Genomic DNA, 143,715 nt, shown 5'->3' on the forward strand with positions numbered 1-143,715 from the left:
TGCAGCTCATAAGTCAGAGGGGCAGAGAGACGTGGGCTGTTAGCACTCTCTCTCTCCTCCCACACGCCTGTCACTGTATCCTGTTTCTCACTGCTGAGCACATAGTAGACGCACAATCATCTCCACCCCCCCCCAGCACACTGTCACTGAGCTCAGTCTTTAAATAGCTGTAAATTAAGAGAGTCTGAAAATTGTGTGCAAAAAACAATACATCTGATGCGAATGATGGGGTAAAGCTTCGATTGGAAAAATGCAAATGAATAATTCCAATAATGAAGGAACATACTGTAGATCTGCAGCAGGGATAAACTCTGCCTGACTACAGGAGGTGGATCTAATCAGCTGTAGCCTCACACACACACACACGCCATCTCTCCAGAGTCTCTTCTCCAGCTCCCACATGGTTTTTGATATCTCCCTCATCCACCAGAGCCATAGATCCAGGTTGCCAGGCAACCCCTAAAATCCCCAAAGACAGACGCGCTCAAGCCTGCGCTTGGATAGATCAGTGCTCATGCAACATGACACATATATACTGAGACATACAGAAAAAGAGAGCGGTTGCCATGGCAATTTCTGTAGGCTGGCTGCAAAAGCTTCCCTAAATGTTTGTTTCAATAGAGGATGACAAAAAGGACAAACAAGGTTGAGAGCTTCGAGTTCATGTTCTTTTATTGAAAAAAAGAAAAGAAAAAAAAAATCAAAAGACAAGCATATACAACTTGGAATGAACATAAACAGAACTGAAGGTGGGCAGTCGAAACAAACCCCTGGCAGCCAAAGCCCTCTTTTGCACTCTCCAGAGTAATCGACACGCTCACAGTCAGAGCCCAGAGAAAAACTAAAGATAAAACATTTATGGTACAGTCACCATTGCCCTTACCCCAAAAACGCTTCCACGTAAGGTGAAAGGTCACGCCCTGAAACTCCAAAGCCACTCCCTCCCGCTAAACGCCCCTACTATTCGGGCACAATGCACAAAGAAACAAAACTCCAAATATCTTGACATGCCAAACATAGTTTAAAATCTCTTAACTGCTCATTTTTCTTAAAAATATCTCTTTATTTAGTTATTGAAGCAAACTGCAAAGGTCCCATTCATTCGTCCTCTATGCAGATTCTGAAAACCCGCCCGCCACCCAATCCCACCTCCCCCAAACAATATTAAACCCTCTTTTAAATTCACCCCCTGAACACTCCGACAGACATCGCTGAGGTTTCCGCCCCAATAGCGGCTCCAGACTCAAGCTGCATGCATGTAGAACAGAAACAGGAAGTAGAAGACGATTGGCCAGCCCAAACATCGCCACTAGCAAATGGAACCAGTTAAGCAGTTCACCAGATGCTTTTACTTTAGTTTCTGAAGGTTTGATATCAGGATTAATTGATTGATCTTTTTGTAGATGTCTAAGCAGTTCTTTGGGAACAGGACCACTAACCAGTACATGCAGGTAATTTATGTTTGTTTATGTCATTTTTTTTTGGTGTATTTTTTATTTTTTTTCATATATTTTTTTCTATATATGGACATTTTTGTTTTTTAACATTCAGTTTTTTCTATACAGAAACAGTATGAATAAATGAATATTTTTGCGTAAGAGGTAAGTAAAACATTTGACTGATTTTTTTTGTCTTCTAAAGAGGTCAGGAGAGAACAGAAGAGCTTCACTTTGCCGTCATCATTTGTACAAATTCTGTGGACAGAAAGAGAAGTGGACATCAGACATGACACTCATAAGACCACAACCACAACAACAACTCAAAGCACAAAACCAACTAGGTTCCGGACTGCTCCTTTAAATTAATCTCCATTGTTTTTAATATACACGCAAATAATCTTGCGTCATCCAAATCCAAACTACATTATTGTAATTGAATTGGCAATTCATAAAAGTAATATTTAATCTGCATAAAACGGTGACCCTTTCCACATAATCAGGAAAGCACACAGCTGCGCTGTACCTTCGTAATTGACCTGACCGTCACCATCGATGTCAGCTTCTCTGATCATTTCGTCCACCTCCTCATCCGTTAGCTTCTCGCCCAGGTTTGTCATGACGTGGCGAAGCTCTGCTGCGCTGATGTAGCCGTTCCCGTCCTGACAGAGATAGACAAGATCAATAAGTAAGCCGTGTCATGCTTTTAAAAATATTAAAGCACTAAACCCAAAGTGGGCGATTTTGATATCAGTAATGACGTATCGTGAAGGCGTAATGCAGAGGGAAAACGGGCAACAAGGGTAACATTCAACAAATGGAAGCAAAAGAGGTCAATGATGATTTTTCTTAAACTTTTGACAATCAAACATCCCTGCAAAGCTGTAAGGAAATATGTATGACTGTGGAAATGATTGCACCATGAATCGCTTGAAACCAGCTTTATGTGGAACAAGGGCTTGTTATTTAGTTTTCCAAGTTTTGTTTTTTCCTGCCTCCTCACTCTTTCCATGGAAGCAAAAACATAATCTTTCCCTGTTTTCAGCAAGCACTGACCTTGTCAAACACTCGGAACGCTTCACGGATCTCCTCCTCGCTGTCCGTGTCTTTCATTTTCCGGGCCATCATTGTCAAAAACTCAGGAAAGTCAATGGTTCCATTACCTGAAAGAAACACAGAAAATCATCAGATCTGGTTCGAGATGTTTGAAAACTCAGGAAAAGAAAGCGGGGCAGTAAACAGGGCATAATGAGGAGTAATGAGGTCTAATAGCACATATTTAGTGAGTTTGGGTCTAGTTGAACTGCAGCCAACACTCTCTTGGATGCACAAAACCCCGTACGGGCACGGTATCAGGAAACTATATTCTTATATTGTGAGATAAAACATTAAATTATTGATGCACAACATATCAATATTAGAGTTTTTAATTGTTAATGCTCATTCTTCTATCTTTTTCTTTTACTTCTATTACCTTTGCTTACGCTCATTTAATTTGACTGTACTAAGGCATAAAAATACCATAATATGTCTGCAGAGATTTAGGATTAAGTTCAAAAACTTCTTTACCCAAAAAACAATGCAACAACCAGTTATTCTACTTTGAAATGTGTGTTCCGTGTCAGAACGTCTGTTTTTGTTTTGGTCTGCGTAATCCCGTCCACCGTCAATTTACCCAATAGTATTTCGGCACCCCAGGTTGCCAGATGGCGGAAAACACAGCGTATTGCAGCCACGGAAGCCAGCAAGCGAACTCGCCGATTCTACCTGACCTAAAAAAGCATCGTCAATAAAACATTGCAAACGTATACATTAGCTGATCAACTTACAGTGTAAAGCTCAGCGCTTTCTATTGTCAACTGCGCTCGCTCCTGTTGCGCGTCCTCAATCTGGCAACCAGCCTGAGTGTTGAGTCTGATGAGGAGAGGCGGAAGAAACAACTCTCTCCAATATTTTGAATTTGGACTGCAGTACCCATTTCAGCCACTAGCTGTCAATATTACATACTGCACATTTAAAGTTAATGTTTAAAACACTAGTTTAATAAATGTAATTACACAGTTAAATGTAATCTTTAGCGATCTCAAAATGAGCATTCATTTTTCGTTCTGTACATTATAATGTGATGCTTAAATTCACTTGTAGCATTTAGTAAACAGACTTTTATGTTTAATTTATTTAGACAAAATAATGCAGAATTTTTACCATCAGCCATTTATAAACTCTTTCTGGCCTGGATTTTAATATTGGTGCATTGCAAATTTGAAAATAAACAAGGCAGGAAAAATAACAGTTCAGGGGTTTTCAGGCTGAAATGGGTGTTTTGCTACCCTCAAGGTTTAACCAAGCTGAGGTGAGACATTTCCATTACACAGAACAAATATGACATCCTCCTGTGTGCATGCGTGTGTGAAAATGATCACTACAGCCATTCCCAGAGGGCTCACACTGCGTGTGTAATCTGACAATGTGGGTGTACACACGTGGTTGCGTATGTGTGTGTGTGTTTTTCTTCACATTGCATGTTCTCCTTACTGGAGCTCTTCACAAACACTCTCTCGATTCCATCGCCGCCACTGCCAAAGTGGATTATGTAAAGGATTCCATGAGGTCTTTATTACCTGCTGTTATTCAACGGGCTTTACTGCTGTCTGACCTACAAAAACGACTCCATACCGCACAATACCATCTGCAAATAATCAGTATATCAGAAACCCAACGTGCTCTGCGTGATCAAACAAAACGCTATACTAGCGCTAAAAGACACGCTAAAGACACCATAGCCTACTGGAACACTAATTACATCAGCTCTGTAACAAGAGAGGCATCCCAGACATATTATATTTGGTGCAATTTGAAAGCTTGCTTGCACAGAGCGATACAGGTCAAAGGTCAACATTACGAGGCAGGAATGATAGGGGTGAGATTGTACAGAGGTCTTAGGATAAGTGAGTTTAATGAGAGAGTCAATAATAAAATGAAAAGAAGATAAGAATGTTAGATTTTTTAAATAAAATAAAAAGGGAATGTATTCTTAAGTAATGTCTTAAGTGAAATATAAACAATTCTGATGCATGTCAATATCAGATCTATACACTAGAACTGCTGTATTTAAAATAAAGCCAAATAAATCTTTTATGTTTTTACAGTATCTGGATGTTTACTTGAATACTTGATATTGCTGTTAGACACTTAATATATACATTTACATACATTTTATTTGGCAATAACGTACGTTTTGTTTTTACATCGATAACATTACTGTTTGTTGCAAACGGATCCATCAATGATTTCTGAAGTCTGAACTGAATCCAACTCACCGTCAGCGTCCACTTCGTTGATCATGTCCTGGAGTTCGGCCTCCGTGGGGTTCTGACCGAGCGAACGCATCACTGTGCCCAGCTCTTTGGTTGTGATGGTACCGTCACCATCCTTATCAAACAAGGAGAAAGCCTCCTTAAACTCTGTAAGGAAATGGATGAAAACAACATTTAAACCTCATATATATGCCCATTTGAAACTATTTTCACAAGAAAGATACATTTTCCCTAAGTGTCTGGCTGAATGATGTGACTTTCATCCTCGGCACTGATGTAATTTCAGGGCATGTATGCAACACAAGCATACGGATTGGCTTACCAGCAATTTGCTCCTCTGTGAGTTGGTCAGCCTGGAAATAGAGAAGAAAAAAAAGAAAAAAGTGATTAGATAACTGTCTGTACCATCATTTTATTTTTATTGTACATTTTACTGTGGAACTGAGCAAACACTAAAGGCACAAATGTCCTGCCATCAAGAAACCCACAACCACACCCACACACTAAAATATAAAAAAACAGGAATAGAAGAGCTTGACCATAACATGAATAAGAAATAAATACTGCAGCACCATAAATGCTATTCATAAAGCTTTCTTAAAAAATAAACATCTACTTCATCTGCCGTCACTTCCTGATATTAACACCCAAAGCTTCCACTTAGAAACTCAAGGTCCCAGATTAACCAATCAATTCCAGCATACAAGACAAAATACCACTTTGACCACCAATTCAAAAACTAATGGTGAATATAAATCTCCTTAAATGCCACAACAAAAACAATTAAATGTATTCAGAGACAAAAAAAAAGACAAAAAAAAGAAGTGTCTTAATGCTAATGCAACCTTTATGCCATCAAACTGAATATCGGTCAGGTCAGCCACCAGCCTCTTTGCTTTGGGTTCGTTTTTCCAGCCATCAGTTGTCTTTACATCTTGCCTGTCCATTTTTACTGGTGCTTTCCTGGGTTTGACCTCAACGTTAGGGCTTTTCAATGAGGTCAGGCCTTCCACCACTCCTCGAACCATCACCAGTCCTTCTGCCAGACACTCGGCCCGCTTGGCGTTTTGTGTGCCCTGGCGTCTGACATCCCCTAACTCAGTCCTGCACTGCTGCAGACAGTTCTTCAAATCCTGTACATCTCGCACCACGCTGTCAATGCGGCTGTTGGTGGAGTCCACCAGCATCTGCATGAATGACTTGTAGTTTCTCTCCTGTAGCTCGATCAGCTCTTTATAAAAGAACTGCTGCTGGTCAAGGAGATCGTAGACCATGGATAACGACACGGAGTTCTTCTCAGAGTAGAGGATGGGTCTCTTTGGAGGCATTCTGGTCTCTTTGAGCAGACGTTACCCGAAGCATTTAGCGGTGACTCTGGCTGATCAGGCTGAAGAACAACGGACCCCGAGAGAGATCACCTGACCCTTGCGGCCGATGTTACTGTACCAACCTCCTGGGCCGCATTGGGTATCGTACAGCAAGATATTGGGCCGTTTTTTGAGAAGCTTAATGTCAGCAGCTCACTACGGTTACAAAGCCGAGGGTCAGGGATCATTTACATTATTTGAGATTAGTCAAATGGGCGTCCCATCGGGTTACTCAAGCAAAGTATTCTGAGATAGAACGGCAGGTACACAGAGTGACAGCCAAATCAAAGAAGGGTATTAAGGCCTGTCTGTCAAAATCAAACGGCTCGTCACTTTACCTGCTCCTGTGGTCATCTCAGTTTACAGCCAGCTGTAGGTTTACATTTATATCTCTTTGACCATCTGAGTGGCATCACATCTCTGCTAATTGTGCCAACACCTCTTCGTCTGTGAACACAATGGCAGGTTTTCCCTTTCCCTGCGTGGATGCATTATCTCACCTGTCTCAATGTGCTTGTGATCAAATACATTTCTCTCCCTAAGGGTCCTGTTAGCCTGAGGGTTAAGGATCCTTCAAATTCAGGTAGGGACAAACTATGACCTGGAGAGTTACAAAGGTCTCTTCCTGCCCTATTATGACTATGCTGTTGTGCAAGGGATCTCGGCACATGTTGTTCCAATTAGTGTGCTGTCCTTAACTCCCTTGAAATGTAACCTAAATATGAACATACATCCTTTACCCTTAAAACCTTGGCTAGTAAAGTCGCAATGTAACGGATGTAACAACACATCTTTTCTTCTATATTGTGACTTACATTAGGGTTGAAAATGATCGAAAAAAGAAAAATGTTGCTCAGGGTTCATTGTTTGTTGATCTGAATGTGAGCTTGGGGTCAGTTGTAAGAAAGGGCTGGGGTTTATGAGGATGAACTGACTGAAGAAGTCCCGCATGTCACCAGAGAAGTCTATCATTTTCACAGGAAGATCAGGTTTCTGAATAAAAAAAAAATACCATCGACTCCTCTCTATCCTTGGTTGCACCAACAGTATTCCCGCAAAGCTTGGCAAAAAAAAAAGCTCTGCTAGCTTTAATTAATCTTATGAGGCAATTCTTTTAAAAGTCAACATGAAGCAAAAAATTGTAATCGTCTTTTATTCCCTATCGTAACGTATTTATCAGAGTAATATGGCTTGTTAAGTGAGAAAATAATGTAGGGTTGAACTTGATTTTGTCTATCGGAAATTGACTGGACTTTTCTTGTTTGGTAATTGCTGCGATTGTTTCCACGGTCAAATGCAAAAACAGTGCATTCGAATTTTAGGTGCGTCAGAAAGCCTTCTCAATGGCACATGAGATGCGATGATGCAAGCTGTTTTTGTGTTTTAATGTTTTTGTCAGCCTACACAATTGTACCCACTAAATGTGGCACTGCTGCGTTGTTCATTCAAAACATTGCAGAAATAGAGAAGCTAAATGCAGCGAAGATCTTGGTTACGTCAAAACCATAACAAGTCGTTCACCCAGAACTCTTTTTCTGCGCTGCTTTTCCATGGTTTTCTATGTAAACATGCGCTAGACTGACATCTTTGACCGTTGCACTTGCATCTCGCACAAGAGGCCAATATGTTTATAAAGCCATGTAAAGTTAAAAGAAGTTCAACTTTTTAAAATATGTCTCAAGACTTTTTCCCCCCATTCCACTGCATCTCATGTTTTTAAACGCAAAAAGTACACCGTGATCAATGCTTTGCATTAAACTGCATAAATTCATGCTGTTTTGTTTGTTTTTCCAATTTACAAAATTATATTTGATTCATAAATGCTAGTTTAAACATTATCCACTTTTTTGGTTTTTACAGACATTCATTATTTCATTGCTTTGAATAAACAATTTAATGCGGTGCATTAATATTTTTTCTCAAGAGATGAAAGAAATGTCACACACAAAAAAAGAAAAGTAGTAACTGTCAACTTTAATTACATTTTGTCTTTAATGAGTAGTTCAAAAATAGTTACTGGCTTGAATCACTCTGAAACATAGCTCTGTATAATTGATAGCATCATTAGAGAGGGAATGGACATTATATATAAATATAAGATTAAATATACCCAAATTAATCAGAACCAAATCAAATTTAATCAAAACTATTGCTATGTAACAATATCCACATTTGTGTTCATCTAATAAACATTTCAACAACTTGAAGCTTTCAGCCACCAATAAAAGTGTAGGACTCTTATGCAGATTTCCCCCCAGAATATGCATATCCACAGATTCCCCATTGGCCCTGCCCATAAAGGATAATTTCTTCTCTCAAGCTGATGGGAGGGGAGAACAAGATCCTGCATCTCAATTGGAAACCTTCCAGGCTATTTGCCATCCAGCAAGGCTTCAAACATTGCACACCACTGCCAGGAATTTGGCCTGGATCTGAAACGCTGCGCTACGTTGCCTGGAATCTAGCCTTGATTTATGAGCCGCCAAGCAGCAGGAGCAGCTGAGAAAAGGCTGGCCAGGCGCTCAGGATGGCCAGTGTACGATAATGAGTGTGGTATTGCCACTTTCACACCATGTAAATGGGTGTCCCTGAGGCCCTGAACCATCACGCCGCCAACACTGATGCTCTACCGAGTTCCAGTAACTGTCTTAATGCACAAAACAAATACCAATATTTCCACAACCTCGCACCCAAGACAGGAAGATGGCTTAATATAAACTCACGACCACAACTGTGAAGGCGGCTTCCTTATGAGCCACACCAACTGTGTGCCGTAAAGACAGCGAGCCCTGAATTAGCTATACTTTTAAGGCTAATCTGTCCATTTTAGTTACAAGGTTTCTCAATAAATTCTTTAGGATAAGCAAGTTAGAGTTTTAATCCAGTACTGAACACTGGACAGCTGGTGAGCTCTTATATACACAGTAAAAGACTGCAGTTATTGTTCTAGCATTCAAGCAGTTCAGCATGACTGTCATTTCAGAGGTACACTGACTGTTGCTAGAATGTTTTACATGATGGGTAAAAAAACAAACAAACACATGATTATTTTCCCCACAAGTACCCAATGAATCTAATGGCACAGTTGCATGTACAGGCACCACAATGAAATTAGAGCTGCAACAGGGTCAGAAAGATCCTGAAGACGCAACCAGGGAGGAAACAGACACCTCAGACACCTCTCACCAACTAACCAATCATAGTTCATCAAAGAACTGAGATAATTCTCACCAAACAGCACAGGCTTAAATACCACCCAGAATTTTTTTTTTTTTTTTTAAACACTGAGCCTTCTGGCAGCATGCTGTGGAGAAGCTGAAACAGAAACGTTTGTATGGACTCATTGAGTCAGTATTGACTTTTGTTGAACTCACTCGGGACATTCTTTCCATGCTTCACGAACAATGTTTGCTTTCTTGAGCTAAAATGCACCATTTGAACAAAGGTTTGTTTATTTCTAATTTGGTATACAGCCGTATGATTTATGCACTCCATTTCGAGCGTTTATAAAAAAATAAAAAAAAGTGTACAAAAAGTCCAGAGCACAGATAACAAAAAGACCTGTTGCATTAACAAGTTAATACAGCACAAAATGAATCAAATATGTTTGTGCCAACCTAAACCAATGAATAAAGCCAATGTGCAATTCTAACCCTGCTTATTTTGACAGATCTGAAAGTTATGCAAACTTTAATAATAAAAAGCTCAATAAAAAAAAGGAGCTGAGATAAATAACAAGGTCACATATGCGTCATAATGCCTTATCTTAAAAAAAATTAAACTATGACCATCTACAGCCAACACAACTCGCATGACAACTGCTAAATAGATCTCATTCATTTCATTACACTGAACATTTAAAGAAATATTTCAACCAAATATTGAACTTTTGCAATCATTTATGACGACTTCTGTCCTTCTGTGGAACACAATAGGAGATGTTGACAGCCCCAGTCACCGTTCACTTTCATTGCATCTTTTTCAACACAATGAAAGTGAACGGCCACGGAGGCAGTCATTCTAACATCTCCTTTTGTGCTACAGGTAAGAAATAAAGTCATACGGGTTTGCATTGTAACGACATGAGGGCGAGTAAATTATGATTTAATGTACATTTTTTAGGAGAATTAATCCTCGGAGTCTTTCCATGCTCTCTATTAAGACTGGCCTGATTTGTCCACGCGCTGTCAATTATGTCTATAGCAAAAATCATTTGCAAAAGCAAAGCAAATTTTGTCTCATACACGCCAGATATGAAGGCAAACACAATGTGTTTTTATTTAATAGGAGATGAGCACTGATCATAAGTCTGCTGCTGTCTAGCACATCACACCATAATAAAACGCATATGTCACATTTCCTGCCGCACTATGACATCAATAACACTGCAACACGTTCAAAAATGATAAACGGACGTAACCATCTCTTGCGAAGTCCATTGAAATACAGAACAGGTTGTAATGCATATGAAATTAAATTTGCTGTTGCACGAGCGCAAAACGCAGCAGTGGCAAGCAAGCAGGTGGTTAGTCGTATCTGCATATTAATCGCAAAGCGTTAAATATATGAAAGATTAACACCGTTTCATAAACGAGTAGTGTATGACAAAAGCCTATACGTACCATATCTGAGGTTGGAGAGTAGGCTAGGTTTGTAAATCTACACTAGACTGCAGCGATGCTCCGCTCTCAGTTGAAAGCTCCACCGTGCGACTGTCGCTCGCTGAGTATTGAAGGTGATCCGGTTCTATATACATCGGTGTATTCCTCCGCCGTACAGACCCCTATCACTCACTTCCGCATAGTGCAGTCACAAGCCCCGCCCATCTAATTATCATAACCACCTCAGTCCCGAGAAGGGAAAGTGTTTAGTTATAAGAAAAAAAGTCTTCTTGTTAAATGCAATAATTATATTTGGAGAAATTTATTATACCGGTATTTAAGTAGGCTACATGACATCTGACATTTTCTGGTAGGTCTTTATGAAAATGTCATGGGAGTTTCAGCACTGTTAGAAGAAAACAAACAGCATATTTACATTCTTCTGCATGTATTAGGCCTAACACTGTTATTGTATGTAGTAGCCTATAATAATATGAACACTGCAGGAAAGAAATATTCATCTCACTCACAAAGGTTCACATGCACTTCATTGCTGTAGTAACAATGCACAAAGATATTTTGATAAAAAAATATGGAATTATTTACAAACATACTTCTCACAGCGTGCGTTCTCACATGCTGATAATTCTGGTTTAATTTCTAAGCAGACCCAAATCTTCCCACAAAATGGCCAATCAATGTTTTATATAAGTAGTGTAGAAACACAGAAATTGACCTAACTAAAATCTAAAGTAATTAGTCTCTAAATTAAGTAATTGGTCTCTTAATTTATTTATTAATTTAAATAATTCCCAGTGAACAGTTAGCCTACATTTGAAAACGAAATGTTCATTGATAAGTAGTACATAGAACATGAAAATAATTATAGGTTATATTAATATAATATTATAAATAATATTGTTTTAACTTTATTTCTGTTCTTTATCACACCAAGTTAAATTAGTGTGTTTTTGAATACATTTAGGAATATAGAAAAGTCACTTCTTAATTAAAAATCACAGATTCTATATATAAAAAATAAGGACATGTCGACAACCTGTAAAAGTAATTTATTATGGCCACATTACTATAAATAATCTAAGAACTCTTTACATCTTGAGGGACTACTTCTCAAAAAGGCACTAGTTTCTTTCGTCGGAATATTACTTATTGCATCAAGTTCAGTGCCTTTGTTGACGCTAGAGAGATTTCGACTCAGCATGTCACAGCTTTTATGATTGGCCAGCTGAGACCCGCAATCCGCTCGTGACTGTAACAGAGTCTCTGATTGGTTACGTTAGACCTGCAATGCGTCAAGCCATTGCGCTCTGTGTGTCCCGGATCACGCAGCACTGGAACCGGCGGGCCAACAAACCCTTCGGTTAGACAAGACAGGGCTGATTCAATTTCTCTCCCGGGCTCAGATCTCATGTTATATACTCACCGTGAGCCTTCTTTACTTCAAGAAAGTTAAGGTTTAATTGAGTTTTCCAAGAAAGCTGTGTTAAACATGCTGTCCTCTTTGGACAAAAACCGATTTGGACAATAAACACTTCAAACTGGATGAAATTAAGATTGCGACATCGGAAATAAATACATAAGTTACATGTATCTATCCGTTATGATAAGAATGAAAGAATAACACTTATTAGGAGGACCAAACATTTGCTAACTAAATGCAAAAAACTGTTACTATAAGTATAATAAACAAACTTATGTTCTTATATTTAACGGTAAAACAAAAGTGCAGACAATTTCCTAATCGCCATGGAAAACATTTCCCCAAAAAATTCATTATCAGAAATCTTAAAGGGACCCGATTTTTCTTTTTTTCTCACTGATTAATTGAACCCAGAACCGTTTCTTTCGAACCCGATTCGTAATTTGGACAAATGTGATGAATGATATTAAGATTATTGGATTTGGGTGATTTTAACTGACAAGAAGTAGTTTATTATAATAGCAGAAATATTACAAATTAATCAAACTGTAAATATGTTTACGACTTAATATGACTTGAAATGTGAAATATGACATATATTGTGTGACATTTTTACCAACACGTGCAAGAAATAGAGTTGACATTTATGTATAGCATTTTATTAAAACATGCAAAAAATATTAATTTTAGTATTGTTTGCAAATTGAATCATTGATATATATATATATATATATATATATATATATATATATATATATTTTTTTTTTTTTTATATATATCATTTTTATTTATTTATTTTTGCTCTAAATGAGCTGAATCAAGGCTGCAAGTATGTTGTAATAATGTCATGACATAAAATAATTGCTGAATAATTTGAATTGTTCGAAAGAACCGATTCGCATAAATGAGTCGGACTTCTCATCACTGCATGCGTTCCTGCTAGGTCGCATACGGATGACGCAATCGGCGCGCGTCTGTTTTGAACTGAGAGAAGCAACATGGCTCTGTTTCCGTCCTGCGCTGGACTGTCAGGCATTAACAGCTCTGCTGAGGATAGAGGTAAGCTCTCTGACCTGCTTCAAGTCTTCATACAAGATTAGGTCAGGTACACTTGATGGTGCATTAATTTACCGTAAGGTGCACCTTGATTTACTATAACAGTGCAACTGCATTGCAATTGGATCAACAGTAATAATATTTAGTAGCCTTTATATTAGATTTTAATTATAGAATCATCTGTAGTAGTATTATTACCTCTAGATCAGTGATTTGTGGTGAATCTTTTGGAATATACTGCATTGAACTGAATCCTTTATGAAGCATCTTTACTCCTCAATACTGTGTCACTTAAATTATTATAAAATGTAAATCATTTCAAGCATAAAACATGCATCATTTTAAGAATAAAACTGTCTACTGTTTAATTTTAGCAGTTAATAAGTAAACTAAGTTTTTATTTTTTCTGAAAACAATTTTGCCTGTGCAAAAGAGCCTTCATGTCTCAGTGATATCCGTGTGCCCGGATTTGGCCAGGCAGCCAGAGTACATTATACCAACGTAAGTGTATGGGATATTTCACGTTTTATCGATTTCCAGGCAAAAACACACCTGTTATCAAGAAGTCGCATGATTAATGTGTCATTCATATCCATACACAAACATTCTGGACAAGTTACACGGCAAAGTTTAATGCGTAGGGTTTGTTCAAAGTGAGCAATAGATTGAGTGATGTTTACAAGCAAGCACCGCTAGATATAGCACATATTCTGCACAAACAAATGATCTTGTATGCTAAAAACTTTGGCTATAGTTCAACACAATGTAATCAGTCAGCCATTCCGTATGAGTGGTTCCTTTGAGCAGTTAGCTAGATGAAGATGCACATCCCAACTAATCAATATCAAATTATTGGGAAAGGACCATTTTCACATTGAGTACAGTAGAAAAGAACAAACTGCTCTTGCATGCAGATCACCTTTGCTGCCGTGGGGGATTTGTGCAGAATATCGTCCAGGTCAGCAATGCATCTGGCTCTTTCCCAGGTTGTCCACAGAGTAACAGATAGCACCTTGCTTCTGTCCTTCTCACTGCTTAAGGGAATCAACTCTCTTTAACTGACAGTTTTTGTGTGTGTGTGAATCACATCAGATGCACTCCTCTGAGGTTTCGCTTCATTTGGACAGGCTGTCTGTCACGATTGACTGATTTATTCAGTTCTTAAGAGGCCGGCAGAACTAATTTGGTTTGACTTGTTTCTTTTCTCAGCTCCAGCAGATCTGGAATGGCTGAGTAATCAGAGCTTCAACAGAGAAGATGCTTTGAAGACTCACCAGCGTGCCACAGACAGAGTGCAAGCAGAGGAACTAGCAGGCACAAGGTCATCTGATCCTTGCGCAGTGCAGTTATTGACTCAATAAATTCACTTTATCACCTGTGTGGGACTTAATGTGTGATTTAAAGAACCCTCATAATAGATTACAAAAGGGGATATGTCAGTTTATTTGATTTCAAAGTAAATCTTGTTAAAATAAAATATGCATTCAACAAAAATACAATTTTAATTTAACTTCTAAAGCTGAAGCTTAGCTAAATATTTCATTGTCCTTCCCACATTAAAATGTCATGCACAAGAATAGTAATCTGTACATATATAATGTTTCTTTTAATGGCTATTTAAGCTTCATAACCATGTATGTACAGTAATATAGTACTATATGCCTGTTATAGACCAGGCTTGAAATGTACACATACACACATTTAAACACACTATTGTATTAACTTTCTTGTTAAAAATGTCTGTTTATCAGAGAGGATAACTTTCTTTTTTTATGTCTATTCAGTGAGCAGAAGCGGAAAGAGAGAGAAGATAGCCATGGCAGATCGAAGAAGAGAAAGAAAAAGAAGAAGAAAAAACACAAGAAGAGGAGCAGAGATAATTCTGAGAGCAGTGGTTCTGAATCCGACACCATTTACCCCAGCGACCTGCTAAAAAAGGACAATGCTGACAGGTGTGTTCATAGAAAAATCCTGAGCAAAATTCTGTCATGTACTCACCTTACTTTCTTACATTAAACATTAAAGTAGACGTTTAGCAGAATGAATATGCAGCTCTTTTCTAGACAACAGAAGTGTCTTTTTGTGCAAAATATTAGCGAATTCCCTCAAAGGTTGTTCTGTTTGCATTGTTTTAGAACTTTGCAATATACAAAACTTCAACCACATTTCTAGACAGTCTATTCAAGACACTTTTAACCCTGAATTTGTAATTATTTATGTGTGTGTGTTTTTATTTTATTTTTTATGTCCTTGTCTTTCATCCTCTTGGCTGCAGAGAGGAAGCTCAGGTTCGGGTGAGCGAGACCTTTATGTGGCTGGATGACCTCCAGACCCCCACTGACTCCCCCTTCTGTATCGACAGGAGAGCTGACCGTGCCAACTGGGAATACAAATCCCTTTATAGAGGAGACATAGCCAGGTAACCTTACTCACCATCTCTGTGTGTCTGTCTGTCTCACACATAGATGCTCTCCTCTTTCATTCTTTCTGGTTGGCAGCAGCAGCAGGTGCCAAACTCTCCATAATCCAGGGAAGCGCTATAAAAAGAATGCACTATAAAGTTGCCTTTGGCTTGCTCAGTTGGGGATATTTTGGGGATATTTAATTTTATTTTATCAATCAATAAATTCCACTAGAAACAAATCTTGTTGTATTATTTTAATTTAATACTGTGAAGCTGCTTTGATACAATCTGTATTGTGAAAAGCGCTATACAAATATACTTGACTTGACTTGACTATAATTATGCATTCTTTTTTTTTCTCTGCAATTTTCTGCAATGAATTCACCAATTAACAAACTTTAAACAAAAATTAAACTTTGTTCTGTAGATCATTTCTGTCTACATTTTTTAAATGTGATATTTGCAGAAAACAATGTCTACATGTGGACAAGAAACTTTTCTTGTTTATACGCGCAAGTTTCTTGTGTGCATGGCATGCAAAAGGGTTTTTCCTGCGAATATCTGCTAAATTGAATTGTGTATTTTTTTTTTGTAAAGTTATTTTGTAAGTTTGAGTACATGCAGTGTGTTTACATTTACATCTTACACCAATTATGCTTAATAACTTGCTATGTGTTTGGTAATGTAAACATCTTTAACAGGTTTTTTTTTAATGGCTTGAGTAAAACCTAGATTTTTCACATTTTACATTTATTAATTTAGTTGACTCTTTTATCAAAAGCGATTTACAATTAAGGAATTCAACAATGATTCATCTTAAAGAGGCAACAAACATATGCCCCTGGTTTCACAGACAAGGCTTAAAGGAGAACTCCGGTCAATTTTAACATTTAGCTCATTTTTTGTACATTTGGAGTGCTGTCAATACAGAGAACAACGACAAAAATCGGTGTTGCCTACACCGAGTTATTCTATTTTTAAAATTTGCACCCTATTGACTTCAATGGGGCAAGTAGTAAGCCTGCTTTTTAGCCTCTTAACATCCTTTAAGTGTCATTACAAGTGCACAGAAAATGTGAGTGATTCCTTCCGAGTGAACACGGGTGGATCTGACTGCAGTAGATGTTAGAGATATTAATAAAAATGAAGTTAATTCAGCCAGCGCTCATACCTTTGTTTACATCCTGTTTTCGGTGGAAGGCCATAGTAATCGATTGTCGAGTTCACGCGCGTGATCATAGGTACTAAACCTATGCGCGTGAACTCGACAATCGATTGTCAAGTCAATAGGGTGCAAATTTTAAAAATAGAATAACTCGGTGTAGGCAACACCGATTTTTGTCGTTGTTCTCTGTATTGACAGCACTCCAAATGTACAAAAAAATTAGCTCAATGTTAAAATTGACCGGAGTTCTCCTTTAAGCTAGTCCCAGACTAAAATGTTTGAGTTGTTTTAACTGAAAGCAACTTGCACTGGCATATCTTAAAGGGAACCTATTAGGCAAAATTCACTTTTATAAAGTGTTTGAACACCGATGTGTGTCTGCAGTGTGTGAGAACAACCAGCCTATAATGGTAAAAAAAAAATCCACTCACTAATTTTTTTTATAATTCCCATAATGTCTGGGGCAAAGAGGCATTACAAGAGTATGTTTTGGGATGTACCAATGCTTACATAAGAGTCTCCATAGACCCGCCATCTGAATCACTGAGGACATTGTGGTTCAATTTCATTTTCGAATATAATGTCCCGTAGAAAATCGGTAAAGTCTTATACATTTGCGCCAATCATTTTGCGCCAGACTGCTTCACAAACGAGGGTCTTTTCAACGCTGTTTAAAAAAAATATATATATATTATGAAAGATGGGTTAATGCCAACGCTTCATGTGCAAGCTCTGGTTCGAACATATAAGGCTGAACACTGCTACTGACAGTTTCTGACATTTTCAGTGCATGAGATTGTCCTGTTTTATTGTTGCCGGTATGCCGGAGCATGAGCTCTTGAAGCCCCGCCCTCTTCTTGAAAGGGTGCTGGGAGCACTAGCTCATTTGCATTTAACACCCTAAAAGTGGCAGAGACTTATTTTTTTATTTTGTTTAAAAGGGGCAAAATGTCACTGCCATTGTTTTGTCTCAAGATGCACATCAGTAATGTTTTTTTCTAAGGCACGTTTATAAAAGCTATAACCTAATTGAACTAAGGCATAATACTGGCTTAATCTAAGCAAGTTAGATTAAGAAGTTAAATGCCATTTTCTTGCATTTTGAGCAATTTTTTTTTATAGGTTTTGATAGTTATCAATGTGAATGCACTCACTGCAGCTGTAGTTAAAGTTTGGCGCCCCTGCTCTTCGTAAGTGTCATTCTGGATATTATTTACTCCAGTGTTCTGGCACTGCTGGCTTTAGTGCAGGGTTTATTAGCTGCTCAGAGGCAACAAATCTCACGCCTGGCAGTTCTCCAGCTTCTATCAGCTTTAATCTGGTGTCAAAGCTGCCATCTGTAACTTAAGAGACTACAATCAATACTCACATTCTCTCTTACCACCCCTCTCTCCCGACACCCCCCTCTCATACAGATGCCCCCATACACACTGCTCTAAAGCTGATCGGTATCATGCACAAAGAGATGTTTTACCGAGGTGCACCCCAGCACTCTTTTCTTGAGAAGGTCAAGTGCTGCTTCGAAGAGGATATCCCTCGTCTTCGATCCCTTTACTTCACATTCTCAAGTTATCTTATACTCCCTCAGTCACCTGCCAACTCCTGTTTTTACTTTGTCCTTCATCTGTCAGCAGGCCCAGATGGAATCTAAATCTTTCTTCATGTTTTCAGCACTGATTTTGGGGGGAGAGCGTAGAGGTTCTCCACCAATTTAATTCAAACTTGTCACTTTTTCTTGTTGCTTTTCTTATGTTAACTTCTGCTTTTCAGGTATAAGAGGAAGGGAGACTCATGCCTAGGTTTGGACTTTAGGATGCAGGATGTAAACTGGGCCGACAGAGGCCCAGAAAAGAAGCGGGTGGTCAAGAAACCTGAGCGCTATTTCTGTCCTTCCACCCTTCAGCGGCTCCGGTCAGATAGTCTGCCAGCTTTGCCCAGACTCTCTGAGGGCAGTGCCGCCACCTCTGATTCCTACATCAAGCTCCCAGCCTGCACTGAAGAGCAGGGCTCTTCCACCCAGGCACCTGTATCATGGGTCAATCCGCTCGGCATCTATGACCCTGGAACCTCTCTGTGGTTGGAGGGCAAGGGTCAACCGGAGGGCAAGGGTCAACCGGAGGTCAAGGGAGATCAGCAGGGCGTTAAGGTTCAAGAAAGCAGCAGCACTCTTCTGAGCGCACGGGTGGAGGAGTTTAACAGGAAGCTACGGGAGAATCCTACAGACATCCAGATGTGGCTGGACTTCGTACACTTCCAGGTAGGCCTCCAGAGATGAAATGGACCACTTTAATAGTTTCCTTTATACCTATCTTACAAGTCTCTCTTTTTGTCTCTGATCAGGATGAGCTGGCCTTCGGTTCTGGGTCTTTCTTGGCTGACAGTGACGGCGACTGTGACATGAGAAAGATGTCTCTTCGTGCTGTGCTGGAGAAGAAGCTGTCCATAGTGGACAGGGCGGTAGAAAGTAACCCTGCCAACGTGGACCTGAAACTGGAGAAACTCTGCTTGTGCAAGGAACTATGGGAGCCTGCCGTCCTGCAGAAAGAGTGGAAGAAACTAGTGTTTGTCCATCCAAACAGTGCCCCTTTATGGAGGAAGTACCTCCTCTTCACACAGAGTCATTTCAGCACTTTCTCAGTGTCAAAGGTCAACGGCGTATTCGGAAAATGTCTGAGCACGCTCAGTGCAGTCCAGGATGGCAGTATGGTGTCTCACCCTCCACTTCCAGGCACACAGGAAGGCCTCTTGGGTACAGTGATATTTTTTTACTTGTCAATTGTAGATACTTGCCAAATGTATTATTTTTGGACTGTCCAGATTTTCCACCACGGTCTTCCTAATGTCTCCTTAGTGTCCTCAGATCATTTTTGCATTGTCATAGTTTGGGTGTTGTTGTTTTTTCTCCCTCCCCTCATGTTGCTGTGACAGCAGTTGGGTGGAAACTGTAAACTTGTTTTGATTACATGCATAAATATTTGTAGAGTTAAGCAGCTCAAGTACAATTTGTGTGTGTGTGTGTGTGTGTGTGTGTGTGCATAAATATTTGTAAAGTTAAGCAGCTCATGTACAATTTGTGCAAGTGTACATTTTGGTGTGTGTGTGTGGCAGGGATTGACTGGCGGGCAACAGTAAAAGGTGATGATGTTGTGTTTTTGATGTGGATTGACATGTTGTTTGTCAGCTAGTTTAGAGGGTGTATTGTGTGGGTCTGTTTAGAGAGAGACAGACAGTGAGTCATAACACAAACATCACTGTCCTGGGTTTCCCCGCACTGGGATTCGCCGAAATGAACAGCCATTAAAATCAATGTGACTCTGTGTGTGTGTGTGTGTGTGTGTGTGTGTGTGTGTGTGTGTGTGTGTGTGTGTGTGTGTGTGTGTGTGTGGATGGATGGATGATCAGATTTTGAGCCAGACCCCTTGCTGTTCTGTGCTCTCTATCACTGGATTCTCAATTAGCCTAATTAAACAATTACCTCGATAGGTCGGGTCAATGTGCAGCCTTTATCTGGATCAGCACTCCCAGGGCCCACGTTTGCTGAGCTGAAATTTACACTCATACTATGCAATTAATTTTACACAGATTGGACCTGACTGATTATGAGGTCTAATGTCTATAGTGCAATACAGATAAAGGTTTGACATTGTTATTGTAATGTAATGTGAGGGGCCAATGTTGAATACTAAGAGCACATCTGAGGTTCTGAAATTAGAAATCCTTTCTAAGTTTCTTGGTTACATTTTTTTTTATAATCATACAAGTTTGGAACAGCATTAGGGTGAGTGAAAGATTATGTTTGGGTAAATTATTCCTCTAAGCTAAGGTAACAGCTCTGTGACTCTGTGCTTCCCTCTTGTGTTCAGAAGTGTCAGTGCAGTATTAAGTATTTCAGTGTTGTTATTTCAGGTATATGTTTAATATCCATGATCAGAATTCAAGTGAAACAAAGTATTCTCTCTTTTCTGGCAGATATCTTCCTACAGCAGTGCCATTTCCTGCGGCAAGCAGGTCACACAGAGAAAGCTGTGTGTCTCTTCCAAGCCCTGCTGGACTTCACTTTCTTCAAGCCAGACAGTGTGAAAGATCTGCCCACTAGACAGCAGGTATACAAACAAATACAAAAGCATTAAAACCCTGTTGTAAAAGTTGCATCCTTTAATTAATTTCCTTTGAAGCACTGTCGCTACAGCCATACAATTTAAGATGAACGTCTTTGGCATTCCGTTTCATTCGATTGCGCTCTGTCTCATTGTTTATGAACGCATCTTATGTCAGCACCCCCTAAGAAACGTGTCCTGTTGGGTTCAGGTTGAGCCCGAAACCAATGGAATTATACTGGTCTTCCTTAAAACAGAATAGTCGTCATTTTTCAGGCAACCCACCAACTCAAAATATGTAACTGCTTTTACTGTGCAGTGAAACTGTAACTCTGTAGTCCATTTAAGATAAACAAAATAAAAATATTTAATAATTTAAAAATATATACAACAGAGGCATAACTATATATACTGTATTGTACAGGAAGAGGTGTTAATGTGAAACTGTGGTTGTTCTGGCCTCTTCGTTTCAGTCACAGGATTTGCTGAAGAGGCATATTCACATGCACTGTTGCTTTTTAAAACAAACTTTTTCTTTAACAGCAGAAATATCTTTCCTGTCTACAGCCACACACACATTCTGCTGAGCAAGACCTAAAGAGTCCTAGAAAGTCAGATCGCGCCCTGTCCAAGACACTTTCAACATGAACTCGATAAACTCAGAAGCTGATTGTTGGTGATTTATTAAAAACGTGATCTGCATTTCAACCTCACATTCTTACTCTTGGTAAATAACTGTGAACCTTTTGTTTCTTTGAATTTCTTATCCTTAAACTTTAGGAGATGTCAATTAGTGACATGCACATCACTGTTGCATTAATCATCCTGTCATCCTGCGATTGGCTTACCACTCCTGGTGTCTTTCTCTGATTGGCTGAGCAAGTTCTTGGTGCTGGTTGAGTTTGGTACTGCAGTATGAGGTAGTTTTGGCACTTAGGCCTGGTTTCACAGACGGCTCAGATTAAGTCAGTATTAGGCCTTAGTTTAATTAGGACATTTAAGTAGCTTTTATAAACATGCCTTTAAAATACGTTACTGGTGTGCATCTTGAGACAAAACAATGGCACTGACATATCTTAAGATATTTCAGTGTAAGTTGCTTTCAGTTAAAACAGCGCAAAAATTCATTTTAGTCTGGGACTAGCTTAAAGGGTTAGTTCACCCTAAAATGAGAATTCTGTCATTAATTGCACATCCTCATGTCATTCCAAACCCGTAAGAACTTCGTTCATCTTTGGAACACAAATTAAGATATTTTTGATGAAATTTCTGAACCACCCATAGGCAGCAATATCTTAATATCCGAAGATGAACGAAGGTCTTAGGGGTTTGGAACGATATGGGGGTGAATAATTAATGACACATTTCATTTTTGGGTGAACTAACCCTTTAAGCCTTGTCTGTGAAACCGGGGGATAGAGTGATAACTGCAAATTAAATGAGACTTCACCATTCAGCTGAGTACACACTCTATGACACTTTTATGTGAATGAGAGTCAGTACTGTTAGTGATTCTACAAATGGATTGCTCAGTGAAAACCAGGAAATATCAGTATTTTAAAACCCAAGACTGTAAAAGGCATGAACCCTATTATGGCAAATTTAGATTTTCTATATATGCTTAGCTCTAAATATTTCATAAAGAGAGTATAAATTCTATAAAAACAGTTTTAAAAAAATCATGAAAATCCATTGGTCTAAATGTGTGGGAAATTTGATGGATTGTTAGCTTTTATTTTTTGTTCTACTTGTGTTTTTTAGGACATTTATAATCTTTTCTATTTCTTTGTGTGTCCAGGTGGAATTTTTTGAGCCATTTTGGGACAGTGGAGAGCCCAGGATAGGGGAGCGGGGAGCTCGGGGATGGAATGCTTGGATGCTTCAGCAGGAGAGAGGAGGATGGGTGATTCCACCTGAGCCAGGTGTTCTAACACAGTACACACACACACACACACACACACACACACACACACACACACAGATGGAGGTAATTGCCAGTGTACTATATAATGTAGCTGCTGGTTCAGCATTTGGTTCAAAGGCTACACGGACAGCAATAGCGAATGCTTGTCATATCATGGGATAAAGATAAAAACATAAGTAGTTGTCAACACAAGTTTTTTTCAGAACTGATGCACAATTACAAGACAAAGTGTTTTTATAGATTCTGAGAGCTAACATTACAGTGAACTCTGTGGCTTGCAGATGATGAAGATGAAGAAGAGCAGGAGGACTCAGAGATCAAAGACAAGACCAGGCCTAAATGGAAGATCTGGTTAGATGTAGAGACGTCCCGTGAGGCAAACAACTGGTTGCCATGGAGACCAGATAAAACCAAGGGCCAATCAGAAGAGGACTGCGAGGACCCCGACAGGCAGGTGCGACTTTTGTTGACAACCTGATGAGTTATCCCATATTAAATCTGCTGATGTTTTTGCACTTTTGTTGAGGGAAATTTCTGCAAAATGGATTTGATATGCTCAACAACACTATTTTTATTGTGTAATGCAGTTAATATTAGCCAAAATATTTGCAAGATGTTATGAATGTTCTAATTGTGCATAAACTCTCTCTGTCCATGCAGGTATTGTTTGATGATATCGGCCCATCTTTGATTCGTGTGGACAGACCAGATCTCCAGCTGCAGGTGATCCTGTCATTCCTGCAGTTCCTAGGTCTGCCTGGACCTTCCGGAAGGTTTTCTACAACCTCTTCCTCAAACATTCTACTGGACGATCTCGCCTTCCTTGAAGAGGGCCCAGACCAGGAGCGACCTCTGACCTCTTATGACCTCCCAATGGCTGGGATCTGTGCAGTGGGTCACATGACATTTCTGAGTGACAGCAGGAGGCAGGCAGGGCTGTGTAAGGCAGGGGAGGAGTTTCTCCAGAACGTTCTACAGCAAACTCTCCCGCTCGTTTCTGCACAGGATCAAGCTGCTATTACTCTCTGCTGGCTGCAGTACGAGAAACTCAAGGTCTGTGTGTGTGAGAAAGAAAAAAATGATAAACCATAATTCATAGATATTTCTCATTATACAATCTCAGAAAGAATTGACAGTCATATTACATGCAAAATCAATAAAAAAAACAATACATTTTAACATTATTTTCATAATAATTATTATCATTATTATTTTTTTATCATAATTATAAAAAATCTTGACAATTAAAAAAACCTATATGTTATCATAATCATGTGATTCATTTGAATTATAAATGAGTTCTGTCAATCGATTAAAAAAAATGCCTAATCACACCTAACATTAAAGTTTTTAATATATTGTAATAGTTTCACATTGAATCTCCCAAATAATGTAGAAACAACATAAAGACAGTATATTTTAAATATTTGTTTAATGGCATCTTTTTACTGAGCACTGTAAATGAAGGCCAGTATCTCTGATGTCTCTGTTAATTAAAGCCATTAATTATTGCCATTCAACATTACAGTATAATTGAAAGCAAACAATTTTAACATTTAATAGGCTTTAAAAATATAATTATATATACTTTTAATTTAAGTGAACTTTATTGTGCCAATAAATGTCATATTTAGCTGTGCCTTTAATATATCAGGGATCAATGCTAAGGTTTTTTTTTTTTTTACTGGCCGGGCCCACTCAGTCCTGTTCATATTTTACCTGACCTGCTAAAATGCACAAAAAACGTACAGGTTTATTAGGCTGCTTTCACTTTAAGACCTGACGCAGATAGGGTTGGTTATCGAGAACCGGTTCCAAAATTCCCAAAATCGGAGATTCGATAAGACGTGCGCATTTTGATTCCTCTTATGGATTCCTTTGTGTACATTTTAATATTATTTTAAAACCATTCAAGCACAAGAAGACCTGCACGCTGTTTTCTGTGATGCACACAGATCCAAAGCGCATGCTTAGAAAGTGATTTTAATGTGATTTTAAACCATTCAAGCACAAGGAGACGTTTTCTGTGCTTCACACCCATCCAAAACGAGCGCACAGAAAGCCGCCTCTCATACTGTATAATGTGTGATACTGAACCGTGCTTTCTTCCATGTATTTTTGCAGTTGAACGGACAAATACACACAAAAATGTAAAAATATCCTCAAACACTGATGGTTATTTCCTAAGTGAACGTAAACAGTTGACAAAGAAAATGCATGTGTAACAGTATATTGGATTGCCAACCCTAGGCACAGATGATGTGGATCTGACACGCATCCCATTTTCTCACAACTCTCTACATTCATTTAACACTTTTTAACTAATTTAAGACTGTGCTTAATGAGGATCGTCAACAAAACTACAATTTTGACATAATTTTGTGTTTTTGTCCGTTCAAGCACAAAAGAGAACTCGATGCGGCACTGGCGCTCTTGTCTGAAGCTGCATTTTGTACGTGCATTTCGTGTGTTTGTTCACAGAGAACCACTTCACAGACAGCAAGCCAGTACAGATTTTTGCGTTTTATCATGTTTGAATGGTTTAATAGCAATTGGATGAATGATAGTGTGGTCATAAAAACGGATGCTGCGTTAAATATTTTTAACACATTAAACTGAAAAAAATTTATCGCATGCGTTAACACTAACTTTGACAGCCCTAATATAAATATATTAATAGTCATTTTAAAGCTCTGACATTTTTTTTTAACAATTATTGTGAAATTCAACGTAATTTGTACTTCTTTAATTCCATGTTTGCATCATTCTGTAACCTTCTTCATTGCTTTTCTGTTGTAGGTGCTGAGATGTTTACGCAGTGGAAATAAAAGGCAACTGAAGTCTCAGGGAAAGCGTAGTAAACGACTAGCGAAACGGCTGCTAAAACAGCCTGATAACAGGGGAAGTCTGGCACTTTGGAGAGAGTATGCCTATTTAGAGTGGCTTCTGGGTAACCTAGAAGAGGCGCGCAACGTATTTGACACTGCCTTGGGCATGGGTGTGTCTAGAGGTCTTAATGACCCTGTTCTCTGCAACCTCTGCTTTCTCTATGCCCAGTTAGAGGTAGAGCAGGCCTTAAGTGGTGGGACAGTCTCCACTTCCTCCAAAGCTGTCTACATTCTCACTAAATTAGCCGAGGGTGCTGCTTACTCTCCTTTCTCTGGCCAGATCAACCCAGTGGCCATATTGAAGGCCAGGAAGGCCTATGAGCAGGTCCTGTTGAGCTTTTTACCTGAGCAGAGCACAGACAGCGACGCTGGAGCTCCAAAGAAACTCCGCAGGACATCCAGCCTGGTTGGATGCTTTGGGCTTTTTCAGTACCTGACAATGGGGATAGATGCAGCTGATGCCGTATACAGTCATGCCATCCAAAAACTGATTCCCACCAACTTGAATTCAGAAGTGACAGATGATTCTCTGAGGAGATGCAAGGTCTTTGCAGACTGGGAGTCTGTTGCTGTTCAGCATGCAGCACTGCTACGCCACCACACCAACACCAATGTGTTTCCTCTCTCCCGGCTAAGACTGGCACTTACAGATGCCATCTCCTTACTGCCCTCCAGCGCCTTGTTATGGCATCTCTACCTGCAAACAGAGAACCGCTTTCACAGCGCAGGCCGTGCCCGAAGGTTTTTCCACAGTGTGGCAAAGAAAACTGACAGTATTGTGCCTTATCTATTCGCCATCACTGCAGAACAACGACTCAAACAGCTTCTGGACTCTGTGCAGAGGTGAGGAAAAAATGAGTTCTCATGAGCTTTTCATTTTTGTTTTCTTGTCGTTTTGTTTTCTTGTTTCACATTTTGGTCGGGTTTGGATTGGTTTTGATTTTGGTTGTGTTGCATTGTTAGTGCGTGAACACAAACACTTCTGGCACTGCCCGATTTAACACATCGTAGCTAATGTGTCGAAATGGATTTCAAAATGTGACACAAGTGTGTTGCATTCTGAGTGTTGCAGCAAGGGTGTTATAGCAGCCTTTTTTACATTTTTTCCTACAGTCAGTGATCTCATTCAGGTCACCCTACCGCCATGGTGGAGGAGCAGTTGGTAGAGATTCTCGCAGAGCCAATTAGTTCAAGTTAGTTAGCCAGCTACCTGATTAATAACAATCTGTGGCCGGTTGCATAAACTGCTTAGACTAGTTTTAAACTTGTGGTTTTTTTTTTTCTTCAAGTTTGGTCCTAACTTTTTTTAATCAGTTACTTAAAAAAGGTAGTTTGGTCTACTTCAACTTGAAAAAGTAAGACTGATTACCGCTTGACTAACTGCTTGTTGGTCAAAATAGCTCTTAAGAAACAGTCTTAACATAGTGGCTCAGATTATACCACTGGCCCCTGGTTTATTAGCACAAGCTGTTTTCTTTTTTTATCCAAAGGTCTCGTCATCCTGGAGAAGCTCTCCCCGGCCAGCCAGTGATTGGTCTTAGCAACCGTATCCGCTGTCTGTTTGAAACTGCTACAGCAACAGAACATGGGGCCCATTGTCCGCTGCTGTGGAGAATGTATCTGAACTTCATGGTAAAGTTGTAAACACGCTACAATTTAGAAATGTTTAGAAATCCCCAGCAATAACCAGCTGATGCCCTGTGTGTTTTCTACAGGTATGTGATGGGACTGCAGAGAGTGGCAGTGGAATCTTCTACAAGGCTCTACAGGAAGTGCCCTGGGTAAAGGTAAGGTTCACTAGACTCACACACAGGTGTTACTGTGACAATGTCTCCACACTTAACACGTTTATTTTCAGCCTCTCAATGTGTATGTTACAGTTTAAGTGCATGTGTGTGTGTGTATGTTTGCAGGGCTTGTACATGGACGCCGTGCAGCTGTTTCCTGAACGTGTGCAAGAGTTTTTAGATCTTATGACGGAGAAGGAGTTGCGTCTGAGAGTGCCCATGGAGGAGGTGGACATCTTGCTGGAGGAGTAGCCAACCAAACCCTTACCACAATACACTAGAAATCAGTAACCCCTGACCACTAACCAACAGAGACTTAATCTCTGAAAAAAATACAGATTTTATTTATTTTTATGCATTGTTAAATGTATTTTTCCATGATTTGGGGAATAAATGATTACATTTTAAATTAAGTTTTCTGTCTTCTTTTAAATGGAATGTTTGTGTGGGAGTTTATCATGGTTTGTTTGCAGTGTGTTTCAGTTAGCTGAGTGACCTGGTTGGGTCTAGAATTAAAGTTTCAAGCCAGCTATAATCAGCAGACTGTTTTGGCCAGCAGAGGGCATCAATACCTTCTGTCTGTCCTATGTCCTGGATCTGACCCACAAATTTACAACCTCAGATTAGGATTATCTTGAAATACCTAGAGGTTGTTGCAGTGCTTTAAATTGATCTTTAGACTGCAACTTTCTTTTCATCTCCCCATGCTAGCTGCTGGAGGTGCTGGATTTGAACCTGAAATTTAAGATGTGCATTTAACTGATATAAATAGTTGGTGATAGGAAGAAACTTGGGTTTTATAATGATTATTGCATTACATGTTTCATCCAAAATGTCCAAACATTCAGCTTTTTTTTTTAAAGCTTTTGTCACTGTAATGTTTGGGTTTGCTGTGAGTCTCGAGTATGAGATTGGAACTGATGTCATAACATTTTAAGTGTTACCCAGCAGCACCTTTGGGGGTGGAAAAGTACTCGAGTTTCTTCACAGCTAATTATTTTCATTTCACTGTGAAATGTCATGAGGAGCAGACTAAATGGCTCTGGAACTACATGGTACATAATCACACTTACATATATGAAAGATCCAAAGAACTTTTTTTTTGTCCCTTACCATGTGTACAATAAATGACAGAATCTGAGTAACTAATTTAATGTGAACTTTCATGATTAAAACACTGAACAACTTTGAATTATTGGGGTATATCCAGTATATACCTTTTAATTATAGCTCATTAATATACTGCTTATTTAAATATTTGATTGTAATGTATTGGTGGTTTCAGTTTTTTTTAAATAAAATAATCTTTCATATCATCTGCCACCTTATTTATTTGAAAAGCAGTGCATTAACAGTCGTATGTTCATTCAATTCAACACTTCAATTCAATTCTCATTTTAGACTATAGTTGCAGAGAAGACCTGACCACATTTCATGCACATATGTCATTTGAACTGAAGCTGTTCTTAGACAATAATATTCTGAATTGCTTTTCTTTGACGAATGTAAGGAAGAAACCTTAGTCTAACCACTTTGTTCTTTGTCCAATGTTGAGTCGGAAACGAGATTTAAATAATTAATTTAAATAATTGTTACTTTCATCGGTCTTCCATTATTAGCACAACTTATTGATAAACAGTAGGCCTAGGCTAAGCCTTGTTAATGTGCCCTCGGTGTGATGCTCAACCAAATTTAGTCCAGTGCTTTCTATAACGTTCTGTTAGCGTGTTCATATTTCTAATTTGTCAAAGGCTCAAAACCAGTTTATGAAATCTATGCGATGTCACGTTTTATGGGGTTTTTTTTTTTTCGTTTTTTTTGTGTAACAGTCTGTGGGGGAAAGGCCACGTCAGACTGCCTTTGTGTTGCCAAATCGTGCTTTAAAAACCAGCAACCTGACAAAATAAGCTCCAAATAAGCATAAAACCTATTTACAAGAACTACAAGAAAATATTATATAATCTATTAATTTGATGTATTGTACAATGAATTTGCATAACACGTACGCTACATAAGACAAAATTGAAAGGGAAAACAAACTACAGGGACTAATAATAATAAACATGGACCTTACTCGTGTTTTTTTTATATATATACAAAGGAAAACAACATACAGTCTTCTTTTATCTTTTAATTTTTTTGCTTTGCAGTTCGTTTAGTTTGCATTGCCTAACATTGAAAATACAACTTTTCTCAAAACAAGCAAACAGTCAAAGAAAAAGATATTTGACAGCTGCTCTTAATGGTCAGTCATACTTTGCCAAGTCCAAATATTATAGAAATAGCAAACAAACAAATAAATAAATGCATCCGGCGACTGTCCCTATCGGCAAGCAATAAAACAAGAATGTAAAAAAAAAAAAAAAAAAGTGGACATGGCAACACTGTCTCTAATTAACCACGTTATACTGTCCTGCAGTAACGCTGTTTGACCGCGAGGGGCGACAGAGAGGAGACACACACTCGTCCAATGACTCGTGGCCGTTCGTAGTATTTCCTTTTATTTAGGTGGGTTGCCGATCAGCCAAATCGTGAAGTGGGTTGAAAACATTTGCAAAGTTTTTATTTCCTTCTTTTGGCTTACTATAATCAGTTAGTGTGATCGAAGAACATGGCTTCTTTAAGGGATCGAGCATTTTGACATTTAAAAACACGAAAAAGTCCGATGCAGCTTTCCTCCGTGTTTCAAGCTGCTTGCTGTCAACTTGTGCTCTAGCTGCAACAGCTTTCACCGAGTGTTTCTCTTCATTTGCGCTGGAAAACAAATATTGCGGGATAGTGACAAAATAACAACGCGTGGGCGTTTGCGCTTTTGAACCATGACCACTGAAGTTGCGAGTGACTTGGACGTGACAGTCAGTTGTTTGGGCGAAGGGAACCAAAACAAGTCGGACGCGGATCGACCCAAGAAACCTGATCGAGCGAGCCACGAGGAGGGGCAGCTGGATCCTCCTCAGGTCGACTCTAAACATCAAAAACAGGGGGACATGGAAAGCAAAGCGGATGGGTTAAGCACGGACAGCACGAACGACAAGGAGAACGAGCAGAATGCATCAAGCCACAAAGCAGAAACTGCCAAGAAGAAAGTGATCGAGGCTCCTCCGCCGACAGTGAACCCATGGACGAAGAGGAACGCATGCCCTCCAAATAATCCCACCAACAGCTCGCTACAAACAGGTAACGTTAGAGAGTTTATGGCCGCTATACAAATTTATGCCTCCAACAGCATTTATTCTCATGCACACATGTGCTCTGTTAGCTTGCATGTGCTACTGCAAACAGGAGCGGCCATTAAACTCATTTCAGTTCACTTTTATAACCTTTTTTGCATTCTCGTGCACCAGTGATTTGAAACACATGATAACGTCGGCTATTCTTTCATTTAATTTCAATTCATAAACTTTGTGCCCATATCCGTAAAGTGTGTTTTTCATACATGGTCAGAGAAACGAGCCAATCAGAGACGGGGGTGTGGCCTGTTAGCATTAGCACCAGTGATGGGACGTCCGACTCTTTTCAGCGAGTCGGTTCTTTCGAACAATTAAGACTGATTCAGCCAAACTTGTAACTTATGACGTCATTCCAGGCAACCTGGCGTGACATTATCCCCTAAAATCTTTTTAATAAAGACTTACACTTAAGTGTGCACTTATTGCTGTCTAATACACTTTTATTAATAACGTAGTTTATTGTTTATTTATTATTATTTAACCCATTTGGAACTCAAAATTAGCATTTTCATTAATCAGTTTAATAAATGCAGCTTTTGCTCATTATAATCGAACAAAACACTGTTTATTGAGACCAACTATTCTTCGTATGCTTGTTCATAAAACTGTTATGACTTGAGGTAAAGTTGTAAACATATTTCCAGTACGGTTTATTTGTAACATTCCGAGTTGTAAACAAATCTTTTAGAGATCGCGTTGTTCTCTTCAACCGATGCATTGAAAAGATCCACTCTAAAGACCGATTCATTCACGAATCTGACTGACATCACTATTTAGCATTGCGCTAAACCCACAGCTCGTGTAATCACCTAAAGCGGTGTGAAGCAATGGAGATCAAAATGCTCTGCTTTATCCACACATTTAAAATGGTCTTCACGTGGATGTGACTATCACTAGGGTGTTTTATGCTTTTAGGGTTGGAGCGTTTGTGGTATGGCTAACATGCTGTGCTGTCCTGGCTCGCCTGATTAAAAACACTGCTGTTGTTTAAGTTAGAGAATACATAAAACACACACCCTGACCATATTACTTTACTCATGTTTATTTATAAAGGTTATCTTAATAGATTTCGCTTCAGTTCAAATTGTTTCAGTTTGTTAAACGCACTGCCTGTTGCTGTCAGGAAGCCCGGAGAGTTCGTTTTTGTCATTAGTGATGTGACCAAATATGGTGGTAGTGGGAATAAACGCCCATCAAAACGTCCGTTCCCACATCATTCTGCCGACAGACTCCTGTGTGCCTCGATCATTTGGGTGTATTTGGACAGACTTGCTGATGTGGGCAGATTCAACCCCCCTCGCCACCCCACCCCATCTCATCTGATCGAGTTGCACGGGAGCACGTGTAGTGCTGAGCACTGCAACTCCAGCAGGAGCTCATGGGAGGCCTTTACACCCTCACTGCTGTACACTGGTTTCAACCCCACTGCTAAACGCATTGTGTTTTGGTTCTTGGATCTTCATAGTGTTTGTGGTAGTGTGTAGCTCACCTGTTGAGTAGACATGACTATGACAGTATAGTGTAGGTTTAAAGTAATATTCGACCACTCACAAACTGTATTCATTTTAAAGTAGATTTGCTTAAACAGTGGTGTAGATTTTGGCGACTGCCTGTTTGAAAAGAGAAATTTGAGTGCAGAAAAAGAATGCACTTTGCTTTTAAATGACTAAAAGTCACTTAAAGTAATAAGAAAATCGCAAACCAGAAGAGCAGTTCACAAGCTTGTTGTTGAGGATCTCATTTCAGGGTCTGATCAAAACAACTTTCAGATTGTGCATCTCAGAAACAATATTCTTTAGGTCATCAGTTTACATTCAATGTTTACTTACCAAAAATAGCATAAATATACTGAGTTTTGAAGTCACTTATGGCAGTGAGTAGTGTAGCGACGTCTAAAGCACAGATCATGCTGAAGTCACTTTCAAACTAACTATCTCTCTGTTGGTCAGCCCTTCAAATTCACGTGACCAACTTGATCTGTGTAGGGAACTTTTTTGCCTTCACACGAAACCCCCGAAGCATTGGTTTCCTATTGAAGTGACTAGATTTTGCCTACAAAATGTAGCCGAGTAACATTAGATGTGACCGCATTGTTCGCTACCAGCTGGACTAGTATTAGTTTGGTTAGATGGGTTCCCATCTGATACCTAAAGTAGCATGAAGTAGTAATGCTTTTTTAATTTTTTATTCAAAGGAACCGAAATTAACATTTTTATTTAGCCAAAAACATAAAGTTTCTGTAATTTAATTAGGGTAATTGGATAACTGAACTTAGGCTACTATGCTATTTGGGGTGCTGTGTTCTGAAGAGATAAATTAAACCAGTCTAAGATGAGCCGCCTCTCAATATTTCATACGCTTACAAATTCTACGCATTGCTTCTTTGGCATCATTTTTGGTCACAGTGAAGTGCATCTACACTGCTGACATGTTTACCTTTTTTAGCCTTTTACGTCAGTGGAAAAACGCTAATTAAACGCCACTGATCAATGATTTTAGCCATCCAAAACTATTGGTTGAAACTGTATTGGGTGATTGGGCATCTTGTCAAATAGAGATTGTTTTCAAGCCACTCCAGGGAAATCAATGTTGTGAATGGTGATTAAATTCCTCTGTTTCAGTCTTTGAATGATGAAACCCCTCAGTTGAATACTGGGCATCTGAACTATATGAGCAATTTCCTGGTTTTCCTTATGAAAAAAAACTGTTGTGTTCAGTTTGAATGGAGATGTCATAAATGAGCATTTCTCCTTTGTGGTTTGACCGAACCATTACAGTCTGTTGTTGTGCGAGTTATGTCAATAAATATGCATTGCACATGTCATTGTTCTGATGAATGAACAGAGCTGTTAGATCTCACTGACCTTGTTAAGCCAAAGGTCTTTGTGCTTTTTGCATTGTGGGATACATGTCATAATTCCAAGTATTTACGAATGGGACCATGATATAAAAGAAGCTCTCGAGTTGATTCTTAGGGATCCGTGTTGAAAATCTGGAATGTGTGCATCCCTTGAATGATCAGAATTCTGTCAGATGATGTATCGACTGATAGCAGTGTTTTAACAACCATGCCATTGCTCCTAGAGTCTGTACACATGACTTCTTGGCTGACATTTGAGAATAGACTGCTCTCCTGTCAAACAACCATAGTGTTTGTGTTGTCACAGCATCTTTGTTGTAAGCAGCATTGTCTACTTTGACAGCAGTGATACCTGCATGTGGTCATTTGTAAGTTTAGAAACCTCTTTGGCTTAATGTGAATGTCACATTTTCAAACTCTTTCCACTTTTAGGATATGCAATATTTAGGCTATATTATGTACACTACCTTTTTAAAAGTTAGGGGACATTAAGATGAAAGATGCCTCTTAACACTTTCCCCGCCGTTGATAGAAAATTCCGTCATGTATGAGACAATTCTTCCCCGCCATTGACGGAAAATTCCGGCTTTTTGTGTTTTCACTGTTATACGCTATGATACATCTTCTGAAAGAGTACAGAATCTCCTGATCAAAAGACATGTGAAGAAGCAAAAAAACAAGCGATAGCATATGTCAGCAGATGCATAGGCTATCTAAAATAACGCGACCATTACACATTAAACAGCATATAAATCAAAACGGTCTAATATTACTGAATGAAATGTCGACCCAGGATGAGCTATAGGATTGTGAAAGCTTTGGGGGTGTCCTACTACATCTATGTTTTGATCATTGTTCTGAATCCGATCTGTATGTGATCTTTGACAAAAGCGTGTTTTTGACAAAAGACTTAGACAATAATTCGTAGCTTAATTTTTGTTTTTTTAAAAGCAGAGACTCTGTTCTTTCTTTTGATATATTGCATGTTCCGATATTCATACAACAAAGTATTATGAGGTCCATGAACATTTTGTGAAAACTATCAAAAATGCTTTATTTAAAAAAAAAAAAAAAACGCTGGTGGGGAAAGAATTAAGATCACTAAGCTGCATTTATTTGATAAAAAATACAGTTAAAACACTAATATTGTGTGTGTGTATATGTGTATATATATATACATACATACATACATATACATACATACATACATATACATACATACATACATATATATATATATATATATATATATATACATACACACACACACACACACACACAATATTAGTGTTATATATATATATATATATGTAAACAATATTAGTATATATATAAAAAAATATTCCAAATGTTGGATAAGCCTTTGAGCTGTTAGGAAAACCTACATTAGCTAACAACACTATTTATTTTGTGGACTATTTATTTTTGTTTATCTAAAAATCAGTAGCAGTCCGACTGGCTTTTCTTAATGTTTCTGGCTTAACATTTTAGTGATTTAAATGATCGTTTGCATCAAAGTAAGTTATTCGGCCTCGGGCGGCACTAACTGAGAGAAAGGTGTCGACGGGACGGTATCAGTAAGTCAGTGTGTATGGTCACACCCCACACTGTCGGCAAGCGCCCAGTGCCTTATCATACAGGCCATCCTTTCAGTAATGATAAAGGACCCCGGACACTCCCAGAAATGGGCGTCCCTTTCTATTGCCTGTTTAATCCCAACAGCTCAAAAAAAAAAAAGAAGGTAAAGAAATGTAAACCGGTTTTGTTGGCAATTATAACATAATGTAGCGTTTGTTTCTCCCCCAGGAAAAAGCTTTGAATCTTGCTGTATTTCTAAAGGTTTTGGTTTGATGATCATTTAAGGCCAGAATGCTCCACTTGGATAGTTTATGGTTGTTCCTCCACAACTACAAAGAATTTGAAACTCCTCCTGTGCAAATGTAAATTCCCTGATGTTGCAATGAATGGATAGATGTTCATTAAAATGCAAACAGACGGTTGTCACATACATTGTGCTAACCTACACCAAGATTAATGCTTTTAGCACTCATATTCCTTTTTGTTATTTTAAAAAGCAGCAGTTTATCTGCTTGTGTGACTCTGTAGATCTGTTATTTTGGTGGGGTTGGCGGGGGCAGTTTGTCAGGAAAAGGCCAACCGCTTTGTTGGTTGTGTGAACAGTGGCACAAATACCCTTATGGGGCCATGCCATTGTGTTGGGGGGATTTGAATACCACGGATGACTCCACTTTCACTGGCCCTCATAGAAATGTTGTTTGCTGCTCCGTCTCACAGAGGAAGTTAATGTTTTACGTGTGTGGATGTGTGACCTTGGTGTGCAGGTGCTGGCGTGTGGCTTTACAATCTAAGTGAAGCTGTTCCCAGATAATTGACCACAGCACTTAGTCCGCATTGACCCGCCACACTGGACGCACTGAGAGAGACATTGGTAGATTTGTAGTGCAGATCTGTGATATCCAGAGGACCAAAATTCAGTGTTCATTCATGAGTCACTTTAATAAAGTAATGCGGTATTTATGGTCATACTTTGAGCTATTAATTAAAAGTTATAACGTTTTTGTATCCTGGAGGTGTTTTATAGATAGTCTAGACTGTGCTCTTGTATTCAGCAGCTGTTTTGAAATAATGCAGTTTGTAAAATGCCTGGAAAGAAAAGTAATTTTACAAAGTAAGGCATTGTTGTGTCAGTGCGCAAGTCATTTTAACAGGTGGTTACTGTACAGATACCTGCATAATATGTGTAGGAGTTGGGTTAATCTGTAAATTTTCATTATCACTTAAGTTAAATTTAGAAGGTTCAGCTCATACCGCACGTTTCCTCTGGCATAGACAAAACTAGCTGTAGAGATGTGTACAGTAAGGGTGACTGTCTTCAGTTATTGAATGAATGATCGATAAAGTCATTGTATCGGAGTACAATTGGAAAAGTGCTAACTATTTATAAATGGCTAAGGTGTTACTGCTCATACAATGTCAGTTAAATTCTATGAAAGCATCCTAACTGCCTTTGAAAGCTGAATTAAATATAGTAATTTGTAACAGTGTGGTTAGAGCATTTAAGCATTTATGACAGACGCCATAGCCTCACAGTTGTTGACTGATGTGTTCTGCATTTATGTAGTTTTCTAACATGGCAATTGTGGTAGTAGTAGTAATAACAAAAATATTAATAACAGCAACAGTCTGAAATAAAAGTTTATTTGAATAGAAGTCCTCTAATGAACTACATCAAACAATCAAATCACAATCTCCTGTTTTTGTTCTTTGTCCACAGAACCCCAGAGTCCTGCCAAAGTTGTCCGTGCCAGCAAACCTAGATCCAGGAAGACCAGTAAGGTAAGGCGCTCTCTTATGTAAGTGAATCGCCAACTGAGGCCATGTGACATGCGTTTATCTGTTTAATGAAGACAAATGAATAAACTTGAATACCAGCTATCACATATAGATAGTACATTAATCTATTTGGATAGATCATGTCTTTTTTAGTCTGTCTATTTGTGTAAATCTGGAGTTTTTTTCCTCCAGTCTATTTGTGTAAGAGAGTCTTGCGTCTCTATGTTCTGGATCAGGGGTCAGCAGCAGCCAGTCATAGAGCAGCTCGGCTTGTGTTTGTATTTAAGTGGATGTTTGTTCGCTCTGTTCTGTGTTTTTTGTGGGCGATAGTCAACAGTTTTGAGCACATGAGTTTTTGACTTTTACCTCAGTGGGACGTTCCAGGGAGAGCACATAGAGGGCTCAAATTCAGTCCTAACAGGGGCAGTAGAGTTGTCCCCATGGCTGACTCCAAGGCATGTTACTTTGTCTCCACTTACAAACACATACAACACTTGACAGGTTCCCTTGTACGTTCATGACCCCTAGCATGTTATTTGGTGTTCCATCATGCATTACAGTTTTTTGAGTGGGATGTGACACGTTTTGTTTATGCCTTGTAAGTTCACGTTGGTTACACCATTTAACTACAAGGCACTCCCTCGCAATTTTAGTTTGTACCGTCTAGCTTTAGCATCTGGGACACCCAGGACCCATTTCAGGACGATAGTGGAATCCGATACGCCGCTTGGAATTCTGGGTTGCTTCGTGGCTTGAGGAATGATTGACGTTCCTCCGGTAATAGAAAGTGAAATGATCTCTGAAAAGAAACACCCACACTTCCCCCACAGCGTCTGAATAATATTTTGTATGTTAAATAGTGAGAAAGTTGATGTGTAAGTTGGAATCTCAACTTAAAGAGTATTTGAGACATAGATGTCAGTGGAGTGGGGCAGCTGCTGTTCATAAATCATTCAAACTGGACGTTGACATAGCATACATCTGCACGTCGTCCTTCTAATGAGAATCATTAGGGAATAGTGTTGTTTGGTTGGTTTTATGCTTGTTCAAATCAAATCGTTATTTTTTGTTATGTGCATTTTGCGCTTATGTCCTTGCGCAGGAAGTGGATGGGAACTTGATGAATAATTTCAACTCAGATGTAACTTTCTTTTCTTTTTTTCTCTCTTTCTTTCGTTCCTATTTCTAGTCAAGTGACTTCAGTGACATTACAAACTGGCCTACCCCAGGAGAACTCGCCAATAAGGAGGTGAGGAAGAATCACAACCTTTTGTATAGTTTTAGCTCGATACTTGATAGATATTGAATTTTGTTTAATTTTAGGACTGTATTATTTAATTTACATTTGAAAAAAGTGACTCATTCTTTTGTATCTTTTGATATTTGATGTGTTTTTTTGATGTGAATTGGTTTTGGTTTTGTTTTGCCCAAAAGGGGACATCATGATGTATGTTTGTTTTCTTTTGTTGTTTTTTTGTCACAAATTGTCTCTTATTAATGAAATGATGTCTGGAAGGTGTGTTGCATGTTAAAGTCGTGGTTCTCAATCAGAGGGCCGGGACCCACTAGGGGTCCTCATCACACTTCCAAGGGGATGTCAGAATAGCTTAAAATTATTTAAAATAAGACAAATAAGAAAAAATGGAAACATCTAAAAATCAAGACGGAAAAAAAATTAAAAACCTTATCCCGTAATCACAAAAGACTGGAAATATCATGCAAATATGTTGGTCACAAGTATGAACCCTGAAATATATTGTTTTTAAAATGTCTGGAATTGTGGAAATGTAATGATATTAATTATTTTATTAGATCTTTAAAAAAAAAAATCTAATTATTTTATTAGATTTAAAAGTTTTAAAACAAGCAGCTTTGTCATTACAGCAGAAATATCCTAAATCGAGTGCCATCATATTTGGTCTTGGACAGTGGAAGCCTTGGAGTCAAACAGGTTGAGAACAACTGTGTGTGTAAAAGGAATAGTTTATAAAACAAATATAAAATAGATTTATATGCTTTATAAAATGAAATAAATCCTGGCAACTTTCAAACTAATGTTATCTCAGATCCTCTGTGTGTATTTGTGTGTTTTTTCTCTCTCTTCTGTGGAATGCAAAAGGAGATATTTAGCAGAACATCTTAGCTGCTGTTTTCCATACAGTAAAAGTGGATGTCAAGCTCAAAGCTGTCAAGTTGACTTTTACAGTCAAGCTCCAAAAAGAGAGTAAAAAAGCCATACCATAAAAGTGGCCCATATGACTGACTCGAATACTGTATTTCCATTTACTTAGACATCATATGATAGTGTTTAAGGCATTATTCAAGTCTTTCCTTCTGGCTATTCAAATCATGTATTTGCTTGTATATTATATTGTATTTCTTCAGAATACTTGAAATTTAGCACACAAATAATATGGACCACTTTTTATAATAATATTTTTGACCATAACATTTTCTGATCATGACAGTGTAGAGATCCTCATTAGCTTATATTTGTATGGAAAACAGCAGCCTGTTCATTCAGCTAAACATCATCTTTGTTGTTCCACGGAAGAAGAAATAAAGCATACATCTTTGAAACATCATGAGGATGCCTTTAAGGACTGCCTTATTCCTGCGTTTTTGCTTCTCTATACAGTACAGGCCAAAAGTTTGGAAACATTACTATTTTTAATGTTTTTGAAAGAAGTTTCTTCTGCTCATCAAGCCTGCATTTATTTGATCAAAAATACAGAAAAAAAATTTGAATATTGTGATATATTATTACAATTTATTGTACTTTAAATTATCATTTATTTCTGTGATGCAAAGCTGAATTTTCAGGATCATTACTCCAGTCTTCAGTGTCACATGTGACATCCAGTCTATCACATGATCCTTTAGAAATCATTCTAATATTCTGATTTATTTTGAGTGTTGGAAACAGTTTTGCTGCCTAATATATTTGATGAAGGTTAAAAAAGAACTGCATTTATTCAAAATAAAAAAATATTTTCTAATAATATAAATCTTCTTTACTTTATCAATTAACATTCTTGCTGAATAAAAGTATTGATTTATTTCAAAAAAAGAAAGAAAAAAAAATTACTGACCCAAAATTACTGACCAGTAGTGTATATTGTTACAAAAGATTTCTATTTTTAAAACATTTGCTTCTTTTTTTTTCTTTTTTTTTTCTTTTTCTTTTTTTTCTTTTTATTCATCAAAGTATCACAGGTTATGAAAAAATATTAAGCAGCAGAACTGTTTCCAACTTTGATAATGAATCATCGTGTTAGAATGATTTCTAAAGGATCATGTGATAGACTGGAGTAATGATCCTGAAAATTCAGCTTTGCATCACAGAAATAAATGATAATTTAATGTATAATAAATTGAAAACCAATTATTTTAAATTGTAATAATATATCACAATATTACTTTTTTTTTTTTTTTTTTTTTGAACAAATAAATGCAGGCTTGATGAGCAGAAGAAACTTCTTTCAAAAACATTAAAAATAGTAATGTTTCCAAACTTTTGGCCTGTACTGTATGTCTGTCTGTCAGTGTTCAGATTTAGAGTTATAATCCCATGAAATGAAGAAACTTTTATACACTGTCATGATGAACTGTGTTCACTCCATATCATGTATCTGTCTTGGGTTTCTCTGACTGGACTGCTGGCTTTATTCTGCTGAGTTCAGATTTATTTAACTGAGATATTGATTTTGTTGCACTCCTCAGCAGCAACAGAATGTGATAAACACACATGGGAGGAAAGGGACGTCCGGACGGAGGGAGAGGAAGAAGGATCTTGGGGGAGAGAAGGGAGAGAAGGAGAGTGGAAGTGATGGGAGTGACAGTAAGGAGAACAGGGAAGCACAGTCGGATCCGATAACTGGACTTTCGAATGAGAAGGAGACCGAGGATGGAGAGGAAACACACAGCAGTGCCCCCCGCAGGAGAGGAGGTGAGACAGACCGACAGCACTAACTCACACTCAACTACATATCAATATTTCATTTCCATGGCTGTGTTCGTAATCGAATGTAAGCTTACTACTTACTGCAAGCTGTGCAGTGTATGTTGCTTACTGTTTTTATTTTATGTTGTTTTTTTATAAAAAACTTAAATAACAGATGACAGTTTCACACAAACATTTCAGAGAGTAGTGATACATCTTGGACATATGACATCTTCATTTGTCATATGACCTCATCACATTGCATGGTTAAAACGTTCCAGTTATCTTGTTGGAAATCAACTCAGTTGTTATCCAATTTTGTGTATAAATGCCTAAAAGTTTTGGCAGTCTGATCAAATAATACACACTGTTTTCAGTACTATATGCTGTACACACTACTGTTTATAGGTTTAGTATTGGTAAGCTTTTTTTTAAATGTTTTTGAAAGATGCCTAAGGTGCCAGTTATTTGATCAAATATACAGTAAAGCTGTAATATTGCAAAATATTATTACAATTTGAATAGCCATTTTCTATTTTAACATATTTTATTTGTATTTATACAAATTTACATTTTGTCAAGCTGAATTTTCAGCATCATTACTCCAGTCTTCAGCGTCACACAGTCCTTCAGAAATCATTCTAATATGCTGATTTGGTTAACATATTTTTTATTATTATCAATGCTGAAATCAGTTGTGCTGCTTAATATTTTAGTAAAAACTGATGCATTTTTTTTAAGCCGCTTTTATTGAAATATTTAACGATCTATTTTATTTTAAATGTCTTCACTGTCACTTTTGATCAATTTAATGCATCATTGCTAAAGAAAAGTATTACTTAAAAAATGACCCCTAACATTTGAACAATAGTGTACAGAAGTACATACTTCAGCAAAAGTATGAGTAGTATGTTTTTATGCAATTCTGAATGTTCCATTCATAGTTCTTGAAGGTTCACAAACTATTTGATACCTATTGGCATGAATGCAGCATCATGCAAAAGGTAGTGGTTACCGGAGCCATTGTGAAAATCATTAAAGAAGATCATAATCATTCCCAAATTCGTTTGCAAAATTATGTATTTTGTTTTAAAAAAAAGCTAAACACAATGACGTGAAGCAGACAGTCATATAGAATTATGGGTTAAGGTCAAAGGTAATGACCCATGGTCACTGGTTTGACTGTAACATAAAACCCTGAGTGGTTAAAAATTGCTTTTAAACATCTGTCTGCTGCATTGAATGTCATGTTTCAAAGGGTTATGCAAACCTGTCAAAATTACTTCTCGTTTCATTAGATGGGAAGTGGAAAAAAATTACTTGGCACACCTTACAAACGCTCGAACAAACTTCGAGAAATGTGTTCACTTGAACATAATCACATGTACAACCTCCAGCTAAAAAAGAGTGAGAAAAGACTGACACTGAAAGGATTGAGAGCTTAGAAATTCTCGTGATGCCTGGGCGGATTTCAGACACGTAAATGCTTTAAATCTCACACGCATGTCTTAACACATGCACACAGCCAAACACACGTTCAGACACTCAACATCCTTGAAGTATTACACACGACAGATTACTTAATTAAATGGGTCCTTAATTACTTCATAAATCTCATATTATGTCTTAATTTTAGTGCGGGATCATTTGTTATGAATTATTGTCTAAATGTTGTGGCAGGACATGTGCAGGAGTATATAGACATTCCAAAACCAGAATGAGGGCTTTTAGTAAAGTTTCTTTCTGTTTCTGTTTCTTACATATGTGTGTCAAACCATATGCACTACCGGGTTTTCAGAACTGCCTTAATCTTAATTCTGGCATAAATTCAACAAGGTGCTGGAAACATTTTCCTCAGAGATTTTGGTCAGTGTTGACATGAAAGCATCACACAGTTGCAGCAGATTTGTCGGCTGCACATCCATGATGTGAATCTCCCATTCCGCCACATCCCAAAGTTACTCGATTGGATTGATATCTGATGACTGTGGAGGGGATTTGAGTATAGTGAACTCATTGCCATGTTCAATAAACCAGTTTGAGAGGATTTGAGCATTTAAACGATGCTCAATTGATCTCCAAAAGTGTGCCAAGAAAAATCCTCCACACCATTACACCTCCAGCACCAGCATGAATCATTGATACAAGGCAGGATGGGTCCATGCTTTCGAGTTGTTTATGCCGTTTTGTTATTAGAGTTACTGTTACCTTTCTATCAGCTCGAACCATTCTGCCACTCACTGGATATTTTCCTTTTTTTCCTGACCATTCACTGTAAACCCTAGAGATGGTTGTGAATGAAAATCAGAGTAGATCAGCAGTTTGTGAAATACTCAGATCAGCCTGCCTGGCACCAACAACCAGTCACCTTTCTTCCCCATTCTGATGCTCAGTTTGAACTTCAGCAGATCATCTTGACCATGTCTACATGCCTAAATGCATTGAGTTGCTGCCATGTGATATTTGCGTTAAAGGGCAGTTGAACAGGTGTACCTAACCAGTGCACTCACCGACAACTTTAAATGCATTTAATTATTTATACAAAATAATATATATATGAAAAGATTTTAAATGTACTTTTTTTTTTCTTCTTCTTTCTAGGTCACTAATCAAAAAAGTAAATGTCAATCATTTGTACAGACGGTCAGATGTTGTTTTCTTTGAAACTCAAGTTTGTCAAATCATGCTGGAAAACATGATCATCAGGTTTTACACCAACTTGCTGAGTTCATGCAGTTCAAGGGCTTCTGCCATTAAAGCAATAGAGGGACCAAACCAAATACTGAGGCCTTGTCCTCGTTCGAAAACGCATGTTTTTCATTCTGTTTTGGCCTTCCGTCCACACCGAGACAGCGTTTTTGAAAACGCTCTCCAAAGTGGAAAAATTTGAAAACACCATTTTCGCGTTGTAGTGTGGACTATGAAAACAGAGGTATTCAAAAGTTAAAAATTTAGTCATGTGACGCATACAGCACCCATTGATTTCTCTGGCCATACCGGCCTTGTTGTGCCTGCTGTTTACTTTCATAGTGTTGCTAAAGATAAATGTTCCTTTGGTGATTCTCCATATTACAATCTTGAAAACGATATTGTGGATGAGGAGCGTTTTGAAACGAAAACTCAGTTTTTAAAAATGTATCCGGATTGTAATATGGTAATAATATTGTAAATGTATGTTTAATGCCTGAAACATAAGTATTAATTTTTTAATTCAAGACCACTGGAAATATTTGACCTTGAATTGCACTGTTAATTTGAGCTCTTATCTTGTCCTTTTCTTTCATGTGTCCCTCAGGCTGGAGAAGAGAGAGAGATTTCTTTGACACAGCAAGCGTTCGCAGTGAGGGCAGCGATGTCCGTGGAGGCCTGAGGGGCAGGGGCAAAGGTCGCGGTCGGGGCAGAGGTCGTGGACGAGGTAACAAATAAACATCCCTAAACAACCTAAACATTGTTTCTCACAGTCAGACTGTCTATTAATTCAGTTTTATAGTTACAAATTATTGATGTCATGTAAAATTAAAGTGAAGTTGGAGCTGGATGTACATTTTAAGCAAACTGAGCAGGAATGCACACTCAAATCTAGTCGCCTTAAAATTAAAAATCAGTCTTCTTTTCTGCCGTCTGTGCACAAAAACCTACACCTGACACACTGTTTCCCACAATCATGATGCTTTTTGTCACATTTGCAGCATATATATATATCATATAAAATATTACATGATATACAATATTACATCTTATCTCTTTCTTTGCAGGTCGCTATGATTACTCCCACAGTTACCGGGACTCTTACCAGGATAAGTCCACGGTTCCAGCCGAGTTCGGCACTAACATGATCTATTACTACGACGATGGTAATCGCGTGCAGATGTATACGATTGAGGAGAATTTGCTTAAAGAATATATCAAACGCCAAATGTAAGTTCCATATCTCTCCTCTCTTTGCATTTAAACTAAATACAGCACACTGTTTGCTTGTTCAGCTCTCCGGCTTTCAGTGTGCCAGATAGTGTCTTTTTTTTATTGGTCATATTTGGACACATTAGAGAATTTGTACATTCAAGGTTTATCTTCAGTTTAGTAACATAAGCCAAACAGTGTGAGCATGGTTGTATTAAAATATGGTCACTGTCTTTTAAAAAAGTGTTTAATGCATTACCACCAGCAGGGGGAGCAGCTGCAGCATCAGGCGGCCTGGCACTGCCTTGTCTGCACGTGTCCTTAATTTAGCTCTTCTGCCTTATGGATGATGGGGAAGGGGTCAGATGATCTGGGTCAGAAAGATTAGGGCAGAGGACACTGGGTGCATTGTGTGTGTGGGTGCGTTTCTTAGTCAGAATTGACAAAAAAAAAAATTGGAAAGGAAATGAAAATGTATATTGTATGCATACAGTCAAAGTCTGTGTTCATGTTTTTCCTCTACTATCCAGTATGTGTTTATTGTTTTGTGTGTGTGTTCATGCCCATGTGATCTTATTCTCAGAATTCAGCCTAGCTTACTTCACTCAACACTGTGAATGTAATGAACTGAAAGTCCACAGGGAGCAAACACACACACAAAAACATATGTGTTTGATGACTGACTGTTTAACACTGATCTGAAACCTGTCTTTCAAAAACAGTGAAGAGAAGGGGGTGAAAAGAGAGAGAAAAAGAAATAGATATTAGATATATATATTAGCTATATTAGAGGTTGACCGATTGATCGGTTTTGCTTGTGATCTATAACCAATTGCTGGAACAATCAGTTATCGGCAAAAATCCATACCAATAGTTTTTCCAGGTAGCGACCATTGCTGGAGCGTCTGAAAAGGGTCCACTGTCATTACACAGTAAGATAGTGTCCTCTAGAGGTGAAAGAAAGACTAACAATGATGCATCGTAGTGTTTGTTTTGACACGTGAGACTGCGAAGCACTGCTACTTCTGCGGAGTGATTTACTCCAACTCTGAGCGAGCTCTCTGCTCCTCACCACGGGGCTTCTCAGGTGCTGCGAGCAAATCACTCCGCCCAAGTAGCAGTGCTTCACCTCCTGAGAATATAGTTCCCAGTATGTATACGGTTAGAAGATGGCTGTGTCTCATGTGACCTTGTTATTTGTACACGCTGTGACTATTAAAATCACAACATGTAAATAGGAAAACGTTGGCGTTATTTTGTCACTTATTGGGAGCAGTAGGCTAGATGGAGCCGTTTACCTTCAGTATGTGTGCTAAGCTAGGCTAGCGTTGGGTGCGTCAGACAGAGTTACGGCACGCACAGAGATGAAAAGGGTATGTATGGACTTATCTAACTCTGGGGGATACGGTGAATAAGCTAAAGTCCCAAAAAGTCGACGTGTTCCTTTAAGAAACCAATGTTTTTCTGACCTTTAAAGATTGTGCGGAAAGCAAAAGCTTGTATTATCATTTTGTATGCGTCCATTGCAAATCATGCTGTTTTTACTTCCTTTTCAGCCTAAGCTTTTCCGGGTCAGTACGTCTACCTTGGGTTGTTTTGCCAAGTTTATAGTGTAAATGCAGATATCGGATATGGGTCACTTTTAAAAGATGTACGCTGGTCATCAAAAAAATTGGATATAGTTAACAAATCGGAATTGGGCATCAATACCTGCAGTGTAAATACAGCCTTAAAGTGTTGTATTTATCCACCCAATTTTGTATCCATATTTTTGTATGTGTTAAAAAACAGTCCATTTTTAATATCTTTTTGTTATTTGTGTAATTTGTCACGTTTCTAAGTTGTACTTGTACTGGATGTTGCCCCAGGACAGTTTTTCCTCACACCCAAACACACTAGCGAGTGAAACTTGCATAACACCTCGGCTGAAACTCCCCAGATTAATTTGCAGTGTGGCTTATGGGGCAACTTCGGCTGACTAAAGCTGCTGGAATGTAAGGTGTGTTCTGGGTGGAGGCCACACCGTTCCTCCCAGAACACTTCTGGTGCTTAAAAGGGGAGGTTTTTAACAAATCCTCATGTATGCTAAGAATCATCAGGGTACTTTTTAGGAACTTGCATGTGTTAGTAGAAATTTGATCAACTGTTCTCCAAACCGCTTGTCCACAGAGTCTCTAAATTGTTAGTGTACAATATTTATATGCGAAATTCAGCAGTGATAGTGGAGATCTTGCTGCACCTGGTCTCACTGGAATTCAGCCAGAGGCTCTGCCATCTGCAGTGGGACTGCACCGTTCCTCACCCGAAACAATACACAAAACCCAGAGGACAGAGATTGACAAAGAAAGAGTGTTGATCTGTGAATGCATTTGTTGCTGGAATTGAGATGGATGATAGCTAAAGGGATGTGAGATTTCTGTCTTATTCCCATGATGTCCATTTCAGTTCTCTCTTTGAGTTTGCACATTTAACCATTAGTGTAAGTGCAACCGCCTGCAGCAGTTACAGAACAAGACTGTAAAATTTGAACAAAGCTGTTCTTGGATATGTGCACTACATATCCAAGATGTATTTTGCTCTACATTGAATCAGACCGAAAGCGCTTACTTTTTTTTTTTATATATATATTGTTGAAAGATAATAACAAAACAATAAATGAATAAAATTATATGCAATATACAACACAATATATTGAGTATTTTAATTTGTACTTCTCTGAGATCTGAGTTCTATTCTTGAAAATACTTCTATGAGACTGCCATGAAAATAGCCTTTATATTGCATCAAATAATAAATAATTAATGTAATATTTTGCAAGCTTTTGTCGTACATATACAGTCTGGTCTGAGATTGTTTGGAATAAGGATTTTCTTTAATTTAGCCTTTTAGGGTTTAAAAAATGAAAAATTATATGACAAAAAATGAATTAAAAATATTCTATTCATGCAGCTCACATGCTGATGTCATTGAAGTAAAAGAGATGCATGCAGACCTTCTGAAATGTTAATGTTTCAATTAAACATTTCAGTTGATTTGTTATATTGATAATAACATTTTAATAAAAAATATTTGTATTAAATTAGTAAAATTGCTCTAGTGATCTCAGACATCTGTTTTATTTGTATTTGTATATGTTTTGTTTTGTTTTTATTTGTTTTATACACATTAAAGGATAATTGCAGAAAAAAGAAACATTTCACTGCCATTATACCAGATGTGCATGGAACAAATTAACAAAACTATTAAAGGAACCTCATTCATATATATATATATATATATATATATATATATAATATTTGTATATATATTTGTATGCTTTTTTTTTATTATTTTTTTTAATTTGTATTAAATAAACAGCTTTAAATATGTGATGTGTAATATCTAAGTTGTATGTAATTATATCTTATTTGCACACAGATGTGACAGGCACTAGCTATTTTTGTAGTCCGTATTTAATTATACCGTAATTAGAGGCAGCAAATGTAAAACTGTACTGTTTAAGTATTATTTTGGAGTTTACATATGGCTGTTTTTGTTTATTTTTAGTGAATACTACTTCAGTCTCCCAAACCTGGAGCGTGACTTCTTCCTGCGGAGAAAGATGGATACAAAAGGCTTTCTGCCCATCTCTCTGATCGCCAGTTTCCACAGAGTCCAGGCCCTCACCACCGATATCAACCTCATAAAAGAGGTGACCTTGACCTACCTCTTTTTCAGGACACGTACATTACAGATTATTATCGTTAGTCTGCTATATATCTGTTTTTATGTGTATGAGCAGGCGGTGAAGAACAGTGATGTCGTGGAGCTGGTTGATGAGCAGATCCGTAGGAAAGAAGAGCCAGAGCATTGGCCCATCCCGGGTCCCCCTCTAGACTCCCCGCGCACAGATTTCTCCCAGCTCATTCACTGCCCTGAGTTCGTCCCAGGACAGACATTCACCTCCCTCAGCACAGGTTCTGATGTGTTCTAGCCTTTTTAGCCTTTTTCTTGTACTTGTTATTGTTTAGCAGTTATGAATTATTCTGTTACTGTTTCCCTGACTTTAGCATTCACACTCACTCACTCTCTCTACATGTGTCACAGTATCGTCCTCCCCAGTCAGTCAGCACATGGATGAATCCGCTCTGGTGAATGGCCAAGCTAGTGATGACACCGACACAGCCAAACCTCAGTCCAAAGAATCCTTTCCTTCCGACCCTAAAAGCAGCTCTAGTGAAGATGGGAATACCCCAAAAGAGCGGTCCAGCAGTCTCTCTGATCCAGATGTCCAGCCGTGGATACAGGTGGAAAAACGACACAGAAACTCCTCTGGAAAAAATAAGGTACTTCCGAATCCGTTCAGACTCTAGCGATAAATGTCAGTGTTTTGTAGGGATGCACTGAAATCTGACCAATACCATTAAGCCAACGTTAGTTTTTATGTAAAGGCTGATATGTAAAAATGAAAAACAGAAACTAGAATCAGTTGTTTTAAATCCTACAAGTTAATTTAGGCATCACAACATTATAACAGTGTTAAAAAAAAAGTGTTAGATGACAACAGAGGTAATCTAAATGAAAAAACAAAAAAAAATTATGGGAAATGAGCATTCCCAATTAAATATACATTACTGATCAAAAGTTTTTAACTGTTTTTGAAAGTCTCTAATTCTCACCAAGGCTGCATTCATTTTTATCAAAAATACAACAGTCATTTTGAAACATTATTGCAATTTAAAATAAGTGGTTTCTATTTTAAAACATTTTAAAATGTAATTTATTCCTGTGATGTCAAGCTGAATTTTCAGCATCATTGCTCCAGTCTTCAGTGTCACATGATCCTTCAGAAATCATTCTAATATGCTGTTTTGGTGCTCAAGAAACATTTCTTAATATTATCAATGTTAAAAACATGGTTCTTTAAATATAATAGAAAACAGTGTTTAGTTGAAATACAAATCTTTTGTAACATTGTAAATGACTTTTACTGGCACCTTTGATTAATTTAATGCATCCTTGCTCATATTGCCACTCCTGGGTAAAAAATAGCTAAATATTTAGTGGTCTTTTAATGGTCTTCTCCATTTTAATCACAAATAACTGGTCAAGAAATTAGCAAGAATTGCACTCAATGTTAATGGCTTCAAACAGTTCATAGGTAGTTGGAAAAAGTCTCCCAGTTCGTTTGAGTCTAATGTGAGACCAGATATTCACTATAAGGTTCAACTCTGACCAGTCCTAAACATGAGCCTGATGTACTTGTTCTCAAGCCACTTCTTGGTTGTCTTTGTAAGTTGGGCAGGAGCATTGTCTTGTTGAAAAAGTTGTTTCGATAACAACTTTTCATTTGTGGGAAGCAAGCCATCCTACAATATTCTCCTGTACTCCAAAGCATTAACCCAGCAAACACAGAACGTTGGCACAACTTACCCAACGTTCTAACAACGTTTTATCAACATGGACAAAAGATTGCTATAACTACGTTGTGTGGTGAAGGTTTTTACAGCGTTGTCACAATGTTGACATTAAACCACCGTTCAGGGCCATTGCTTAAGGTTGTGCCAACGGTGTCTTGACAACCACTTGACTACATATGTACTCGTCACTGCCCTGAAGCGCGAAAATCTGCCTTTTAAATTTCAACCGCCCGTTGGACTCACTGTGTTGTCTAGTTCTTCATCAAGCAAGGATACGTGCAGTAGGGGTATTGCGTTTTATTTACCTCAGCTAAATAAGATACGTAATTATTCAAACACAACCTACAACTTCATTTTCTAATGTGACTAATGTAGCCTCGCTTGCTCTGTTTAGTTTTTAATTTCATTTGTCTGCTATTTAGTCTCATTCGTTTCTTTGCTCCTCTGGATTTGTGGATGTTTCCTGGACTGATTCCGGTTACCAACCTTTATCTGTCTGCCATGTACAGAACCGGTTTTGTTCATTAAATGTTCTGATCTTTGCTTTTTATGTTTTATTTATTATACTTAAAAGAAATGTGTATATTCATTTATGTGTTTTTTTTTTTTTTTTTTTCACAAATGTTTGACTTTTGGGAGTGCAATTTGATTACCATATGCAGTTAGTTTTAATAAAGTTGAATTAACGTAACCGTATGTAATTTTTACTCTTCAAAGTGCACACTTGCAGGTGTTGATTATAATTAGGCTAATTTACTGATAGCCCCATTAAATAATAATAAGGATAAACAGTATTTTTTTTTAAACTATATAATTATCTAACATCTGACTAATTAAAAATTAACCTCAAAACATAAAATGCTAAATGGGGGATATCTATAGGCCTATCTAGCATAAAAACAAAAAAAATTGTCAGAACGTCATCTCTGTTGCTGAATGTCGCGCAACAACGTTGCTACAGCCCTGTCGCGTCTTACAATTGTACGTTGTTACAATGTTGCGAGCACGTAGACAGCGATGTTGCCATAGCAGAAATGCAAGGTGCCACAGACGTTGCCACAACGTAATTGTGTTAGCTGGGAAATGACTTCTCACAGTGAAGCAGTTCACCAATACCAGCAGTAGGGCTGTGACGGTGGCAGTTTTTTTTACCACCGCAGTGGTAATGGACCAACTACCGGCGGTGTTACAGTGGTTGGGGGGTTGTTTTGAAATAAAAAAAAAAAAAAAAAAAGAAACAACACACTAAATCCTGTAAAGCATTGAAATAAATATCAGTAAATACCATGGTAAATACTGGTAACTTAAATAATATAATAAAGTTGAATCTATAAAAAAAAAAAAAAAAAAAAACTTTCGTTTAATATTTCCACACAAAGACGTGTGATATAGCCTACCGCTCTGCGCTTTGAGAGGGATGTGGGACACGAGCAGGAAAGAGCCCAGCAAACACATTTACGTTGTGGCAACGTCTATGGCACCTTATTTTCTTTTGTCCATGTTGATAAAACATTGTTAGAAGGTTGGGTACGTTGTGCCAACGATCTGTGTTTGCTGGGAGACCATCGATCTCTTTTCTGATATCTTCATGTTTTCTACTTGTTGTATAAGGTATGAAAAGCGAATTTTATCTTCCACAAGGGCAAGGCATTTAGGCTTTTTGATATTGCGCTGCCAGAGAAAGCGAAACAAAAATCACCCACGCGTGTGAAACGCGTTTTACAAATAAACTTGACGCGCCTTACCAATTACCATATGTCTAATAACAAGCACAAACTGTGTTAAAAGGAATTTAACGTACAAGTAAAAATGTAGGCTATCTGTCCTACAGTGTTTTTTCTACTTTGCCACAGTAAAGAATACGAAAATAATAGGCCTAATTAAAAGCGAACCAAGAAAGAAACGTTTATAATCCCCTTCGGAAATGGGTGAGATGCGAGTGAAGATATGGGAAAAGAAACGAGATTCCATGGAGGGATGAGTCACGATTTTTTAATATTCGATTGGTTGATTTAATTATAGAATATCTAAAAGTGTAAAATCTCCATGTTCTGGTGCTGATGCGGTGGTGACGCGTTCATGTAATAACGACCAATAATGCATATAACAGCTGCCACAAAGAACCGATTCATAATGATTATGAATGTGTCAAATATAGCAAAGACACATTTTGAATTGTTTATTAATAAACTAGTGTTTTCTGTGTCAGTGTCGGCTGCAAAGATGAAGTTGACGATGCTGACTCGTCATCTTCGCAGTGAACGCACCTATAGAGAGAAATGCACACTTCATACGGAATTCATAGGCATATGCTAGTCGGTTCATTTTCGTTTTGAATTGTTTTGTTTAAAAGTAGACAATTCAAGCTTTCTATATGGAATAACTAATGGAATATTGTTAAATTCACTGATAATCGGGTGACCAGATAGCAAACCAGAATTCAAAGCTTAAATTTATGGGCTCACACACAACTTTCTCATTCGTCATGAATCCAAACTTTTCCATGGCTGCGATGTTGCTAACCTATTATTTCTTTTGTAAACAAAGCCTTGTGCTTCACTCGTGTCATAATATTCATGTAAAACAGTATTCACATACAAAAAAAATTGTTTTGGTGGACCACCGCCGGTGCTACTCAGCCACCGTGGTGGCGTCTTACAACCACGGTGGTGCGGTTGTCAAGTTTACGGGCACAGCCGTAGGACCAGCAGCTAAAAAGGCTCCCCACACAATGACACCTCTTCCTCTAGGCTTCACTGAGGTAGAGATGAATTTCGAAGACATTGCAACAGTCACACCATGCAACTCATGTCCACACAACTTTGCTGAACCACTCTGAATCAAACTTCCCATATTCTGCCAAAAACTTAATTCGGTGTTTGAAGTTTTTCGGAGACAGCAGTGGCTTTTTAAGTAGTGCATTTGCTTAAATTTTGCTAATTTCCTGACAATAACACATCATTTCCCCCCAATAATTTGTGGTTAAGACAATTAAAAACTTAGTGTTTAGCCATTTTTGGCTTGGCCCATTTTTTTGTGCCCAGGAGTGTGTTGTCCTCAATATTGTCCAATAACCAAAGTGTTGTGCATCCCTATTAATTTGCTTCATTCATTGCAAAGTCATTTTAAACTATATCACAACTGTAGAATATTGTAAAGCAAAAAAAAAAACACTTTTCTTGCTTTTTGGGTATTTCTCATTTTATAAAACTTTGTTTCTTTATAATTTATGCTTCTGCTAGAGGATTTCTAGCATGGTTTGATCACACACCTCTTTCCTTTTCCTCCTCCATATTTCTTCATCCATCATGTCCTCTTTCCATCCATTGTTCCATCTCCTATCCTGTGGGTGTGCAGACCTCAGTAACTCCTCTTCCTCCTAGCTCTCCTTCTTCTCCTCCTCCTCTTCCTTCTCCTCCTCCTCCTCCTCCTCCTTGTTCTTCTTCACCTCCTCCTATTCTTGAGTCGTTCCCATCTGCAGTTGAGTATTTGTCCTGTTTTCTCTTTGCATCATTTCTTTTTCCGTATTTATTATAAGGAAATAAGACATGTTTTGTGTTTGCTTCAGGAGAACACAGAATTGGTTCAGTCCAGCCCTAAGCAGCCACCTGAAGCAGTCCAGGAGGAACTGGACTTCCTGTTTGATGAAGAAATGGAACGGCTCGCAGCGCCTCGCAAGAACACCTTCACTGATTGGTCAGATGACGATTCTGATGATGAACTTGATGACCGAGACGTTAACAAGATCCTGATCGTTACTCAGACCCCCCCTCACCTGCGGAAACACCCTGGGGGCGATCGGACAGGGAATCATGTGTCACGTGCCAAAATTACAACTGACCTCGCCAAAGCCATTAACGATGGGCTGTTCTACTATGAACAGGATCTTTGGACAACGGAAGACGGACTGCCAGATTGTCCCACTGCCAAGGTGAGAGTGATTGTGCTTTGTGAATTATTATTTTAATGTAATATGTAATTTAAAGTTTGTCAAAGTAAAGAGTTGTTTAATAAAATGTCCAAGATGCTCTTTTCAATATAGTGAAAGGTGACCACGGCTGTCACTGGTCAGCACCCACTTTCATTGTATGGAATAGAGCAGCTTGACAAAATGTTCATTTTGGGCTGAAGTATCCCTTTAACTACATAATTGATCAACATTCCCCCTTATTTTGAATGTTGAATATAACTTATGTTGAAAGTTTATATTTCTTACAATGGCACTGTGGAGCTGCCATCATATGAGCGACGTGAGTTTGACATCTTGTCATCATATTTCCCCCCTTAATACCATAAAATATACTTTCATGCAAAAAAATTATTTATATATATATATATATATATATATATATTTATTTATTTATTTATTTATATATATATATATATATATATATATATATATATATATATATATATATATATATATATATAAATAAATAATATTTGTATTATTATTTAGACTAAGGCTGCTTTTATTTGACTAAAAATACAGTAAAAACTTTGCTCTTGTTAAATATTATTACAATTCAAAATAACTGTATTTTAATATCTTTTAAAATGTCATTCATGTCATTTATGACACAATGTCATAAAATGAATTTTCAACATCATTACTCCAGTGTTCAGCGTCACATGATCCTTCAGAAAAAAAATCGAATATGCTGATTTGATGCTCAAGAAACATGGCAAAGGATTTGTTGATGGATAGAAAGTTCAAAAGAACAGCATTTATTTGAATTAGAATTTTTTTGTAATGATGTAAAAGTCTTTAATGTGACTTTTGACTAATTTAGTACGTCTTGGCTGAAAAAAAGTTATTTCTTAAAAGAAATTCAGTAGTGTAAACAAAAAAGTTTGCTTCAAAGAGAAAATGAGTGAGTAATAGTAACTCTATTAGAGTTATAGTGCTGAGTGTGGTGTTCGTTCAGCAGCTGTTGGCTTCAGATAAATGTCCATACTCAGCAGTAACATGGGAATTTTCCCACTGCAAATGTTTGAATTGCTTTGTGGTGACCAAAAATATACTGAAATATTTGCTTAAGATCACACATTGTGTCTTCGCTTATTTCTCAAACAATCTGTGCACTCTAGGAATCAACTTGTGATCACAGACCTCTTTAGGGTTTGATATGTGCTAATATCTATATTATCAATTTTAAGTTTTTTAGTACATTGCAATTTTATCAAAATAAGTACAGTGACAAATACCTGTATGTACCCTTTACAGTCAGCCAATCAGACAAGAGCTCTCTGATAGAATATGTGAAGTGTTCTGGTCCAGATTGGCTCCTCCTGGATTAAAAAAGTATGACGTATTTAGATGTATGAGCCCATTCATACTAACATTAACTGAATCTGAGCCGTTTGCAAACTCTAAAATAATTTGGCTGTTTAATTTGAATCGAATGAGTCAGACACTGAGTGTGTTTAAACTGCACAGTTGTATCGTGGTTACCCACCTGTGCCTACTCATGGGAGTCGTAACACCTGTGTTAACTAGACCAAGGTCTCTGTGGGCTGGAGTTCATAGGACAAACACCTGATAAACAGCTGCGCAAAATGACAGAATAAGCACATGTGGTTTTCTGCAAATGAGTTAAGAGTTTGTGATGTCACTCTGAGATAAAATTAAATGAAATAATTTATCATTGTTGAGAGCTGTGATGTTAGTGTGGAATTTTACACATTAAGGTTTAAGAACATAATATCAGTCATCTGTACCAAGAAAACTTCTGATTGACTACACTGTCGGATTTAATGCTGCTGATGGGCTTGAAAGCTTCACTTTCAACGGCCAAATAGGCCTTTATGATGGGCAATAAAGTTGTAATGTCTAAACAGCTGCAAGTAGTAACCGCTGATAAACCTGATCAAGTCCACTGCCTGCAGTCAGATACAGAGCAGTTATGATATATTGTTCATACAGGCAGAAACAGGAAGCCCATCAGGGCAGTTTGTCTATGTTTTTCAGTTTGATGCTCCGCTTGTAATTTTAATGCTTGCAGCCTTCTTGAAGTAATGTTCTTGCTCTGTGTATAATGTCAATATGGTTCACATTTATAGGATATGGAGAACTTTAAAAAACTCAACGTGATAAGCCAAGATGAATTTGAAACTCTGACCCCTAAACTTCCCATTGACGCCAACCAGGAGATCCCACCCCCTCCACCATTTCAAACAGGTGATTGCACACTTCATATGTCTATGAGATAACTATGGAATCTGTCTATCTCTCTGTCGATCTTTGTTTTATTAATGAAACAAATATTTAAATAAACAATTAATTAAATATTTAATTATTTCAATTTTACTCATTCAATGTAATTTATTTCATTTTACTCATAATTTTTTTTTTCTATGTGAAATGTCGCAGATTTGTACAGATGAAAGAAATTACTTGGTTAATTTTAAATTCCAAAGTTTTATATTTCCATATATTTAAAAAATATATATATTATTAATTTGGTTATCTTTCTGTAGATGATTCTAGCATGGCTCATTCTCTCCCCACGGATGTCCCAGAATCCCCCAGTGTGCCCCATACCCCACGCACACCACGTACCCCTGGAAGACAGGACCCCACCAAAACCCCACGCTTCTACCCTGTCATCAAAGAAGATAGTGGCAACCTTGATGAAAAAGTAAGTTTGTACCAGGCAAACAGATTTTGTGATTTTAAGGATGACTTAAAAAAAAAAAAAAAAATATATATATATATATATATATATTTTAGGCCGATGCCAGAGTTCTTGCATATATCCTAACCAGGTACAAATTTCTTCATAATTTAATTTTTCTCTCATCCTTTTAGACTCCCAGAAAGAGGAAAACCCGTCACAGTTCTAACCCTCCACTGGAGTGCCACGTAGGCTGGGTAATGGACTCACGAGAACACAGACCCCGCACTTCCTCTATCAGGTTTGTAACTTTTTTTAATTTCTTGTCCTTGTCCTAATAAAAAGCACTGAGGTGAAAGTTGGCTCAACTGTGTCTCTTTCTCTTTTTTCCTCCTCGTCCTCTGTACAGCAGCTCTAATGCTTCTCCGTCAGAAGGAGCCCCCGCTCTGTCAGGCAGTTACGGCTGCACCCCACAGTCCCTGCCCAAGTTCTGGCATCCATCCCATGAGCTTTTAAAAGAAAATGGCTTCACCCAGCAAGTTTACCACAAATACCGCCGTCGATGCCTCAATGGTACACTGATTATTTTGTTTTAACACCACAGATTATATAACTGCTTTACATGCATTTCTCATGTTTGTGTTTTTTTTTTTTTTTTCCTCAGAGAGGAAACGATTAGGTGTGGGTCTGTCTCAGGAGATGAACACCCTCTTCAGATTCTGGTCCTTCTTCCTCAGAGACAACTTCAACAGAAAGATGTATGAAGAGTTCAAGCAGTTTGCCTTGGAGGACGCCAAGGAGAACTACAGGTGAGAGTCATGGTCCTGAATTCTGCTTTATCTGTAGATCTTGTCTGGAGAATTTATTCACCTTTGAGAATTCAGATGCTTAACCAGGCAGTAAGTCAACCAGATTTATTTGACCCCTTCTCTAGAGCCTCGCAGTTTTGCAAGAGGGTGCATAAATAACATAACCAAAATAAAAAAGGTTTCCTAATGTGTGTTCAAATGTTTGTCACAGGTACGGACTGGAGTGTCTGTTCCGGTTCTACAGCTATGGACTAGAGCGGAGATTCAGACAGGACATCTTCAAGGACTTCCAAGAGGAGACCATGCAAGACTATGAGAAAGGTCAGTCACTCATAATTTTTGACTAAACAAATATTAAAAAAACATGCGACGGTTTAACTTTGCATATCACTCACTATCAGTGTTTGGTGTGTATTTTTGGTGAAATTTACTTACTCAGGACTTTGGTGTAAACTTATTAGTCAACCACCACCTCTGCATGACTGTCATGTCTGCATTTCTGTTTTTAAATGTTCACATCAAATGTCAATCGCTAAAAATAATTCTGAATGTATTTCTTGATCATTTAGTCATGTGATGTTTTTTTGTTTTTTTTACTCTTGTAACTTAACTTTTAACTTACATGCTGATGTTTTTTGGGGGTTTATGTAGGTCAGCTATATGGACTGGAGAAATTCTGGGCTTTCCTGAAATACGCAAAGGTGAAGAATCAGCCCATTGACCCCAAACTCCAGGAATACCTCAGCAAATTCAAGAGCATTGATGATTTCAGAGTAGATGTGAGTATAGGCATCAGTTTTGATGTGAATGTGATCCCTTGCAAACTATGCAAAGGGAAATAAGTTTTGGAGTCCAGAATAATATATGAATATTAGTCTAAATGCATTTAATTGCTTTCTAACTGTATATAATATTAGTCTATTTGCAATCTAAATCAATTGTAAATCTCCTGCCCTTAGCCACCAATGGCAGAGGAAGGAGTAAGGAGGAAAGCACACTCGTCATCCACAGGAGACGAGGTGAAACGTAGACGACACAACTCCACATCATCATCGAAACAAACCCCCGTCTCCAAGACATCTTCAGACAATCAGCTGACCACTGGAGGAACAAAAACAGCCACGACTGATCAGGCCGCTGCCCCAACGACAACGAAAACCACCAATCAACCATCAGCCAAGGCAGCCTCAGCCAATCAGAAGAGCGGCATGGCTAATGACCCGTCTACAAAAGCCCCACCCAAAGAGAATGTGAAGAAGAATACCTCAACGGATGCTCGCAAAGGAGAGGCGGCGACCAGCAAAAACAAAGAAGCCCAACAGCCAAAGAAATGAGGCCCTTACTACACTATATACAGTATTTGAGTGTGATGATTCTAACTCTAGAGCTGTGAAAAGATTTTCAGTGCTGATGCAGGCTTACGTTTTACACCGTAACCTCAGAAGTGAGCCAGTCAAACCGTTAGAGCAAAGACCAACTGTCAGAACGCTGCATTCACAAACTGAAGAGTAAACCAGAGACGTCTTTGTGTTGTACAAGACACTTTTTCTGGACAGGTTAACTTTCAGAAGATCTTTTTGCTTTCTTTTTCTTTTCTTTGTTTTTTCCCCTCAGTTAGTAGTTTCAGAATCAAGTACGCATGGTGAACTTGTTTTGCTGTAAAGTTTACAGAAGATGCATTCCTACATCGAATGCAGTTTTATCTTTTTAAACATTTTATTTTACCTTTGCAAATGCCTTACATTTCAAAAGCAACAAAAAATATAATTATTTTACAGCTCTGTCAGCATAAATAATGAATAATCTTTTGGTGTTTAAAAGTATTTTTAATTTGTGCATGTGCATTTCCTGCACAGCACACACATTTTATCTCATTTATTTTAAAGACTCAAAAAAAAAAAAAAAAAGAAAAAAAAAAAGCTCATCAAACAAACAAAAAATTTCTAACTTGAACTGAGGTTGACACAAGATAACACACTATATAGCTTTTTGCATTTTTTTTGCTCTTTTAGCTTGTGTAGGAAATATGACATTGATGGAATACTATGTTCTTTATGCTTTTATGATTAGCTGAGTGTCTGAGCTGAATATCGGAGAAGTACATTGATATCAGGCCAAAGTGGCGAGGGATTGTAAAAAGTGTTAACATCTTCAGGAACTACATTAAACGAATATTGTGCCGTTCTCAAAAGATGCCACATCTTTAGGTGCAGAGTAGAGGAAGAGAAAACATCTTTGAACTTTTTATTAATTTTGACTTAAATTGGAAAACGTCTGTGTACTTGAAGTTTCTAAGAAATGTTATCTTTTTAGAGAGGAATTATCCTTCCTTTTAAATTTTTAATCCTATTGGAGTTGAGTTTGAGATAATTTATTGTTTTACTCTCTTTTGAAAACTTAATTGATTAGAATCTTTTTTTATTGATATTACAGAGAGTGTAAATGACTGCAAACATGGTGGCCCAGAGAATACTTTTATCTGCATTTTTATTTTGCAGGTTGGATCTTTGCTGATAAATTAAATCAGTGGGTTTTTTTTTTTCCTCACTTATGATCATTAATCAGACACTGAATTGATGTCCCGATTGTATCATATTTGCTTATGAAAACTGTACATAAAAAAAAATATTAGAAGCAGCTCTCTAATTTCAATCAATTCATTTTTATTGATTCATTTTATTGTGAAGTTTTTGTTTGTGCGCTTGTGTGTTGGTATGCATGTTGGTTTAATTTTTTCTTTCCTCATAATTGTAAAATGTAAAAAAAACATAAAATATATTAAAATCTGTTTATAAAACCCCAAAATAATATATATTGTATTTCTTGTCAAGTGTGCAGTGTAATGTCGTTATACTGGGTCTTACACACGGTTCCCACACCTTTAAAACAATTTTTTTTTTTTTTTTTTTTACTTTTTTCATCTGTACGATTACTAACAACAATAATAACAACAAAAACTGATATTTACCCAATATTTTAGAGCTGAACATAACCTCAAGCATGTGTTTTTGATATAGAAATTTGTTTAAAGATTTTTCAGGCCTGCAAGCCCTCTTAAAATTCCATAGCATGTCCAGGTTTTCCGTGACTGTGGGAACCCTCTTAAAAAGAAATGATAAACACAACACACTTAAAGCAGTTGCAGCTCCTATTTTGTAAGCAGTATGGTTCATTTAGTATACACTGTAAACAATTACTTTAGACTCAAAGATCAGACACTTTTACACAATAACATTAAGTCTCCAGAAACTAGGGGAGTCAAGGGACTTGGATATAAATTGTGTAAGCTTGGAGATTCTAGTTTGTGAAGATAAAGGTCTGATAGGGGATACGGTTATCCTTGTTAAACTTTGTATATATATGTATAAAGTGATATTATAGCCTGCCATGTAATTTTTCAAGCAGTTAAATCAGTTGTGTATTCAATGCACATCCATTTTTTTAATATGTGACAGATTTTTCAATATGAAACATACTTGAGTTTCAGGTTAATAAGCATATTTCTGAATACTGTTGTATTTCATCGCGGTTAGCTAATGATAAATATAATCATGACAGTTAGCGCGCGTTTGAATTATCTGAAATCTGAAACCTGAAACCTTTGTCTGGTCTCATGCGCTCGGTGGTCTTGTAGGCGCCACGCTGACAGAAAACTACAAATTCCAGGAGCCAACGCGTTGTTTCCGGTAACAGGCAGCCAATCAGACGCGCTTCTGTATGCCAGCTGGGCGGGCGGTCGCGTGCGGTGGGAAGGCGCTATCGTTGCAGTATGGCGGACGATGGGGACGGTAGGAGTGCAGCGGCGGACACCAGCGGCGAGCAGGGGACGACGGAGGACTTGGATGCGGGGGCCGGTCTTGGTATAAGCGTTATGATGCTCAATCTCAGCGTTCTAGTGCTCGTGCTGGCCGCGTGTTACGTGCTTTACGCGCGGTGGTGGAGGAGGGCGGGCGAGGACGCGGGCCGGGGCAGCGAGGCCTCGCCGCTACCCAAGATGAGGAGACGCGACTTCACCCTGCAGCAGCTGCGCGAGTACGACGGGGTGCAGAACCCGCGCATCCTCATGGCAGTCAATACCAAGGTCTTCGATGTGACCAGTGGCAAAAAGTTTTACGGACGCGGTAAGGAGCTCATGCTCACGCTCACGCTCACACCCACATTCAGCGGGGGTTTTCAACTTAAGCAGTAGAGAAGATAACTTACTAGTATCCAGTGAACAAAAGTCTAGCAAACCTGGAATTCATACTAGGAACTGGTGGGATGGTTAATACTAAACACGTATTCGTACAGGTCTATTAATGTATTAGATAACATTTTATTTTAAAATGTCCCTGTTACACGTTATTGCATAATTACAAGCAACTAACGTCAACCACAAACTCTAATTCTATAGAAAGTAGATGTGGTTATTGTTAATATTACTCTGCACTTATTTGTACTCGACACTACACTGTAACATGGGCACCTTCTAATAAAGTGTAGCTTTTTTTATTACTAAAACTGGATTAGGTTCCACTTCCAGCAACAGTTGGAACACATACCAGTCTGAAGGTAATATTTCATATCAGTACCACAGATTTAGATTTGTTACTAATAATAATAGTTAGGCTAATTGTCACAACTGAGTAAGCTGGTAGTATCTAATAAATAAGTCACTATAGAATGCTTGGATACTAGTACGTACTTCAATATTGATTAGTATCTATTCAGTTAGTCACTAATACTTATTCAATAGATATTAGTCACTACTGTAATAAATACAAACATAAAGCTGCAATTACATAGTGAAAGATACAATTACATTACAGTAACACTTTATTTTAGTGTCCTTTTTACACATAATAACATGTACTTACTATATTAATAACAGTAAAATATGCATGATTACAAACAACTAACCTAAACCTATAGTAAGTAGGCCTATGTGTTGTTAATTAATATTACTAAATACTTCTGTGTGTAAATACACTAACAATGTCACCTTAAAATAGTGTAACTGGATTACTTAATTGAAAAATAGTACTAGTGACAAAAATAGATACTGGTTCATTGTGAGGAATATATTGAATAGATACTTATCAATATTGGAGGAAGTACTAATGAATGGTTACTAGTGTGAAATAGTCAAATATACAGTTAGATTACTGGAAATACTCATTTACTAGAAAATAGTGCTAGTAATAATATAAAAGTAAATACTAGTTAGTTTTAAGAAATAATAGCTTGCCATAGGAGAAGAGCTTGTGTGTTAACCAGCTTATGCTTGCCAATACTCTGGTCAGAGGAAAGCTAATGACCAGCTCATTCTGGTAAATACTGCTCAGGGTAAAGTCTCACAAAGCCTTTCTCCCAGAGACCTCTGTTGTATGATGCACAGTTTGGTCTGATGTCTTGTCGGAGTTTGCCAACCTCTTGACGGGCCCTTTCTGTTTTATTCATAACTGCGGTCAACATTCTTCCTGCTCTGTTTTGCCTAGGTGAACTCTTTCCCAGGCATCAACCTGTAATGTCAGTGCTTTTTTGAATGAGAGCCATATCTGATGTGGACAAATGGGGTGAGAGCCATGTGCTGGCACACCCAACAGGTATTTACTGTACCAGTAGATCATCCATTTGTGTGGAAATCAATTTGCTTAATTTAAATGTGTAAATTTAATAGCTCGGTTTGTTATGACGGGTGTAAGATCAGCTAAGTTTAGCAGTCGCCTTGGTTAAGAAATCAAGCACTGAGCCTCATTCCTTTCTCCCTTGCAGGAGAAAATTCTTGTTTCTTTTCCCTGTACTTTAAGCAGGGTTTACAGACTCCTGTGCAAAACAGCTGTTTGCTGCAGATAATAATTTAAATATGTTGCCCTCAAAGCCAGAACAGCAGTCTTTTGTCTGCCTGGAGTCTATATTTGGAGACTCAGCTCAGAAGTGAAACCGAGAGTGCACATAATATCTGGATTATCATGGCCTTTGTTTGCATTTACCAAGTTTGATTCACAGTGCTAGCTAGGGTCTGTGATTTGGCCTCGCATCTCCCTCGGCTATATTTGTATATGAGATATGTTATCTGACCATCTGTGGTGTTTGTGGAGGAGCGTTCAAGGTGTGGTGTCAGCAGTAGTCCAGACTCTGACCAGTGCGTCATTTCTTAGACACCTGTAATCTAGCGTGTCTGTCATCTTGCAGCATTTCACACGGAGAGAATATGACATCAGTTTTATTTACCTGTTGCTGCATTCATTTATAACCTGATGAGACTATGGCAAAGGTTTGAACTTTGTAGGCAGATGTGGTGTGTTGTCACTGGACCATAGGGCAACTTGGATCTTTTTGGTCAATGTTTGGCTGGACCTCTTGTATCTTTTAAGACTATTATTGCTCAACTGCTGAAAAGAGAGAGAGAGAGTGTGGTGTGTGTGTGAGAGAGAGCTAACATGCGTTTTCCACATGAAGATCAGATGATGAACCAAAAAAAAAGAAGTATCGAAAGAGGCCTTTCTCCTCTTCTTTTGCCTTCTGTTCCGAATAAAACAAAGACTAAAGCTTCGTCTCACCGACAAGAAAGCGAACATGATAAATTGCACATGCCAGAGCAGCCTAGTCATCGTCAGTCATGATCTGGCTTTGGCAGTTGTATTATTTATAAATCATGGATTCTAGTTCCTGTTCAGTAGCCTATGAAGTAAAACTCAAGTGTCTGAGACGTTCATGTCCTCTTGTTGTCGTATTTTATTGCATCATCTCATTTGTTTGTCCCGATTAGGTGACTGAAGTTCATCGGTCTGTTGTGCTCCGCTTTGTCACGTCTTTGGTTTGGTAAGAAAGGTTCAGGCTGTGGCCTGAATAGTCTGTGCTCAGCTGAAGTTGATTCTTGTTGGTGTTGGTGTTGTGTTGTGTTTTGTTATGACATCTCACATTCATTTCCTTATTCAGCGCAGTGTGTTATTTACAACAGCTGTTCTGAAGTACCTGTGTGTTTACCTGCATTCCTCTGGTTTGGGCGAGCGCCGAGCGGCTCCATTCATCCCAGCTGTATGGTTGTTTTTGAGAAAACACTCTGCTTTGGTTTTAGCTTGTCTGGGGTTTTCTGACCCACTGACTCTTAAACTGTTTTCTTTTAGTTGATTCACAGCAGAGTTTTGTTTTGATTGCAATTCATCTGGTTTCTTTAACTTTTTATCAGACCTATTGTATAATAATATTTTTTATTATGAATACTACTAGTGCAACTACTACTACTTATTAGTAGTATTAATAATTATTACTAATTGTTGTTATTGCTTATTTGTTATGAATAATAATAAGAATTGTTGTTTTAACCACTTTACGTCCTTTATGATGCTACATTGCAAAGGCAAATAATTATTAAAAGTAAGTTAATTTTACTTTATACTTTTTATAAATATATTTTATTGTGGATGGGACATTTAGCTTAGCTTTAACTGCACTGGCTGTATTGCACTTTCAGTTTTGGGCCCTAAGCCTATAATGTGTAGAAGATCTTAACTTTGTCTTGCTGACCATTATACTCACAGTATGTCTGTCATTCCAGAGGGCCCCTACGGGATCTTTGCGGGACGTGATGCTTCTCGGGGTTTGGCAACATTTTGCCTAGAGAAGGATGCATTACGGGATGAGTACGATGACCTTTCAGACCTGAACGCTGTACAGATGGAAAGTGTTCGAGAATGGGAAATGCAGTTCATGGGTAAGCAGAAGAATTTCTCTGCGAATTCAGAAAGGATTCATATAGTTACTCAAAAAATCTAAAAATGTCTAAGATTTTATCTGCCTCTAGGATAATTGGAGGTAGGATAGGTATAATATCTGCATAACTACAGTTATGTAGGTAGTTACCAGTCACTCCTCCTCGTCCACAAGCTTTGCATGTTGTTCCTGTTGTGCTGGTTAGGGCTGATCTGTACATGTAATGTAATCAGGTAGCTAATGGTTTACAGTATAAATTCTCCAAAAGATGAGTGACAGTAACCTTTAATTGTCCTGTAAAGAGCTATAAAAAATATATTGCGATATATATATATATCAAGTTTTTCCTGTGTCATTATTTAACAGTGGCATGTCAGACAGTCTGAATTGTATGATGATGAGATACAAACGCTGTTAAGTGAGTGCCAAAAAGAAGACGGTATTTTTATTTGCATTTTCCTCACTAGCTGCACTCAAAAACAAATACAGTGCTGGTGTAGTCTGGTTAACTCATGATTCACCACAAATTAGTCTTGGTTCGCATGTGCCCGGTTTCACAGACATGGGTTAGGTCTAGTCCCAGACTAAAATGCATGTTTGAGCTGTCTTAACTGAAAGGAACTTGCACTGACATATCTTTAAATATATCAGTAGTACAGTACCTTTTTTTTTTTTTTTTTTTTTTTTTCAAGATGCACATCAGTAATGTTTTTTTTAAGGCTCATTTATAAAAGCTACTTAATGTCCTAATTGAACTAAGGCTTAGTTCTGGCTTAATGTAAGCCCTATTTGTGAAACCAGGCCTTAATGTACCGTTGTGTAATACAATACAGAATCGCCTTGGGTTCATGAAGTTTTAAAATATCTTAAATTAAATGCTTTATCACATTTAAGGTCATAAGTCTTAAATATTTTAAGATAGTATAACAAATATCATAATTATCATTTTCATCTCAATTATCATGATACGTCCCAAAAATGTGCTGCACATTTCAAAGTAAAAAAGCGGTGCTATTATTATGCATTCTACTGGCTCGCAGTTTCCAAGCAGTTTGCAATCAATTAATTTTATGGCAATATTATTGCATATTATGGCTGTCGATTAAATAGGTCCCTAGTACCCCCTTGCTGTTCATAAAAGGCGACAAATGGGGCAACTTGTTCGCACTGTGTCTGTGGAGGAAGAAGTCCTGGCATTTGAGAGATGCGATTAGCTTTGGCTTTTTAAGGATCAACACAATGCTTTGGCTTCAACTGTCAGAGGTTTGGTCATAGTCCTGCTGGATGCAAAAACAAATCTATTTGCCATAACTATGGAGAGGAAGGACATGAGGGAAAATATTTCCAAAATGCAGGAATTCCACTGGTGACCATCCATATTCATCAAAGAAGTGCCTTAAAAGAGTGAAAAATTCAAGATAATGGCACAAAAATGCCCTTGAATTAGTTTTTGTCTCGTATGTATGTATGTATATGTATGCAATATCACACGCGTAACAAGCGCAAATCACATGGGTGCTGCCCAAATAGCAAATGTGATATTGATTATATACAACAGTTTAATAAATAAAAAGTTAATATTGTGTTAATATAAAAGTTTATATATTTTAAGCGCAATATTGTCTGTTTTGCTACATTTGTCCAACGAAAATATTGCCTATCCACCTCTTTCCTACACCCCATGATGCTTTGAGCGAATTATGGGAGTAACTTCCGTTAATCTGTAAACAATCAGTGAAAGGTTCGCTCTGTGTATCTAATAATAAGCATTATAATAATAATAATAAGAAGAAAATTACTACAACAGACCATGAATAACGCCAAAAGATCGATACTTTCCTCAGCAATTTTTTTTTGCAGACATGTAAATTATCAATGTAATAATATATGTCTGTATTATATAACATGTTGATCAAAAATGATCATTTACTGGAACATTGAGTGATAAAATTTCAAAGTGATTTCTTTCATTTTGACAGACAATAAATATATTATTTACCTGATTTAGAAATATTCCAGTAAACACTGGTAATAGGGATTAAAAGTGGAAAACGGGATTACATTTTAATAGTGCGAACGAAACAAATCACAAGTTTGTGAATTGAATTGTGAAATTTGTGTCAATGCCCAGCCAGTCCTAGTTTACACTTAGCTGAGCTAGATTGATTTGGTGTAGCACAGTCTCATATCGGTTTGTGTCGCGCTATGAGATGAGGGAATGTGTGATAAGCTGCTCAACTCTCCTGTCACTGCATGTGGGGAAAATCAGGGCTGTAATATGACAGATTAATGCTGTTTGACAAATAAAGTACTCCAATGATGAAGCACACAACTTTTTCACACTGCTTGTTTGCCTTGTTGATACCAGAGATTAATTAATGGTTAAAAGCCCTCATTGTGGGGCATGTAGAATAAAATGTGCAAATTGTATGTTTTTATTTTAGCTGTATTTCAAATAACAACATAGAATCTCAGTTTTAGTTTTGGTTTATTAATAATAACACCATGGATGGAGAAATATGGTCTCTGCAGCCAGAGGATGTTTTTACAGCCAACAGGGGCTAACGGGTCCTTCCAAATGTGATCAAATGTATGCACAAGATTAAATATGCACAATGCATGAACAAGAAATAAATGGCATCTTTCATTAAAAATAGCATCATTAATTATTGTTCCTTTCATTCTCTCTCTCCCTTCCCTCCGTCTCTCTCAGAGAAATATGACTACGTTGGCCGTTTGTTGAAGCCGGGAGACGAACCATCTGAGTACACAGATGAGGAGGACATGAAGGATCATCAAAAACACGAATGATCTGCTGAATCATTACAGCAGCTGAAGCCCAGGACTGAGAAGGCCACAATCCAGAATTGTTAAACCCCAGCAAGAAAAACCCCTCAGCATCTGCCCTTTACCTCAATCGTACAGTGTCCCCACTACTGCTCCATCACAGCTGAGATAAACGCGTCTGTCTAAAAGCCCCTGCTGTTCTGACTGTTCTTTTACCAAAACAGACCAATAGCCTGTCAGAGTTTCCTGTACTCTTCTTGTCTGCTCTTGATACTTCTCCTTAATCCAGCTCTTTTGTCCTCGCCCTTCTGTCTTCCGGTCACACCTAAACTCTCAATTTATAGCATAAATACCATCAAACACTACTTTATACAATAAATCACCAGTTCTACACCCTAAATCATCAGTCAAACCCTCCATCGTCTACCCTACAGTCCAATGAAGAGTGAGACGGCCTGAGGCTTTAATAGCATCCTGCACATTCGCGTGTTCAGGTTTGGACTGACAATGTGAAGAGAAGGAAGGAGAAAACGCATACATTTTTATTCACTTAATTTTCTTTGGGGACTTCACCATTCATGACCTCAAAAGTCACGTACATAGAGCGGGGCAGATGCCTGGAGTTCAGTGCACAACAGGTTAAAAACCACAACTGGGGTCTCTTTTAATTATTTTTGTTTCCATTTAAGTATTTTTGTTGTTGTTGTGCGTGTAATTATTGTACCACAACATGCGTCACAAACACTTCTGGAGCATTTAAATCTCATGCTTATTCGCAGACTGTGAAAACGTTGTCGTTTTAAATCAAAGTAAATGTCGAATGGAAATGGTAACCAATCCAAAAGCCAGATTGTCTGCCATCAGCCAATCAATCCAAAGGTTGGGTGGGTCTGGGGTGGGCGGGTGCTCAGCAATGTTTGTTTTGTGTGCACCACTAGTGTGTAGCAATTCTTGTCACAATGTGATTGTAAAACATGAGGGATGGGAAATGTTTGTTGGGGGGGGGTTGGGTATCGTTAGCATTTTTTGCCATAAAACTGTTGTTTTATTTGAATTGTATAAATCTGAACGGCTGGTTGGGATGAAAAGGGAAGATCAGTAGGGTAGTTCAATTGGATCAGCTCGTCTGCTCATCGGTCAACAGAACTCTCCCCGTTAATGAAACAGTCAGCGTAGTTATTGTGCCTTATTTCCGTTTAATTCTACTACAGAATAGTCAAGAGATGTAGAAAGATACAGGTATGAAAACCAGAGGGAGAAACCGCAAAGATAAAACATGTTCTGCTCTGCCCTTTCCACATTATCTGCTTTTAGGGGGTGGGGGTTTCAGAAGCCAAGGCATCTTTCCCCTCCATTTCCTCAGTTCGTACGACGAGGCGTGCTCACGTCTGTGAGCGAATCAGACACGGGAGGCTCAACCGCCGTTATCGTGACTTTGTATATAGACTTTATGAGCTATTTCAGTGTTACTGCCATATCTGCGCTGTTATTAAACTCCACGCACTGCTGTGTTGTACTGGCCAAAAGATCATTGCTCTTTCTCGGTTTCCATCTTTTTTTCTTTCTTTTTTTTTCTTTTCTTTTTTTTTCTTTCTCTCTGCTGAATTTATTTTTAATTGTGGGTCATTTTCAAATCCACCCTCAAGTGTTATATTTTGTTTTTCTTCTGGAGCGGGAAACTACGAGTTTGGAAGAATATTTTGTCTTTGCTGGGGAGGGGATGAGGCGAAATTCAAAAATTGTGGATTATGTAAATATGTGTATCATTTTATTAAAGCATGTGCAGCAAACAGTGAGGTAATGCTGGCTCTCACGTCATGTATTTAAATGGAGTTTGCAAGGGTGTGTGTGTGTGTGTGTGTGTGTGCGCGTGTGCTCATGGGGAGGACAAGAACATGTTGTTGCAGAAATAAATACGTTTGGTTAATAACTACTGTTATCCTCTACTGTTATCTGCCCCTTTGATATGTTGGTCTTGAGTGCGAAAAATCGTTTTGTCTCTCACAAAGAGCAATATTTCAAATTTCGGAGCTATACAAATGGCAGCGAAGACTAACTGCTAAAAAGTCAAATGTTAAGAAACCAGTAGGTTTATTGGTTTACTAAATGTGCCTTAATGGATCAAATGTCATGCCACCGTTATATATTTTTTTGGGGGAGTGTGAACCAGTTTGAAGATTTTGTATTTCCATAGTAAGGCATTTTGCTTGCATAAATATGAAGCGAGAGGAAATGTGTAGTTGGTTGAGGTATGCCAGGCTCAAGTTATAATTTCTGATATTGCATATGCAAAAACTGTAGCAATCATAGTAGTTTGTCTAGAAAATAATTTTATTTTCTTGTTACTTGCAAACTTTGATATATTTTCAAACAGTGTGAAAATGTCACAATCTTGTTAGAACTGAACAACACCGAGACATCAGTACTGTGGATCTCACACCCCATTTACACAATTAGCGGTGCAACAAAACTAAATCTCTGACTGTCTAAACTGCAAGCTTATTTCACAGGACAGTTTGGGCCTCTAATTAAGCCCAGTTTACTTCATTAAATGATGCTCAATTTGCTTTTCTGAAAACTTATTGAACTCTGTTTCTTAAATGAGTTTGTGTGTTGTCATTTAATTTATTTTATTAAAAGCACACTAGACTTTGCAGTGGTCAAGCTAAGACTTTTGATAGCTTGATTTTAAAACTGGCAAGAAAATGAACAGGAATACCTGTCAATAGCCTACTGATGTCAGTGGTAAATAATGCCACTTCCTGGGGGATATCGTTATTATGTTCATTAAACAAAAATGACAAAACACTAACAGCATAGTAATTGAATTTGTGGGATATTAACCGCCAGATGTCACTAAAACCCTAATGGTTCACTTGACAGGCAGACCAGGGGCCTCATTTATAAAACTGTGCGTAGGAACCTTACTAAAAGCGTACGTGCGCCCGAAAGCCAAAAATGGCGTATGCAAAAAAATATTCAGACTTATAAAACCGTGCGTACGCCAGAACCTGCGCAGAATTCACTTTATAAATCCCAGTCAGCGGAAGATTGTGCGTACATGCGTCTCCACGCGAAATAACCATATATGGAGCTTACAACGCCTAGTTTTACTATGCAGATCCTCATCTACATATCATATGCAAATGATATAAACGGTACAAGAAACATTACATTAATACAAATCAAGTAGTTGTCTATCCTTGCCTTGTTTTTGAATAGCCTACATAAATCAAATAGTGTAAAATACATTTCAGAGAAAGTTTTTCTCAATCACTTGCCGAATTGTATTTTTAATTGATTTATATTTTTAATGGAAACAGATAGGCCTTGGGCATTATTTGCACGAAACTATTTTCTCAGACAATCTGGTATTATCATGATAAGCAATTATCTCTGTGGTTAAAACATTAAAGCACGCCACAGGAAAAGTGTTCAAAAACAATCGCATCCACAACAAATATTTCTAATGACTGAATTTAAAAAAAATGTTGTAACTTCAGTAATGATTTCATGTTTAAGTGTTTAACTCCATTAATTTGAATGGCATATTTAATATAAATGTTTATAGTATTTTATTTATTTAAACTGTTATTTGCGTCAGTTTCACTAAACGGCTCAACACGCTCGCTGCCGCGGACATTTAAGAAGGAATGGATATTTGCTTCAAGTGACAGGCTTGGTGATTGAAATTGTATTTGTATAATCTTTCTGTATATGTTTAATTTTCTTTAGATTTTCTGTATAAAAGTGACCAAAAATACATTTAACTCCAGCTCACCATCGGCGTCGCCAAAGTGCTCCATCTCCAAAACAATCGTACGCATGGGTCAGAGTTTGCGTGCAGGTGCGCAAATTTTACCGTCAAGTTTTTCTTTATAAATCCCACCTTTTGCGCAGGAACTGGCGTACGCATGTTTTCAGCCCCGTTTTGTGCGTACGCAAGCTTTATAAATGAGGCCCCAGTTATGAGATGTTCGACTCCCGCCAATAGGTTCTTTCGGGTGTTTTCAACAGTTCGTTCGAACCGGTTCAGAATTTCAGCGATTCTTTTGCGTTATGACGTCCTCCGTGATTGGCGTGCCATATTAAATGCTCTAAACGTTACAGTAAAGCGATAAGTAGCACGATTGTTTATTATGGTTCTCAGTTTAATGAGTCAGTAGAAGCCGCTCGGACTTAATTCAGTCCAGTTCGTGAATGGATCGATCAAACTCCGGTTTAATGAACTTGGCTCAACAGATTCACTGAAAGGATCCGACTCAAATGAACGCTAGGTCAACAAATTGGACGTCAGCAGAACAAAATAGTGTAACATAGTGCGATTCTTGCGTATTTAATTTCTCGAACGGTACTTTTTTTTCCACGGGATGACTGTCAGAGAAGAGTCAAATTTGGATTAGAATTATTTACAACAGAACAGCATATCAAACCGGCTGTCTTTTGTTTGGTAAGTCTCGTTTTCTTGAACTGTAAACACTAGTGCTTAAGTGTCGAGTGATGATATGGTCTTAAACTCTGCATATGTCGATATCTTGCAGCTTTATACACAATATATACTATCGACTCGTATTATTCTCACAAAACTGGTCAGTGCATCATGTACCCTCGTGGGGAGCTCGCATGATGATTTTGTGGTTACACAATACATTGTTTCACCGGCTGTATGAAAATGTGTTCTCAAATCTCATTTGAGAGGAAAAATGCATACAGACTGAAATTAGTCTAGACTGATATATATATATTTTTAGATATGCCACGGACCAATCTAAAGTAGCTATACATTTTCATCTATAAAGAGTCACAATTTATACTGGAAAAAAAAGTGTAAAATAAATTATATTTTTACATTATTACATGTTTTCCTACTCACTGTACTGTACTGTTAGATGTTTGTTTGTTTGTTTGTTTGTTTGTTTGTTTGTTTGTTTGTTTAAATCAAATGTAGATTTTTTATTTGAATAAATTGTCTTATTTTAATCAACCTTAATTATTTATTTATTTTTACACATTCTAAACTTTTCCATGGACCGTTTGAAAACAGCCTTTGTCATAGACAAGTAGCCAATGATGCTCTCTGCTTTTGTGTCTTCTCAGTCGTGCATATTTTGTTTTAAAGCATTAAAATACTTTTTACAAAGAATGGAGTACAGAAAATAAGTTGTATAGCATGTAGGCTATATATCTGTAAGATGATGTACATCATCCAATACAAACTAAAGAAATGATGGGCCTGCAAGATTGGTACATGATGTCATCATATTTTAGTTTTCGGTGAAAAGGTAATGAATGTGGTTAAAGTGTTAATTCAGGAATTTATCCTCCAAAAAGAATTGTGAGGATCTGACAGTTGAGTTGCATTGTAAGTTGGAGCCTGTTCATGATTGTGATGCTGAGATGGTGTTTCACTTTTAGCAGGAGGGACGTTTCTCATCATGGCTGAGCATTTATCCCAGAGTGAACTGGACTACCCTTTCAAGCTCTTGGAATATTTGAATGGATTCCGGATCTCAAAGGTCTGTGGTTCATGCTGTATCTCTCTAATACACTTTTTTTATGAGTGCTTCTCTGCTCCTTTCTACAGGTACAGGAATCACCTCAATCATTAGCAGACCATTTTAATAATGTGTTTACCACACGTGGCATTTATTGTTGGATTATGAGTAAATGTTTAATGTGAGAGCATCTATTATTTGTAGCACTCCCCTGTCGTGTCTCATTTTCCTCTGTGGCCGTCAGGACTTATTTCGCCTCCAGCAGCCTATGACATTTTAAAAGCCACTGAGTGGAACCCAGAGATGACTCAGGCCTTTGTTGTACCATGAGATTCTGTAAGATTGTTAAATCCTAGAAATCCTCTATTTGGGTTTTACATAAAAAAAACAGCATGTTGTGTCAATTAGGTACTTTTATTTTTTTATTGACATTACAGATTGTTGCAAAAATGACAGTGCTCTTACAACAGAGGTTAGCTGAATACATTGATAAATAACAATTGACTTTGAACACGATATAGATGTAATGAAAACCAAGTTCCAGTGAAATATCTTCACAATCCTCTTATGATGTCTTTACATCCTTCATTATGTGTGTATTCTAAATGGGAGTTTCTCTCTGCAGATGATGAGGTTTTGATACGTGACAGCATCCGAAATACACAATTGAGTTTAGAGTTATGTGTCTTTTCCACTTGATTATGTAAAAACAATTATGTTAATGAAGGCATCCACTTTGTGGAGAAGAGAAGATGAGGATCCTTAACTGAACATAGCTGCTCACACTTACATGTTCTGTTAAACTAAAAAGAGAAAAAGACATGATAGGTAGGAAATGATTGTTACAATTTTTAAAGTTATAATTTATAGACATTTTAAGAAAGAAGTAATTTACCTGTTGAGAGTATGTTGACAGTCTGTGTAGTAACTGTAGTTGTATAGCTGAGCTCCAGAAAACCAGTAATGAGGAGGCTTTGACAGTTACAGATTTGAAAAACAAAAAGGCGGGAATAAAGAACCCTAAACTCTTAACACAAAGAACCATTTCAGCATATAAAGGGTTCTTCAGAATGACACGGTACTAAATAGAACTGTTATTACGTGTAAAGAACCTTTAAAGAACCATTTTTTTAGAGTGTAGTTTCTTTTCCTTTTTTCTCTGTTTTCTAGTTTGTCACCATGGTTCTTCATTAATTACATCACACCTGTTTGTATTTTGTTCATTATCTCGTGTATTTAAGCTCTTCAGTTCGTCTTCTACTGTTGTTTGTGTTAGCACACTGTTTCAGTGATTTTGTACCTCTGTGGATTACCTGAGTTTCTTTATTTAAACTAAACTATTATTTTGATCTTCTTCGTCATCCTTCATATTCAGACCCATAATGTGACATAATACATAATTGTAGATTTGAACCTAAAATCTGATGTTCATGGGCTGATAATATTTATACTACCCTCAACTTTGGGTATGTAGTTTTAGTCTAAAAAAAATCAGCAAAAATATGTTTTTAATTGATCAAAAGTGACAGTAAAGGCATTTGTAATGTTACAAAAGATTTTTATTTAAAAAAAATATTGTTCTTTTGAACCTTTCTATTCATCAATGGATCCTGAAAGAATTACAAAATTATTAAGCAGTAGCCTACTTCTATAAACGATAATTATAAGCATGTTTCTTAATCAGAATGTTACAATGATTTCTGTAATGGCTGCTGAAAATTCAGCTTTGCCATCACAGATATAAATTACATTTAACAATATATAAAATATAGAAATCATAAGTCAATAAGTCATTTTAAATAGTAATAATATTTCACAATATTACTGTAAATTGAATCCCCAAAAAATCACATTGCAAAAGCCATATTCCATCATAGTAAATCAATAATCAAAATATTGGCTTGTTTTTTAGTAGAAAAAAAAATTTGTGTGTGTGTGTGTTAAAATGGATTTTGCATGTATGCTTATGTATCCTTTTAAAGACATGGCAAACACAGAAATAACATGAGTAGTTCCCACTGACTTTTTTATTTAATCATTCTCCTTCAGGCAATATTCTCAGCTTGTGAGTTAGGGTTGTTCGATCTTCTCCTTCAGTCCCAAAAGCCCCTAAATGCAGCTGAAGTGGCACAGAAGCTTGGCACCAGTGAAGATGGTATAGAGCGTTTACTGGATGTGCTGGTCGCCATTGAGATTGTGGATGTGGAAGTGGTACACGGAACCGGTGAGCTGCTGAAGTATTTTGGAAATAACCTGATTCCTCTATAATGTAAAGGTGATAAATGTCAGAACAGGATTTGTTTGTTCATAAAATCCTCCATCCGTTGTGTCTAGTTTATTATTTGCCCGGTCTCTAAACCTTTACTCTTGTCTTCTCTTATAGCTCATTACAGCACTACAGATGTTGCTAATCTATACCTGGCCAAGACCAGCCCCAAATCTCTACATGATTTGATTATTTATTACTCTCAGACCATCTACCCACTCTGGAACAATCTGGTAGATGCTGTTAGGTAGGCATCTGTGTTTTCATCCCCCATCACTGTTTTAAAAATCACTTGTTCCCAGGTCACTTTAAAATCCTTCTTTCATGATAAATGTGATGTTTGGACACATCAGGATTAGTGATCAATCCTTCTTAAAACTAAACCGTTATTTGGAAGTCATCTGCATTTCTAAAACAACAGTTGAATAATCTGAATGTCTGAAAACCTCTCAGAGATGGAAAGAATCAGAATGAGAAAACCTTTGGCCTCCCGTCTGAAGAGATCTTCTCTGCCATATACAGGTTTGTGTGAATTTGTAAAAAAAAAAAAAAAAAAAAATTTTTTAATAATATTAGCAGTACCATATGGGGGAATGTTTTTGTTGTCCTTAGACGTCACTAGATAAAAAGTAATTTATTTGACTGCAGTGAGGCAGTCTTAAGCGATTAGCCGCTGGTGCTGTGTAATTCTAGGTCATGGACTTTAAACCCATTCAATTTTGAGGCTTTATGAAAGGCTGTTCCCACATCTGGAGACGTGGTGTGTGCTATAGTGTGTATGTGATTGTGAAAGAATTACTTGTGTTATTGTATGAACTGCGTGTTTTGTAATCGTTGGGGTTTTTGTGATGCTGTGAGTGTGCATGAAGGCATCTCACAGTCTATTTATTAACAACAGTTAACATTAACTAAGCTTAATAAATGCTGTAGAATTGTTGTTCATTTATAGTTCAAGTTAATTTCACCATTTACTAATACATATTTTTATTAAAATTACACTAGCTGAAGAACATTCGTGCTTTGGCTTTGTAGCTCTAATGTTGACAAATGAGACCTTATTGTAAAGTGTTACGCAAATTTTTGTTTAAAAATTATTACAAGGTGTTCTTTTTTCTTTTCATTCATTTTCCTATAATTGGATAAATGCATTCCCTTTTTTATGATTGTGCATCTGTTTGAAGTCAGTGCACATGTTCTCTAACAGATGGTATAAGCGTCAATTTTAAAGTTTGTTTGTCCTACTTTTCATGTGAATCCATCTTGAAAAGATCCATCTGTTGGCCCCGGTGTGTGCTGTTTTGTTTCAGGTCAGAAGAGGAGATGCTGAAGTTCATGGGACTGATGAACTCTACTTGGGTCATTGACGGCCATGACATAGTGACAGCGTTCGATCTATCTAGATTCAAGTCCGTCATAGATCTGGGAGGTGAGTGTGAATGTAGTTTTACAATTGCAGTTTTTAATCTAATATGCAAGAGGCAGTAGAATTGCAAGTTGGTATTTTCTGAGATGCTTTGCAGGCTGCTCTGGTGCATTAGCGCGGGAGCTGGCGAAAGAGTATCCTTCCTCCACTGTCACGGTTCTGGATCTCCCAGTTGTGGTTCAGACTGCTCAGCAGCATTTTGTTCAGCAAGATGACACCATCGGGTTTCAAGAGGGTGTGTATTGATGCATTGAAACATTGGTAATGGTTGCATTAACAATAAATGCAAATTTTGTTGCAAAAAAAAGCAGTCTAGTCTAGTGGCTGTCCTTAGCTAATAATCTTAGCTAAACTGAAAATAAAATACATTTGCATGACTCCAAAACTAACTCAAACAAAATTGGTCTCAAATTATTGTTTTTTTAGTTTTTAAATACATTGTGTATTATAAAACTGTCTGAATTAAATATTATAAATAGTATAGCTTTATAGCAGTAACACTGTGCTGATAAATGTTGGCATTTTTAAATGATACCGGTTGTTATCACATTAACTAAGAAAACTAGGTCAACTGAAACTAGAAAACTCTACACTGCATTCATTCATAATTTTGGGATCAGTAAGAAATTAATACTTATATTTAGCAAGGATGCATTAAATTGATCAAAAGTGACAGTAAAGACTACATAATTACAAAAGATTTTATTTAACTTCCTATTCATTAAATAACCCTGACATTTTTATCACATTTTCCACAGATATTATTATGCAGCACAACTGTTTCAGCATTATAAGAAAAGTTTTTTATCGGCCTAATCTACATTGCATTTTGAAGGATCATGTGACGTTAAAGATGAAAATTCAGCTTTGACATCACAAGAATAAATATAAATATTTTAAAACAATTATTTTAAATTATAATAATATTTCACATTATTACAGTTTTACTGTATTTTTGATCAAATGAATTCAGCCTTGAGGAGCATAAGAGACTTTTAAAAACATAAAAAATCGAACTGACCACAAACTTTTAAATGGTCGTGTAAAACCAGCAATGATGTTCATGATGGTGTGAAAACCATGTATTATAACTCTAGTATGGAATTTCTAATCTATGAAAAAACGAGGTATTTGTTTCTGTGTGCTTGTAGGGGACTTTTTTGAAGGAGAAATCCCTCCTGCAGATTTGTACATTCTGGCCCGAATCATTCATGACTGGAAAGAGGAAAAAAATCTCAAACTTCTGAGGAAGATTCATACAGCATGTCATCCAGGTGAGAAAACATGTCATTAATAGGTCGATAATTAATGGCCCTAAAATGATACATTTCAAAGCATCTGACTTGCTTTTTTATCTAGGTGGAGGCGTTCTGATCGTAGAGGCACTGTTGTTTGAGAACCGCCGGGGTCCAACCACGGTTCAGATGTTTTCTCTGAACATGCTGGTCCAGACAGAAGGGAAGGAGCATCCACCCTCTCATTATACACGTCTGCTCACTGATGCAGGATTCAGGGACGTGCAGGTCTGTCGCACTGGAAAATCATACGACGCTATTCTGGCTATCAAATGAACATGCACCAAAGCGGAGTTCGTAATCAGGACCCCTTCTGCCTCATCTGCAGACCTGTTGTGATCAGACACGTCAGAAATCATGTTCATGCATGCAAACGTCAGACTTCTGTTGTTCCACCTTGGCCTCGTTTTGGGTCTCCTGGCTAGTTATGAAGCAGTAGTACTTTATCTAACACAGAGTTAGCCCAGTCCTGATCCTTACATTTCCTCCAAAAGACTGTTTTAGTAGTGATTTGATTTAGCTATTTGTGAACCTTTCTCTTGAGGCCTACAGAAGTGGTTTGAGAGGGGGTGGGATGAGGAGCTGCTTTCGATTGGCCACTGATGTGTCAAAAATAAGCTCCTCCCTCCATCCTGTCTAGTGTATCTATGCACTGCCATCTTGACACATGGTTAAGTGTGACCCCCTAGTGGTTATTTGTTGCACTAACTCAATAGAAAACATACTAAAAATGTACACGCAAAAAAAAAAAAAAAATAGCATTAGTTGATTTTTATCATTCATCAATATGGTGGGTTTTGTGTCATGTATTCCTAACACAATTCATTTATACATCCTTCAATAGGATCTAAAATCTAATAAAGGAAATTGATGAAAAAAGCTTTTTGTTGTGAAGTGATCCTGTGATTTCATGCTTTTTTTATTTTGTATCTTTCCATGCCTAAAATGTTCATGATAAAGCAAGTCACCTACTTAAAAAGCAAGTAAACGACCCCAATGCGTTCATACTTTTGTATGAGTGATTAATTAGATTTGATTGATAATTAAAATGTATTACATTATTAAACCAACTTTTGATTGGTAGTATAAAATTTTATTTTTGTATGACATAATATTAAATCTTTATTTATTTACACAGGTTTCCTTTGGATTCATAATAATTATATTATAAATAGTACGTTTTATCCTGAGCTTTACAAAAATCCCTGCCATCATCTCCAAACAATCCAGATTTGGGTATTATGAAACAGCTGAAATGGAAGTCATGATAATAATCTTGTGTGTGTGTGTGCGCGCGCACGCACCAGCTCCCCCTGCGGGTGCATGAGGAAAACAGCAGTAGAGGCGCGCATACGTAACCTGCATGTGTTTGTGGGGTGGAGGAGAGGCGACTACTCAAACTCTGAGCAAGCGCCATATAGAAACGCCACCGCAGGAACAAGAAGACCTTTTTTTGTAGGTACATTAAAAATATTTGCTGTGATGTAGTATATATGTTTTACAGGCAGGGACGTGCAAATGTTTTCCATAATTTCCGCGAGCTCTTCATGCAGATGGTCCGGTGCAAATGTAGCACGTCATTAAAATGGCGCCAAAAGATTAAGTTGAGATGCAGCAGACGATTCCCTCAATGAATGTTTACATGCATTTGGCCTCCTTATTAATTCCTGTAAGTTAACGGTGCTGTTTGCCTTGATATTTGGTAGTTACTTTGAATCGCATAGCTGCTGGCCGTGCGCGCGCATGTGAATGTATGTGTGTGTGCGTGTATGTGTGTCCAAGCGTCATGTCGTAAGTTAGGCGCGCGCGTCCTGGCCTGACTGCGGCTTATGTTATTTAGCCTAAAAGTTTTGGTATTGAACCAGCAAATGATACCAAACGCATGTCGATGTCTTGCAATTTTAGTTTATAAATGAATTGTGATTAGGTTTCAGAGGGATGTTTGATATTTTTCCGCATGCAACGGTCTGGGTTGGTCCGATTTCATCTGCCGTGATGTTGGGGAAATAACGGTAGAAAATTTTCTTTAGGATTTGCGTTAGAAGTTAAATCTGCCAAATGTATGTATTTGTGCAATAGAACTTACTTTTCTGATCGAACGAATGTAGCGACATATTTGTTTGTTGTTGATGCTATAGGTTGGTGTTTAAAGATACCAACGTGGAGCATAGGTTGTGTATTAAACACTGTAGAATTACTGTTATATATATAATTTTAATTACTATTATTAAAATAAATAATGTTTTTAATTTCTAACTGGCATTAAAATGAACAGCTATGTGACGTCAAGAGGCGTGGTCTGTCAGCAGCGTCACGTGAACCGTTTGCACTGCGTGAACTGCTGTTGTTTATACGGAGTGAGACGTTCTGCTACATGCAGGCAGAATTAAAGGGTTTATATTTTTAGTTTTTCTTTTGCTATCTGGTAATGCAGTTGAAATTAGCTGATAGTTGTGAGATGTTGAAGTATTTTAAACATTATGATTTGGGTTAAATTCATATAAACGCAAGTTGGGCAGACTAAACTATTTTCAATGGTTTTATAAACGAGTTTGCTTTGCTTAGTCGCATGAATATATTGATAAAAAACGCTATTTCCTTTGTTAATGTTGTTTTATGCTCTTTAATGAAAAGTAGTTCTGCTTTAACTGTGTTAAGTGGCTAAAAATTCGGTCTGTGTCTGAAGCTAGAAAGTGCATGAACAATACAAGGATTCATTTTATTTCTCAGTGAAACTGGGCTGTCAGTCTACTGTTGTTGCTTTTGATGTCCCAGGCCAGGCATGTGTGCATTGCACAGAAGTGTGACAATTTGTTATTTTGCAATACATAGTTTAAAAATATAGAATTGATTGGCTTTTACATAGAGAAGCTGATGGTATAGATCCAGGTATCCAGTTATGGTATAGCAGTAGGTCAGTTTTTGACTGCTCGATATGACATTTTAAAATGTATATTTGATTGTTTTAAACTGATATCTTTATCAGAGCAGAATAACCTAAACTTTAAGGTGAAGTTTGTAAAATGTCATGCACACGCCCCCGTTTGCCAATGTCCTGTTCAACAGGTAGTCCCGCCCTCAGTCCCACGGTATTGGTTGAACCGACGTTGTTATGTCCAGATGCTCAACCAAACAGCAACAGTTGTATATAGTGCCACATTGTTTACAATTTTTGAATGAGTCAGCTCCGACTCTGTATTAATTAGAAGTTGAATCTGCATATTAGGCTGAGATGCAATTATATGAAGTCTAATATTAAGAATTTTAACAGCATTTAATTTGAATTAGGTTTAAGTCAAGTCTCAGTTAACTCTAAATCTGCCTGTCTCTACTGGATTCAGTCTGTCAAGTTGTGCCTGGCTGAGGGAAGCACAAGCACACAGTGATGATCTCTGCAGGATAAGTTTTCAGGAATGTTCTGCTAATGTTTGATCAACCTCTGCAGATTTCTGCATCACTGAAAGGCCACGTCAGCTGAGGATGAAGCGAAGCCGTGTCCCAAGCACCAGTGAGGACTCGGACAATGGAAGTAAGTAAACAGACACTGTTTTCTAGTACCAACTTGCCTAGAGAAACCTAGGGTGGTTCTCATGTCTTATTTGTTCATCCTTATTTCCTTTCCTCTCCACTCAAGTGTCTTTTCAAAGCATCATCATCTGTATCTTATGTTCTGCCCTTATGTTTTTGAACTATGGTTATTTAAGAAATTGCTAATAAATATGAATTGTACCCCTGTTGAAACATGTGAGATTGCAAGGGAAAACATAAACTAAAATTATTGTTAAAGATGTGAAGGGAGAGGAGAATTTAAACAGGTTTCAGTTTTTTCATTAAGAGACACTTCTGTATAGGATACACCTGTGCATCCTCGCTCATAGCTCCTCTAGGCGCTTCCTCAGTCCTCGTTCCTTTCCTCCTCACGTTGCAATTAGAAAATTGAGATGCTATTGAAAATTGCAAAAAAAATTCTTCACGATGGCTTTGATTGGTTTCCTCTTTTCTTTTTTCTTTTACAGAATATTGCAGTCTTTATCATAAATTATTTATCCGCACTCGTCGTTATTTTTCTTGTAAAATTTAAGTGCCCTTGAAATCTTTCCAAAACTTGTCCTCTCAAGTTTCAAGTTAACCTCTCAACAACAACATCTTTTCTCTGATGAAGTGTGCACCGGACAAGAGATCTGGACAATAGCAAACTGTCACTCACATGAGATTGCTGCAATTAGGAAACAACGATATTCCAAGTCCAGCACTACTTTTTTTTTCTCGTTTAAGAAGCCGTTTCAATTGGAAATATGTTACGATAGAAGAGAAATTAATGTTTTAGCATTCAGCCCTTTAGCTATAGCCCCACAATCCCTCTCCTTATATAAACTAATACTGCCATTTGCTGAAATGAAAATGATCATTATTGCTGCTAATAACATGAGTAGTCTCTCTCGCAGTCATACAATTTATGTCCTCAGTTCATAGAGTAGCATGTTTTTCTGTCTCTTTCAGGTATCTCCACGTCCTGGTCTCAGCACTCCAAGCACAGGAAACAGAATGGAAAGAGACCCTCAGAGGTACGTGGGACTGTCTTGTACTCAGACTACTGCCCCAATACGACCCTAACCGATAAAGATGATAATGTTGTAGATATTTGTTGCTCTGTCACAAACACAAATCTTTTCATGCAACCCCTCTTCTCTCTCTCTTCCAGGTGTTCAGGACAGACCTGATCACCGCTATGAAGCTGCATGATTCTTACCAGCTGAATCCAGAGGATTATTATGAGCTGGCCGATCCCTGGCGACAGGAGTGGGAGAAAGGGGTACAAGTCCCTGTCAGTCCCGACTCCATACCACAGTGTACAGTGCGGTATGACTTTTTTTTTTCTTTTACATGTCAAACTAATCTTATTTAGTGGTGGTTGCCATTAAATCTAAATCTACTAATTAAAAATTAAATCTATTTATGTGTGTTTCTTTCTCTTTTTTTTTTCACTACAGCACTGTAGCTGCGAAAAGCCCTGCTCCTCTATTCATCAGGCCGAAGAAACTCATTCGCTCATCTGAGTCATCGATGCTGGGGTACGTGGGTATTCAGACACTAGCTGATGGCATGTGTCGTTATGACTTGAATGAGGAGGATGTAGCTTGGCTGCAGATCACTAATGAGGAGTTCAGTAAGATGGGTGAGCATATCCAGTCTGGAGTTTTCATTTTACCCATTATGCACTCAAATTTCTTGCACTCTGTGGAAACAAATGTCACGTCAGGCTAACTGGTTTGCCTGTAGGCATGCAACTCCTGGATGAGCTGACAATGGAGCGGGTCATGGAGGAGTTTGAGCGCCGTTGCTATGACAACATGAGCCATGCCATGGAAACGGAGGAGGGGCTTGGCATAGAGTACGATGAGGATGTGGTGTGTGACGTCTGTCAGTCCCCTGACGGCGAGGATGGCAACGAAATGGTGTTCTGTGACAAGTGCAACATCTGTGTTCATCAGGTATGTGTGTTTGGGCATCTGAGGGTTTGAAGCCCTCTTAATATTCGACTAGAAGAGGCTTAGTCGACCAAAATTCTATTTCGTTTTTTCATTGGTTAGTCGCAGAAAAAAAACTCCTACTGTGGCATAGTCACACAGTCCGTGAGGGATCGTTAACGGCAGTTCTTTGTGGTAATTACAGTATGTCGGGCAGGAAATCCAAACGTTCTCCGATCATCCATCAACCTCAAATATAGCTTATCATTTGAAACATGGTAGTTGCAACTTTACTTGGCCACTCACTCTGTTAACCTAGATAAATGTGCGCTATTATTAGGCGCATATCCAAGTGTTTGTGCGAAGTGTTAAAGCTAAAGTATAGCGCACTTACCTGCATTACATGGAGGCGGCGGTGTGATCACTTGCATTTTTTCCTGATAACAGCTGAAGCAACTTAAAATACGTTGTGCTTTTGTAAAATAACAGGATGTGCTTTCTGCCGTCTCGTCACAAAAATGAAACGAATCTCAGCATATAGGTTACTTGCCTCACAGACATGTGAAATAGGTTATCTATCTTTTATCTTTAGAAAGCTTAAAAATGCCTACTTTTGAATGAACCAGTTAATATAAAACCTACCCTCTGTAATCCGTATGAAAGGTGCATTTCTCTCAAAGGTGCGTCGACTGCGGAGTTGGTGAGTCGGCACCGCAACTTTATTGAAGCTGACACTGACTCAGAAAACACTAGTTTATTAAGTCATTAAAATGTCTCCTTGCTAATTTTTCTGATACATTCATAGTCGTTACTTTTGCTGGTACTTTGCAACAAGCTTTATGCGTGCACTTGAGTGCAGAATAGGCTATATATTACACCTATATATATATTAAAGGCTCATTATGGTTTAGTCCCCCTCCCCCGTATATATTAAAGTAATTACATTAATTTAAACATGCGATAGTCGACTAATGGCTTAAATGAACGACGACTAGTCGACCAGAAAAATCTTTAGTTGGTGGCAGCCCTAGCAAGCACTTATGAATTACATAACAATGTACCTTCCCACAGGCATGTTACGGTATACTGAAAGTTCCTGAGGGCAGCTGGCTTTGCCGTACCTGCGCGCTGGGCATCTTTCCCAAATGCCATCTCTGTCCTAAAAAAGGCGGAGCAATGAAACCCACCCGCAGTGGCACCAAGTGGGTCCACGTCAGCTGTGCCCTCTGGATACCAGAGGTAAGGATGCACGCACAAATTAAGACTTTTAAAGAGATTGCATTAATGACTCGGAAGAGTACAATGTGAGCTCAGACTGGACTGTTGTGTGCTCTTTATCTGTAGGTAAGCATTGGTAACCCTGAGAAGATGGAGCCTATCACTAATGTGTCTCAAATACCCAGCAACAGATGGGCTCTAATATGCTGTCTGTGTAAAGAGAAAACAGGAGCTTGTATTCAGGTACAGAGTGCTGATGTTTATCTATTTTTATGCTGTTCATGCAGATATTCAGAACCTTCCAGAGGGCACTTAAAGTTAAAGCACTTAGTAATTTTTCTCTTAATAAAAAGTTTAAACATGAATTATATAGTAAACATTTTAGAAATTCTGTATATTCACATGAGCCCAATTGACCACATTAATATCTTTATATAATTTATATATCTTTATTATATGTTTAATGTTTAAATGTAGAATTTAGTTAATTTATAAAAAAATCAAACAAAGAAAATTCTGCTTCACATTTTCCCCATCTTCTGCGGTTTAATCCTGACATCTTCTCTTTCCAAATCCCCCTAGTGTTCTGCCAAAAGTTGTCGTGTGGCGTTCCATGTGACCTGCGGTCTGCATTGTGGGTTGAAGATGAACACGATCCTCACAGATGCAGATGAAGTCAAGTTCAAATCTTTTTGTCCTAAGCACTCAGGCATGGACTGGAATGAGGAAGAGGGGGATGATGACAGGCCAGTGAAGGTCCCGACCAGTGAAGACAGAAGGAGAAATAGGGGAGCAGACATCTCATCCTCTTCACAGCCCAGACTTGCACAAAACACAGAAGAGACCAGACTCAGTGAGCGTAAGCTTCGAGTCCAACAGCTCGAGGATGAATTCTATCGCTTTGTCGCCGCTGATGAAGTTGCCGAGCACCTGCAGTTGCCCCTAGAGATGGTGGACTTCTTGTTACAATACTGGAAGTTGAAAAGGAAAGTGAACTTTAACCAGCCGCTCATCATGCCGAAGAAAGAGGAAGAAGATAGCCTTGCCCGGCGAGAACAGGAAGTGCTTTTGCGGCGACTCCGCCTCTTCACGCATTTACGACAGGATCTAGAGAGGGTACGTTTTGCAGAGCCACATTACCACCTTCAGAATGGGCTTAGATCAGTATGAGGAAAGATAGCAGCAGCCAATCACAGCTCAGAATAGTTAGATAGCAGGATCCAATCTCTGCCTTCCCTGATTTCAAATTAACAGTTAGTGAGTTGCAGACAGTTCAATGTAGTTCATATTTTATCAAGGTTTTAAACTAGTTTTATCATTAACACTTCACATAATTTCTGTCCTAGTTTCATTGTCACACCACAGTCATTATCACACCTGTATCTATCTTTACCTTTAGATCATAAAATATGTTGTTAGGCCAAACCCAAATAGAAAATATACACAATGTCCCCATCTTTTTTTTTTTTTAATTGGCGGACTTAAACATAAGTTGTGAAGGAATTTAAATTATTAGTCTGATAGGAAGAAAACAGTAAGGAATGTGATATAACTGTGAACTCCAGCCACAAGAATTATGTTGGTAACCTAAAAACTATTCCCACTTCAAAAAGGATTATTTAGACAAATAATAAACCATTTTTACAGAGCAGTTGATGTAAGTGCTTTGAGCACAAGCTTTCTCATTTTTGCTTTGAAACCCTCTTAAACGTTGGCCTGTTTTTTTTTTCCTCAATTCTAAATGTTTTCGATAGATCTTGTCTTCAACCCAGAACATTCTTTTAATGTGTCATTTACCCATAAGCCTCTGGTTTCTCATGATGAGAGCATGTCTTCCATGTAAGAAAACTGACTCCCTTATGGATTTGCAAACCCATTCATGTTCTTAACACATTTTTATTATATAACACACTATTTTTTTAAATTCTGAACCTTTCATGCATTAAAAAGTTCAAATATACACAATAAAAGTAATCCAAATAAATCAAGTGGTTTAACCCAAGAGATAATAGCTTTACATGAAGAACCGATTTCATTTAGGGTTTTGTTAATACTGTATACACTCACCTAAAGGATTATTAGGAACACCATACTAATACTGTGTTTGACCCCCTTTCGCCTTCAGATCTGCCTTAATTCTACGTGGCATTGATTCAACAAGGTGCTGAAAGCATTCTTTAGAAATGTTGGCCCATATTGATAGGATAGCATCTTGCAGTTGATGGAGATTTGTGGGATGCACATCCAGGACACGAAGCTCCCGTTCCTCCACATCCCAAAGATGCTCTATTCTATTGGGTTGAGATCTGGTGACTGTGGGGGCCATTTTAGTACAGTGAACTCATTGTCATGTTCAAGAAACCAATTTGAAATGATTCGAGCTGTGTGACATGGTGCATTATCCTGCTGGAAGTAGCCATCAGAGGATGGGTACATGGTGGTCATAAAGGGATGGACATGGTCAGAAACAATGCTCAGGTAGGCCGTGGCATTTAAACGATGCCCAATTGGCACTAAGGGGTCTAAAGTGTGCCAAGAAAACATCCCCCACACCATTACACCACCACCACCAGCCTGCACAGTGGTAACAAGGCATGATGGATCCATGTTCTCATTCTGTTTACGCCAAATTCTGACTCTACCATCTGAATGTCTCAACAGAAATCGAGACTCATCAGACCAGGCAACATTTTTCCAGTCTTCAACTGTCCAATTTTGGTGAACTCGTACAAATTGTAGCCTCTTTTTCCTATTTGTAGTGGAGATGAGTGGTACCCGGTGGGGTCTTCTGCTGTTGTAGCCCATCCGCCTCAAGGTTGTGCGTGTTGTGGCTTCACAAATGCTTTGCTGCATACCTCGGTTGTAACGAGTGGTTATTTCAGTCAAAGTTGCTCTTCTATCAGCTTGAATCAGTTGGCCCATTCTCCTCTGACCTCTAGCATCAACAAGGCATTTTCGCCCACAGGACTGCCGCATACTGGATGTTTTTCCCTTTTCACACCGTTCTTTGTAAACCCTAGAAATGGTTGTGCGTGAAAATCCCAGTAACTGAGCAGATTGTGAAATACTCAGACCGGCCCGTCTGGCACCAACAACCATGCCACGCTCAAAATTGCTTAAATCACCTTTCTTTCCCATTCTGACATTCAGTTTGGAGTTCAGGAGATTGTCTTGACCAGGACCACACCCCTAAATGCATTGAAGCAACTGCCATGTGTTTGGTTGATTAGATAATTGCATTAATGAGAAATTGAACAGGTGTTCCTAATAATCCTTTAGGTGAGTGTATAAACATTGATCAAAGCACATACATAGAGCACATAAAATATCGAAGCTCAACTGTGTCTGTTTGACACGAGAGAACAAACCTTATAGGTTGTCGCATGTCAAGAAGGATGAGAGGAAATCAGAAATGTCTTTATTTGTGTTTTGAAGATGAATGAAAAACTTAGCACTTTAAAAAGTTTAGTTTCTTTTTAGTATATTTCATATTTCTTGCATACATGTATGTGTTCAGGTGCGTAATTTGACGTACATGGTCAGCCGCCGGGAGAGGATTAAACGGACCGTGTGCCGAGTGCAGGAACAGATCTTTCATCACCACGTCAGGCTGCTCGAGCAGGGACGCGTTGCCGGTTAGTATGATGCTTACTACACTCACTGAAATATTTTTTTTCCCCCTCCTTTTTAACTGTTACCTCTTCCTTTTTCTCTCCTGATCAGGTATATCCTCTACTAGACGTTTGGAGGAGGCCATGTTTTACTTTCTAACAGCGCCACCCGTGCCTGCGTCCCCCCAACCTCTAAAGGGTCACTGCGGGCAGAACAGCGCCCTGAGCTCCACTGAGAAGGGGAGCAACCCTTATAGAGTCTCAAGGCATATCGAAGCAGACAAGCCTGCAAAGATTCCCAGACTGGACAGCATGGTCATGGACAACGTTCCCAGTTCTGGGGTCATTGATTCAGGCTCTGGAGCTTGTAAAATTCAGAAAAACGAGACATCGGCATCAGCTACCGCGAAACGTTCGGAGGGCAGGCTTAGGGGTGGTGAATCTCATAGAAGAGATGAGGAGAGCGAGTGCCCCCTGGAGGACAGGAGGAGGAGCAAGCTGTGGGAACAGGTGTCCATCAAAGACAAACTCAGACAGTCGAAGTCTATTGAGGATAAGACAGAGCTCGACAACATGGATGAAAGATTGTTGCTGTCTCACAGCAGAACCTCTTCTAGTTCTCCGACCATGTATGACGGATCGCCGAGGAAGACAAACGCGAGCCAACATCAGGGAAAATTAGTGCCAAATGGAACAACTAGGCGGCATCTGAAAAACTGGGGCAGTTTCAGAATCCCCAAACGGAGTGAGAGAACATCAGCAGGGAAAGATGTGCAGGACAGAAATGACGTGGTGGACCAAACTTCCTTAAAAACTTTTAATACAAGTCCCGCCGCCGCCTCCCCTCAAATTAGGACCCGGCTGCGGACAGGAAGTGAGAACCGAAGCCACGTGGAAGAGTCTGATCTTGGCCAATCAGAGCAGGGCAAGAGGTGTCACGCTCAAAGACTTCGAAGCCCGATTACTAGACGTTACGGTTCGGACGTGATCCAACGTGGAGTACTTGCATCATAAAATGTGTCCAAATTTTTTATTTTTGTCCTCTTCATTTGCTTTTCAATGAAAGGTGAACAGGTTGATTGATATTTATTTTTCTATTCTGTAATTTTCTGCTGTTGCTGAAACTATTTTTTGGTGTGTTCGTTAAAAACCAACGCAGAGAGGTTTCAAAGACCAAACAATTGGCTGATGAAGAAGAAAAATATCTTCTTAATAATGAATGAAACTTCAAATCAGGTGAAATAACTGGCACAATTCATAGATAAGTTATGAGCACTTGCGAGTATGTTACCAGCGTGAAACAAAGCCAGTACGGCCCAACTGTCTTAAGTCCCATAGAATTACTGCACTTAACTGAGCACTTAACTGTTTAAAAATACTGACCACAACAGTCTAACCAGTGTCCAAAATTTAGGAAAGACTTTAATTTATTTCTCAGTATTTAGCTAACTTAAAAGGCCATCATGTTGTGTATGTTTGATATGTGCCATACTTACCCTGTGGCACCTTTTCCTTCTCAGGTAAAAACTGCTTATATTTGTACTTAATTTATAGTGTTATGTCTTTCTTTTTTCAAACAAACTGAGTGTGTGTAACAGGTCAATGCCTTATATGTACTCTCTTTGGTCTTGAAGTAATTCCTTTCCAGAAAAATACAAATAAAAAGCAACTCTTTCAGTTAACCATATTCTTCAGCAATAGATGGACACTGTAGATCCAGACAGATCCACAATCAGTATGATGAAATTGACACATATAATGTATGTCAGAAAGGCTTTTAACAATCATTTACTTCCAGTATCCATTACTTTGAATTTACTTTTTGCACTTGCTATTAAACAATAACTCAAGACACTATCATAGATGTAATGAAGACACACTTGTGTTGAAAGGACTGATCTTCTTGACATGGTTGCCTTGGAGCAGTACTCAAAATATGTGTTCTTGCATCTTTTCTTTATAGCTGTAAATGTCTCTTCTCATGCAAAATGTGAGTCGATCTCCTCGAGAAAAAGTTTATCTTGTGCCTGAGTGTTTTTGTTAAGATGTTGCACTAGAACATTAGCCAGAGAGCTTGGTATAACCGTGCTCACAGAGAAAAAAAAAGTTTCTACATGTTTATATAATCAAGCACTGCTGTATTTTTCTTCTTTGTTTTTCTTTTCTTCTTATGCAATACTTTAGTTTTGTTGCAGATTGTGAATAAATTTTCTTGAGGTTACTTCTGGAAATGTCTGGATCTGAAGTTTTCTGCATTCATAACACAGGGCTCCAGACTAAAGAAAAACGCAATCATAGACATCGTGACTCCTACAATTAAACCATATTTGGAAATCGGATTACTTTTTAGTTGACAAATTACAGAATCGATAAAAATGGTTTATTTCCCTTTTGATGCTGTCATTGTAGTGTATGTGCCAAATAAAATGGCAACGTCAATCTTTTTCACTTACAATTTAATACATTCTGGCCTTACTCTGTTAACTTTGACCTGTAATATTTTGAGACATTTTTGAATATCTTGTAGAATATTTTTTATTAGGACAAAACTGTATATATATATATGTGTAGCTTTAAAAACAGGCAGTAGTTGCCGATTAATTTCAAATCTGTTATAATAAATGATTCATTATTCAGTGATGTAATCAGCTGCAAACTCAGTAATGAATAAATGAGTCATGTTTGAATCTTTTCAAGTGACTCCTTGAAAAGAACAAGGATAAGCCAACAAATTGTTGACAAATCAAGCATCGCAGTTGTTTAATGCAGGAAACACTGGCATGTCTTAAGATGTAGCCTGATTACCACCAACACACAAGATAACATCTGAAGATCAGTGTTTTTCCATCTCACCAATTGCGTTCTAGTCTTGAGCCCTAAAATGCCACTAGCACTGTCAAGGTCATGGGTTTGAGTTTCAGGAATTGCATGAACACAAAATATATACCTTGAATGCAATCTAAGCTGCTTTGGATCAGTGTCTGCAAGGTGCATAAATGTCAAGTTTGAATGTTCAGCATATTTTAAACAGTATAATATTTGAACAATCTTATATTAAAGCCTTTTTCTATTAAGAGTGCAAATGTCCTGGCAATACAAAAATTACATTGATGTAGCATCCTTAACATCTCTAACTGATTCTGGTTTCCAACAATTTAATTTTTAACAGCTCAAGGCAGAAACCTACATTGTTTTAACCTACATTTCATCACCAAATCGAGTCCTAAAAATAAAACTATGATCCCATCAAATGCTAAGACACTTGTCAGTACTGTTCTTCAAGTTCTTCATTATCATATCCAGACTCTTAAATTGGACTTCTCAATCTTTAAAATCCTCAAAGTTCAATAATATCCTAAACGGGCAGGGAATGTACAGTTAATGGTGTGTGCTCAGATATGACCGGGCCTCTTCCGTTGGTCCTTTGTTCATGTTGGTATGTTTGGCATCTGTATGTTTGGTAGCACATGTAAGTCCAGAGAATGTCTGCTATGTGTTATCAACTGATGGCATGTCGTGTATTGTCACAATAGTTGAGCCACTGTTGGTGCTGAGATGCTCCCCATTACTCCGCTCCATGTTTCCCAGTTCGACCCGTGGAATGCGGAACCCGTTTTCTGAGGACGCGTTAGACTGCGCAAAGCTTCCAGAGACTGAGTTTGCACCCACGTTGCTCATGGCCATGTTTGTATTTGTAGTGGTTGAGGACACTTTCTTCCGTGGTTTGCTGGAGCCTCCTGCCATCATCCTTTTCGCATGCGTCCTCCTGTCATAAATGATTGAAAAAATGGATTGATAAATAGATAAATGTTGTTCAAAAAGAATAAAATTAAAGAGTAAAATGTAAGGATGGGTACCATGTTGGTTATCGGCCGATATTGGATTAATTATATATATATATATTAAAGGGGTGGTTGATTATGATTTCACTTTTCTAACTTTAGTTAGTGTGTAATGTTGCTGTTTGAGCATAAACAACATCTGCAAAGTTACAATGTTCAAAGTTCAAAGCGAAGGGAGACATTTTCTTTTAAAGAAATAGCTTTTTAAGGACTTCAACAAAGGACTGGTAGGGACTACAAGACATTCCAAACCCCGGAACACGATTTATAGATTATCATGACAGAATATGCTAATCAATGACTAGAAGATAACTATACATAAGCTACATAAATTCATCAACTAACCATTCAGAAATGTCCTGTTGCTTCTACATGTTGTCTTTTTCTTGAGTCTCTCCATCATTGTCTGACTCCGATTTGAACATTAAAGGCTAAAAGTTTTAGAAATTTTCAGTGCATGTCTGTCTGTGTGAGGTAAAAGGACACAAGCTGTTGAAGCTCCGCCCTCTGTGCGCGAGCAGCAGCCGATTATTTGCATTTAAAGGGACAGACACAAAAACTGCGTTTTTGCTCACCTTCAAAAAGTGACAATTTTAACATGCTATATTAAAATATCTGTGGGGTATTTTGAGCTAAAACTTCACTTACAGACTTATTCTACATCTTTTGAAAAGGGCATACCACCCCTTTAAAATCGATATTACAAAATGCTAATAATTGAACTCTTTCCCTTCCAGTGACAGAATTTTCCGTCATTTATTTATGAGGCAATGTCTGCGTCCGAAATCGCATCCTCTTTTGAGTAGGTACTTATTTTGAATGAGTAATTACTTCAGGACTGCTAAAAAAGTATGTTCTATGAGTGTTTGTAGAGGCCTACTGCATTCGCCATGTTGTCATTCTCATGTGGTATATAGACAGTAAAAGAAATGGGACACAGCGACCCCATTGGATTCAACAGAGAAAAGTGAAGTCAATTAGAAGCACTCATTTCCTGATGGTTGACCGTACTGCGCAGACTCAAACTGAGCTTGACGACGTAGATGTGACATGAGCAACCTGTCTGTCTTCTAGTAGCTGTGCCAAGAGAAATCTGAATCATTCTCTTCTGAAACTTGCAGAGACGGAGAGTGTGAGTGGGAGGTGTCCATGAGCTAGGAGCAACTTTTGCTAAGTATTCTGATTAATTATTTTGTCATTTTGCCTCCACGTCCCCCCGATTGCCCGCGAGCTTCTCCTCCTGTCTATACGGTAATTTCTTAACTGTGCGACGGAGAGTCATGTGGTTATGACGCAATCGTTAGCCTATTTTTACAAAAACTGGTTCTACGGGGCCATAACGTAAGATACAAGGTAATGGAGCCTTTTATACATTTTCGTGTTTCTTTAAAAATAAATAATGGACAAATGGAGTCTTTAAACGCCTCAGATGTAAAGTTATTTGCTGTCAAAGTGACGCCAAAATGAATGGGAGTCAATGGAATGCTAACAGCAGGTGATGGTCTGCTAATCAATGGCGGCCATTGCTTCACTGCCATTCATAAACACTCTCCCGTAGCCTCATGAGATAGTGAAGTGTGCAAAAATAGTATGCACACTTCAGAATCTTGCAGAATCTTTGCAGAATCTTTTATGAGTACTGTGAATTTGGACATACTTTTTTTGACACATACTGTTTTTCCACCTACTGTATAGTAGGGAAGTATGCGATTTTGGATGCAGCCATAGCTTTCCTGCCATTGACGGAATTAACAGGCTTTCCGTGTTTTCACTATTATATGTTAGGGGGCGCAATTACGTTACTTCTGAAAGAATACACAGGCATGAGAGCAGAAACAAGCCATAAAAGCATTGCTTATGCACATGGTAGTCTTTTTGAGGGGGGAAAACCTCCATTTTTTCAGCTTTTTGTTTAAAATGTTGCTTTTTTTATGAAACACCCACATTCAAGAGTTGATTAAAAAAATGCATGAATCTTTTCATACTGTACGTTATAATGTGATGCTTAAATTAACTTTTTTAACTAAATTATATTGATGACTTGATGATCACTAAAACAATAAACCATATAAATCAATTTAGTCCTCTTAATTAAACAGATCTGAATCTTCCATAACCTGTTCCATTCAGCCCTGAGAACATATTAAGAGTGTCTTTGTCCTCAAATGGATTTTGAGAATGTCATGTCTATTTTTAGGCCTCATTAAAAGGTCTGTCTAAAATTGTCCTGCTATTGTGAGGAGATAGAAAAGGTGTTCTGTTCACATCATGGTATGTAACTCATTCATTATGGTTTACATCAAAATGTTGCCATACCTGTTGTACGTCTTGAGGACTATAAGCAAAAACGTGAGAATGATGATTATACCAATGACGATTATAGCTATCATGGCTCCTGAGCCTGTGAACACAACAAACAGGGAATGTTTTATTAGACATATTGTGAACATTAAGCTTAGGGTTGGGAAGATCACATGTTCCCTTCCAATTATTCAATGAAAACCTCAATACGAATAAATACATTTCTCAATACTCAATACGAGCCAAAACTGTAAGAAAAAAAAATTGTAAGCAAAATTCTGTAGTTAAAAAAAGAACAATAAAAGACATCAATAAAGACATTTAGAGAAGTGCGTTCATTTGATCACAAAATGAGTAAAGCAATAGTAGAATACACAATACAAAATTTTATGTGAATCTTTTAAAACTTGCTGTAGAACAAGTTCCAGGAGAATGTTCATGCTCTCACACAGAGTGTAGCGTTGTGCAACACCTTCAGGCTGTCAACACTGGACGTATCAAAGTGAATGTTCTATTTTTCCATCACGTCAGAAGTAGCACAAGTATGTGTATATGTCAGAAATTGATAGGGCATCCAGTCAGACTTTATCATTAGCCACCATGTTTACACCTGGTATTAAGATGCGTTTTGGTCGATCGGATCACAAGTTGACGACGCTAAATACAGGTGTAAACGGGGTCTAAAACGTTTTGAGCTTGTCCACTTTCGACCACTTTCTGAGGTAGTCGAAAACGCATTCGACCGGTTTGCTTTCATAGTGTAGATGCTCACGTGGTCGAATATGTTCGAACAGCCACAAAAGACCCCCTGCTCTCCACCTACTGAAATAATGCGTGAACATTATGGGAAGCACGCTAGCCAGACGAGATTTAAACTTTAGCTATTAGAGCAGAAACGAAAGCTGTCCATTAGATCGAAAGATCTGAAAAAAAGCCATACATGTACCTGCCCATAGACCCTCGAAGAAATCAGGACAGAAGTGATTGAAAGTGGACAAAAGAGACAGATGGTGTAAACGGGTATGTGTTTCCGTCGTCTACTTGTGATCCGATCGACCAAAAAGCATCTTAATACCAGGTGTGAACGGGGTCATAGAGTGTCCTACAGATCTGAAACTTACTCTGCGTGAGGATTTGGTCTCTAGACTTGGTGGCGGCTGTGGTGTTCTGTGTTGTTGTGGATTGGGTCACGGATGCTGTGGCCGCCCTTTGCATCTTTAGATTTGTCCTGGAAAAAAAGATACAAAAAAATTAAGAAGGGAAAAAATGTTTAAACATACAATTATACAATTCAATAAACAAGCAAGGAATGATTTAATGTTATCATTTTACTTCAACAACAACAACTGCTGTGCCTTTGGCTCTACGGATTTTGAAAAAGCTGTTTGCATTGTATAAAACAAAGTGTTAATTAGTCCAAATTGCTGTTTTGGGGACTTTAACCACACTGAATACATGATTCATTATGTTCAGTAAACTACCAATTAGTTTAGAAATCCTATTTGTGAATTATAGTCTCAAAACGGTAATTTTATTTTATACTGCTTTTACTGCTAATTCTACATCTACAAGGCCTATCTGCATTAGATTTCATGTCAGCTCCCTGTTTATGTGCTTTAGGCACTTGACAGAGTGATTATATGTTTAAATAGTTTAAGTCAATCTGTTGAAAAATGCCTGGGAGGTGTATATCATTCTCCCATATATCTGTCAGCAATAAACATCTTACACCCATCAACTTCCGTTTTTTTTTTAATCGCTTAATGCAGCACAGTGTGTCCAGCTCCATTAGTCTGTCCAGCAGAGTCATGGTCCATATTGGAACAAATTTGTTTGTACTCGGTGAACTCTCAGTTCTGGTGCATCGCTGATGTACTCGCCGCAACCTCAAAATTATACATCTGCTGTCGGTTTTAGATTTAACTGACTCTGGAGTATCCTCGGCAATACAATCAGAGCTGCTTCAAATGAAAGCAGTGGCTATAAAAAGCTGAACAACCCAGAACACACATGATCTCCGTCCATTTCTCCCAAATCACTCAACCAAGTGCATTCATACAGTGAAAATCCTTGCAGACTCTCTCCCTCCTACATGATCACACACTTTCCAGCACATGTAAAGGCTATTCTTCCCCTGCTGATTATATTCAAATAAACTGGAAACTACAAAACATGCAAAACCTTGAGTTTCATAAGAGCTATTACACATTCTGACAGCGTGGGCTTCACATCAGCGTTCAGGGTCTTCTCAGTCTAAATGAGCATATCAGTGAAAAATACGTTTACCAATTGTCAAATTTTGGGACACCTTTACCTGTGATGGACTTTGGAGCGAATTAGAACTGAACCCCCACTTTATTTTGAGTTCATTTGGCTGGTCTGATAAAGATTTTTAGTAGGATATAGTATTAGACTTTAAAATCAGTATCAGATGATACTGAAAATGTCATTGTTCATGCTCGTTTCCTCTACTTTTACATTTAGATGAACACTTTTCACAAGAGAACTCTGATGGCAAAGAAAATCTTTGTAAATGTCATTTTGGGAAATCTCAAAATGAGTATCTATTTTAATATGGTACATTATAATGCTGTGATGCTTGAATTCACTTGCACACAAAAAATATTTAGACAAAACAGTATGGAGTTAATATTATATGGACATATCGGTCATTTTTGTGCCTTACAATTTATATGCAGATTCATGTGCATATTTACTATATGATGTTATTTATCAACAGATGTCCATCTATTATTTATCATCTCAAGGAAGTAGATCTGAGATGAGAATGGACATTTTTAGAGGCACCTAATAACCTGCATTTATTTACACAGTTGCCAAGCTCATCCTCCTATTTTCAGTGCCTCGCTTCATAAAACAGCCTCTTCTGTTCCAGACAGACCATAACGTCCGAGGCTGGCTCTTATGAGTATTTCTGACAGAAGCAATCAGCGCTGATGGAAAGAAAAATACAGCGCCTGTACCACCAAAGAACAGCAAATAGTTGTAAATTCTGTTGCCTGAGCTACAAGGTGAATCACAGGACATCAGTATGGAGCTCGGTTTCACACCACCATAAAACAGACCATAATACACTCTCAGGTTTGAAGTGTCAGGCTGTGCCACTTGATTTAATTTATAGCCACTTTACAATCTCACAGACGAACAGAGCTGCTGGAACAGAACAAGACAAATCTTGAATCCTGCCAGAGCCACATTTCTGCTAAACTCAACTCAACTATTTAAATCTTGGCTGAAAAACAAAACCCCAGAACACATTGCTTCTGGATCAAAAGCTGATAATTAAAATAAAAATTAAACAAGCTTATTCTAAAATCAGAAAAAAATTTAATAAAGGACAGTATCATAAATAATGTTTTATAAAAGAGCTAAATAAATATTACTAAATATTTAGTAATTAATTACACCAACACTGCTCCACAGAAATACAAATCACCATATTATTCATACACATAATTGTATTAATCATATTTATCAATACTTCCAGTTTCAAAAAAGTATTTAGATAAAAGGTTTAGATAAAAAAAATTGTTTAAATTGTTGCCAGCAAAAGGTGTGGTCTTAACTCATTCTAAAAGATTTATTAAGTCTCTGCTTGATCGATTTCTAACAATTGGCTTATAATTATTCACTCATTTTAAATAAGCTGTTATGATTGCTTCTGACTAAAATGTAACCACTTGTCACTGGTGTAATGTAATCCACCAATCTATTACCTAATGAGTTAAACCGTAGGTCAAATTCATAAACTTATATGTGTGTCACTGTCAGTCGATTTGGTGTAACTTGATAAATTTGAGTTAAGATCAGGGTCAATATTTAACCAGTAAAAAAACGATTAGATCACAGGTGCGCTCACGCATGTCTGGCCTTCAGTGCACGTCACAGCCCTGTCTACAGCCTTTCTATACACACAAGATCAGTCCTCAGTTCCCCTGACTTGAACAATGGTCCATTCATCACTTCTGTTACAGGTATGTGTCCGTCTGAAGCCGGATTCTTAAACACGTCCCCAACTCCTCACTCACTAAAAAAACTACTGCTTCAAAATACACAGCATGAAAATAAACCCAGCCAGACTGTTTACAGGAACCCTCAGTATTGTTCCAGAACACCAGGACACAATAAGCAGTGACTGGCCTGCCAGAGCTTCGTCTACAATGTCAGTCTAAGGATGCAATCAAAGTCAAAAAGAAAGTAAAAAAAGTGATTGTGTGTTTATCAGATTCTCAGAGGATGTGCAGAAAAGCACATCCTCTTGGTCTTCTCAGAAAAGGAAAAAACAACAATGTGGTAGTTCCTACTAGGAACCTGGTTAGTTCAATATCATCATTATGTCATCAGACGTTAGTCATAAACACAAAGGGAGAGGAAGAAAACTAACATCAGGCCTTCAAATATTATACATCATAACAATGTATAGGCTACTGTTATTAGTTTCTCATATCACTGTAAACCCCAATGTTGTCATTAATAAAGAAATCAAGTTATCATAACTTAGCATTAACGTCACTTATACGCGCGCAGAGAGCGTCCGGTATTTTCTGAGGCTGAGAAAACGTATGGTAAGTGTGAATTCATAAAACTATTTAAATAACATGTTTGCCAGAACATAACATCACAAACAATTCAATGTTGTACGTTTTTTAACTGTATTTTCTAGGCCGACGTTGTTTTCGAGCTGTTTATATTCCCGTCCGGTATTTTCTGTGAGATTTTGGCTAACTGTTACATCAGACGAAGGTAAGTGTGAATTCATAAAATCATTGTAAATAACATGTTTACCATAAAACAACGGCAAAGTTTTTCAATGTCATATTTTATCTGAACCGTATTTTCCAGCCCACTGCCTTCAGCTATAAGTTAACGTTACTGCATGCGCTGACATTGTCCTGTGTTTTCAGACATTTATATCAGACGAAGGTAGTGCAAACTCATAAAACCTTTTTAAATAGAGTATTTACCAAAACATAAGATTGGGTGTTGTTGATTTAAATTGAGTGCGTTTATGTTGTAAAATTAGTCTTAGCTATCTTAGCTAGCTTGGTAACTGCTAACTGGTACGTTGCTTAGCAACTGCTAACTACATACATTTCTAAGAAGTTAGTCATTACTTAAATATTCACGTTTATTAATTAATGTTAGCCTAGCTAGTGTGCTTGAGTTGTTTGACAAATCAGCAGACACTTTCTTCTCTGTCCTCAGAAGCTTCAGAAACAGCACTGAAGGAAGAACTGCAGCTGACTTATGATTCATTTTCAATGTTGTAAGTGTAGAAATCTACCATGTACTTAGTTTTATTATGATGTAGGCTAATTTACTGTGTAAGGTATATGATTGTTTTCAGGCCAGGTGGTAAATGCTGCCATTCTTCTCGAATACTGCTGATCTTCAAAGAACAGAGTCATCAATAACGTAACGCACACAGAAAGAGTTTTTGTTTGAATACCATTCAGTTTCCCAAGTTATCTTGTATTTTATTTAGTTACTGAAACGACAAGAAAGCACTTTGACTTGCTTTGATTATTTCCATTCTTGTTGCTGTCCAACTAACAAAATTGCTTTGTATTGTTACATTTTTATTATTATATCACTCTAACCTGTGCTTAAACAACGAGAACTGTACAATGTATTAAGAGAAAATGTGTCTTAATTTATTTTTTATTTTTTTTAATCACAGGATCCTCTTTTGACCACAACTGTATGTGTGTGATAGAGTCAGTACTTCAGGCTAACATCAGTGAGATCTCATCCTGTGGAAACTGCCACTGTTGGTTCAAAAGGTTCTCATTGATGAATGGTCTTTCAGATGAATGGTTGGGGCTGGGAACGGTTTACATCATTTTTTTAATAATAATTTTCACTCTTAATTCTGTGTCCTTACCTGAATGATCGACGACTGTTTTTTGTTTGTTTGTTTTGTGATGAATGTTCATGTGTCACTTGTTTGTCCTGAGCAGTTAAAGTGCCTAATTGTTCTTAAAAAAAATCCAGGTCCTGTACATTTTTTGGTTTTCCAGCATATTTTGAATATTTGAACCCATTCTAAAAGTGACTGTATGATGTTGAGATCTATCTATTCACACCGAGGACAACTGAGGGACTCGCACACAACTATTACAAAAGGTGAAAGATAAGTTAAAGTAGATGACAAACATGTCTGTTGTTGTTCATTACAGTGTGCTTTTAATTGTTCTGGTCAATTGTTCTGATCTGGTCAATTTCACTTTTAAATGACCGATTTCTAAATACATTTTTAATCAATTGATTTAATTTACTGCAAGTATTGTAATTGTATTTTTTACTGATTAATATACGATATTCAGTCAGTATGCATTATAGAAGTTAAGATATGTAATGTAATCCTAATAAAGCTGTTGATGTGAAAAACTTGGTTTTACAAAATATAAACTGGCAAGTTTGAGTTTAGTCCATTTGCCTTTTAAGTTATCTGTACTTAAACATTTAAGTTAATTCAATGAGAAGGTCACATTAGGTCAACTCAATTAATTAAGTTTGAATTTCCCCATTACTCAAAAAAACTTACGCAACCACTTTCCTCAAATCATTTGAGTAGCCTCAACTTGGTTTACAGTGTAATACCTCAGATTCTTCATGTGGTAACTTGTAATTATTTGTGAAACTTGATGTAATACACTGAAAATAACAGTGCAGAAATTGCTAGTAAGTTTCACAAATTATTAACTGAGTGTGACATTTTGAAGTAGAAAGACTGAAAAAGTATTTTCTTGTAAAACACACGCCAATAATCTTTGTATTTACAACTTGTAAAAACAGTTTATGACCTGAATATATTACATAATACCAACAAAAATAATTTTTAAGGGTCAGATCAGGTAGAAATTTCACTTTAAGGTAAGAACAGCAAGAGTTTACGTTTTAGTGTATCTGTCATGAAACATGATCTGACCTACTGAGATCTGAGAGTTTGTTTACTTTAGTTAACGTGTTTACTACTATTTTAGCTGTATACAACAGATACAAAGTGAGTTGAATAATAGCCACTTATTCAAGTCGCTTTGAATATACACAATCTGTCCATCTCAATAACTTTCCTACACACACATGAGGCATGCAGCCAGAGACTCTCTGAGGTCCCAAGATGACAAATCACACACAAAACTGAATGTACAAAGTGAAAATAGGTAAAACCCAGTTGCAATTTGGCTTACCTGTACGATCAGTTCCCTGTCGTGGGGCTTCTCTTTCCACAGAATCAATCCCTCCACTCCCCCTCCTTTAATCGACTGAAGTGAGCATAGTCCACACGCACTTTCCCTCGCACACACTGCTTCTAACAGAGCTGGGACACAAAAACAAAATGGAAACCCTGTCTGAAAGGAGTTTGAACAGGTAGAATGAGTGATTGAAAAGTGAAGAAGTTGAAAGCATTGGATGGTTTCAGCACTTGGCAGAGAGGTAGCGACGACGTGCTATATCAGAGCTCTCTGGACTGAAAGCTGGTTTTTCAGGTCTGGCCTGGCCCCCAAGGCGTGCCACATTCACAACACATGCTCCGTTCTCAGTCATTACTCACCTTTAATTAAACACACACACACACACACGCACACAGAGAGACAGGATTTTTGATTAACTTTCTCTGTGACTGAGAAAATCATTACAGGATTGTATTAGCACTCCTGCAGTACCCATGCAAATCAAGGGCCACAGAGAGAGCTGATGTGGTTTACAGATGATGTCTTATCAGCCTCATTGAAATATTCAATCAGATTCCCTTCTAGTACATCCTTAACAAACACTCAATTGCAATCAGATGATTTGAGCTGCTAGAACATCAGAGTTGTTTTGATTCTCATGGTTTTCATTTTAAATGTAACATCCTGTTTTTCTGCATCACTTAAGATAATTAACAAGGATCAGAAATGATAAATCTGCTTTTTTTATTTTGAAGTTAAAAGATCTGTGTTTATGAACTGCGTAATTAATTAATTCCTGATAATTTACATTTAAGCGTAATTTACTAATATTAATATAACTAGAACAGCATAATTAGGTCTCTATGTTAAGATGAGTCATACTTTGGTGTGTTCTGTAACTCTTTCTTTTTGAAAGCAACTCCCAGAAAAGGGTATATTTCATCATTCTGTCACGAAACACACACACACACACCTGTTTTGCAACAGAAGAGCGTCAATAAAAGAAAGGGGACATTTGTTCTTTTTGAGGGATTCCTTCCTCTAAGCAGGGATCCCATGACAGAGTTTGGGTTTTCCAGCCAGCCAGCCTGGGCCATATGCCACAGCGGGAATCAAGTTACCTGTAAACAGAAAAAGTATTTTCTTTTTCTTTCTTTCTTTCTTTCTTTAGTGAGACTTTCACTTTCTGTCATTCCTCTTTTAGATACAGTGTTTGATATGAAAACAGATATTAACATATTCTATAAAGGTCTTACTCTTTTGTCTCCGTCCCTCTTCCTCGACTCTTTTTTGTGAAGTGTAACTAAGCTTCATGGTCCCCGATTCAGTTTGTCCCAGTGGGAAAATGTGGTTCTTGTGTTTGGCGGTTTGCACTCTTTTTCTTTTCTCTGTGGGAAACTTTTGTCAGATGGCATCGTTATATAAAAAGAACACTTTTAAAGGTCATGCTCAACTTTCACAAACAACTGGAGGAGAGTGGAGACACAGAAGGGACTCCATTGTCTTTGGCCTCAATCTAGTTCAAACAAAACTGATGGCCACCGCTGCAGGTTCTTACATCATCTGATTTGATTGATTAATTGCTATTTTACAACAAAGGTTTAGTCATGGGATGGGCTGTTCTGTTCCTCATGCAAAATAAACAATGACAACGATGGGACTGACTATTTTATAGATATGTCGGCTTTTAAAGGAAATTTAAAAAAGCTAATTAAAAAAGTAAATGTAGCTACAGCTAATTTCCAGGGAACAACCTTTCGAGTTCGTCTCGCGAAACAAACTGTAATTTGACGCTAGTTATCTTAACGTCAGTTGCCTAAAAGATTTTTGGAAAAAAACATATTTTTATGTTTTTATGACATATTTTGTGCTAGTTACATCTATAATAAAGTGATAGCCTAAGTTGCTATATTAGCCTACTAGTGCTTCATTGATATGGCCTACCGCGTGAAAATGTGCGCAATGAAAATTGCATGAGCTCATGAGTTAGGCCTACCTCCTCAGGCGGTATAGTTTTCCGAGACTTTTGGCGACACATAGGCTACATGCTATAATATTACCTTTATTATAATTATAACATTTGAAACTCCTTTAGCTATATTCTTGTATATGATATGAAGAATATCCAAAGAACCTTTTTCTTTGACGCCATTTTTTTTTATTTTTTTTTTTTTATAATCCCATCACCAGCCTTCAAAATACTGCATGCTTATAAAGAATCATTAAAAATGTAGTCTATTAACTTCACTTGTTCTTTAAAGTTACGTGCATACACCATCTTCCCCTTATAAAAAAGAAAATATATGGGAACATACTGCAAAATATAATGTGATATAGCCTATTACATAATACATTTCCATATGGGAAACAACTAGTAATATTTGTCAATATACTGCAATACATTGAGCATGCATGGCTATTTATCAATATAAAAAAATATTTAGAAATGAAGACAAAAATAGCATTAGGCTACATGTAATGTTCATAAAGTTTTATCATTTATTGTGCACATATATTGCACATATAAAAGTGAATGTATGTACACACACACATATACACACACAGATTAATGAAATGAGTTGCAGCAGATTTCTAGTTCACAGCATGCTTTGCTTCTGTTAAAGGAGAGTAAATGTTAAAATTATTATTATTATATTTTTTGCTCAATATTAATATAAGGGGAGATCTGTTAGTAGGCTATTTAATGTTCTATTATAAAATGGTTTTAGGTATGTCTGAGTTTTTACCATTGTGTTGAAGAGTAGAGCCTGTGGTTAGGTCGACGACTGGCCAAACTTTATTAAGTCTTTATGTTACTTTACTTAAAAGGAAATGACTGCGCACTCTTTAGCCCAGTGTAGGTCTCCTTGCTAAATAAATAGCAAGCAGGCTTATAGCTTATAAATAGTAATAGCAGGTGCGCTTCTACTATTGTTAACTAGCTATGTATGAAAGTATCAAACATATATAATTTCATTAGTTACAAAATATGAGAAATGTGTATAGCCTATTAGCTACATAATATATTTCTATGTGATTGTGTATACTGCAGTAATAATGAGTAAATATATGTTCAATATATTTATACACGTGCCATATCTATCACATGTACAACTATATGTTATGAAGTGTATTACTGAATATGAAATAACATACATTATGATATAAGTAAATATATATGTTCACATATTTTCCAATATATGAAAGCGGCAATTCCATATGTATTATTCAATATATTGTAATATATTTACACAATATGGTATTATATATTATTTTCTAATATACTGTTAAATCATTTAATATATTGTGTATATATTAGGAAATATACTTTCTTAGCGTAAGTCTTTACATGAGATAGGAGCTAAAGTCAGGCTGTTTCCATTGGTCATCGGCAAACACACGACGACCGCAGGTACACACTGCACTGCAATCAGTCATTACACATCCGGCCTGAAGATTAGACTGTTTACATTGTTTAAACTGCCTTCGTTTGTTCATATATATCACATTGTGGCTACCTTTTTCTTCTCTAATAGACTGACTCTCATGCAAAACCTTCCCACATATATGTTTGGAAACTTCAGCCACAATTAAATTATTTACACTGTAGATAATAAAATATAGGCTTTTAATTTAATTTATCAGTATCAGACGAAATTGGATTTGCCCTAATACATTTACCATCTGATGCTCACTTGAAAAAAAACCCCATCATAATTTAAATACATTTGCACATCTATTGGTCATTTACTATTTCGTACCCATGATTTGCTATATCGTGCGCGCGTTTTATGTCACATGTCATGTCATGTACGGGGCTCCGTAGTTTTCACCCATATTAACTCAGCAAAAAAAGAAACGTCCTCTCACTTTCTTACAACTGCTTTTTTTGCAGCAGATTTCTTAACGTGTAAATATTTGTATGAATATAAAAAGATTAAAACAACTTTATAATCCATCATTTGTCAGTTTTAGATAACTGAGAATGAATAACGATACATACCGAAGTAAGAGTATAATTTGTTACTGTATATAACATGCCTGTGGGCCTCAAATTCCATAAACTGGAGGAGAGCAAATACAGCTCTCAGCACAGCACATGTGAAGGAGCGTCGGTTGACACAGAAAACGCAATTCAGACTAAGCATGTGATATACAGGCAATAGAGAGAGGACGGGCACTTGTTTCCAGTGACAATCCTGCTCACATAGCCATCATAGCCATCATAGCCATCCAGGCAATTGTTGCTATGGTAACTGCGAGGCTAACTGAACACACCTCCTGCCATAGGTATAGGGAAAACGCAAAAAAAAGGGGTCACAAAACAACCATACCTTCTGTTAAATGATCATCCCATAGCAAGGCAGCCAAAATTAAAGGGGTTGCATCATCTCACCGCAACCACTCCTTCAGTAAGCTGCCGCCTCACCTCCAAATAGAGGGAGAGCAACCGAAAGTGAGGGTGTCGTAAGGCTCTACCGCAACTAACCCTATTAAGAAACGATTGTTTCTCAACAGTTTCACCAGCTGAGCTGGAAGAAGCATGGCTTAATGGTAAAGGAGTCGCGTCATCTCACCGCGACCACTCCATCGATAAGCTTCATTAACACTGGAGAGTGGGCAATCAAAAAGAAGGGGTTGCATCATCTCACCGCCTCACTGTAACCTTTCCTTCAATAGGTTACCATCTCAGCAGTTAACTGCCAACAATTCCGATAATACTAGAGGGAGAGCAACCAAAAATGAAGGGGTCGCATCACCTCAACACGACCAATCGTTCAATAGGCTAAACCCTCAGCAAATCTCAAAAATGGGATTTGAGAGTAATGGAGCTATCAGGAGAAGTTGATAAAAGAAGGAAAAAACTCCCGGCAGACTCCTTCCCATGGTCCGCCAACAATCCTCATGATCGAACGCGGCCTGCCTCCTTGACAGCTGTGGGACCCGAACCACGAGATGCAGACACTCGACTTTCATCTCTTAAAGGAGAACTCCGGTCAATTTTAACATTGAGCTCATTTTTTTGTACATTTGGAGTGCTGTCAGTACAGAGAACAACGACAAAAATCGGTGTTGCCTACACCGAGTTATTCTATTTTTAAAATTTGCACCCTATTGACTTCAATGGGGCAAGTAGTAAGCCTGCTTTTTAGCCTCTTAACATCCTTTAAGTGTCATTACAAGTGCACAGAAAATGTGAGTGATTCCTTCCGAGTGAACACGGGTGGATCTGACTGCAGTAGATGTTAGAGATATTAATAAAAATGAAGTTAATTCAGCCAGCGCACATACCTTTGTTTACATCCTGTTTTCGGTGGAAGGCCATAGTAATCGATTGTCGAGTTCACGCGCGTGATCATAGGTAACTAAGCAACAGTGGAGACTCAGACTGTCAGCCCAGCCGATGACGGTGCTGTGTGGTGTTCTGAGAATATCAGATCTGATGGATAGTTCATCCGAATCAGATGTTGAACACACAGAGGATTTTTTTGAACTCGACAATCGATTACTATGGCCTTCCACCGAAAACAAGATGTAAACAAAGGTATGAGCGCTGGCTGAATTAACTTCATTTTTATTAATATCTCTAACATCTACTGCAGTCAGATCCACCCGTGTTCACTCGGAAGGAATCACTCACATTTTCTGTGCACTTGTAATGACACTTAAAGGATGTTAAGAGGCTAAAAAGCAGGCTTACTACTTGCCCCATTGAAGTCAATAGGGTGCAAATTTTAAAAATAGAATAACTCGGTGTAGGCAACACCGATTTTTGTCGTTGTTCTCTGTATTGACAGCACTCCAAATGTACAAAAAAATTAGCTCAATGTTAAAATTGACCGGAGTTCTCCTTTAAGAGAAAGTCAAGAGTGGGTGGAGCTTCCCTTTTTCTGAGTGGTATAATGTCCTTTTTACGAGATGTAAAATAAGTCTTTGATGTCCCCAGAGTGTGTATGTGAAGTTTTAGCTCAAAATACCCCACAGATATTTTTATATAGCATGTTAAAGTTGTCACTTTTTGAGGGTGAGCAAAAACGCACCGTTTTTGTGTCTGTCCCTTTAAATGCAAATGAGCTACTGCTCCCAGCACAGGGGGTGGAGCTACAACAGCTTCTGTCCTTTTCAAAAACTTTTAGCCTTTTATGTTAAAACTGAAGTCAGAAAGATGGAGAGACTCAAGAAGAAGTGACAACATGTAGACAACATTTCTGAATGGTTAGTTGATGATTTTATGTATCTTATGTGTAGTTATCTTCTAGTCATTGATTAGCATATTCTGTCTTGATAATCTATAAATCGTGTTCAGGGGGCGGGATTATGTCAATTTTAGGGTTCATGATGTCATTATCCTGGGAGGAATGTCGTGTAGTCCCTTCCAGCCGTTTGTTGTAGTCCTTAAAAAGCAATTTCTTTAAAGGAGAACTCCGGTCAATTTTAACATTGAGCTCATTTTTTTGTACATTTGGAGTGCTGTCAGTACAGAGAACAACGACAAAAATCGGTGTTGCCTACACCGTGTTATCCTCGTTTTAAAATTTGCACCCTGTTGACTTCAATGGGGCAAGTTTTAAACCTGCTTTTAGCCTCTTAACATCCTTGATGTGTCATTACAAGTGCACAGGTCATGTGAGTGATTCCTTCTGAGTGAACGCGGGTGAATCTGACTGCAGTAGATGTGAAAGAAATATATAAAAAATTATGTTTATTCAGCCAGCGCACATACCTGTATTTACAGCCTGTTTTCGGTCGAAGTCCACAGTAGTCGATTGTCGAGTTCACGCGCGTGATCATAGGTAGGTTGCACATTTTAAAACGAGGATAACACGGTGTAGGCAACACCGATTTTTGTCGTTGTTCTCTGTACTGACAGCACTCCAAATGTACAAAAAAATGAGCTCAATGTTAAAATTGACCGGAGTTCTCCTTTAAAAGCAAATGTCTCCCTTTGATTTGAACTTTGAGCGTCGTAACTTTGCAGATGTTGTTTATGCTCAAACAGCAACATTACACACTAACTCAACCACCCCTTTAATGTAAGGAAATGTTTCTCATCTTGTGCTCAAATCTCTTAAGGTGTTCCGCAGGGTTCCATTTTGGATGGACAATCTTTTTTTTTTTTACTGTTAAATAGCGATAAAATCATCTTTGGCCCACCAAGGTACTCTAACACGTCTGTGGGGACACAGTTACATGTGGTTTGGCACTGCAAGGATGATCAGCTTTATGGATAAATATTTTGCTTAAAAAATGTGCGTGTGCTGCATTTATTTATTTGCCAGTAAGACGATAGGATATTTGACGTTTTAGTGTGGACGAAAAACTTTTGGAAAACGCTATTGTGGACGGAGAGTGTTTTCAAATGTATCTAGATTAATGTAGGCATAGTGTGCAAATACTTTTTGGTCTACTTCATGTGATAAGATTTATACATGAATATAAGTCTTTAATATAAATGTTCCAATCTTCAGTAGGCTATACATGATCAGATCCTCTGTATTGCTGTAGGCCTACTATTTAATTGGGGGGACATTTAATATTCAACAATATTATTGATCTGCCTTACTTAAGGTGGACGATGACGCAATTTTCTTCTAGAAACAAACTTTGTTGTATTATTTTCATGTTATCACTGTGAAGCTGCTTTGATACAATCTGTATTGTAAAAAGCGCTATATAAATAAAGGTGACTTGACTTATCAGTGGTTATGTGCAGATTTTCAGTATACACATGACAAAAAACATAAATTCTGGCAGGTCTAGTTAGAGCAGTACATCTTGTTCAAAGCTACTGGCTGTGATTCACAAGCACCTTATTTCCCTGAATGAATAATTCCCAAAAGGAGGAGTGAGAACATGTATAATTGGTATCTTTGTATCAGTATTTGTATCCCAGGAGACTGGGCTTGGATCTAATCATTGACAGGTAGAAACAAAAATCAGGTGTGTCCCATTCTGTGAGATAGAGAGGAACCTCCTTTTATTGTCAGTTAATACTGGAAAGTAGGCTAATTCTGTAACGGTTAACCTTAGCTTTAGTTGAAAAAGACAATAAGCCTGAAACAATCTGAATTAGACATTTTTACATCGAGTAAAAATAGAGTTTCACACAGACAACATCTATTTAGAATTAAACTCAAAGCTTTTGCCAATACTTGACCGCTCCTTGGTGGGGACTTGCTATTCACTATTAATATATGATGTCTATAAACATTATTCACACATTGAATATTAGACTTAAGATGCACACTTTTCTGCCACCTTTGGAGGAACTTGCTACTTGTGTGAAATAAACACAATACAACACTTTTTTAAGAATCAGTTCTTTATATATATATATATATATATATTTATATATCTTTATTTATATATTTATATGCCAATGAGAAACAAATAATCATATTTACACAAGCATTAGCAAGCTAAGAATCAGAGAACACCTCTGAGAAAAAAAAAGAAAAGAAAAAATATACCATACAGAACATGGACATATAACCGTAAATTATTGCTTTGTTCACAGGTTATGAAATACAGTTACAGTACTAGACAATATCTAAATCCAAACAGCAACAGTGATAGAACTGATCATCTGTAGCCTTCCTTAAAAAAAAGAAGAAAGAACAAGATAATTTTACTGATACGAAGCAACAACAGCCTTAAAGACAGTAAAAAAAAAAATCAATACATTATGCTGCCAATGACAGGTTTATCTGTAACAACTCATTACAACTTTGCTTCATGTGTTCATATACTTCGCTTAACTTCTTCCTTTTGTTTTAACCCCTTAAAGGTGAACCCACACAAAACATTTCTATATGCTGGTTATCTATAACTCAAAGAGCTTTGCTCACCCATGTTTCTCGCCCCTGTAGTGACTGAACACCTGAAGAAGAAAAAAACAGGTAGAAACAGGCAGGAGAAAAGGGCTGCATTCAGAGTGAAATACAAACGGGAAAGACTGCATCTATGGAAAAGTCACAGCATGCAGAGTTACACCAAAAAAAATTCCATTAGATGTTTATCTTTATTATTTCGTATTTCTTTGTTACTTGCTAAAGGAGTCCTTCGTCATTGAAGGATTGGTTATTAAAGAGAACACTTTTGTCTTACATGTAAGCAAGGGAGCAAAGGCAATTTAGAAAGTCACATGAATATCACAGTTATTTGTTTGCATGATTTCTTTTTTTATGTGATTTACATCGCCATGATACATTTTTTTTAAATGATTGAATTTCATTCAACATTTAACTGGATTTTCTTCCTTTTTTGACTGAAATATGACTTTTAATAAGGCTAATTTGACACCATCATTACATGCCTCTCTGCAATCCTCAATCTGATTGGTCAATCGCTGGATTCTGCTTCACTGACTGTACATTATTACTAAACACATAAACACTTAAAATTACATCATTCATTAATTTGTAACAGTTTTGGTATGAATTAACACAGTGCAGATTTATAAACTGGAAAAAATGAGGATTTGCGAGACATAAAAGACCTTAGATATAGTTCACCCAAAAATAGAAATGAACTCATGATGTTCCAAAGCTGCCTTCAACATAATAGAATATATTTTGAGAAATGTGTTTTTGTTCAAACAATGGAAGTCAATGGCCACCAGAAATGTTTGGTTATCAACATTCTTCAAAATTAAAATTTCACAGCATGAATGGTGACAAAATTGTAATTTTTGGGTGACCTATCCCTTTAAGATTTAATCTGTCAATGCAAAATACACAACAGTTAACATTGATATGACAGGAGTAAAGCATTCATACAGTGGTTCTGGGCCAAGTCAGTCGTCACATTGATTTTCACCTTGAAACTTGAGCATATGTCAGTGTAGATTCAGTAAGCATAATGCAGAGACACTAAACATTGTCAGTGCTAAACAATGCAAATGGTACTAAAAAAAGCTTAAGCATAAATGCTTCAAACAAAGATGGGGTGAAACTAAGACCCATAATAACATGTGCTTTTTCTGGCCTGTGAGTGAACATTGCGCTATACAAGTACAAAATGTCGAACTTTACACCTGACAACTGTTTCTTCACTTTCCAAGGCCATCCCTCTGAAAGACAGCAGTCAGATATGTTCCAAGTTGTTTTAACAGAGTATAAAATACACCAGTTAGCATGCAAAAATGTGCGGTATCAAATACACAGTAAGAATAATACACATCTAACTTAGTGAAAGAACATGTTTAACACCCTCTCGTCGTCACCGACATGACTGAAACATTCGACTACTTCGCTCATATCGTTTCCATCGAACAACTTGTCATCCCATTCTAGCATGGTATGAACAGGCATAATTCTGCACACAGGTCACAATCCCAGCGAGCCGCGGCACCGCGGTAGGTGTGCCAACCTGACCGATATGGAGATAAACGCGACAGCCGTCAAGAGAGAAACGGAGAAAGCAGAATGGGTCCGCTTCCTTTTGTTAAAGCATTTTTTTTCTTTTTCTTTGATGGTCAATCATAGTGACAAACAATAACAAAGCTTACATGTAACCTACTTCTACGACTGTTAATTACAATTACTGAGCTTGAATGGTACGGGACAAAGACTCTAAATGAGGGAATGAAAGTGTTATGATTGTGAGAGGGGGTTCGCAAGCTCATCGCCCCCTGTCTGTCCCGTGAGGCAGCAGTGAGACAGTGTGTTCAGTCCACGAGTCCAGTTCAGAACACCACAAGTCACCTGTGCACTGAGCACCCCTCCCAATCCATCCATGTCTTAGTTTAGCTTTTTTTGTTATTGAAATAAAGCGTGCCTTTCCCTGGATGAGAGAAAGAGACACAGAGAGAGAGAAAAAAACGTGTGCTATGTGCTGAAGGTTTTAGTTGTAGACTTTTGGGGGACCGTCGGGACGTCTGGTCTGGACTATCTTGGCTTTTGGCCGGGCTTCTTCCTCTTCCTCAGCGTCACTCTCACACACGTGGACCACCACGCTAGGAGTGGACTCTGTACCCGCATGCAGCTCGTACTTCTCACCTAGAGAGATAGATAAAAGACAATAAGATAAATTCCCGGACATACTACATCCGTCATGTTTGCATTGTCTTTTTATCCTAATGTTGACCTCAGGTGTTGTTAAACAAGAAAAACTTAACCGTATCGAAATACATTCTTAGAATGGCTTGAACAGACTGTACAGCTAATGTAAATGAGCTAAATATACCCTAAACACATAGGAACTTCTTAATCAATAAAATGGCCTCTGATTAATAATAACAACAATAATATATTAAATCATTTTCACCTCTAGTTCAACATGTTGCTCTTCTAAGATAATATTATTACATCTATTATTATTATTATCATTACAATAAATTATTTTGCCTTTAGTTCAACTCTTCTAAGACTGTATAATTATATTAATAAATATAATAATAATACCTTTATATAAAATATTATTATTATATATAATGATTATACTAAATTATTTATCATCTAGTTCAACTCTTCCAAGACTATATTATATCTATTGTCAGTGTTGTTGTTATTATCAATAATAATTATGAGTAAAGGTTTGAGTATGATTTGAAGACAAACTTTGAAGCTGGCTTGAGAAAGTTTTAAAAGCTTAAAGTTTGAAGGTTTTACGTTTGAAGTAGTTGTTTTGAAGGCAATAAAGTCTATCAGAAAAACCGATAGATAGATGGATGATTTAGCATGTTGCTATCATGTTTTAATATGTTGCTAGCACAAATTAGCATGTTGTTATCATGTTTTAGCAATGTGCTGAAATGTTTGCTCCTGTTCATTTACTTTGCACTTTTTGCACTATGCAATCCAGAAAATAAAAAAAATGTTTTGATAGACTTCTGTAGTCTGTACTGAATTCAGTGTAAGGTCAGCCACCTTCTTGCTCGTTTTCCATATCTCTTTGGCTCCACGCACCTGAAGAAAAAGGATTTTTTGTCAATTTAGAGCGCAACAATTTCTTATAGTACCATGTTTTAACACCTTGTTAGCATGAATTAACATGTTGCTAGCATGATTTAACACTTGTTAGCATGTTTTAACATGTTAATATGAATTAGCATGTTTACTAACATGAATTAGTCTGTTGCTAGCATGTTTTAGCACGTTGCTAGCTTGAATTAACATGTTGTTAACATGTAAGCATGAATTACTGAATTTGCATGTTGCTAGCATGTTTTAGCATGAATTAACATGTTGCTAGCATGATTTAATGTCACTAACATGTTGCTAGCACAAATTAGCATGTTGATAGCATAATGTAACATTTTGCTACTTGCTAGCATGTTGTAGCGTGTTGCTAGCATGTTTTAGCATTTAACATCTATCGATAATAATAATAATATACTAAACTATATTACATTTATTTATAATTAATAAATAATTAATTAATTTATACCAAATTACTATTTTTGCCTCTAGTTCAACATGGTGCTTTTCTAAGATTATATTATTAGTATTATTCATAGGAATAATACTATATTTTTGCCTCTAATTCAACATGTTGCTTTTCTAAAATTCTATTATTATTCATAGAGCTCTTCTAAGAAGGGCCACTGGCACAGACTTTTACCTCTTTCATGATTGGATCCTGTTTACGCTAAATAAACATATGCTAAGGGCATGTTTGATCTTACAGACTTGTTACTATAACGACAACTCTAATATGAATTTTGAAGAGTGGAACAGTCCAAGATAATGTCATATCATCTACAAATAAATCCAGATAACTCAGTAGTCCAAGCGTGTTATGTTAGATGGGTTTGCCTTCTTTTCTGCATCAGGCAGATGTTTTGAGAAGCACAAGCCAGAGAAATGTTCTCTCAATAACAAAAGATGTTAGATTTGAAAGCCATTAAAAGATTAGAACCCTTAGTAAACTGATATATGTTACATCCCCAAGATTAAAGAATAGAAGCACCACCATTGAGGACACACTACAGACACAAACACTGAGAAACAGAATAAGGGTTGCTATAGTAACGAGCCAGACTGATAAGAAGTGATAAGAGGTTTGCCATAGCAGGGAGTCAGTGTTGTTGTGATATTCACCAGCAGGGGGCGCACACATGATGCTGATCATGACAAGGGGAACATTGTCCATTTCTAGTCACTGCTGCCACATTTGACCTCTTACAGTTCCGTTTTTCTTTAACCACATTAGTTGTTCACCAACCATTAACACATTAGTGATAACCAAAATAATCTCTCACAATACAGCATGCTTTTAATGTATTTTTAGCCTTCTAGCATTTAATTTTCTTCTTCAGCTACTTTACACTTTTTATCTTCTAGCTGCTATTGCATTTGATCAGGGGTCGTTGTCAAGCTTTTCCAACAAAAAAAAAACCCTGACAAAAAAAAGTAACTTTCTGCCACACTTTATCTTAGGGTCCAATTCTCAGTATTAACTATTAACTATGACTTTTGCCTCAATAAACTCCTTATTACTGCTTATAAATAGTTAGTAAGGTAGTTGTTAAGTTTAGGTGTTGAGTAGGATTAAGGGATGCAGAATAAGGCATTAATATGCGCTTTAATAAACTAATAAACAGCCAATATCCAGTAATATGCATGCTAATAAGCAACTAGTTAATAGTGAGAATTGGACCCTAAACTAAAGTGTTACCTAACTTTCATGAACAAATTTGATAAACATTACATAGTGCTTACCTACAATATCGCTCAAAGGTGTTTAATACTTTTATTCAACAAGGGTACATTAAATTGATCAAAAGTCACAGTAAAGGCTTTTACACCGTTACAATTTTTTATTTAAAATACATAAATTTACTATATATTACATTTACATATATTAAGATAGAAAATAGCCGTAAATTGCAGTAATAATTGTAGTAATATGTCACTATATTACTGTTTAAGCAGAAGAGACTTCTTTCAATTTTTTTTACAAATTCTTATCGACCCCAAACTTCACAAAACAAGCACAAGAGCACTATTCAGGCACAAAAAGCACATTAAATTACAGATATAATGTTCATACATTTGATTTATAACAAATTTGTTTAGTTCAAATGTTTTTTGTAGTCATTTTAACTATCTGCAGAAGTTTGTAAGCGTGTTTATCCACTGTTGGAGTGAAAATGAGTGCTTAAATCAATGAGGACACAGACATTTGGTCCAGATGGTTGTACGCACTTAAACTAGACACAGCTTGTTTGCATGTGTAGGAGTATATGGCACATGCTTGTATGATGATCGTATGTGTGTGTATTTTCATACCTGGTCCCAGTTTGGCCACAGCACACAGCAGGTCGTAGTTGATCACAGGTGTGGCATCATCACTCTGGCTCCATCCCACAGGTGGAGACGCAGGTGGAGAGATGAGGAACTGCTTGACAGGTTGAGGCGGGGCAAGGTATGCCTTGTCCACATCATCCCCCGAATTCTGCACCTGTGGCCAGACAGAAAAAAAGAGGGGGTGGTAACCCAGCTAACAGGGAACTTTCTCAGAACTTTGGCTAACGTTCTGACAAGGTTCTTTCAAGTTATGAAGAAATGTTAATAGAATGTAACTTTTGTTGTGTAAAATGTATCGTTCCAGTAACGTTAATAGAATGTTCGTTCAAAGTTATATTGTCTTTCATATTGTTCTTACAACTTTAGCACAAAAACTTTATGTATACATTGTTTAATGTTTTTCTTTTTTAAGAATAAACTACTTGTGCACTCCTTTTAAATTAAATATATCCTCTAAGCTTAATATAGCAGAGTTCAGGCCCAGATTGTATTGATTTGAAGGAATACTCTCACCATAGTTACATCTCTCTAATGGAAACAGGCTATTCTATTACTGTTCAAAGACACACAATGTCCTGGATCATCTCCGCACTCCCACACAGCAGCACACAAATTCACAGCACCATTGTGAGGAGTGTGTCCATTAAAACACGTGGAGCACATTTACTATATAATGATTCTAGGAATATAATTGTGTCTGTCTGATTTCAGATAATTAATGGCAATAATGATTATTATCACACGGATGTCGCCACAGTGTGTGTGTGTGTGTGTTACTGTGCTGAGAACTGTGTGTTCTTTAACTATCCCCTGCTGACAGACCTCTAAGAGAGGAGAAAAGAAAATCTAAACTCCTGTTCTCTCCTCTGGCTAATATTACACTGATAGTCCAGAGATCTCTTTGGCATTGGTTCTCATCTGTCTAGAAACCCAATGGGCCTTTTTCAAAGTCTGGACATGAACACAGGGTAGACGCAGATGGAGGGAAAGATTATGAAAAATGAATGTGAATGCGTACACAACCGTTCAAAAGTTCTGGGTCAGTAAGTGTGTTTTATTTTTAAAGAAAATATTTTTACTCTGCAAGGATGCATTAAATTGCATTAAATGGCAGTAAAGACATTTCTAATGTTACAAAAATTTATATTTCAAATAATTGTTTTATTTAACTTTCTATTCATCAAAAAATCCGGAAAAAAAAAACGATCAAGGTTGCCACAAAAAATATTCTGCAGCACAACTGATTTCAACATTGATAATAATAAATGAAAACAGTTCATTTAAATTGTAATAATACTTCACAATATTACTGTTTTGCAGTATTTTGGATCAAATAAATGTAGCCTTTAAAAACATTTAAAGGGATACTCCACTTTTTTTGGAAATAGGCTCATTTTACAACTCCCCCAGAGTTAAACAGTTGAGTTTTACCGTTTTTGAATTCATTCAGCCGATCTCTGGGTCTGGCGGTACCACTTTTAGCATAGCTTAGCATACATCATTGAAGTGGACAAGACCATTAGCATTTCTCAAAAAAAAATGACCAAAGAGTTTCGATATTTTTCCTATTTAAAACTTGACTCTTCTGTAGTTACATCGTGCACAAAGACCGACGGAAAATGTAAAGTTGCGATTTTCTAGGCTGATATGGCTAGTAACTATACTCTCATTCCTGTGTAATGATCAAGAAACTTTACTGCCGTACCATGAGTGCAGCAGGCGTAATGATATGACGCAGCGCCTGAAAATAGGCTACCTTCCGTCAACATAACCAACGTGACAACCTGCTTGCACAGATTCGCAGTACTTCGTTAGAAGTTATCGAGCTATTTTCAGGCGCTGCGTCATATCATTACGCCTGCTGCACTCATGGTACGGCAGCAAAGTTTCTTGATCATTACACAGGAATGAGAGTATAGTTCCTAGCCATATCAGCCTAGAAAATCGCAACTTTACATTTTCCGTCGGTCTTAGTGCACGATGTAACTACAGAAGAGTCAAGTTTTAAATAGGAAAAGTATCGGAACTCTTTGGTCATTTTTTTGAGAGAAATGCTAATGGTCTTGTCCACTTCAATGATGTATGCTAAGCTATGCTAAAAGTGGTACTGCCAGACCCAGAGATCGGCTGAATGGATTCAAAAATGGTAAAACTCAACTGTTTAACCCTGGGGGAGTTGTAAAATGAGCCTATTTCCAAAAAAAGTGGAGTATCCCTTTAAAAAATCTTACTGACCCCAAACTTTTTAATATTTTGGACAGTTTGATAATGTAGCATTCATGTTTGGAATGACATGGTGGTGAATAATGGTAAAATAATTTTCATTTCTGGATGAACAATCCCTTTACTCTAGAATGAAACATAATAAAGATTAACGCGCTGACCTGTGCGAAGTACAGTTTTAGTTTAATGCCGTTGAAGTCTGATTCGTGGAGCTCGATGCGTGCGCGTGCGGCAGCCTCTGGAGTGCTGAAGCTGATCCGAACTCTTCTGAAACTCTTGAACATCTGGAAGGACGTCTGATCATCATAGATCCTGAACAGAGCCTCAAACCGCTCCTGAGGAGGATTAAGAAAAAACAAAATTCAGAATTGCTTGAGTTTTGCATGAAATAACTGTCTATTGTAAACGTATTGCAGTGTGTAATATCCTAATTCTGCTGATATTTCAAGCAATTGTGTCAATAAAACTAGTGTCATGCTCTCCTGCTGGCCTAAACGCATGGAACAGGACCCAGCACTGCTGATTGGAACAGTTTCAAATAGAAGGGGGTGTGTAAAATATGAAGTGTGACCTTCACTGTGCTGATGGAGCAAGTAAAGAGAGAATGGTGTCAAGATAAAAAATAAAATAAAATCTTAAATAGGATACAAGATTAAGTTCTAGATTGACCCTATACAACATCTATGTGCACTATAACAAAGACCCATGATTAAGGTAATTACAGATTGTTGAACACATAAATGTTATATGATTAGATACATAGATGTCAAATTTGATGTCTGGAGCCCCTGCACCAAAGTGTAGAAACCAACATTAAAATTGATTCCACAAAACAAAACATTCATAATAAACAACTAAATAAACAGCAGCAAAAGAGTTTGAGTTTTATGTCTATATTTTTACTCTCTTCCGTTTACTTTCTATGAGTAAAACTTATTAAACTTGTTCAAACTAATCCGAAATTTTCATTTCCTGCATGCAAAATGTTTGTGTTTGCATTGCATGTCAGTGTTTCTGTTACCACACATAGCAAGAGTTTGTTTTGAACTCAGACACTGTGTCGCAAGAAGAGATGTGTCAATCACTAATTCATGCGCAGCGTCGAGCATTTCCTGCAAGCGGTGTAGACTTACACACTACCTGGGGGAAAGGAGTGGACATCCGCCTTCATGACACGGCAGCTCTTTGTGTGTGTAAGGGAGAGCGTGTGTGGCATGTAAAATAAACTGCATGTTTACCCTGCTGAAAACACCATGAATTTATAAGTTGGTTAGTGCTGGTATTGCCATGCTGATGATTATGGATGTTTTACTGTTAAGCTGAGAAGCCAGAATGTAGTGCACAAGTCAAATTTTATGGTGATGTTTTATACATTTTTGACAGTCCCTCCCTTATCACTACAACTGAAAGATATCAGCATTCAGGTTTGTAACGACATGAGTGTGAATAAAAGATGACAGAATTTTAATATCTTTCCTTTAATGAAGAATGAGACATAAAGAAGATTAACGTACTGACCTGTGCAAAGTAAAGTTTTAGTTTAGTACCGTTGAAATCAGATTCGTAGAGGTGGGGACACATACAATGACAACCTTAAAGGTATAGCGGAGGATTTTCCCGAATTTTAGAAAAGAACCGCCCTCTCCACTTTTTGAAAAAATGCACATGCTCCCGAGAGGGGAACGCCTATTAAACGTGTGCACGAGAGAGCATGCACGAGCTAATCATAGCTTACATTAACTTTTACTAGCAGTGATTTTAAATGGATTTCTCCAAATAGCACGCCAAACTTTACCTGTCAAGTAGAAACTTCGCGACTGAGGCATCAGTGGGAAGCCCAACCTGTGTTTTGAGCGCACGCCATCGTGTGAATCGTGTGCACGAGCACGTACGACGGCCTTACGTAAACATATCACCAGAATGATTGACACTTAGGAGGACCAATAGTCTTGATGATCCACCCGGAAAAAGAAAATCCTCCGCTATACCTTTAAATGAACTATAAAATGTGAATCCATAAATAATGAAATAAAACAAAATATTTATACTGATAAAAGGATTTGAAGTATTGATGCTAGGTGGACAATATTAAACTTCTGGCTAATACAGATAAGAAGATAGTTATTTCAATGCTATGGATGACTACTTTGACTAAATAAATTAAAAATAAAACACTAAAAGCTAAAATCAGTGTTAATTATATTTTAAGTAATTAATAATAAAAAAATAATAATATTTTTGGTATGGCACTGATATTTTGTTCATCACTGATGTAATTTCTTTAAATTAGTTCATTTATTTCCAGTAAACAAAAGCTTTTTATTTACTCTGATACCAACATTTCACGGGCAGGAAAAGGTGCATCACAGATAAGTGTTCAGGACACTGGTGTGATGTAAGGCCCATGTAACACTGTTATGCAACAGTGTGTGTGTGTGTGTGTTGGCTCACTTCACACCTGTGCCAATCACATGTATTTGCACACCTTTTACCTGCCTGGAAAGCATAAACAGGTGGCGACACATGAGATCACTGTGGTCAGTCTTGACGGAGGGCACAGAGAAACATTTACCGCTATACTGATGAAAACTGTAGTCAGAGAAACATCTAGCAGAAACTCACACCCAGACAGTGTGATCAGAAAAAGTGAGAGTTGCATACTAAAAAGGTAAATCATTAGAAATTTTTACTCTTGATTGTTTTTTACCGATTAATTTAAAGATCCATCTCAAGAGACATTTATTTGTATGGCTTTTTTATACAGCCAGAGAAAACATAACAAAAAAATTATATTAATTCACAGTAACCTGTAGTCATTTTTTATGGATTCTGTGGAATGTTTTAGAGATTTCTGTTCCTGTGTGGAAAACATGTCTGCTAGTGTGAGGCCAAGCATTAAAATCCTTCAGTCAAGCATTAGTCCTGAATAGCCCATGTATGAAGTCTGTAAAAAGCATTGCATAGAGATGGAATGTTTGTCATTGAGATTTAAACAGAAAGATATTCCAAAAAAAAAAAAAAAAAAAAAAAAATAATCTGACAAAAAGTCATAGAAAGGTAAATATTCACAGAGAGAGATTTAGAGAGGTGACACTCTAAATAAATACAAAAAAAATTCTCCAAAAGCCTCTTAGAAGTGCCAGACAACCTCACAGAGAATTGGACTAGAATCATTTGAAAGAGTCAGTAAGAGACAGATTGAGGAGACAGAATCATGGCAAATGTTCAATTTGTTTGTTGTATCCGACTCAAATCCATTTAGTTGTTTGCTAAAATCTGATTTTAGAAGTCGCACAATGTGACTAATGTCAAATGCAAAGTGTAGTGCCAAGTAATGCCATTGGTTTGTTGTCTGATACTCGAATGAGTTCAGTATTATCTTAAGACAGTAACACATCTGTTCTTCTCTTAAATATCAGTAATGTTTTAGCACTGAATTAAGTAAATATTGACGTAAATGTTATGTGTATATATCCATAAATATTAGGTATTATCCATTCGACAACATTAATATATATATCTCATACCTCATTTGTTTGCTCTGTGATTTTCATATCAGAAGAAGCATTATTTCAACCAAACAACCACTGAAGCAAGGTGGTGGATTCAAAACGTAATGAAAGTAAAACACAGTAAAAAAAGGTTTTCCACGCTGTTTTTCCTCAAATGAACAGGAATGAAATTTAATATTTTTTTTAAGTACGTTTGCCTATGCACCAATATAACAGTACATAATGATAAACAGCAATATTTAACATGTATTTTTAAAGAAACATTTCAATACATTATATGGAAACTAGCACACAAGTTAAGAGACTATACATCCGCAATGCAGAATTATTGTGAATAGATCATGAATATTCGATCACTAGCCCTACACTGCAGTTTGCGTGCTCAATGTACTTATCTTGTCCTCACACTACATTCTCTTCAGAAAGTGACTTAAGGACAAGCTCCACACATGGACTTGTTACCCGAAAAGCCATTAGAAAATGAATCTGGGGCATATGGTGCACTGGGACACTGGCATGATTTTGGGTTGAGAATAGAAGCATAAATAATTAAGAAGATTAATCCGTTAAACGAGTGGGAGATGTTTTTAATTACCCTGCTGATGTTACACAACCCTGACAAGCTGCCAATCAAAGAGCCCTTGGGTGATACATGCTAGAGCAGGATTCAGAGAAACACTGTATTACAACTATATTTAAATATAGACAAAAACACAATAACTAAACTTGACAAACAGACACAGTTTATTACATGCCCCCATTAAGACCATATCACATCTGATTTCCCATAAGTCATTTTCACATTGTTTGCCTGTCATGAGTGAACTTTCGCTGCCTTAAATCAAGACTGTTCAAAACAGAGCCTGGAAACAGGAGGACCGACCCCGAAAACAAAATCTAAATGTTATCATAATGTCACACAGGAGTCATTTAGCCGAGCAGCCGATCTGTCCGCAAGGTGCCAATTTGCGAGGCACAAAACCCTTTTGCACAAAAGAAGCTGATCCCTGACCTTCTGAGAAAGGAAATCTCTGTAAGAGGCAGAAGCGATTCATCACATGTGCCGTAGATGCAGAGGGCACTGTGTTTTCATTCGCTCTTATCAGAACAGAGTTAAACAACAACAAATGCTGTCACCCTGATTGGCTCTGGTGGAATTGGTGCCATCACTCAGGTCTGTTGTGGTTTTTATACTAGAATCAATGGTAGGGAACAAATCCAATTGACTGGCCGGGTGAAAAAGCCCCAGGGGATTTTCCAGAGCTCAGAGATGGGCGGTGATATTCATCCCAGAATTCCATGAAGTTATGGGAATTTCTGAGATCTGGAAGAGACCGAACAGAGAGATAAACCTACTTGTTTTTAATAGGCCTACTAAAAAAAAAAAAAACCTTTATTAATTTTTGTGCTTGTTTATTTGATTACTACAAAACCAACTTACATTATTTTTCGACAAAATTATGCTTATGGTTATGACAATCTCCTAATCAAAGAAAATAATCGGTATTAGGATTATATAGTAATATATAAATATGAAATATATATATGAATATATCATATATCAAATATTATAATAATTCGTTACATTTATATAGCGCTTTTTCTGGGTACTCAAAGCGCTTTACATGGAAGGGGGAATCTCCTCAACCACCACCAATGTGCAGCACCACCTGGATGATGCGATTATACATGATTGTTTAGATCAGGACTACACACGCACACATACATACAATATATATGTGTGTGTGTATTTTTGATCAATTATAAATATGTATATTTATTTATTTTATTTAAAATACAGTAGCTGTTGAATGATAATATCACTGGCTTTTCAACAAATAAAATCACACACAATAAAAAGAAAAATCTTTAAATATGTATCTGAAAATTTTTTTTGTCAAAAAAAACAAAAATTATTACAATTTAAAGTAACTTATTAGAATATGGTGTTTTCTATTAGAATATTTAAAAATGTAATTTATTCTGGTGATGCAAAGCTATATTTATGACCCAAGGTTCAGCTACACCAGGGGTGCCCAATCCTGCTCCTGCCGATCGACTGTCCTGCACAGTTCATCTCCAACCCTAATCAAACACACCTGCCTTTAATTTTCAAGTGATCCTGAAGACCTTAATTGGTGGCTTCAGGTGTGTTTGATTAGGGTTGGAGATGAACTGTGCAGGACAGTCGATCGGCAGGAGCAGGATTGGGCACCCCTGAGCTACACTATGTGCCACCCTACTGAACGAAGCTTTAATTCTCTGACAACAAAGCTATATAATTCACCGCAGTTGTCACATCAGTGGATGTTTATTCCCACAAAGGGACCGAGAATCTAGGATGGCTGTTTGAAGTGCTAGGACTAGAATGTGCAGGCTGTGTCAGCTGGTAACCCGACCCACAGGAAAAAGGACACAAGTGGGTGGCCAGCAGCCTTTTGTCTAACGTCATCATACCTACGAACGCCTTTAACCTTTCAGAGTGACATCTGAGCTCTACCTATGCTCTTGGGTTACAGATGTATCTAACCTCCCTCCTCCATCCATCCTGCTGTTTCATCCATCTATCAGTCCATCTAAGATGAGTGAAGAGAGAGAGAGAGAAAGAGTGAGAGAGAGACACACACACACTTCTAGCCTGGCTGTTGCAGGGCTATCTCAGGCTGCAGGCTTCAGCCTCCCCACCTGCCAAAAGCACGGATCCTATTACCCACCTGAGTACAACCTGATCCAAGAATGCTTCAGTCCTATGCTACCTTCAGTTTTACCTGTCACTCACTTAGTTATCGTGCTGTTTGTTGTAACATCTACTCTAGACTGAGATACTTGACGGGCCAATTAATCAGCATTTTATAACTAATTTGAGAATACTAGCATTTTAGTTTATACTTGTTTTAAAGTGAATTTTGAGTAAATATTGTGAATAAATGGGTTTCCTTTTTTCCTACCCCTTGAATAAATACATTAAGTGTATGCACTGTGATTCATAAATACTAACGGTCAAAACGGCACTGTATGAATATGTAGTTTAATTATTATTTTTTTTTTTTATAAATAGATGGGGCAAAATAAAATGAGCTTCACGTGTGACACGCATTTATTAGACCCCGGCCTGCTCTCTAGATATCAGACAGATATCTCTCTAGATATTTACTCAGTATTTGCAAGAATTTTATTAATTGCAAGAAAAGTCTCTCATGGGAGCCACCAGGGTTAAACACTTCGCTTAAAGGTACAGAGTAGAGCTGTCATATCAGAACTCTTCATTTCCATTATCACTTCACTTCTGCTATCCAAATCACTGACCATCATACAAAACCATCCAATCACATACAGATCAGCTAAAATGTAGTAAAAATAATAATAAAGGGCATTGAATGGTGGATAGTTCTGACAGCTGCTTTGCACACTGACCCTAATAATCATGCCTGATGGACATTTTACTGTTTATGGAAATCAGTGTGAAGTAAAATACAAACACACATGTGTTCATCATCTCAGCAAACATGCCATCAATGTGTTAACTATTTAGGGGTATGTATGTGTGTGCTTATGTGTGAACTGTGAATGTCGAGAGTCCTGCCCATAACCTTCAGAATGAATGTGCTGATGTCTGCATATTTTCCATAGCACATAATTTTCCATTGAACACGCACGAACACTGTACGCCACACCTGTTCCAGTGAGCAAGCTCAGATCCCAGTTGCTCCACTGACTAGTCTGACAAATGTAGATGAAAGAATAGTTAACAGACTCATTGTTTGTGTGAAGCATATCATTATAAATCTAATTTATCCAAATTCAGAATCAAACACTACATGTGTCCAATTTTTTCATTAATTTATGCTAATGAAATCAGCTAAAACTTGATGTTTATGAGCTGCCTTGTGTGTGTGTGTGTGTGTGTGTGTGTGTGTGTGTGTGTGTGTGTGTGTGTGTGTGTGTGTGTGTATGTACCTACTTAACTATATTTTGGGGATGTAAGGCTGGAAGCTTACGCTGCAATAATTGGATGACGTGTATAATTCAAATATTTATCTGACTCCAATATAATTAATCTGACTCCATTAAAGTTGTTGTTATTCTTTAAACTCTTATTCTTTAAAGGTAAAGGTATTAGAACTGATAGGAAAACATAGGATTTAACCTGAATGTTTAGATAACGAAAGTTATAATCACTTTAGCTTTAAACATCATCAGTGATAAAAGGAAAGATTCTCAAAGCCTTTAAAGCAGGCAAAGTTATTTATTAAGTTACATGTTTAAATATACAGACAGTAGAATGGAACAACATACTGTATAGAAAACTTAGTTGTAACAAATAATGCACTGTCGTGCAGAAGAGGCCTTAAAAACCTTTCTCATAGTGTGTGGGAGTGGCGGGGTTAAAGCCTTTCTCCCAGATCAACAGTTAACTTTCCTTCTTATATCCTGAGCAAAGCATTGTTAAACATGAGTGGAATACCAACACCGAAACTGACTGACAGGAAACCAAAAGATAAGGCAAATGGGTGGAGGGGGATCAAGAGGGGGAGACGAATATTAAAGCTGTCGTCGGCAACATTTTTTTGATCAAATTCAGTGAAATTGACACTATAATCCGACTATATATTCACTATATATTATACACTATATATTCTCCTCAATGCATAGTACCTAGATTGTACATTAGGATACTTTAATATCTCTATTAAGTTCACCACCATTCATTTCAGTTTATAGGCTGTCAGATGAGACCAAACATGGCATAGTTACATGTTTGAACACACTAGTAAAAAACAGTATGTAGTTGAAAGCATATGTCCTGTGAAGCAAATGGTAGAGATGTGTCATTGAGGTGCAAACGACTCTGTTTCTCCAGATAGAACCATCCTGTGCCTGGAGTGTCCCAACAGTCCTCAATCAGCATAGTGATGAAATCCCTTGCACTAGATAGGCATTAGCATACTGTGATGATGAAGGCCATTGTGCCACGTTTATACTTTTAAAAGGATTTCTGAAGTACTAGGGCAGTAATTAGTTCTGTCCATATTTCTCAGCCCTACAGCGACAAATTTGTACCGAGAAGTGACCAAAACCTGACAAAATCTCCAAAAACCTCCCTTTAGGAACTAAAATGTGTAAATCCGGTATAAAAAATAAAGTACCTTTTTTTTAAGTGTAAAAAAAGCAAAACGTTTTGTGTGATGGGTATAGGTTTAAGGGTAGAGTTAGTGTAAGGGGACAGAACATACAGTTTGCACTGTATAAAAAACATTACATCTATGGAATGTCCCTATTTAGATAGCCAAGTAAACATGTGTGTGTGTGTGTGCGTGTGTGTGTGTGTGTGTGTGTGCATGCGTGTGTATTTACTATTTTGTGTACCTATTTGTTTGACTGGAGTAATGGCTTTGTTTATTTTTTTTAATCCTGCCATCCAATGAGAAAATCAGAGCAGAGAGTAAATGAATAAACCTTAAGCGAAGGATAAAAAAAAGGTAAAAAAAAAAAAAAAAAGCTGTTGTGCAGAGATCAGTGTAATCAGTGACTGTAGAGAACGTGCAGTATCTTCTAATCTTTGTCCTGAACCCGGGCCAATAACCCAGATTAGAACCAATATGCACACATACTGACACTCACACATTTTCAGACACTCATGTCATAAATCTTAAGTCGCCTTTCTTTCTTTCTCTCCTGTCATTCCTCGCTCAGGGCAGGACACTGCAGGCAAAGCCGAGCAACTGCAGTTTGCAGTAGCACAGAAACACCTGTCTGTCTGACTGCCTGCCCCTCTATCTGCAGTTTATGGCACTGAAACACTGACCAAACATGGAGAACACATAAACTACATTGACACTTTGACACCACATTCTTACTGGGACTTTTTTAGAGTCAGACATGTTTTCTTTGCCAGTTTTCTGAACGATTGTAACAAACGCAATACATGCAATTCCATGCAAAAACATGTATTTGTTTGCTTGAGAAGCAACTGTTTTAAGGTGTAACATAAAAACATATTTTTTTCTCTTCCTATTTGGCATTTACAAGAAAATCCTAAATGTGAAATCTAGGATTCCATTGCACACTGCAGAAAACTGCACTGGCTCATGCTGGAATGCACGAAAGTGTGTCTGGGTGCCCTACTTCTGGATGAATTCCAAATGAGGAATTCTAACAAGTACTCAATACCATCCGTATTTCATTTCAAATAAAGTGCCGTTATCAATTACAAGGTAAACTAAGCTTTATCGATTATCGCAGTCTGATGGGTAGATGTGTGCACTGTGCAGTCCTATACCTGACATACCTGCAGCATTCTAAAAGGCATAGGTTGAATGAATAGGCTGTGTACGCATCTACAGCATAACTTGTGTGCACTGAGTACATTAACTATATAAATCAATTCAGTTTTCTTAAAGGTATTGTTCACACACACACACACACACACACACACACACACACACAAAAAATGAAAATCTTTTTGGGCATGCAATGAAAGTTAATGGTGACTGAGGCACTTATTCTGCTCCACAGAAGAAACAAATAGTCATACAGGATTTGAAACAACATTAAGGGGAGTAAATGATTACATAATTGTCATTTATGGGTGAACTATTCCTTTAACCATAACTTAAGTGTGCACACCGGCTGCTTCATCCTATACAAACGGGTGGCGCAGCCCGTCTGGAGCTGCTCTGCATCGAGGTCGTTCAGAGCATTGACGCCATCGGTGCGCATGCAGCAGAATGTTAATGTGAACTGCGGATTCATTGAGAAAAATTCCAGCGATGAGAAAAACAATGAACTGGCGGCGTGCAACGTCACACAGACCGCGCGCATGCAGTGAAAGCGCTCCTCGCGCACAGACACGGACTGATCATAAACACAGCGTGCATTTATTTTCTTCTTTTTTAATTTCTTTATAGATAAACTTGCAGTACCTGCATTTTGTCGGATGTAAACACCTCCGTGTCTACATCGCAGGCGATGAGCGTCAACATCTCCAATTTCATGTTTATCGATGGCATTCCCTCTTTTGCTGCTTGTAAACCGATAAATTAAAAAAATGGGTCTTTTATTCCCTTTTCTCTCTCGCTCGCTTTTCCTGTTGTATATGTGCGGCTCTCTGAGGCTTAAAGTCTTTTGTGTGTTGATGAGGTACTGACTCAAACTCTTCGGCTGTCTGACTGAGATGCTGCTCTGCGAGCGCATGAAGGCTGCTCAGGTTCATCCACACTGACCAATCAGAGCGCTCGGCCGCCACATTGACGTCATCGCCTTCTTCGTTTGATTCTCTATTCTCATGTGCACGCGCTCCTCAAAGAAGCGAGCGCAGAAAGAACAGAACAGAACGCCGCATAACGGTTCGGTTTTGCCAACAAACGACGCCGTCATTGTTGTCCTGCTACTTTGATTTACTGAGAGTACGGGAAATAGTTCCAGCTGACAACTTTAAGTTGTAGTATACAGAGCAAGCTTCTAATCACCTCAGACACTGCCATAGGACCACAAAGACTTGGATTAATAAATAACAGGATGTAGGTAAGTTAGGCAAGTGACACACCTATTTATGGCTGGAAATCCCCTAAAGAAAGTCCAAAACAAAAGGTTGTGGAGTCTTGAAAATTTTGTTTTAATTCTTGTGAAAGTTTTAAATATTGTGAAATATCATTAATATATTAGCCTACTCAGCATCAATAGTAGGCTACACCACCCCCTCTGAACATAAAGATATTTTTCTATTTCTTCACTTACACTTAATAAAAACAATTCATGCATAGCATAGGCTACTTGATAAAAACAGAGAAAAACGTCATCAATATCAGTAAATTAGCCAATTTTGCCTAAATGAATTGAATTGAAAACCTTTATTAATCCCACAATGGGGAAATTCGTTCCACAATGGGGAACGGCTGCAAAAATGAGTACACATTTGATTTAATTCAACAAACATATAGTGGCCTACATGTCCTCCATAACTGCTTTGACCCAGTCAGTGTGGCATTGATTGAGTGTACAAATTCACAACACATTTTTACATCTATTGTTTAACTCATGGATGATGACCTCCTGGGTGCACGCAGGATGTTATTACCGAGGAATGTTATTACTCGAACATTATCGAGGAATGTTATTACTCGACTGAATGGCCGATATCAGCTCATAGATGGGCCAGAAGGGGCCTGCTGCGCCTACTGGTATAGGCTCAGAAGGCTGTTATCATCCATCCACATGGTTAATCACCGATACAAATAAGAGAAAAGAGAAGACTCCAGATCCAATCCCAGAGGAATCCAGCTCGCCGGTAGTCGGAAGTCTACTGGATGACGCGGCAACGTTGCGATATTTCCCGCTTTATATTTTCAGGTAAGACCATTTAAATGATAAAACCGATCATTTAAACTGTAATGAATTAGTCAATAATGGAAAACAATGGATAAAATGTGTTTTAATGTTGCGTGACATGAGTGTTGACATGAGATAAATGTATTGCAATTGTGTTTGTAAACGTTATTACCTATCGTTACGTTATGCTTTATGTGAGCATTAATGTTGCTAGCATGTTTTTACGTCTGAAGCTAATGGAGAAATTTAGTTTCTAGTTAAACGCTATTTACCACACTGTAAGACAGTAAGGCTTAGTACATAGGCCTATATTGTGTGCTCGTTAACGATTCACTGAAGCTATATCATAGGCCGGCCTAACGTTACTTACTAGAGTGAAATATTCAAACCAAAGACGTATTTTATGGCTGTTTGGAAACCTTGAGATCTTGACTAGAATATAAAATAAAGTTCTGTGGGTTTGAACAAAGCTTGGCTAGATTTGATCCCACACGAGGAAGCTTATGCTGGGTACACACCAAAAGATTTTTGACATCTTATAAGATTTTCAAAATGTGACAGACCACAAACATGAGGACAAAAAATCCTAGATTTAAGCGTTTTGCTCCTATAGTGTGTGGTGTGCCATGATGTGACAAAGACAGCACACCACACACAAACAGATTTTCAACCAGGGTCTCGACTATGAACACAGGAAATCTCTCAAAATATCGTGAGACTTCAGAATAAGCATGACGGACAACATGCAGGAAGAAATTGCGATAGTGTTTGGAATGATTTTCACAGAAAATTCACGTGAAAAAACCATTGTACCTACCATTGTATATAACCTTTTATACAGAAATATATTCATTCTTTATTGTCTTTATTTATTCTTTATTGGATTTATTGTCTCTTTAGAAAAAGTTATTTAATCCCTCTATAGAACCTCACTGAACCCTTAACACTCAGCTTCTTTTTTTTTTTTTTTTTTTTGATTTTAAGAATTACAATTACAGTCAGGGGGGTACAAAGAGTAAAGCCGATAAACAAACATAAAAAGACATATACATAAACAGTGACAAACTTAAAAGTTAAACAAAAATTTGAAAATGTTTACAGATTGAAACGCACTTTGCAGCTTTCTTATTTTTCAAACCCAATTGTGTTTAGGTATTGTAAAATTTCTGCACTTAAAATGAAAAACAAAGGCTTGTTTCCTCGAAATTTACACTTATGAATGCTAAATCTTAACATTAAGCTTCCTGCAAGTGTGTGTGTGTGTGTGTGTGTGTGTGAGAGAGAGAGATCTCGCTTTCTGATTGGATATTGTTTTGTTTCACGTGATGATCTCCAGAGCGTGCGTGCGTTTGTCCTCGGGGTTCCCCCCACACATCAGGATTTCTGATCGTAAATATTAAACATGTTTAATATTTACGATTCGCGATCGGAGCGGCTCCGACGTTCTTCCGAGCAGGTTCGGACACTCTTAACACACCTCACACCAAGGGAAAATCTGATAAAATAATCTGTTAAACCATCAAGATAATCGGGACATAGCTAGGATTGTCGGAAGGGGGGAAATCGGGCCAAAATCAGCCCGATTATCTTTTGGTGTGTACCCAGCATTAGGGTCTATCTATCTATCTATCTATCTATCTATCTATCTATCTATCTATCTATCTATCTATCTATCTAACGTTATATCTATCTATGGCACCAAATACATATCCCTCATCTGCATCCCATGTTCACTGATGTGTTTCTGTCTTTTAGGCTGCGATAAGAAGTACGGGTTGCACTTTGCTTTATGTAATAATTGCCAAATATTTTAATTTCAGATATGGGAAAAGCAGTTAAGACCACACGTTTCAGGAGCGTTAAAATTAAGGTGGTGAGGAGGTGTATCGCTGGCCCTGCAAAGGTTTCTTACCTTAGTCAAGGTCTACCCCAGCCCAACTCCAAACAGACCCATCCTTCCGACCCTTACATGTCTATTACATCTCAACAGGCTGAGCCTGATGATGTGGCACCGAGCTGTAGTTCATGTTCTGAGAGTGCATACAGTAAGGCAAAGTAGAGAGAGCTTCATGCCTGGGATGCAGTCAAGGATGACATGCTTAAGGTGTCGTTTGAATGTTCAGCACCAATCACTACCCAGTGTGTAGTCTGCCTAGAACATGCTGATTATAGTTGCATTGAGTGCAGCACCACTGCAGTGTTTTGTGAGGTTTGTCTGAAGAGGACTCACAGAAATTCACTGCATCTTTCTGATAAGTGGAATGTAATAACAATAGCATGCAGTAATACATACAGACAGCAAACTCACAGTAATTTCAACAGATTCATTAGATACTTCAAATTGTTTTAGCACTATGTAGTATCAACTGTTAGTGTCATGAGTTTGTTGTTTTAAAAACATTGTCAGAGCTATCAATCTTTCTTACAGAATGTCTACTATGAGCCATCCTCCCTGGGGTTATTCCTATATTTACCTGAAGGCCATGGCACCCATGCTGTGTACACGAAGGACATGAAGGTCATTGTCAGCACATGTTTTTCATTTTACATGATACAAAATCTTAATGTATTTAATTTTCTTGACAGGTTAAGGAATTTAATCCTATTACATGTGGAGTAATGATTTCCTATAAGGAATTAATACAATTTGTGATACAATTTTGAAAAAAAGTTGTTTGCTGATTCCAATAATAACAAACATTAAGTTATAGGTGACACACTCAAGTGATTTAGTCTATGCTGATATGGTAGTCTCTATAGTAGTACTTGGTTATGTTTTTATTTGGCAGGACGGCTCTGCACCGTCACAGTCAATATTTGTGCGTGTGAACCAGAAACCTGCGCTCTGCTGAGGTATGGGCTCTGGCCAGCAACAGCCAACAAGCCCCAGACAGCCTTCTCCATCCCTATGCTAGAGCTTTTTGTTTGTCTGTCACTGGAGTGTCAGGTTTCTGTTGAGGGTTTTTGCAACACCCTGCGCTGGAAAAATAACCTCACACTTGCAGAGGCAAGTCAGTTTGCAGAGGTCAGTTTGAAGTCTTGTCTGTGAAGTGAAAATTTCAGTTACTTTCATAGAAGATTGACGAGTCCATATGGACGTGAACATTACACCTTCTTCCTTGATTGTACTAAATCATTAATTATCACAACTAAAAGTAAACATTTATGGAACCATCTAGGATTGTACATTTGCATGCAAAAGTATTCTTGATATTTTTCTATAAAATAACTTCTGAGTGAACCACCATCACCAGATGTAAGTATACGAAACAGTAATGTTTTCACTGACTGCTGCTAACCCTAGGTTAACACACTCTACAGAGCCCTGGTAGGAGAATCCATATCCCATTTTAGGCATCACCACTTCCGACAAAGAAGTTTGGTAGATATTTGACCACAAATAGATGATGGGACCATATGCCCAGCATGTCCAAAGGTTGGTTCTAGTTCCAGCGTGGTTCTTGTTTGATTAATCTGATTGCATTTTCCATGACCTAATGGCATTGAATTGATATCTGCAAACCTAGTTAATTTTTGTATAAAGTATCATTATAAAATAGTAATAGTATAAATGTATAAACCTGGTGCAGATAAAAAACCAGGATTACTATAAGTGTTTGTTTTCCAGGTGGATGGAGATATGATTGTGACATTGGATGCCAACTTTGGCCTTGTGAGGAAGCAAAGCTCAGGTACAAGTGCGGTTGAGCCATAACATGGAACCCGCATGTTTGTTGATGAATAGGATGTAGAGGAATACCTGCTATCACATCTTGACAGCTCAAAGCCTCACAAGGTTAGTTATAGTTGCAGAATTTCATGGACTGAGTCCATGAAATATTAATTAAACTTGTGAAAAAAGGGATTATTCCTCCCATAAATCTATGTTTTCCTTAAATCTTTAGGACTACAGTAACTTCAAGGCTGGCAACGAGCTGAGGTCACAAAAACAAGCAAAGAAACTTGATGTTACAGGAGTGTTTGGAGCCTCTTGTCATCATGAAATGCCCCTAATGTTTGTCAACATGAGCCAAGGAGAACGGCAAGTCTATGCCACAGTAGTGACATCTCTGACTATAGACCCAGTGTTCCAGAATGATAATTCCCCTGTTTGATTCTACCTATTCATAAAATGCTTAGAATAGCATGACCCTAACATAAGCCATATTTTTTTTTTTTTTTTTTTTCAGTCACCAAATATGAACCTCATGGAATGTATATGGGATATTCCAAAACATTACAAAATTTGAACTTTACCACCATTCTATAATCTTCACTAATATAAGAAAAGATGAAACATTTTGGATAATTTTGAGTGCCCTTATTGAGTATTTAGGTTTGTATAATTATTTTTTACTTTTCCTCAGTATAAAGTGTCATTATTCACATTTGTGTTGAAATAGATTAGCCTATCCCCTGTATGTCATCGATGAGCTACTTCGAAGATGTGAGGACAAGAACATACACCGGCGAGTAGTCTATGACATTGCCTGTGTAGTTGCCTCACATTTGCATGTAAGTACTTTTTATTTATTTTTCTGTGTAAAACTGAATTATTGTTTTGAGAAAAGACCTTGACACATTTATTCAAAATTATGCCATACTGTGTTCAATCAGAAATCAGAGGAGGGCATACCACACAACATCTCCTTGGCCATACCAGCATTTCACGTTTATGGACACAGATTGCCCTGCCAGGTAATTCATTGACTTTATAGGGCCCGTGTCACACATCATTCACTCCCTAATTCGCAGGAATTATATACATAGAATTGAATTAGTGAATAGTTTGATGAGCATGAAAAAGATGAAAACCATTGCCAAGGGCCACAGTCACTAGTCACATTCAACTAAACAGCTACAGGATATTCTGGAGAGGAGCCTTTTTAGAAATTGTGCTGCATTATAATGACGAAACTGAGACATAGTGTCACATCCCTTACAAACTGTCAAAGACACATACAAAATCTATAACCTGAATCTGTTTCAATTCAATTTTATTTATATAGCGCCAATTCATAACAAAAGTTATTTCACAGAACTTTTCAAACGGAGTAGGTCTAGAGCATATTCTTTATAATATTATTAACAAATACCCAACAATTCCCACCATGAACAAGCACTACTGTAGGTGACAGAGGCAAAGCCACTGTTTTCTAATTGTCCCATCTTTTGGAAGGCCAAACAAAGTAGTTTGGCTTTGGCAACGAAAAACACAGCGTCTCCACGACATGGCGGCGCTTGTGAGAATAAAAGTTAAGCCTTCTTTCTTGGCGTATACATTTGGGCGGTGTTATGAAACTCTGCCCCCACATACTGACGTAGAGATGTGGGGGTGTGTTTGAACGAAGTGTTGTAGGAAGGTGTGGCTGAGCCTTACCTTTTACAAAGAATATCTCTTTGGGTTTGAGACTTTGAGCTTTGTAACTCTGCAGATCTTATACATACACAAACAGCAACAGAAAACAAGAAATCGCATCATATGACCCCTTTAAGAGGCAGAAACCTCAAGCAGAACCATGGCTCAGGGCGGGTGGCCATCCGCCTTGACCGGTTGGGGTGAAGGGACAGAAAGAGATGCAATGGCCCAGCACTATACAAAGACTTACATGTAGGCCTGTATTATTCTTAGTTAACTTATTTTCCCCACTTTGCATAGAGCCAAATGGTCTGCCAAAACACAAGTGGAGAAAGACAACCACTGGTAATGTCACCTACTTATTTCAAATGAAATCTCCTTTGCAGCTTTCAAAATGCCTACCAATTGGTTCCTTCCATAAAAGGAAGGCTTCTTGAGGGTAAGGCTGTTGGGCAGTCCAGCAACTTTAATGGTCATGCCCTGATTCACCAGGGACTGGTAGGGGAGCCTTCCAGTACCTCCGGCCTCCTCTGAAAGACACAGGCACACTCATGCATGCACACGTTACACAATATTACACAGTTGGACAATTGTGACTCTCCCCTCTAGTTGATAGCCAGTGTACAGGCTGCAAACAGTCATTTTGGTAAGGTGTCATAATCTAATGGTTGATGGGCACAAAACGATAATTTATTCATTTGATAATAATGCCATGGATTCATGAAGCTATATTAAGTTATCAAGATAAGCAGTTTCTTTACATCAGTCTTAAAAGTATTTGAACTTATGCTTACTATATTTTTGGTTGAATAGATCTTGCACTTTTCCTACCAGAACACTGACATCATCTCTGGTACTGGGTGTTGCGGCTGAGGAGCTGGCTACAGATGTAACAACAGGCAACAATTTATTTAAAATATTTGCACTATTACGGGCATGTGTCCATTTTTGTGGATTTTCATATAACCAATACCTTTGAAATGCAGTGCAAAGTTGTTCACTGTGTCCGTTGAATCAAGGAAATCAGTGGCTCCTTTGCTGCTCAGTTCAAACACCTCTAAAGGTCAAATGATAAAATGGCTGTTTCCACCCCCAAATCCTCAAGCTTGGACACCTTTACAATATTTAGATAAATAAGACAACCACAAAAATAGTAAATAATTGATTATACACAAAATAGACAAAACCTACTTTTAAAAATCCAACACTGAAGAAACAACAGGGCATGGCAATATATGAAAACAGTGTTGTCACATGTGGCAAATAAGTGGTCAGGGACTACCAGGGTTACATTAATTTTGAATGTAGTTTAGCTGTGTTTACATAGAGTCCAAATGCAACTAATAATTTGACTCATTAGTTGGCCATTTGTGACTACTAATGCTTCAATTAACCACCTTGATCTGAATAGACTAGCCCAACCAGTAGGAATTTAGTTTGAGAAGGTGGTTTGAGCCTTTGACAATTTCTTCAATGTGAGAATATTTGATGTTGATAGCCTTGTAAACAAAAATCAGCTGGAATATTTATTTGGGATGAATTCGTTTGAAATGATGAAAAAATCTACAGATAATCCAGTTGTCTGTCACAATGTTCTGCTCACATCTCAAGTGCTGCTGCCTCTTGAAAGTATTTCTGCTTTTCATCTTCACCCAATGTGGCCCACCTGCCCTTAGTATCATTCATTGTGCCTGAGGAAAAAATAAATGCACAGAAAACTTAACACTTTAGAGTCAGCATCTCTTTTTTAAAGTAAATTCATACAACAACAATCTGTCCAACACACTGGTTTACTTGGGTTGTGAAACCCATTTCTCTGTAACAACTCTGTAAAAACAATATAAAGTGTAAAGAAGATGACCTGATGATTCTTTTCAGTACACACAGCAGTCTTACACTGATGAATGCAACTTGCGTGAGTGAAGTATTTGCCAAATACTATCTTGAAAATCTGTTTCATGACCCTTGTAAACCCCTGATGTCAACAGGGTCACTATGTACAACAACAGCCGTTACATTTTGTCTCTCACCTTTGTTTCTGAGTATGTCCCTTCAAAAAAGATTGTAAGGCGACAGCTCTCTGATGTGAACTTTGGCCTTTGACGGCCGGGGCTCAGACGAAGCTTTTGTAATTACTGATCTTTTGTAATTACCGATCCAGTTCTGAAAAAGAAAAACAAAAAATTATCGAAAGAGTATTACATCAATTTAACTGAATGTTAACAAAACACTTCATTTATACAAGCAGTGCAGCAGAATGAAACATTTATTTGACATGTTGTTTGTTAGTGTGGCACTAAAGTAAACCTTACTTCTATGACACTGGTGTCCAAACCAGTAGCCGATGCAGCTCTTGGTATTAATTCTGAACCAAATCGTGTCATTCCATCCTTAAAAAAGGATTTCAGGGTTTCCTTTTGATTCTCATTAATGGGAGTTCTCTCTTGTTGAATAACAACAAAGAAAGAAAACGCTAGTCAGTAATAAATCAGTAATAAAAAAAAGACAGTGTTGCAGATCATACCATCGTTCTCAGACACACTTGGCTAATGCTTCTAGATTAGCAACTATAAGGCTTACTTCTCTGGGCCATCTTCAACCTAAAACATAAACAGAGAGAAACTTGCACAAGACAGATTTGTGAAGGGGCCACAGCTCTCTCTAAACAGCCGAAACCAAATTTTGGTTGTAATTGTTAGCTTCCTCGTGTGGGATCAAATGCAGCCAAGCTTTGTTCAAACCCACAGAAATTTATTTTATATTCTAGTCAAGATCCCAAGGTTTCCAAACAGCCATAAAATGCGTCTTGGGTTTGAATATTTCATTCAGGTCAATATGAGTAGGCCTATGATATAGCTTCAGTGAAGCGTTAACGAGCACACAATATAGGCCTATGCAGTAAGCCTTACTGTCTTAGAGTGTGGAAAAAGTCCTTTTTACAGGCTAACTTAGCGTTTAACTAGAATCTAAATTTCCCCATTAGCTTCAGACGTAACATAAAGCATGTAACGTAACGATAGGCTAATAACGTTAAAGCCTATATAACGTTTACACAATTGCAATACGGTTATCTCATGTCAACACTCATGTCACGCAACATTAAAACACATTTTATGTATTGTTTTCCCTTATTGACTAATTAATTACAGTTTAAATGCTCGGTTTTATCATTTAGATGGTCTTACCTGAAAATATCAAGCGGAAATATCGCAACGTTGCCGCGCCATCCAGTAGACTTTCAGTTACCAGCGAGCTGGATTCCTCTGGGATTGGATCTGGAGTCTTATTTGTATTGGTGATTAACCATGTGGATGGATAAGGCCCCTTCTGGCTCATATCTATGAGCTGATAACTACTGATTACGGCCATTCAGTCGAGTGATAACATGCTTGAGTGCCCTGATGTTTGATCAACTTTTAACAAAAGTGCCCAAGAACACAGGGAATAAGGAGAAGGGAGCATCCTCTGTTTCAAGATTTTGTATTACATCACTCAGTGGTATGTGAATTGACTTCTTTTGCTATGAGAACGTTCCTGTAACCCATTACCAAAAATCTATTTTGTTAATATAGACCTGGGAAAAGGCTAAATTAGTTTTTTGTACAACAACAATGTATTTCACTTCTGCACGTTGCGTCTTACTATGTGAGATGAAACAGTCACTCTTCACACAGCTTTTTCCAGATCTAAGATGGCTTTTCTACTGCTCTTTTCTTAGCAAAAAACAAAAGCTTAACTTGCACTATAGATTGTTTTATAACTTTCAGGAGGGTGTACTCATTTTTGCAACACAACATTTTATCACTTTGACAAGAAAATCACTTTGACATGCTTCTTTGGTAATTGATCAAGCAGACCTGCTGGGACATAATGGGCCTTTTGATATACCCGGCGCAATGCGGCGCCAAGCGCGACGCAAGTGTTTTTTGCTAGTTTCAGCCCGACACAGTTATCATTTTCACGTCCTGCGCGTTGTTTAAATAGCAAATGCATTTAAGCCCACATGGGCGTGCTGGTCTGAAAACGAGGTGTGTTCGGGGCGGGCGCATTGTTTTCAGTTGCTATTTTGAGGCAATTGAAATAGACTGTGCCACTGACCAACAAAAACCTGGTCTAAAGTCAATGGCGTAGTATTTTTTTGTTATTTAAAGGAGTCATAATGTTGTGTTACCTTGGATACCCAAATGCTCTATTATAGTATTTTAGGCACTTCTAAAAAAGAAAAGTGGAAAAAAAATCAACACAGAGCCCCTCAGACCCTTATTTCTAAAGGCATTATTGTCTCGCGAGATCTGATGCGATGTTTTGGCTGTCGTGGACGGTCATTATAATAATGCAAATGAGGGGCGCGTTGATTGGTTGCAGGAATGTATTTTACTACTTCCAAGCGGTACAAAAACATAGACAAAATACTGCAATAGCTCAATAAATGTGACGGTACTTATTGTTAGTGAAATTGTAATCACAACCAAAGAAAAAAGAAAAAATACACCATTTCCAGATACATTCTTACAGAAGCCCCACTAACTGAAAGCTATTTTCAAACTGCATGTTTTGCATGAGTTTGGCTAATAATGTTTAGTGGTATATTGTTTTCATACTTGCATTTAAACAGTTTTAGCCACTGAGCATGGACTCCTGTACCGTCACTACTGTAGCTGCTAGTGTAAAACAAAGTCGAAAGATGTGGCTAGCATTCGTAGAGTCCATTCCCCGTGTTTACCTCGAAGGTAACGTTACATACAATAGCCGCATTAGCTGTTAGCTGCTATTTGTTAACCACAGTAGAGCAATAAAATCACAGTCTTACCTTTTCAATTTCTGGCAAGTCCCTGATGGTTGGGATGGCACCTTTTCCCAAACGGAGCTTCGAGGCCAAGTTCGCCTGATACTGCCCCAAATTTGTAACAGATTCCGGTGTAAAATGTTTAGCACACACACCTAACGATACGCCACTTGAAAGAGTTGTTGGGACAGCGTCATTAAAAATGAATTTCATCCACTGTTCCCTGATAGTTTCGTCCGTTTTTGGTAGATAAAACACATTTGCATGTTGTTTGTGGCAGTCACCCACAGAGCATCTCAGGTGTGCACTCGATTTCTCCATCTTTCTCGAGTCGACTAAACTGAATCTGAGGGGGAGAGGGGGAGAGGGGCGGGCTTCCCGCGGCATAGGTTTGCGGTGTCCATATTTGGTATATCCTCCCCCGTCTTGACGTCAAGAAGGGGAAGAAATCAAAATCTCGTTTTTTCGTGCGCGTGCACGTGGCCTATTTTACAAACCCCGAGGTAAACAAACGCTTCACTTTTAAATATCGGCTTCCCGGCCAGTGTATAATCATTATGCAATCATAACATACATTGATTCTCGTGGAAAAGTGAAATTTCTACATTATGACTCCTTTAAAGGGCGCATTAGTAATATGCGCCTATAGGCGGGTGCACAACGCATGTACACTCTGCTTATTACACACATAGGGATGCGCAGCAGCACACAAACATGCCAAATATTAAAAATAAAAGGATTACAATGTAAAAGATTATTATTGTGTACATATATGATGTGGTGGAATTCGGCTTGACCCGACAACTCTTTTAGACCATGCGCCGGGCGCGCCGACCATTTTTCCCGTCGTTAAACTAGCAAAAGTGGATTCGGACACGCCCTAAGTGTCACCCTTCTACATGAAGAGTAATTGATCTTATTCAGAGCAGTGCCATGACAGTGAGGCTGTGAGTGTTTTCAATGACATCCATTGAAAAAAAGCTCTGAGATCACATAATTTTCCACAGTTCATATTGTCTGGGGTTTTTTGCCTACTGAAATTTCTCTGAAATATATTTTTGCAGTGTTTCGTCAGCAGAACAATCCAAAAACACCTTAAATAACAGTATAACCCACTGAAGAGATGTATGTCCCTCACAGCCTCTCTTTAATTCCAGTTAAAAATCAAAGATGGTGCGACTGTGAATAAGGTCTTTTGCTGAATCTGTTAACTTTCTGAGGGAGTGTACCACTGATCTATTTAAATGACTGGGTTGCGCATGACGTCATATAAAGTGCAGTCACCGTGCCGCCATATGGGTATTCTAATATTCCCTCATTCTTTTGAATTAATAGGAAATCATCTGATTTTAATGAGAAAACATTAACGAGATAGCCTTTTTCTATCTGAAGTCTCCCTGTACATTCTTACAACACAAACATCCTAAACATTTAAATGGTTATTTGTTTATTAAAAGTTTCGTTCATCTATATTACAGTGAAACCGATCAGCTGACAGACGAGACACCTTTGTATTACAAATGTCAAAATAATTCTTCTGAAATCTGAATACAGGTTTATGCATATGCATATAACTTAATTCACCATGTACAGTTATTCACTGTGGTTATGTAATTACGTAGTGTTATATAATAGTTTTTATTTGTACAGTAACTGTAAATGATTCAATAGTGTTTTCATTAACAGCATGTATTTCAAAGCAGTAAAGATAATGACTTAAACGTTGGTTAAATGAACAATTAGCTTAACAATATATACAACTGATCGCCTTTTCAGTTATCCTTTAGCTGCTTTCATTGTGTTGCTCAGGAGCCAATTACTTTCCACCATCCCCAGCTCCTCCTCTTGTCCACACTCCACAGTCATGATTTAGCCTCTGACATCCCCTAATGTCATTGTCATCAAGAACATTATAAACTGAAATTTTCTGAGATGACACACTGTTTTATTATCATTGTGTCCTCAAGCAAGACACTTAAGCTGCAATGGACTCTCCTCTCTAAGCAAAATCCTTACAAAGTAGTGCCCAATGTACTGGCAATATGAAGGACTTTTCTTTTTTCTTTTGTTTTACCCATATGTTGAAATACACATGGCATTGTGTTGTGTTTTAGGACCTGAATGGGTCAGAAAGCTCTCGGATTTCATCAAAAATATCTTCATTTGTGTTCCGAAGATCGGGTTCTAAACAACATGAGGATGAGTAATTAATGACAGAAATGTCATTTTAGGGTGAACTTTAACAAACAAAGTGTAGACATGATGTAAGTAAGAGGTTTATTGTGCGTTGTTGGTAGCTTCATTGATTATATTTGTGAGATTGTGATGAACTGACAAAACGACAGTGTTTTAATGATTGTAAAGGGAGAGGTCTTGGCTCGCTTTTGAGGCTACAGCCTATATAATTAATTAAATAGAGCTATTGTTTTCATGATGCTAAGAGGACCCACAGCCAATTGCATGTTGCAAAGTTTAGGAAGTGACATCTACATGTAAATGCTGGATTCACTCTGTCTGCACAGGACATAAATATGACTTGTTAAAATAGTAACGCATTAAAGCAATGTAAGGCAGACTAATAGATTAATAGAAAATATATATATATTTAATTCTATTCTAATTATTGGTAAAAGTGAATAATCTTGTAAGGCTTGTAAATAATCGTAAACGTCTCACTGTACTGAGCCACTGCTTACACATTATATCTGCACTTTACTAACTAGAGCATCCTCAGTAATTTTAGAAGCACTCTTAGTGATTTAATTCTAGAATCGGGCCTGATATGGACAAGAAATACAACTGAAGTAAATGGGAACTGAAATAATTTGGTTCTTCAAAACATTTTCTTTGGTGTTCAGCAGAAGAAAGTCAGTCATACATATTTGGAATAACATGAGGGTGAGTAAATGACAGAATTTACATTTTTTAAAGAAATTATATTAGATTATAACTGTAATGTGTAATGTCCTGGCAGAAAACTCTCTAATCCCAGCGAAGGAAGATTCTAGATGACAATCTGTGAAAGAGACGGTGCTTAGAAGGGTCAGTCTCAACACACAC

At 37.7% G+C, this 143,715-nt stretch overlaps 8 protein-coding genes, 1 long non-coding RNA gene and 1 pseudogene across 19 annotated transcripts; 6 read left to right on the forward strand and 4 right to left on the reverse strand.

Moving 5' to 3' along the window:
- Positions 1-1,474: 1,474 nt before the first annotated feature.
- Positions 1,475-10,867, reverse strand: calm1a (calmodulin 1a). The gene is made up of 6 exons (XM_084392471.1): positions 10,743-10,867; positions 5,076-5,106; positions 4,757-4,900; positions 2,493-2,599; positions 1,963-2,098; positions 1,475-1,694 (listed from the first exon to the last, which is right to left on the reverse strand). Exons 1-6 carry the CDS (start codon positions 10,743-10,745, stop codon positions 1,666-1,668), a joined length of 450 nt encoding a protein of 149 aa, XP_084248597.1. The 5' UTR covers positions 10,746-10,867; the 3' UTR covers positions 1,475-1,665.
- A 1,197-nt stretch (positions 10,868-12,064) lies between these two features.
- On the forward strand, positions 12,065-27,892 carry nrde2 (NRDE-2, necessary for RNA interference, domain containing). 2 transcript variants are annotated; one of them, XM_084393674.1, is made up of 15 exons: positions 12,065-12,102; positions 13,106-13,221; positions 14,428-14,539; positions 15,003-15,170; positions 15,494-15,637; positions 18,558-19,044; positions 19,128-19,536; positions 20,757-20,890; positions 22,683-22,806; positions 23,090-23,262; positions 23,469-23,861; positions 25,608-26,539; positions 27,187-27,328; positions 27,412-27,483; positions 27,610-27,892. In XM_084393674.1, the coding sequence occupies exons 2-15, from the start codon at positions 13,161-13,163 to the stop codon at positions 27,733-27,735; spliced, it is 3,477 nt and encodes a 1,158-aa protein (XP_084249800.1). In that variant the 5' UTR covers positions 12,065-12,102; positions 13,106-13,160; the 3' UTR covers positions 27,736-27,892. The 2 variants fall into 2 exon arrangements, with proteins under 2 accessions (XP_084249800.1, XP_084249801.1); XM_084393675.1 differs by lacking the exon at positions 12,065-12,102 and adding an exon at positions 12,150-12,166 and having other exon boundaries at positions 15,581-15,637.
- Positions 27,893-29,936: 2,044 nt separating this feature from the next.
- Positions 29,937-59,645, forward strand: larp1b (La ribonucleoprotein 1B). Of its 3 annotated transcripts, none has more exons than XM_084393676.1 (18): positions 29,937-30,660; positions 36,869-36,930; positions 38,117-38,176; positions 40,651-40,876; positions 44,166-44,285; positions 44,626-44,788; positions 48,317-48,461; positions 48,552-48,726; positions 48,857-49,095; positions 53,738-54,100; positions 56,233-56,350; positions 56,650-56,810; positions 56,981-57,087; positions 57,196-57,359; positions 57,451-57,595; positions 57,807-57,916; positions 58,247-58,374; positions 58,555-59,645. In XM_084393676.1, exons 1-18 carry the CDS (start codon positions 30,303-30,305, stop codon positions 58,927-58,929), a joined length of 3,219 nt encoding a protein of 1,072 aa, XP_084249802.1. In that variant the 5' UTR covers positions 29,937-30,302; the 3' UTR covers positions 58,930-59,645. The 3 variants fall into 3 exon arrangements, with proteins under 3 accessions (XP_084249802.1, XP_084249804.1, XP_084249803.1); XM_084393678.1 differs by having other exon boundaries at positions 57,199-57,359; XM_084393677.1 differs by having other exon boundaries at positions 30,079-30,660; positions 40,654-40,876.
- A 1,641-nt stretch (positions 59,646-61,286) lies between these two features.
- pgrmc2 (progesterone receptor membrane component 2) lies at positions 61,287-69,867 on the forward strand. Its single transcript, XM_084394142.1, has 3 exons — positions 61,287-61,716; positions 65,136-65,291; positions 68,004-69,867. The coding sequence occupies exons 1-3, from the start codon at positions 61,365-61,367 to the stop codon at positions 68,099-68,101; spliced, it is 606 nt and encodes a 201-aa protein (XP_084250268.1). The 5' UTR covers positions 61,287-61,364; the 3' UTR covers positions 68,102-69,867.
- A 2,189-nt stretch (positions 69,868-72,056) lies between these two features.
- asmt2 (acetylserotonin O-methyltransferase 2) lies at positions 72,057-79,429 on the forward strand. 2 transcript variants are annotated; one of them, XM_084394143.1, is made up of 9 exons: positions 72,057-72,527; positions 73,493-73,593; positions 75,622-75,796; positions 75,956-76,085; positions 76,292-76,360; positions 77,146-77,264; positions 77,359-77,496; positions 78,413-78,535; positions 78,621-79,429. In XM_084394143.1, exons 2-9 carry the CDS (start codon positions 73,513-73,515, stop codon positions 78,830-78,832), a joined length of 1,047 nt encoding a protein of 348 aa, XP_084250269.1. In that variant the 5' UTR covers positions 72,057-72,527; positions 73,493-73,512; the 3' UTR covers positions 78,833-79,429. The 2 variants fall into 2 exon arrangements, with proteins under 2 accessions (XP_084250269.1, XP_084250270.1); XM_084394144.1 differs by having other exon boundaries at positions 72,392-72,527; positions 73,496-73,593.
- A 415-nt stretch (positions 79,430-79,844) lies between these two features.
- On the forward strand, positions 79,845-91,074 carry jade1 (jade family PHD finger 1). Of its 4 annotated transcripts, none has more exons than XM_084393314.1 (11): positions 79,845-80,015; positions 82,002-82,085; positions 83,057-83,121; positions 83,259-83,416; positions 83,548-83,732; positions 83,837-84,048; positions 85,096-85,263; positions 85,369-85,485; positions 85,825-86,358; positions 88,760-88,877; positions 88,966-91,074. In XM_084393314.1, the coding sequence occupies exons 1-11, from the start codon at positions 79,880-79,882 to the stop codon at positions 89,865-89,867; spliced, it is 2,679 nt and encodes an 892-aa protein (XP_084249440.1). In that variant the 5' UTR covers positions 79,845-79,879; the 3' UTR covers positions 89,868-91,074. The 4 variants fall into 4 exon arrangements, with proteins under 4 accessions (XP_084249440.1, XP_084249441.1, XP_084249443.1 ...); XM_084393315.1 differs by having other exon boundaries at positions 79,906-80,010; XM_084393317.1 differs by lacking the exon at positions 79,845-80,015 and adding an exon at positions 80,136-80,225.
- Positions 91,030-102,493, reverse strand: ncmap (non-compact myelin associated protein). The gene is made up of 4 exons (XM_084393318.1): positions 102,211-102,493; positions 96,118-96,224; positions 95,012-95,096; positions 91,030-92,619 (listed from the first exon to the last, which is right to left on the reverse strand). The coding sequence occupies exons 2-4, from the start codon at positions 96,209-96,211 to the stop codon at positions 92,343-92,345; spliced, it is 456 nt and encodes a 151-aa protein (XP_084249444.1). The 5' UTR covers positions 96,212-96,224; positions 102,211-102,493; the 3' UTR covers positions 91,030-92,342.
- An 8,052-nt stretch (positions 102,494-110,545) lies between these two features.
- Positions 110,546-129,403, reverse strand: rcan3 (regulator of calcineurin 3). 3 transcript variants are annotated; one of them, XR_014625704.1, is made up of 6 exons: positions 129,106-129,394; positions 118,832-119,005; positions 116,430-116,601; positions 114,066-114,104; positions 111,045-113,195; positions 110,546-110,793 (listed from the first exon to the last, which is right to left on the reverse strand). XR_014625704.1 is itself a non-coding variant. In XM_084392958.1 (5 exons), the coding sequence occupies exons 1-5, from the start codon at positions 129,190-129,192 to the stop codon at positions 113,041-113,043; spliced, it is 627 nt and encodes a 208-aa protein (XP_084249084.1). In that variant the 5' UTR covers positions 129,193-129,402; the 3' UTR covers positions 110,546-113,040. The 3 variants fall into 3 exon arrangements, 2 of the variants coding, with proteins under 2 accessions (XP_084249084.1, XP_084249085.1); XM_084392958.1 differs by having other exon boundaries at positions 110,546-113,195; positions 129,106-129,402; XM_084392959.1 differs by lacking the exon at positions 114,066-114,104 and having other exon boundaries at positions 110,546-113,195; positions 129,106-129,403.
- A 4,444-nt stretch (positions 129,404-133,847) lies between these two features.
- Positions 133,848-135,209, forward strand: LOC311280652. Its single transcript, XR_014625705.1, has 5 exons — positions 133,848-133,946; positions 134,139-134,306; positions 134,416-134,552; positions 134,914-135,025; positions 135,128-135,209. It is a non-coding gene; the product is annotated as an uncharacterized lncRNA (long non-coding RNA).
- Positions 135,210-136,220: 1,011 nt separating this feature from the next.
- Positions 136,221-142,521, reverse strand: LOC311281340 (annotated as a pseudogene). The gene is made up of 8 exons: positions 142,476-142,521; positions 138,182-138,312; positions 137,900-138,032; positions 137,473-137,560; positions 137,061-137,076; positions 136,843-136,983; positions 136,664-136,750; positions 136,221-136,399 (listed from the first exon to the last, which is right to left on the reverse strand). The product of its transcript is annotated as an uncharacterized misc_RNA (transcript).
- Positions 142,522-143,715: the final 1,194 nt, after the last annotated feature.

Source organism: Rutilus rutilus (genome assembly GCF_951802725.1).
Source record: "Rutilus rutilus genome assembly, chromosome: 21".
Classification (NCBI taxonomy): domain Eukaryota; kingdom Metazoa; phylum Chordata; class Actinopteri; order Cypriniformes; family Leuciscidae; genus Rutilus; species Rutilus rutilus.

What these genes read in the sequence shown, in the direction of transcription:
- rcan3 (XM_084392958.1), bottom strand. Translation starts at nt 129,192, where the DNA reads ATGCCATCGATAAACATGAAATTGGAGATGTTGACGCTCATCGCCTGC. An exon ending in TTACATCCGACAAAATGCAG is followed by an intron (nt 119,006 to 129,105) that starts GTACTGCAAGTT and finishes AATCCTCCTCAG; the next exon opens with GAGCGGTTTGAGGCTCTGTT. An exon ending in TATGGAAAACGAGCAAGAAG is followed by an intron (nt 113,196 to 114,065) that starts GTGGCTGACCTT and finishes CTATCTCTCTAG; the next exon opens with GTGAGAAGTACGAGCTGCAT.
- larp1b (XM_084393676.1), top strand. Translation starts at nt 30,303, where the DNA reads ATGACCACTGAAGTTGCGAGTGACTTGGACGTGACAGTCAGTTGTTTG. An exon ending in GAGAACTCGCCAATAAGGAG is followed by an intron (nt 38,177 to 40,650) that starts GTGAGGAAGAAT and finishes TGCACTCCTCAG; the next exon opens with CAGCAACAGAATGTGATAAA. An exon ending in CATGCAAGACTATGAGAAAG is followed by an intron (nt 57,917 to 58,246) that starts GTCAGTCACTCA and finishes GGGTTTATGTAG; the next exon opens with GTCAGCTATATGGACTGGAG.
- nrde2 (XM_084393674.1), top strand. Translation starts at nt 13,161, where the DNA reads ATGGCTCTGTTTCCGTCCTGCGCTGGACTGTCAGGCATTAACAGCTCT. An exon ending in CAGCTCTGCTGAGGATAGAG is followed by an intron (nt 13,222 to 14,427) that starts GTAAGCTCTCTG and finishes TTCTTTTCTCAG; the next exon opens with CTCCAGCAGATCTGGAATGG. An exon ending in GAGGAACTAGCAGGCACAAG is followed by an intron (nt 14,540 to 15,002) that starts GTCATCTGATCC and finishes ATGTCTATTCAG; the next exon opens with TGAGCAGAAGCGGAAAGAGA.
- pgrmc2 (XM_084394142.1), top strand. Translation starts at nt 61,365, where the DNA reads ATGGCGGACGATGGGGACGGTAGGAGTGCAGCGGCGGACACCAGCGGC. An exon ending in CAAAAAGTTTTACGGACGCG is followed by an intron (nt 61,717 to 65,135) that starts GTAAGGAGCTCA and finishes CTGTCATTCCAG; the next exon opens with AGGGCCCCTACGGGATCTTT. An exon ending in ATGGGAAATGCAGTTCATGG is followed by an intron (nt 65,292 to 68,003) that starts GTAAGCAGAAGA and finishes CGTCTCTCTCAG; the next exon opens with AGAAATATGACTACGTTGGC.
- asmt2 (XM_084394143.1), top strand. Translation starts at nt 73,513, where the DNA reads ATGGCTGAGCATTTATCCCAGAGTGAACTGGACTACCCTTTCAAGCTC. An exon ending in GTCCGTCATAGATCTGGGAG is followed by an intron (nt 77,265 to 77,358) that starts GTGAGTGTGAAT and finishes GATGCTTTGCAG; the next exon opens with GCTGCTCTGGTGCATTAGCG. An exon ending in TCATACAGCATGTCATCCAG is followed by an intron (nt 78,536 to 78,620) that starts GTGAGAAAACAT and finishes TTTTTTATCTAG; the next exon opens with GTGGAGGCGTTCTGATCGTA.
- jade1 (XM_084393314.1), top strand. Translation starts at nt 79,880, where the DNA reads ATGAGGAAAACAGCAGTAGAGGCGCGCATACGTAACCTGCATGTGTTT. An exon ending in TACGACAGGATCTAGAGAGG is followed by an intron (nt 86,359 to 88,759) that starts GTACGTTTTGCA and finishes GTATGTGTTCAG; the next exon opens with GTGCGTAATTTGACGTACAT. An exon ending in CGAGCAGGGACGCGTTGCCG is followed by an intron (nt 88,878 to 88,965) that starts GTTAGTATGATG and finishes TCTCCTGATCAG; the next exon opens with GTATATCCTCTACTAGACGT.
- calm1a (XM_084392471.1), bottom strand. An exon ending in CAACGAAGTGGACGCTGACG is followed by an intron (nt 2,600 to 4,756) that starts GTGAGTTGGATT and finishes TGTTTCTTTCAG; the next exon opens with GTAATGGAACCATTGACTTT. An exon ending in CGTTCCGAGTGTTTGACAAG is followed by an intron (nt 2,099 to 2,492) that starts GTCAGTGCTTGC and finishes TATCTCTGTCAG; the next exon opens with GACGGGAACGGCTACATCAG.
- ncmap (XM_084393318.1), bottom strand. Translation starts at nt 96,211, where the DNA reads ATGCAAAGGGCGGCCACAGCATCCGTGACCCAATCCACAACAACACAG. An exon ending in AGACCAAATCCTCACGCAGA is followed by an intron (nt 95,097 to 96,117) that starts GTAAGTTTCAGA and finishes TTGTGTTCACAG; the next exon opens with GCTCAGGAGCCATGATAGCT. An exon ending in GTCCTCAAGACGTACAACAG is followed by an intron (nt 92,620 to 95,011) that starts GTATGGCAACAT and finishes CATTTATGACAG; the next exon opens with GAGGACGCATGCGAAAAGGA.